Source organism: Lonchura striata, chromosome 5, assembly GCF_050655825.1.
Source record: "Lonchura striata isolate lonStrDom1 chromosome 5, ASM5065582v1, whole genome shotgun sequence".
Taxonomy (NCBI): Eukaryota; Metazoa; Chordata; class Aves; order Passeriformes; family Estrildidae; genus Lonchura; species Lonchura striata.
The window spans coordinates 61,327,437-61,471,615 of NC_140707.1; the positions used below are offsets into that span (position 1 = coordinate 61,327,437).

At 41.8% G+C, this 144,179-nt stretch overlaps 1 protein-coding gene across 6 annotated transcripts; it reads right to left on the minus strand.

Annotated features, from left to right (window-relative positions):
- Positions 1–22,637: 22,637 nt before the first annotated feature.
- On the minus strand, positions 22,638–119,956 carry BCL11B (BCL11 transcription factor B). 6 transcript variants are annotated; one of them, XM_021549659.4, is made up of 4 exons: positions 119,051–119,187; positions 105,146–105,511; positions 76,467–76,682; positions 22,638–30,058 (listed from the first exon to the last, which is right to left on the minus strand). In XM_021549659.4, exons 1-4 carry the CDS (start codon positions 119,106–119,108, stop codon positions 28,047–28,049), a joined length of 2,652 nt encoding a protein of 883 aa, XP_021405334.1. In that variant the 5' UTR covers positions 119,109–119,187; the 3' UTR covers positions 22,638–28,046. The 6 variants fall into 6 exon arrangements, with proteins under 6 accessions (XP_021405334.1, XP_021405332.1, XP_031360776.1 ...); XM_021549657.4 differs by having other exon boundaries at positions 105,146–105,514; positions 119,051–119,184; XM_031504916.3 differs by lacking the exon at positions 119,051–119,187 and adding an exon at positions 116,384–117,725.
- Between the last annotated feature and the right edge of the window lie 24,223 nt (positions 119,957–144,179).

Genomic DNA, 144,179 nt, shown 5'->3' on the forward strand with positions numbered 1-144,179 from the left:
GAACATACATAAGAATATAAAAAAGCTTATAATTCCCACTATTCTTTATCTAAACAGTCCTAATCTTCCCTTTGCCTTTCTTGAACTGACCCTTCTGAACAGCTCTCTGGAATTATTTAAACTTCTCTGGGCAGCTATAACATCCTGTCCATAGATACAAATAGACATGAACAGACAAGGATTTTAAGGAGAATTCCTCCCTCTCTAACTATTTTGCAGTTACCACCATTGAATTTCATTTGCCATCTAAAAACAGAGTCTCTCTGGATCATGGGATACTTCAATCAAAGCTACTAAATGTATCTATCAGAGTGTAGTTATCAGAATTCAATTTTGGTAGATAACACTCTTCATTTTTTTTTTCAATAATTGATCCTATTTTATCCTACTTAACTCCAAATTATTCAAAAGTCTGACTGTGTTACATAGTCCAACTGGAGCTCCCACTGAAAATAGGAAGCAATATTGATGGCACAATAGATCATACTGATGCAATCTTATAGGAGCAGACAGCATACAAGAAGACACAGTTGATGCTCCATGTGGCAATTACAGAATTTAGCTGTAGCACTTCGGCTGAATACTTGTACCATCTCCTAATTAAATGATTCCACTTCACAGGACTGCCATATAGTTCTCTGATTGAGTAAATAAAGGACTGTACAAAGTTCCATCATCTTAGCAAAGTTTTTTTTTCTTTTTCTTCTTTTCTGTTTGGTCTTTGGTGATCCCTCTGCTCCTGCACCTATCATAAGGTAGGAAATATAAGAATGAAAAATAAATCTGAAGAATACATAAAATAAAATGCTATGGAACTGAACATCCCTGGGGCACATATGTTTTCAAAAAAACACCTCCATATATCCTTACTTAATTATATGCTAAATTTCTCCTGATTCAGATTAAAGAATGTCTGCATTCTTTTCCAAAAATTAAGATATTCTATATAAATACTATATAGGATAACAGAAAATATTTTTCAATCACTATGCCAAGGAAGAAATCATTTAGTAAGTAATGGCAAGAGCCTGTTGCCATTCCTCCACTGCACAGGCTGTCAGCCAAAGAGCACCACACAGCTGCAGTTTTACAGAAGGATTTTTGGAGTTCTGTGATGTTATTAAAAAAAAAAAAAAAACAAAAAAACAACTGTTTTCCACTTTCCACTTTCCAGACAATAAAAGCTTTTCAGACCCTTTATTATATTTATAAATAAATAATCTAAACTAACATAAAGACATTATTTTTTAACATAATAAGCACATAAAATATATGGTTATTCTTTTGTAGATATGAATAAGGATATAGGTATTCTATAAGGCCTATATTAAAACATAGGGAAATTATCTACTGCAATGTCAGGGACTAAGGGAGTTGTGCCCATGATGTCCTATTATTTAATAATTTCATATGAAACACATCAGATATACACCTAGTGGAAAAAGTATTAAGACATCATAGTTAAATTCTTTAGAAACTATCAACATATATGACATCCCATTTTTCTCCTGAAAAAAGGGTAAGACAAATTAATATTTTGTCGAACATCCCTGAACTGGATGATAGGTGAATTGCCATAGCTTTTCCTAGGCTCACACATCTCACAAAGCTCATAGATTACTGGCAATTTTATTTTAAAATGCTCTACTTAGGTCTACTTAGGATGCATCAATAATGGCAACTTATAGTACATAGCCTGGCTCTGGCTTTTACAAATGTTTAAATTTACCTTGTAAATCTAAAAGAACACCGAAATTAGGTTCCCTTCCTCTGTTTAGAGAAATGACATGTGGCTTACAAAAGGTTTCCCCAGAAGAAGAGCACTGACCACCTGAGTGCTGAGTGTTACCAACTCAACCCGTGCAAGTTGTTTTCCAGGAGAAACAATGGTTAAGAGAACGTGCCAGAGCTGTGTGTCAGCTGGGCTCTCTGTGCCAGCCCCAGCCACAGGCCACCAGGGTGTTGTGGCACACCCGCGTGCACCCGCGCACTCGGTGCTGCAACATGCCGTAAGATATTGCTTTCCTTTCATCCAGGGAGCATTACAGAGGATTAACCAGCTCTCCCTTTCTTCCCAGCACACTGCGATTCTCCAAACTTGGAATTCGTGTAATTCTGAAATTCAGACTGGAGGAGGTTTTCCTCATTCTGTGCAGATCAAAGGCAAACGGGGAAAAAAAACAAAATTATGCCTCATATACAATGCAAGGGCCTCTTCATTTCTAAGTTATGCAGATGACCCCTCCGCAAAAATAACAATCTCTAGGAACTTGGAAGAAGAAACTGTAGTCCCAGTTGCTTTGACCTAAATAAAGTGTCTGTGTAATTATCTTCAACAGGGCTTGCCAAAACATCATTTTATACTGTTCAAATGCATATTCTAAGAGGGGATGGAAATTTGAGGGACAGGATGGCAAGCAAAGTACATTTTATTTCTCTGAACAATTAGAAAGATTATAATAATACAGCAAATACTGTGCATCCTGCCACTACGTGCCATCTTCCATCCCAAAGGAACTCAAAGGGACTTGTCAGTAATTCCATTTTTCTCGTTCCAAAAAATAACATGTCAACCTTTAACTATTTTGTTCCATGCAGCACAATACATACTTAAATTTCCTGCTAACATTTTTGTTCTTGTGAAACTGCCAATGTGTATTTGTTTGGGACTTTTTTCCAGTGTCTTAGGGTTCCATACAGTTTTGATACAGGCACCTTTCCTTTAAGTACAAGCCAAATTTTTTCTCATGAATCATACCTGCCTTCTTCATTGCAAGGATTTTGCAAACCTTTTGCTCAAATATTAGAGATGATTGGGCAATTTTAGTTATGCAATAATAAAAGTGATAAAATCTTATTTTGAAAGGATTTGCATGAAAGTAAAATCTTAGTTCAGTAGAAATTTAAAAAGAAAATTAAAAGCGAGAATTTTCTTTTTTGATCAATACTCTTTTTAAAAAAAATAACTTTTGAACAAAATGTACATTAAACAAATCAAGAAAACTGTTTTAAATTGATAATCCACTACACAGGAAAACATGATTTACAGAATGATGTAAGAGTTCAATAGCATAACATCTTTTTCATGATAGAAGTATAGATTGATTTGTAAGATACACACCCCAGCAGCTGCCTGAAACATAAGATATGTCGAAAAAATAGGAGAAATTTATTCACCATTTGGAAATGTTCTGCAGTTAATAAAAGCTGAAGTTCAATTTCCTCAAAATTTAGAAGAAATGAAAAAAGGGAATAAACATCTCCGACTTTCTCCTCATTATCTTAAGCTGACATTTCCTTAACCTGACCAGTTCAATTCAAGAGTCTTTAGGACATGACTGTTTGTAACTTGGAGAGGGATTTTTATAGAGAGAAAATTATTCCCTGAATTGGAGTCTGGCCAGGGCACTGCAGAGAGAAGCATCTTGAGAAAAAGTGATCTGGTCAAAACAAGAGATGCACTCATGCTAAACTGTTTATATAAAACCCTCCTCCTGGCACCAAGACAAGCTGTCAGACACTACCACAGTGACCATCACAAACAAAGCAGTAAAGCATTTCATCACGAATGTTATCCCACACTGTGCAATTTCCAGACAATAGACACCAGTTTGTTAGCAATGAGTTTGAGCAATTTACCAGGAAATGTGAAAGCTGGTCAAATAGAGAAAGGAAAATATTTCCAGCCTCTTACAGAAAAGTTAAACAAGGAACAAAACAGAGGATCTCTCACAAACATGATCTTACTAGGTTGATATACAGATGCATGCCAATAGTCCCTGTGTTGTTACAGCTTTATTAGGGCCAACAGTGAAAGGATAGGCAAGACAAAAATTGAGATGTCCTGATTCCAAAGCATACAACAGGTGATGAACCAGAAACATCTCAAACTACCATCAGGAGCCCCTGTTGGGATCAAATGCAACCTCATGAGAAATAATATATTAGTGAGGAAGATCCGTGTGTTGAACAGATAAAGCTTCAATCATGCCACACAGCAGTGGCTGGGTATATTATTCGCAAAAATCACAGATACACACTTATTACAAACTCAGGACATTAACATGAAGGTGGCACTGAGACTCAATTTGCAGGATGTGGGAAGGAGCATAGCAGAAAAACATCGAGTAAACATCAGAACAGACTTTCAAAACACCCTGCTAACAGAAGAACCAAGTACAAGCCAGCTTCTTATCATCACAAGAATAAATTGCATTGGCACCAACATCAAGATGCCTGCAAGGTAAACACAAGGCTTTGTACAATACTGGCATGAGAAAGTAACTCTCTTAAACCCAGAAGAAAACACATTAAATCTCCAAGCAAACTGGAAGCTCACAAAAGCTATCAAAGAAAGAACTTGGAGTGAAACAGTGTGAAGTTATATAATTGAGGAGAATTTTAAGTGTATAAGAAAGTTCTGCTAACCACATTTAATGTTGCTGATTTAAGTACAGTAAGAATCACATTAGGAAAGGTGGCTTCCCAAGAAGGGATATTACGTTTTGATAGGCTGCTTATGTGATAGGTTTATTCATCTTTTATATATATATATATATATATATATATATATATGTAATATCTTTAAAATCTCTTTCGAGAAGTTTCTATGATAGACAACACTAACTATACATGTAGGAAGGACTAAAACTGAACTATGCACCACTTTGGCTCTCTCTCTTTTTGTGCTTGAACACCAGACACCAAGGACATCAGTTCACTTTTAGTTCATCTTTTCAAGCTTACCAGATAGCACTTAACACATCCTTTCAGGGAAGTGTAACTTCTAGGTGCTGTCTCTTCTCCTTTCTTCGAAGGGTGCAGTAAAGATGAAGCTGCTAATGTTCTTCAAATGAAATGACAACAGCTGTAAAAGAGAAGACATTGTCTAAAGTTCTGAAGGGACATGTTACTTGTCACCTTCTGCATTACCTGTTAGTGCTGTGGAGACTTATTTCTTCTTTTCTCTTAAACAGGACTTCACATTGTCTCTAGCAGATCCTCTGGCTTCCGTGGGCCTTTGTTTTGTTGTTTACTGGGTTTTCATCAGCCGAAACAATGCATGCTGTTTTTCCCATAGTGTTTTTGTACACTGTGACCCAAAATTTAACACTTCATTTCTTATTTTCTACTACACAAAATGCCAATATTTTGAAATAACTTTTCCAATGAAACCAGCTTCCACTGAGCATAGGAACAATCACATAGCCTGTCTCTGTGCTGTACTATGGGCAGAAATGAATGATGTGCCAGTGTCCTCAGCCAACCACACTCCCCTCAACCACAGTTAACAAAGTATTAAATCTGACATAAGTCCAGCTGATAATGAACCCAAATATGCTGACATCAAGAAGGCAGACAACTGTCCCACTGTTTATGATGTTCCATTTTCTGCAGCTCAGCAGGGTTATGTCCTCCTACGTGTCAAATGAGTGTGCAGCACAAACGCCATATCAATACACCCACCTACAAGAGGAAGCCAAGCCATTGGATTCATTCCGTGTATCTACAGCCCCTAAATATTTGCAGTGAATGGAAACACATATTCAGATTACAGCTTTCCCCTGGTAAGAGTCATGTTTAAATAATTTTCAACTTCCTTTTTAATTATGTGCCTTGGAGCCTGCTTTCCAGATTGAATCTGTACCCTAGGCAGGCTGGATCTGTGCTGCAACAGCGTGTCTCATTTCAGCAGGTATCTGGTAAGAGATGGCATCCAGAAAGCTGCCTTCTGAAGGGAAGGATGAAATGCAAGAGAAAAAGCTGAGGGGCTGAGGACCCCAGTACAAGCAAACAAGGTGAACAGATTTGGACACATATGTTGTGCCTGCAGAGCAGCAAATTGCCACGGGTGAGGTAAACCTCTGATTCTCAGCTCCAGTCATCAAGAGAAGCCAGAATTTGCCCTGTCAGTTCAAATTCAGAAAGGCAGGTATTGACGCTGCTGCAAATGTCCTGAAATTTTGGCCTGTGTTTTTAGAACAATATAAATAATGTGAGAAGGACCAGCTGAGGAAGTGAAGACAGAAAGACTCTGACAGACAATAATCACATCAGAGCTTCCCATTACACAAATCCTCATGAAGTGAGACAACACTCAGAGGGAGAAAGAAATCATTAATTGTTTTCCCCTGAATAACTCATACACATCTTTTATCCGAAGAACCTCTCCTGCACCTTGAAAAATCACCTTATATGATTCCTTAATCAGACCCTGTACAAAGCATCACATTCAACTGTCTCTGCAATATAACTATGGTTGAAGATTGAATCTAATATATCTGATGGTTATGGGCAGCAAATTCCTAAATCCCTTTATCATTTCAATTCTCCATATATAATTAACATGAAACTATTATTAAACAATAGTTGTTCATTTTCTCAAGTTTAATTTCCAGAAGTATTGTCCTCAAAGCTCCACTTCCAAAAAGCAACTAAGAAATTTGTTTTCCCCACTTAAAACTGCTCCTGATTTTGGGAAATATTGGAATTGTTTATTATTAAACCTTCAGTGTGAAAATTATCTTCCACAGGCAAGCAAACACAGCAGGCATCAATAATATGCACCTACATACTTCCAGTTACACAGTGTGGGAGCAGAACTGAAGAATTTCTTCCTTTGGTCACAATTATTTTTTACCCTCTGTTCTCTCTTTGTAAGAAAAGTGATATTTGCTGTCATAGCTTCAGCCTCACTATGTAAGTTAAAAACATGTCCTGTCTCCATTACATAATTACAGGCAGACTTTCAACTCTGATAGTCTATGAGCTAAAGTTGAGGAACGTGCGCCAGCTGTTACAAAACAGTTTTCCTGGAAAATAGCCACCAGACCAGCAGTCAAACTAGGACATTCTACATACAAGGAAGAATAAAAAAAAAAAAAAAAAAAAAAAGAGAGAGAGAGCAGTACAACACATGATTTTAATAAAGTCAGGAATGCCATGAAATGTCCAGAAGAAAACATGTCTATACTAACCACTAAATTTCATGAAATCCATGAACATTCACTGCAAGAACACCATGGCACTGCACTGAAACACTCACCCCAACAATCTACACTTTGTATTAAAATCTGCTGCAGAAATTCAGGTGTCCTGTCCTGTTGCAACTTGGATGCTTGCTCATCTGAGTATCTGAGGACATCACAATATGGGATGCGTCTCACATCCATCACATGTTCTTTGTTCTCTCATTATCTCCCCATGGAGGAGGAGTATGTGGTGCCAGGCCTCTTGTTTTCCTAGGGATTGTTGTTTTTTTCTGTTTTTGTCTGCACATGTTCCTGCATACTGGATAAATCAAGGTCACAATGCATGTCTCACATTTGGAGTGGAAGACTCTGAGGCTTGTGATAGTCCATAGTTTCTTGGGCTTTTGTTTTAACTGATGGAGAGCTTCCCTAAGGCTTTGTTTGCCTCCCAGACAAGCTCTATCCAAATGGAAGAGTGCTCTCTTGAGCCAGAGGAACAAAATGATCAGTGTCCACCACCAGAATGCCATTTATATAGCTTTCTAGAAACTTCAGTGAATAAAACTCTGGTGTTCCCTAAAGAATTCAAGAGAAGAGTTGTGACTTGGTCCCGTTTCTGATTAGAAATTACTAAGTCTAATGATCCTTGCACTACGAACCATGACAACAAAAGGTACTGTAGCTTATATTTAACACCCAAACCAACCTCTGCAACAAATGTTAAATTTGTGTGAACACTATTTAACTTCAGGAGAGAGCTCTGCTGACTAAGACCAAACTCCCGTGTGTTTATAGGCTGGGGATTCAGAGCTAGGAGCCTACTCATCCTCCCAGATGTCCAGCTCTTGTGCCAGTGTCCTCATGCCAGCATGAATACAAATCACACCAACACTAATCACAGACCTACATATAAATAAGAATGAATTTAAGGACTTATTGACCATAATATTATGTAAAATTCAGGAGAAACAGTTGCAAGATGTGACAACACTACATGGCCATGATTGCTGGCATATATCATGAGAGGAAGGAGGATGTTTAGTCAGCTTGTCCAGGATGTAGTGAGAGCTGTTGGCAGCTGGGAAGGACAGTTTTGGGCAGTCAGGGAAATTGCAGGTGGATTAAACATTTTGGAAGATCTGGGTATCTCCACTGCAGGAGATTGAGCAGCTGGGAGGAGAAGGGGCCTGTGAATACTCTCATCATGGTTGGGAGAGGTTTCTCTTAGACTGTCTCTGGATGACCCTGTGGATTTTGTTGGCAAATTAAAGCCATTCTGACATGCAGAACTGACAGTGCAGAAGCCAAGGCATACGGGAGGGCATTGCTGTTTGTTTAGGTTTGGCATTTCAGTGATTCTGTTGCAAATTGCCCAAAGGAACTGCCGTACCTGGTGGCTGAAGTTCAGACTGTGCAACTAAAAAATAAGTCAAAGAAAATGAATTAATATGGGGAGGGGTGTGTGTAAATACACATATTCGTTATTATGAAGGTTCAAAACAAAGGTAATTGTTCTAGAAACAAGGAAGCTTACATTTAAGGCAATCAATACAATGTCAGACCACCATGAATAGCAGGGAGAATCACATGTTTAGCATCTGCACATCAAGATTTTTAATTTTACCAGAGAGGAAGTTCATCCAAGAAATGTAAAATATCCCAATTTGGCTTGAGCAAAAGTATTCCCTTAGAAACACTAACCAGTTAGGTAAAAATCGACAGAAGACTGTTTTGCACAGACCTTTTGTCTTAGATATGAGTGAAACAGGAATAATTTCATTATGAGATGTACTCTACCCTATGTTCCCTAAACAGGGCTCAGTCCTAACTTGACTGAAAGCACTCCATTATAATTTTTTTTTTACAGACATAAGCTTTTTACTGTACATTGCAAGCACCAGTTCATATTGTGCTTCTAAACATGCCAAGGTGTGTTTGGACAGGGCAATATGGGTTAATTGTAACTTTACCAGTTATACATTGCAAGCAAAACACTGACAATAAAACATGAGACAGAAAATCAATATAGTTACAGGCAAATTAATTATCAATGGTATATGGAGTTAAAAATAATGAAATGAGATCATCCACTTAGTTATTTTCAATGGTCTGTGCCTCTGTGGTCCTCTTTTGAGTTTAGAAAATTCTCCATAGGTCTGCAAAAGCAGAATAATTGCCTGTTCAGTCAAGCTCCTTTCTCCTTCTGCTTCTGCATTGTAAACTCAGACACACTTCACCAGACCCAGTCATAGCCCTGTGCCTCAGATCACATCAGTTCCTGGCTTGCTGGATCCTCCCGGTGCTCTCATGCATTATTATCTCAAATTAAATGAGTACTTCCAATTACCCAATCTTTCCCTCTTTTCCCACTTCCTGCTCAGGTGGCCAGCAGTGAAACCTTCCTAACCATTCTGCTGACCCTCACCTCCTACAAAGCCCTGATCTTTCTCATTGCCTTCCCATCATTTCCCTGGCCTGGATTTCATTCCCATGCACTCCTTGTTCTCTCCTTGCTTCTTTTGGCTTATCCCCTATTTTGCATCCTCCACATTACCCAGGCTTTCTGAAGTTCTTCTTCAAACTCGTTTGAAGGGTTTCCATATCTCCATCCCACCTGCAGCTCCCACCAATCTACTCTGCTTCATGCCTTTAGGTCAGGTTTCCAACTTGAATGGTACAGTTACAGACTATCCCTTTCCCAAGACAAAAGCAGATGTCTTTGGGCCAAATCCGAATCTGATATGCATCAGCTTGGCTCTCCTGATTTCAGGGGAAGGCTGCAGGCTCCAAGCAGCTGAGCAGCTCACAGGCAGCTTCGCCCAAGGGGATGACTGCACCGCATCACACTGAGAAGTTCTCATTACCCCAGTAATGGCCATGGCTAGTTCTGCCTAAAGGCCAAAGACAGGAGCTGGTATATTATGTTTTTATAGTTGTGGGTCATTCACAGTTTTGTCAGATACACAATAATCACAACAGACTTTGTTTGGCTGTTTTCGAAAACTTGAAATTGCTTGCGGGAAAAGGGTAAGAAGCAACAAAAGGACTTAATTAAAGCGTATTCACTGAGGTCACCCAGTTATGACACATACATTTGGTTAAAAAAATACATTTTTGTTCATTGTCACAAAAACTGGCAATTCCGATTTACAAGGCCAATTTCTGTCTGCTGACTCCACTGTTCAGTTTGGAGTCTCCCTTCGCGCCAGCATGTAACAGCAGCGGCCTCCTGCAACCATCATTTACGTAGGACAAAGTGTGATTTTTCCAGGTTCTCCTCCCTCCTGGATTACCAAACTTTAATTAACAGGACTCAGAGGTCAGTAACTCAGACTTTCCACATTAAGAGATCCTTTCATCAACAAATTACGGCTCTGCTGGTGCCGCAGGCGCGGCCCTGGGACAGCAGTAGGTGATGACGGCGAGTGAGCCCCGGGAGGCTGAGCTGCTCAGGGACAGCCCCGGCGGCACAGAGGCCTCGCTGCTGCCCCTTCCCCGGGGCAGAAAGCCCTGTCTGCCCGCAGTGTCTTGCCCGTGGGTGCTCCTGCCGTGGGAGCGGGAGCGGCCGGCGGGAGCCGCGCCCGCACACCTGGGCACAGGCGGGCGCGCAGCATCCTCACTCCTCTGCACGGACACACTGATCTGCCCCAACAGGTTTCGCTCCCCAGCTGCAAAATGACTGAAATATTCTCAGATGATAGGTCTCTGAGCAAGATGAATGTGTTAAGAGCCAGGGCCAAGCCCTCAGCTGCGGAGACTTAGAGCCACGCTGATTCCATGCAATATGGAGATTTGCTTTATTATTTGGTTTTGAGCGTTTTTTCCCCCTATATTTCCCCGCAAAACAAAGCTGTTGTCTTCTAGCAGCAAACTTTTACTGGAGATTATTCTATTGCTTTGGCCACCCTTTTGTTTTTCACTCCCTTCTTTTTTTCACATTTTAACCTGATAGATTTTAAATTAAAAAAAAAAAAAATCGTTGCTTACATAACTTCCAGTATGCCATTCTGACTAATGAAAGCCAGCAAATCTCAAAGTAAAACCAGTGTGAACAATGCTGCTACAAATGAAGAAAGAAGACACTTAGCAGAAAGTTGCCAAGAGAGGCTGTGAGATGCCAGATAAAAGCCAGAGATGTATCTGAGGAAACAAGGCTACTGCAAGAGATAAGAAGGCAGATATAGAGATTTAAGCTCAAGAAATAAAGCAGAGTTTTGTAAATCAGGACAAAGATATAAAGATGAGAGAGAAAACCAGGAAGAACAATATGGAATTTATCAAGACACCACTGAACAAACAAAACAAAACAAAACAGAACTTGAAAGTATGGTAGTAGAAAGAAAGCACAAGAGAGGGAAATAACATTTTATTGCAGTGCTGGGAAAAAAGATAGAACTCTGTAACTGACAGGGCACAAATCATTAAAAGAACTGAAGTATTCTACAGAGACTTGGAGTCCTGCGTTTATAGCAACTAGCCAAGAAAAGAGTTATTGCCTTCAAAAAGCACCTCTGAATTCACAAATGAATGAAATGCGTGGCCTGACCAAAGCATACAGTAGGTCAAGGCACTGGCAGGCAGTTGCCTTTGATAATCCATGCAACAGCCTGTCAGACAGCAGTGTGCTCTTTCTGATGTCTGTTTAGTGTCCCGTATAAAAAAGAGCTGTTGGTTCCCCTTGCAGGAGATACTTGTCTCTCTTACAAAGGATACCAGGGTAGTTGGCACAACCAATTCTCTGAGCAAAGATTATGAGACATGACTGGGCACAGAGATTTTTTTTTTTTTTTTTTATAATATGGGCTAAGACACAGAGATATTCTGAACGAACAAATACAGCATCACAGTTACAAACATTTAGCATTTCCCCTGCTAGGAAGGCCATTAGAGACTGTTTTGGAAAATTTTAGGAAGTTGCCATGAAGTGCATACACCAGCCTTCCACATTTGATTGTCAGCCCCCAGGTAGGACCATAGCAGCAATGTCCAGGATCAGAACAAAGGTCTGCACCCTTTTTCTCCAGCAGTGCCCAAATACAGGAGTATGTGAAGCATATGCTTCACATATTAATATATCAAGGCAGCACGTACAACATCTCTGTTGTCTTCCAGTCCTCAGCCCTTTGTGGCTCAGCAACCTCCTAGGCCAAAGATGGCTTCTATGTATTCAGGAATCCTCAGGTTTCCTTTCTGCACACTTGCAAAGCTTTCCTTTTAAGACAGTAAACCTTTATAAAAAGATGAATCAAGGAATACTTTGATTTACCTGCATGTAGGGTGAATAATAATTTCTGACCTTTTCCAGCCATCATAATTTCATCCATCCCTATCAACAAACATAGTTTTACAAACTTCAAGTATCTTTTTCATGGTCTGCAGAGAGCTTTTCTTAATTGCTCTTTCCATATTTTGCATCTTCCCTGTAGACCTTCTCTGAATAAGAACCACAATGAACCACTTGAAAAAGCAAATACCACCAATGGTCTTTGTATCTGATCTGAAGACCAGTGGAAAGCAGTTTTGTATCCATGTTAATGCTAGGGGGGAGGAGGGGGGACAGGGGAAGCTGTTTAGTGGCAGACAGAAGCAAAATGGAAAACATTTCTTTCACAAAAAGAAGGCAGGAGAGATTTGAGAGTACATTGAAATTAACTTCTTTGGGCCTGACATATATGTAGAAATGCAGTGCAGGTGTAACAACATTTCTGTAATAGAAATATTCTGTACAAAGAGAAGATCAGAAGAGGTCCCCTCGACTCTTATGAAGCCCCATCATGCTCATCATGCTGAAGCAGCCCAGCAGAATAGGCAGAAGATGCCAGATCTCTGACCAACCCATCTTCTGCACTGTCTTATCACACCAGCCCAGGTTGCCACTGCACCAAAAGTGAAAGCCCCTTAGGGAATAGCAGCAAGATCTGCCTTCCTCTGAGCTACTTGGGTAGCTTCGCTCCCCTCTTAATCTATCTAGGAAGAGGTGATTTGGCACTGCCCTTATCTTAACCTCCATTAAACCATCTTTAATTCCACAGTGCCCCTTAATTTTAGTAAGATCAACTGCAGATTAAGACACTATTCAGGGCAGGAGTGACACTACCCTCCACTTTTACCTCTAAGAATCAATCTGGGAAGTATTTCACAGGTATTTAACAGCCGGTACCTGTTACCACCCCCTCCACACATACTTAAGAGGCCAATCTATTTGTTTATAGCATTAATTTATCCTAGCCTAAGCAGTCAAGTGCTACCCTGCCTGGGGAAAACACCAACAGTGGCAGAGCACTAATGGACAAACACTTAAAAAGAAAAACAAGAGAAAACCAAGACAAAAGACTTGCAAATCCTTAAATCTTCTTCAACACCTACAACCCTCTAGCACCAGCTCCAGGGAAATTGCTAACATGGTAGATATGGGCTCCAATTAGGCAATCTGCAAAGGGTTAAACACTTGGCCTGGATCTCAGAGCTTCTGCCCATTTTTACCACCTACAGATCTGGCCTGAGATCTGCTGTTTTCCCGAGACAAACACGAGAAAGAATACGTCTTATGCATCCTTTTAGCATTCGAGCAAACGTCGTGTTTAATATTAGAAGTCGGTATGCATGTGGTTGCTTAGGAATGAGAAACATCCTTTTGCTATGCCCTCCGATATGCACAGGGTTGCTGTGGGATGTTTTTGTGCATTCTACTTGAGCAGTTACCAGGGTCTAGAGTCCACGGGAACATGACATTGTAATCTTGGTCATGTTTTATTTATGGGAAATAGCGCAGCAGATAGGGTGTGTTAACAAACAAAGATGATTGCTTCAGGGGCACTCTCTCGTCCTGAGGTAATTAAGACAAAGTAGTTTCACTGGTAGGGGGATTCAGACTGCAGACAACCTTTCCCTTGCTAAAATGATCTGCAGCAACCAGGCCAAAAAGGCTAAATCAGAAGCAACGCAGGTAGTGTTTTATCTTTGGTTAAAGGTGCATCATTAAATGGCACCGACATAAATTATACTTCTTAAAAATCCATATAACATTAAAAGCTACTGAGAGGAAAATGTCATTCTCAGAGATGTGCAGATTTTCAGCTGGAGAAATATCCAAAGAATTACTGCTATGGCCCTTTCACATCTTGAACTGAAAACAATGACTGTCACCAAGGGCACCCTAACCACAAACTCTGAGAGATACTGGCCTGACAAAACATGTAAACTCAGAGTCAGGCTCAGCTGTCAAAGAATCTCAGCATCACAAGGGAAATCTATTCCACCATCAAAGGTCACAACTCAGAGACCTATGGCTGCTCACATTTGTTGGTTATTTGCAAAGTGTATGGCTGTGATCTCAGCCCTGCAGTACTTGTTCCAGAGGAACAAACAGAAATACACACAAGGCACAGCACAGGTTTCACTGGGAAGTACACAAAGACCCTCCTCTTTGTCCATTGCCTCTTCTCCCTTCTTTTATTTTTAGCCTCATCCCTTCCACTGCAGCCTGTCCAGTTAGAAAACTCCCCTTTATCTCCTTCTCCTTCTCCACAGCAGGTCAGCTTCTCCTGGTGAAGGGCAGGTGCCTGGGCTGGCCAAGGTCAGGCTGATCCCATGGGGTCTAATGCAGTCACGCTGTGCTCACACCAAAAGTGCAAAATGGCCTTGCTCCCTGAAGTCTTTAGCTGGCCCACTGAATGAAACCAACAGGACATTTTTCATTGATTCTGGCAAGCTTTGGGTGAAGCTTCTTTGGTGGAAATACCTAATTTCTTAGACCTTGAGACATAAAAACCATGCCATAAAAACACATCTCCCAAAGAATGTGCCATAGGACTAAGATCAAAACCCACCAGAGCTGAACTTGGAAGAGCTGCACAAAATTTCTGGTTACTTCATAGAATATTTTGTATGACCTTCGACAAACAAATTAATCTTTCTGTGATTCAGATCCCCATTTAAAACTATTACAATAGGTTTTTCTCTTACTGTTTATGCATGCTGCCCAAAGATATTAGGTCTCACAAAAGCAGAGGTAACAATCTGCAGCGCTGCTTTTCTGGGACAGTTATAAGCATATGGAGCATTTCAGAGGCATCAGTTATAAAGTAATTCATTTTCAGGATTCCCTATCTTTCACTAATAGGCTACATTTGCTGTATAGAATGCTTACAGCAGTGTTGCTGTCTTCTGTCAGCATTAACCCAGAAGAGTGGTCTGGTCTGCTCAAAGCAGAGTCAATTTGAAAGGAAAGAATAAATACACTTAATGAAACCTGACAGGTACCTTTCACACCTTTCCAGGGAAAGACATTAATTGCCCCCTTTGCTTTTAACTGTCCTATGTTGATATTTTAAAATAGATCAATATAGTAAAAGCCAGTATCTTGATTGCTTCAACTGTACTTTTATTTACGCTAATTTGCCTAATTTTCTCTGAGTTAATTCAAGGGCTAAAATTGGGGGCTAATTCACAGGTCTGGTGAAAGAAGGGAGAATCCTTTCAAAGGTTATGTTGCTTTAGCTTACACCAGGTCTGAATCTAGTCCGCAGGTCTTTTTTTGTGTTTGATGAAGCCTGAGTGAAGGCAAGACTGCCATTGAACTTCTCTGGTTAGTAAACATCAAAAAACCCAAAATCCCTTGCTCTTTTAAGATGCCATTCAAGGGAGCCATGATCACTAATTTGTGAGGAAAGGTTTGCCAAGGAAATATTCTGAGAGCAACATAAGGTGAAATTCCTTGTGAAGATGTAGTGGATTTGTTTCTTCTTCCAGATACCCATGGAATCACATGTGGGGGAGAACACCTTTACAACATTCTTTTTCCTACTTGAGAAGAGTTATCTTCCTCTTTACTTTGTCTCCTTCTGCTCATATTTGTACAAACAATCCAAGTTATTCCAATATTTCCTCATCAAACACACGGTTTCCTTTGCTCCCTTTAGGTCAGCCTTCCAACTGGACTGCATTTTTTTCAATTCTTATGAACTGAACTCAAAGCTGGATGTCCAGAGTCCTCACCAATACTGGGCAGAGTGCACATCATAACATTTACAGGCTGTTCTGGTTGATGCATGCCATGGTGGTATCTGTCTTTTTCGCAAGAGCATATTGCTCTTATGATCCTTCAAATCCTTTTTTTTTTCCTCTGGCCAATGGCTGTTTAGTAAATTAGTCAAATATTAAGATCACTTTGAACACCACCATCAGCCTTTAACACAATGTTGAACTTTCACAACCTGGTTTGGTATGCAAATATAATGAATTGTCTTCAGTCTATCACATAAGGATGTCATGAAATTAAATTTAATTGCACAGAACTGGGCCTAGTCCTGACCCCTTAAAACCTGCTCTGTTTTGAGAATGGCTCCTCCAAGATGATTTTGTTCCCTTCGAGCAGTATGTGTCTTTCTCTTCCTGAACAGAAAAGGTCCCTTGAAAAGAAAATTGGGAGCATGTAGAAATACAAGCAAACTGAGATATGATATTTGGCTGGTAGACAGAGAGGCAAGCTGAACAACACTTTACTTGTAGTTGTGCAATTTGTTCTGGTGTCCTTTGTGCTCAGAGGATCTGAATTAATTTTTCTTTAAGCTCCTATTTCATTTAAGCAGTTATTATGTGGGACAACTGCAGAAGCAGATCACCAGACTCCTGGGCCAGAAGAGTTTCACAGATAAAGAAACTTCACTTGAGGCACAATTACCTGTACAAATTACTTCCCATTAACAGTTTAGGGAGAAATCAATGTCCAGTCTTGCCAGGCCAGAGGAAGAAGGACTGAAACCTCATCTGTGGGAAAACAACATGGTGAACAGAAATATACTGTTTTCACATTGAGGAATCATTCATCACCAGGTTAAAGTGGTAACATGAAATCACATTGGAATAACAGCTAACAAAAGAAGCAGTCTGAGTATGGAAAATCGTGTGAACTCTCTGACCAAGGTTTTTGCATATCAAGACAAGTATATACTTCTGGGGAAAATTGCTTGAGAGATTACATCAGACTGAAATGACAAAAAAGTTACTTCATTCTGCTGGCTGATCATTCACATACCTCACAGAAGTTCCTACTGACATGACAGTAGACTTAATTTGCCAAGAGTTACTGCTTTCCACTGCTCACTCTTTTTTGAGGATTGACTTATTGGGAACTGACACTCAGTATCACAAAGCAATCAAGTACTTTGGTTTAAAACAACTCTTGCTTTAAAAAGCCTGAAGAACATGGTACTCTTTTAAAAAAAATATATACAATATTAAAACCATTTACCAAGCTGAGTTGGATAGCACAAATTGGAAAATTACTCTCAGTTGATAAATAAATATGCCTCTATTCCTTGGCACAACAGAAAGATGATGATTTACATCAGCACATATCCCACTTTTGTTTGCTCCCCCACAAAGCAGAATTAGAAAATTAATTTCTCTAACTTACTACTAAAAAAGGAAAAAAAATCAGTTTTTAAAATCCACATCTGGGAAGACAATCCATCATCACAGACACAGCCCGATCTCCACTGGTCATTACCACTGTTCTGCATACATCTGCTGTGAAGTATCCCTGTGGGATGGATGGACAAGACATTCTACAGCCATCATCACACATATAATGTAGAACAAGGTCTGCCAATTGAAATTGTACTGCTGAGGTCCTCTATTTTTCTCTGATTAGCTTGATCTGCCAGCAGAGAACTGGTTAATTCAGCTGACTTTGCACTAGAAGGAATAAGGAGTGCCTATGAGAGGTATACTGCCACTCTTTTATAGAAAGAATAAACTTTGGCAGAGGAGTAAACTGCAAATGTTTCACATCTCAAACTTCAAAACTAGTGCATACATAGCAACATTTCAATCAGAGAACATTTTTCACACAGAGACATGAATTTTTAACTAAAAATGTGTTTCCCTCAACAAGAAAGTTCATGTTTTTTGTCACTTGTAGATTGGCCATCTTAAATAGCAACGATTTCATACAATTACTTTGTGTCTTTGCAATAAACCAAACTGAATATCTAAATTTCAACCTCCTGCAGGTAGAGAGTGGTATCCACTAGGGTGTCATTCCAAGAGTTGCATAGAACTATTGCACTTACAAGCCATATAGATGTGAAGATAATTCTGCAGCCTTTTAATGGTTAAAACACTGTCTTGGCCATGTGCTGCTTACCCTGAATTTGTGTTATCCATTTGGTACAGTGATGGGTTTCTCTACCAGAAACATAGGGAGTTAGGAGTTATGTCTCTCTTTAGTAAAGATAAGGTTAAGCCACAAACTGAAACAGGATGGATCTGGCATTTCATTTCCTCTAAAATGTTCAGACATTAAAAGCAATCACTTAAGCCATTTGAATATGAGCAGAATAATACCTATGACAAGAATTTTTTTCTAAAATAGCTTTGGACCACTGCCTTTTTTTAAAATATTCATTTAGAAATACAAGGTTGTTAAAATCTGTAGGTCTTAGAACCCAAGTCACCTCTAAAATGCGATTTAAAATCCCATTTCACTTAGGTATTTTGAAATGTCTAACAGTCCTGATTCATCAATGATCCTCCAACACATTCCTTTCATCTGAACATGATTATCATGTGAAACATGATTTTCTCCCTTGTTTATATCTCTTAACATCTCCTTACCTCTCCTCTTCTAATTCTGTAATTGTGTCATTTCATTCTGTCAGTTATTTGGGAGTATTTTTCTGGAATAGTGCTTTTCTCTGTGAAGCTGCATTATGTTACATCATTGCTAAGAATTCAAAGTATTCTGTAATAAGTGTCTGGATTCTGATTAGATTGCTTCAGCTACATTCCGAATAGAAATTACTCTTGCTATCAATATCAATTTTTCTTGGTTTTGGTTCTGGTTCACACTGGAAATATATTATATGAAGACTCCACTCCTTTGGCTTCCTTTTTCACTCCAACAATTCTTCTCACCATCACATCACAGAGAGTTAAATGAGGAGAGTTTGTCCTGAGTTCTGTGCTCTATGCTTCATGTCTACTTGGCTTTCCTAATTTATTTTAGTTTCCCTTTGTCTCTCTACATCTCACCCTGTTGGGAAGACCTATTTAACATGATGAGTGAAGTCCCACATGTAGTTTTATGTAGTTTTATCCATCTTCACGTATCAGTGGGGGAAAGAATTATCAACACACCTCCTCATGGTACTTTGCTACAGTGGAAATTTAGCATGTACCAAATTATCTTGGCTAATCATTGAACATTGTTTTATGATCTGTTGGTTTCTAGTGAAAAATAGCATTTTAGATATTTTAATAGTGTCTCATAGAATGTTATATAGACATTGTCCACATGGAATGGGCGCTCCAATTGTGATTTCTAGCAGGGAAGCAGGGGGTCTTCATTTGTCATTGTAATATTCATTTTAAATCAGTCATTAAAGTGACTGGCAATCTTAACATAATGTGGTAGACTAAAATAAGCTCAGTTACACTTGTTTGTTAATTAGGAGAAACTCAAATAAAAGCACTATTTTACTCTGGCTTTCTACAGGTACACTAGTATCTAAGTTAGGTACAGAGAGATGTATACATTGTTTTTGCACACTTACATGCCTCTAACGTGTTGCTCATTGGACTCATTCTTTATGCTTAAAATATTTTTGAAGAGCAATATTTTTTTTGCATTACAGTAATTACTAGTCAGTTTTCAGGAACAATTAAGTCATCATGGTTTACTTTCACATTCTCATTAGCTTTTATGTTCTCTGATGATACCTATGATTTCTACCATAATCAGCACAAGCAGTTGCCAACTCTATCTGAACATATGCAAGTGATCTTCACTTGCACTGGAAGTTTGTCACAAATATCCTGACAGAATAAGAATAATTTAAAAGACACACATAGAAGGAAACCTGTGTCTAACTTTTGTCCAGAGGAAGTAATCTATGAATCAATATCTTGTTTACATAATGCAATGGTCTCCTCATTAGTTTGGGAAGTAGAACAATCAGAACAAATTTTTAAGCTAGCCTCACCCTCAAACTGCAGTCCAACAAAGGCTTGAATTTTGTGTCCACTCTCAGTAAATTTAGTACCTGAGGTTAAAGCCATGGGGAAATGGACAGTGACAAGACTGGATGAAGAATCTTTTCCTACCAGCCATTTTTTTTTTTTCAGTGTACAATTACATTTGATTCTGTTCTACATAACAACTTGTTTAGGAAATGTTCTGCAAGAAATAGTCTTGCACTGGTAAAGCATTGGCAAATGGAGTGAACTGGTCTTTTCCATCTCTCACATGTGTGATCTCAGAGAATGGTCTGTCATCTGCTAGACAATGTTGTCATTGAGTAGCTAAAGGTCAGTGTTTAGCTGAGCTAGGAGAATAATTCAGAGCAAATCAACTATTAGGCAAATGCTGCTTCTTTTTTGCTTACGAGTTGTCTGCAAATAGATCACAATTTTCTCAAATATATTCATTATTCAGAATTATTTCCTGAATGATTTTTGTGTGTAATTATTGGTCTGTTCACAAGCCTTTCATTTTGGGTGCTTGGTTTTCAAGCTGTTTTAATTGGGCGTACAGATCACATGGCATCTTCCTGTCCTTTGGTAGGCTAAATGTAACTCTTGGACTCTACTTTTTGATGGAAAAATCTCAGTTATTGTCTTGGAGTTCAACAATCACTGCCATTCTGTTATATGTTCCTATAATTTATGTAAGTTTTACATACATAAAACCACTAAACCAGATTCAAGTCCGTAGAATACTTATGCAAAAAAGGAGTAAATGTATTGAATCCAAAGAAGTAATATGGTGTACAACCAGTGTGAAGAATTTGAGAAATCAAATTTCCCTTATAATAGTTTTTCATTATAATTGCAATGCTGAGTTTAATTACCTTTCCCTTCATACCATAGTTTGAATTCCATTGGTTTCACTTGTATTTCATAAAGATTTTTCTAAGCCCTCTTCCTTTACCAATTATTACGGAGTTCTTGGAATACACGAGCATGTGTGAAACAGGAGTAAACCAACCCAAGGATGTCATAAAGAGACTCATTTGGATTTGGTTGTTTGCAGCTTTATTTGTGTTATTTCTCATATTTTCTCTGTCAAAAGGGCCTAATCCTACTTTCCCCCTCATGCCAATGTGTGTGAGTAATCAGGGTTCTGACAGACAAGCTCTAGCATATCCAGTGGTGATGAGTTAAGGCATTACAACTTCCAGGAGGTCCAGAATTCTCCTTGCCAGGCATATATCACTTTCCCTAGCAGAGGAAGTAGACAGAGACCCCTTGTACCTCCAAACCCTCCCAGCCATAAGCTGCCATGCACAGCAGTGGCTGCTGCTGCTACATCTTTGAGCACCACATCAACATCTGCAAGGCCTGCAGCGTCTTTCTTTACAGCCAGCAAAACAACATGGTGGTGTAAAGCTCGGCTGGAGTGAAGTCATGTTTATGGGGTGTCAAAAACACCCCATTCAAATGCAAACTGTACAAATCTTAGAAGTAAAATGTAACAGCCCTTACAGCTCACTTCAGAAGGCATCCAAAATGAGCATGGCATTTGGGAAATTATAGCGTGAACTATTGCCCAATATAATTGTCAGCGTTGGGTTCTGATTTCATTTTCACTGTTTTTTCATGAGTGCAACTTTTCAAAGCCTGTAACTTTTATATCACTCTGAAGCCTTGATCCAGCAAAGCGCTTACACACATACCTAAATTTAGATTTTAGAGATTCAGGGAGCCTGAGATCAGGAAGGGACCATCTGTAGGAGCTCTTCTGTAGCACACACCACTTAGCTTCCCCTCCTGACTTCTGAGTTGAGCCAAATACTTTAAAGTCCAGGAGCAACTCCTTTGAAATTAATTTCAATTACCTGCTTGCTTTGAATCAAAAGCCTGCTACATGGTTTGTTGGACCAGGGCCTCCAGGAAACCAGGATCTGGTCTCCAACACTCCAAATCTTTCCTATGCTTTCCAATAATGGTTTGAATAACAATTCTCTTATTTACGATTTCCATGCATTAGCTAACAGGTTGGCTTGATAAAGCGCATCAGGATAGTGAACTGCCTGTAGCTGTCAGCTCTATCCTCTAAATGCAAATTGCGCAAAATTCTGCCTTTGAATGTTCATGTCTTTGTCCCTAGCTGAGAAGGAGGAGCAGATGTTTAGCTGCAGTTACATTTTGGTGCTTCTCACATAATACAGTCTGTGGCCCAAATTCAGGTCTTGGTTGAATTTGTAAGTGTTCTCTCTATTTGCATTGGCATCCAAAAAGCAGAACATGGTAACAACCTGAGTGCATACACCATACGGTTACATTTACGGGAAGGGAAAAAAACACAAGCAAAGCACTTCTCAGCACCTTCAGAAAACTGAGATAATGCCCCCAAACACAATTTTTTATGAGAAATGTGTCTGTTTCAAGAATTATTATACCACTTTCTCTCAAGACCACTATTCAGGATATACCTTGCATTCTATTTAAGTCCAAGGAATGTAATCAGGGCTTGAGCATCCGCTCAGCATCATCAGATTCTCATATAACCCTCTCAAACAAGATTTCTCTCCTGATGGACTCCCATGAGAACTGACAGAAAATATGGCAGGAGCTCTACCATCTGTATGGAGGCTTCAGCCCCTTGCTCCTTTCTGTTTCCCCTTCCCACCCCTGAATGTCAAAAAAACAGGAAAGACAAGATTTGGAGATCAAGTCAAATGTCCAATTTATTTTTATAACTTGAAACTGGAACAAACGTTGTTTTGAACGAGCGTACAAATGAAATGGTAGACACATGCTGAACTCAACATTGTGACAATAAGGGGAAAAAAAAGAGGCCAAAAATCTTGTACAGAGAATAAAAGGAACAATAAATATTTCACTAAGCCATATTGAAATGACCTCCAGCCATCTCAACATTTTATCCATAATAAAAAAAAAAGTGCTCTTGTTTTTTAAACAGAGCACAAATACCAAGCAATAATAAATAGTTCCAAACTTGTAGTAAAAGACAAAACCTCCAAGTAAACAACAAAAGCTCATACAATAAGTAATAGAAAAAGGTAATAAAAATATTTTGCCTTGCCGGTACAAATGCAAACAACTTAAATCAATGTTACTTTGCTTTGCAGTTCTAAAATACAAAGAGCACCATAAAAATGAGTTTGCCTGTGATAAACAAAACCTTGGACTGTCTTTTACATAGGACTGGGATGAAATGCTGATTTTTTTGACCCTTTCCTTTGAAATTTCTATTTTTCTTTCCAAAACCAGGTTTCTGCACCTGTCCTGTTGCCAGGGAGTCAACTGGAGTTTTGTTCTGGATTTCAATGGCAGCAAGACTAGACACAATGAAAATAATAAATTCAACCTTAAAAAAAAATTAAAACTAAAAGTGTGAAAAGAACTATGGCAGCATTCTAGCTATGTCCATGTTGTATTGTGCTTATGGCCTGGTAAACTACGGCTCTTCTAAGCAAGAAGAAAAGGAGGGCCATTTCAGTATCACTACAGTCTGCAGAAACAAAACCCTTGTGCTTTTGGGTGACTTATTGTTAGTTTAAGTGATCTAAGTCACAAAATTAGACAACTGCTGGTGTTAGCTATCCTGGATAATTAAAAACAACAGTGAGACTGAAACTCCTAAACAACTTACAATGAAATGAAAAGTGAAATTCTTTCTTAAATCAATGAATTGTAGACTGAAAATGTGCAGTTAACTTCTGATCTTCGTTGCACTGATGCAAATCCAAGAGATTCTTCTGAGTTCTGTGGCATGACTGGATTTATACAAAAGCCAGAGATCTGTATTTTCACCAAAAAGTGAAAATGTGCCTTTAAGGGACCACATTCCAACCTCAGTTTTGCTGGAATAATCCAAGACTAAGAGTGATGAATAATTCCTGATCTTTATCAGTTTAATTGAGATACAGGATTTGTCCAGAAGATTTAAGAGTGTGACATTCAAGCCAGGAAGGCATATACCTATCTGATAAGGTGGACCAAAATTTCCCTACTGTCACACCCATGCCTCTCCAATTGCTCCAGTGGTTCTGCACCAATGAAAGCAGAATAATTTGGCATGGCAATATGTTTTTCTTCCTGTTTTTGTTTTAAGTTTTGCCATCATTTTCTGCAAGAGCGGTGATCATTTTCTCCTCCCCTTCACCTAAAGCATTAGTTCCTCTTCTGCCACATCTTCCCCTCAACCCAAAAGGGAGAGAGCGTGAGAGAGAGAGAGAGAAAAATAACTGCAAAGAAGAGAGACATCAAAAGGTACAGGATTTCATCCCAGTCCCTCAAACATTCAGAAATTTATGGAATGTACAATTAGAAGTGAACAGCAGCAAAGCAGCTAATAACATGGACTGGCAAGACCTGTACACGGAATTGATCCTGTTCTAACAGGGAGGAGAAGGGCTGTGCCTGGACTAATTTTACTTCAACCCAATTACAGCTGTACCAACAGCAGGCCATTTCACCATTTTATGTCAAAGTGATGCAGCAGCTCTCACTTTTTGCTATAAAAAGCCTTGCTTCCAGAGGGCAGTGGCAGGGTGTGAGGAGCAATGAGTGGGGGTTGGCCAGGAGAGGGAAGATGTATTGGACATCTTCTTGTTTGGAAGGAGGGGAAGAAATCTCCTCTCTCTCTCTCAGATCTGCAGGGAAGCTGTGGGATGTCACCCCAGACACCTTTCCAGGAACGGAATTTCTTTTCACACAAATAGGCAATATCCATCCAGCCTGGTTCAACCATACCTGGTAAAACCTTGATGCAAGGGGTCCAGGCAACTTTGAAGTTATTTAGAGCCCTGTGGGAACAGCACTTTTTTGTAGGCCATTTCTGACAAAAAATATATATACAACTAAAATTATTTGTGAACAACAACAAGAAAAAAAAAGTAAAATAAAAAAGCACTTAATTATTTTGTTTTGTTTCTTTTACTCAAAGGTCGTCTAACAACCCCCTTTTTTTCCTGTACAATAAGGACTTCACATACAAATTTTTTTTTATTTTTGCAATATTTTATCCTGCCAAATTAAAAAAATATATTATGGCAGCCTGTTTGTTTGTTTTTATTTTTATTTCCAAATTCACTAACAAAAAGGTACATTAAATCCCTTTAAAAGGACAAGCGTACAGTTAAAAAATTACAAGCTTCAGTAAAAATACAGCAAGTGCCTACATCATATGAATCAACCAATATCAATATCCATTCCAGAAGGGGAAGGGAAGGGGAGAAGGGGAGAAAAAAAGAGAAAAATAGGTACAGGTCAGAAACGTGATTTTTTTTTTCTGCAAAGCAATAACAATATTAAGCACTTTTTTCTACATACTTTTTCTACATGGTGTAGCAATCACCTTTTAATCCCCGAATACAAGATTCTATACATTTTTGAAATAAAAATTCAACACCCAAGGCAGAAAAAAATTTACTAAAACTCAAGACTTTACAGTTACAGTGACAAGAACAAATTTATAGACCCACCATTTAAATTTTACTGCAACATTTTCAAGGAAAAAAGAAATTTTTTTTTTTCTTTCTGGTTTTGTAAAATGCCCAGGCATTCTCCATTATTACAAATACTGGTCCACTTTTACAGTAATCAAGAAATTTTAATATATATAATATATACTAAAACCCCGTCACCAAAAGAAAACAATATACACATGGCCATTATGGCATTTTTTTAATAACCTATTAAGCAAACTTTGAAAAAAAAAAAGATTGCTCAAACACACATACACACAATTTCTTTTTTACCCTTGTATGTATTCAATACTGTAAACGTATTTTAAGACAGAGTGCACTAAATTTAACTTTAAAAAAAAATTAGCCGTTGTTCCTGAATTGTTTTTTCTCATTCAATGATAGCAACTTGTAATTTGTGTCATTTGAGTTTTAATTCAGCAGTAAATCATTTCCATTCCATTTCCTAAGCAGCGTTGTCCTGAAAAAAAAAAAAGGCTGAGAATAATTCAGCTAATGTATGTCCGAAGTTGTGCTGGGTATACATCTTCATTTGATTGGGTCTTATGGCATTTTCATGTCCACTATCTTCAACCAGTAATTTTTTTTTTTTTTAAGTAAATGTGGCTCTTTTTTTTCCTAAAGAATGTACTTTTCTTGTTTTACTTTTTTTTTAAAAGTCTTTCCATTTCACAAAAACATTTTGCATTTGTCTCAAGAGACTCAAATAGGAAGATCAGTTTTCAAGGCACTCACATCAAATTGAATGGCAGTAGAAAAACTGTCCAATAAATTATTTTTATTTATTTTTCTTTATAGTGCCAGTATTGTGAATGCCATGCTTAGCAACACTGACACTTAATCTCAGCTGTTCCTTTACAGTTTAACCCACCTTTGGGCCAAGTAGAATATGATGTAATTTCTTGTTGAGAAGCCATTTTTCTCTTAACCACAAACAAAAGATTTAAAGTGCGGGTCAACATAATTAAAATCTCTAACCATAATTGTCTACTGTTTGCTAATATTAGTTGAAAAAGGCTTTTAAAAATTTGGAATTTGAAATTAGAGCAGGTGTATTTTTCTTTGCTTTAATTTTTCTCTGTCGTAAAGCTTTTATCTGAATACAATTTCATTCTGTTCCTAATTAAGTTGGAAAAAATCTCACCGACTTCAGTAGGAGCAGAATCTTGCCAAGATAAGTAAATCAACCAGAATTTATATTTTCCCTTCTTTATAATAACATCACTGTACAGCATCTAAGATAGTTCTAATATTTCTATTAATAAACCAAATGCCTGAGTTGAGGCTTTTCACTGAGAAATTCACACTTTCCTAACTTTTAGTAATCAACTACAGCAAATATGGACTTAAGTAGATGTCCTAAATTCAAATTTATGATTTTGTGGTTTTAAAAGAAAAAAAAATATGGCATTTGGCTCCTCTGAGGTTTGAAAATAATATTAAAATGCTCAAGATGTACTTTTATTGTCTCTGGGAAGAGTCACAGGAGGGGAAGAGGGAGGGAAAAACATTCCAGAAAGTGACAAACTGGCATCATTATGTTGCCATAGCTTTTAACAAGAAGAAACTATCCTATAGTAATGCACAATTAAGAACATTTCTGGGTTTTGAGTGTAGCAGCCTTCTGCATCCATGTCTTTTTTGTTGCCATAACTTTAGTGCTGAAATCCATCTAGAAAAGGCCTCTATCTTCAGCGACATTGTCAGTGCTACGTATTTGATCCAATTTCAAATGAAAGTGCTAATTTTAGAGATTGTTATCCGCTGTACAATTTTGTTTTCCCTAATCTTCAAGGTTATTTAAGAAGAGGAAAGAAAAAGGAGGGAAGGAAGGAAGGAAGGAAGGAAGGAAGGAAGGAAGGAAGGAAGGAAGGAAGGAAGGAAGGAAGGAAGGAAGGAAGGAAGGAAGGAAGGAAGGAAGGAAGGAAGGAAGGAAGGAAGGAAGGAAGGAAGGAAGGAAAAGAGAAAAAATGAAAGAAAGAAAGAAAGAAAGAAAGAAAGAAAGAAAGAAAGAAAGAAAGAAAGAAAGAAAGAAAGAAAGAAAGAAAGAAAGAAAGAAAGAAAGAAAGAAAGAAAGAAAGAGGAAAAAAGAAAAAAGAGAGATTTCAGTTCAAATGCTGGCTTCCTCACAAGAAATTACACACACTTAGCTTAAAATTCAACAAAGCAGCGGCCCAAAAATTATAATTTTAAAAGATATGTTTCTCTCCTACAATGCAAGTAATCTCAGGCTACGACTGGGTAAAATTAAAAAGGGATACCCAACAAAATTTTAAAAGAAATTTAAACAGAAAGAATAAAAAAAGTACCTGCACATGCCAAAAAATTACAAAAACCCAATAAATACAGAAATTATTGCACAGTTAAAAGGCTCCACAATTTTTACTGCCTTAATCAACCCTCGGGTTTAATAGAACTTTGTAGACACAGGTTATATTTAAGTGCCAAAGTCTGGCACCTTACCATAGTTATGCTAAGTTATGTTTACGGAGGCAAGTTAGGTCATCTTTTCTCAGTTGGCAATAGTTAAACTGTACAAATAAAATGTTACCTAGACCCCTGAAATTTAACCTAGTGGAGGTGGGGGCAGGGGGGACGGGGGGAGGGGGGTGGGGCCTTAGCTTCTTTCTGCCTGCTCAATTTTGACGTCATTTGTCAGCAAATGTTCTCCATGCCACTTTTTCATGTGTTTCTCCAGGGTGCTGTAAACACTGAAGGGCATCTGGCAAATGTCGCAGCGGTAGACCTCCTTCCCTATCTGGCCATGCGTTTTCATATGGCGCGTCAGCTTACTGCTCTGCGCACATGCATAGTTGCAGAGCTCGCATTTGTAAGGCCGCTCTCCAGTGTGGCTCCGACGGTGTACCGTCAAATTGCTGCAGTTCTTAAAGACCTTGCCACAGTACTCACATGTATCGCTCCTGCGTCCCTCCTTCGAACTGGGTCGCCCGGGGCCAGGTCCACTGATGTGGGGGGTGCTGCCTCCGCTCGCCGTGCCGCTGCGCCCTGAGAGCCCCCCGTCCAGCATGTCCCCCGGCGGAGTGGAGAAACGCAGGCTCCCGTTCTCCGATGAGTGCTCGGAAGAGGTCGCGAAGGGGGATTGTCGGGAGTCTGTGAATCCGAGGAACGGATCCTTCATGAAGTGCCGCGATGCTGCGTACCCTACCAGCCACTGGGAGTAAACGTTTTCGGAAGGTATTATCGTTGCTGGTGGCAAGTCCAAATCTTTCTCTACCTTTATTCTTTTAGAGGAATTGTTTAAACTGGGGCTCGTGATAGGTGTTGGCTTGCGGGGGAACAAGTTTGGGAAGGGTTCACCCGGGCCAAAGTTTCTTCCATTGACCGTACCTTCCTCAGTGCGGTCCAGCTCTCCTACCACTGAGTCTTCGTCACCTGGATCTCTCTGACAGAGGTCTCGAGGACACAAGTCTCGCTGGTCAGAGGACCTTTTCATGAAGCTACTCCTCTTCTGTTTCTCAGCTAACATGTCGTTATATTGCTGAATGGCACCTAGACTTACATTCTCAATGACTTTTCCCAGGACGAGGGACTTCTCATCTGGCAGTGACTTGGAGCCGTTTTCTCGGTTACGACTCAGCTCTGAGTCCATACTAAAGCTCGACTCTGGCCGGCTCTCATTTTCAAGCTCCTCTTCCTCCTCCTCCTCCTCTTCCTCTTCTTCGTTGTCATGGCCCAGGGAAGGATCGCTTTCGTTCCTGAAATCTGCCTCACTGGATTTCAGTCCCTCTCCAGTGAGCTCACTTGTGCCTGGCTCTGGGGAACTAGTGGTGGACAGTCCATCATCTGACCTGCCCGTCATGGAGCCAGCTTTATGCATATGCGTTTTCATGTGGCGCTTTAGCTTGCTGGCCTGGGAGCAAGCATGGTCACAGAGCTGACACTTGTAGGGCTTTTCTCCTGTGTGACTGCGCCGGTGCACGATAAGGTTACTCTGGAACTTGAATGTTTTTCCACAAAATTCACAGGACTTGCTCTTGGCCTGAGGCTGGGGAGGCGTAGTGCTGCTAGGGGGCATGGGGGGCAGTGGCGGGGTGCTCAAAAAAGGTGATTTAGGACTTGGCTGGAAAGGATTCAACAGACGATGCATAGGGTTGGTGCGACTGGGTGAGACTGGCGGAGGGGTGGAACTGTTTCCTGCCAGCTCTCGGAGCCTTCTGGAGAAATCCATCGCTGGGGACTCAATTGCCATGGGGTTTAAACGCATAACTCTGTCAAAGGCACTGGGATGCTGGGCAACTAACCCCATTTCTTCGGCACTAAGGCGATGTGGATCCAGATGATGACGAGGCGGTGGGCTGAACAGCGGAGGCGTGTTTGGGAGCCGACCCTCACCAAAGCCAGGGTGTTCACGCAAGATGGGTCCTGTCATGCGCAAAAGGTTGAAGGGATTGTTGTCTCCAAGAAAATTCATCAGTGGGGACTGTGCAACAGTCTCCGGTCCCAGAGGAGGAGGGATGGTGATGCGTGGAGTAAGGGAACTGTTTGAAGGGCTTGTTTCCAGGTAGATGCGGAATCCATGTGTGTTCTGGGCATGCTGAAGCAAGAACCAAGCGCTATTAAAAGGCTGCTTGCATGTTGTGCAAATATAGCTTGAAGGCTCATCTTTACCTATAAAAGAAAAAACAGAAAGAACACTTAAAAAATAATACAGCAGAGAACATTTAAATACAGTTGGCATTCACTTCATTTTGCTAACACACTTCCTCCTTGGCATTTCTGAAAGAAGGATTTAATTGCAACGTATTGACTGATATAAATTGTTGAACAGCACCTTTAGTCACCGCACTTATTCACTTAACATGTATGACAAATATCACACATACGCATTTGTGCTATATAAGTTTACATCCTCTAATTTGCAAATAAAACCTTCTTTTATGACGTGTAAGGATCCAAATCCTTTCATGTGTTTATTCCACAAAAAGGAATTTGTTTCAAGGGATTTATGACTACAGACAAAAACCAAGAAAAATGCAGTGTGGTAGGTTTTACAAGGCACCTGTAAGGACCTTCAGTGTCATTTTCACTCTCTTATTTTACATACTTCATGCAGAAGTCCCCTGAGATCTTGCTGAATTTAATTTATACATGCTTAAGTCATGCCAGCACTTCCATTTTTAAAATATTATGTAGCTATTTAGCCACAAAAGTCCTATTCAAGTCAACAGGAGCTTGGAAAACATACCCTTGTATAAACCACTTTGACATTCTTTTTGCCAAAACACCAAGAAGCCACTCAAATGAAACATCCGGTAATCAAAGCCGACAGCACAGTTGCAATTAACAGTAACAAATGTCGGGCCATGCTTGAACCAGGTCCCAAGAATTTCTGAGCCTGAGCCTGCCCTCCAATGCAGAAATGCTCACCAGAGCCAAAAACACTGTTCTGTTTGCTTTTCTAGCCTCTTGGAACAACTGCATAAAGGTGGAAAGCATTCCTTTAACCTTGATTCAGCTTTACATAAAGGACAGGTGTGGACAAGTCTGCATCACAGTCATAATTTTGCTAGCTAGAAAATTCTGGTCCTGGGCACAATGTAAACTATGTGATATCTGCAAAAAGCATTTCCCGGCTTGCCCCCCCCCACCTCCTTTTTTTAATGCCTCTGCAAGACTCTGATAAATTCATAAATATGTGTCAACTTGAAAATCATGATGCAGGATTTGTTTTGTTGTTTGTTTTTAAATGAGTGGGAGGCTTCCTGAAAAAAACCTGACCATTTTGGAAAGCCAAAAATTAATTCCTTGCTTGTTTGTTTGTTTATGATAGCACATGCTTTGTCTAGCAATGGCCCCACTGAACCTAAAGGCACTAAACTTCCTGAAAGCTCAGTACTTGAACCAAACTTCCTGCCTGACCCATTACGGAACCAGGACCCAAGCAATGCCTGATTCAGCCCCTTCACAGGAGCTCAAATCCAAAGCTGAACTAACACACCCTTTCTAGACAGGAGGCTGCCATTCCCCAGAGCCTGTTGCATGAGCTTGAAAATGAAAGCATTTATAAAGTGAACAGAACCATATTATTGAAACTACCTTGTAAAGAGGAATGACTCGTAGCAGACCAAAATAAAAAAAAATGTAAAACAAGAAACAAAAACCAAATATTAAAACTCGGGCACATAAGAGAAGCTGATTGAATTCCCCTCTTCTGGCTGTTGCAGGAATGACTGCTGCTAACAAAACCTACAAAACCTTAGACAAGGAGGCTAGAAGATTATCTGCCTACCTATCAGTCTGCCAGTTTATTTAATCTTATCAACCAATATGCATCCATAACAGCGTAAAGGAAAAGGCATGTATCAGATTGAGATTTATTTACAAAGGTAGGTGATAAATGTGGTGCAAATCTTCATGCATTTATTGATTTAGTAGGGCTGTGGATAGCAACTTCAAACCCTGATTTCACTGAAGCTTCACAGCCAATAAAAAATGTTCACAATACAGTAGACATTTCTGCCTGGCTTATGTGGCCCCCATGCACTGGACCCACACTCTGTGTCTGTATGTGCCAGACATAGTTGCTTTGATTAATTTCTAACAATCACTATTGGAAAAAAAAAAACAAGTTTGGGAACTGCCCTTGGCTTGGAAAAAAGTGCCCGTAACTGCTATTGACATTAATGAAAGCCACATACAAACATGGAAAGGAACTGATACATTATCCTTTAAAAATCTATTCAGCACTGAGGCAGTTAGGAAGTTTTATGTCAGCTTTGCAGCCAAAGCAACAGTAAATGCTCCCATTATTACGTCAAATATTTAAATTTCTGTTTCTTACAGAAATATTATGAAAATGTCTAGACCTTTAACTTTTCTTGCACAGCAACATGTGTAGTATAAAAAGTGACAGAAATCACTGAAGCAAACTAAAGTATATAACATACTCTGTCAAAAGATTTTTTAAACAATATGTTTTACCTCAGCTCACCCTAGAATAGATTTTAATAAAGCCCCTTACAAAGTGTGATCTAATAGCAAATGAAGTGCAGCATCTTACAAGGTCATATATCTTCAAATTAAAGAGTGCTCTGCACCCTTCACCTTCACTTTATCCACTCTAATTAATCGATTTATTACCCACAGCTGTTCAATTCTTTCATTTTTAAAGTAACAGCATGCAGTCTTTTTTTGTTATGGGGTTTTTTCTTTAAAAAAATAAAATGACTGAGTGTCTGTGTATGTGCATGCTTTGCTTAGCTCAAGAGCTGACAGGAGGAAGAAAGCAGCTGTGTATTAGGCGACAATAACAGCAACATGTTTGCTTCAGAAAAGGCACATATGTAAGAAGGAAAATTCCTGAGCAGGATGAGGATCAAGGCCAACCTAAAACTGAAATGGCTGATTAAAAAAATTACCCTCAAAATGGCAGCTGGCTGGATGCTTGCTATTACATGTTACATGGAACTAAGACATTTTTGTTTGTTTTGCTCTCCAAAACCTCACCTCCATGAAATTCAAGAGAGGAAAGTAAGTCCCCACCTTTTTAGTTTTCTTTCAAAATTACAAAATTAGTGCTACTAGTGATCTAAGATTTATATGCTAACAGCCATAGGTCTTCTCTACCTTGTTTGTTTTGTTTAGCTTTTATGTTCCTCAGGGCTCCTCTTCAGGAGACCTCAGCACAACAGCAAAGTTGACTGTAGGCTACCTGGCTACTAATCGCTGACTGATTCATGAATGTTCATATATGCATACCTGTATATACTTTTTTTTCACAGCTCTCAAAGACTCTCCCCAGACTCCCTCTTTTAAAAAAATAGGAAAAAAAAAAAAGTTAATTACCATATTATCACTTCATGGTTATCTTGCCTAAAAGTTGCCCTGAGCAGTGTAGATGCCCACTTTTAAGAACAGAACAATGTAAAAAAGACTTTGAAGATCCTCTCCGAACATTTTTATGTTCAAAAACTTGCTAAATATTTTAAACATGCCCAGAAACAGCCATGTATTGCTCAAGAATGATCCTCATATTTAATGAAGCACCTACACTATAAAAGTCTTTGTTATAAGGCTATTTTTGATATATAGCTATCTTAATCCCTTGCCACCTGCACTGAAGTCTGTCTAAATACCCACTTTATGACAACTACCTATATAGTCTTTGCCATATGCAGTCTTTATCACTTTAGCATGTGCTTCACTTTGAGCATGTGAGTAATCAACATCAGTGAAACTTAAGCATAGGCTGAAGTGCTCTGTTGGATGGTGATGAAATTATTCATGTGCTTAGAGTAAAACACAAGCCAAGACTTCATTAATACTGTTCTATGAATTGCACATGGTTTCAATCCTACAGCCTGTAACTAGGCTTGCATTGCAGGGCTAAGAGCTGAAGTATAATTCTTTATTTTTACAGTAGTTTGTAGATATGATGTATGTACAGAGATGAGACATCCAGGTCACAGTTCCTGAGCAATCAATTGTAGCTTCCAGGTTGCAGTAAAGCCAAACAAATACTGCCAGTTTAGACATGATAGAGTTTTGTAGGGCTGAATCCTAAGACTGCTGAAATGGTATTTCAGGTATTCAGAAATGCCATTTAAAGGCTAGGAAGAATTGTGAAATTAAAGAATAAGAGGACTGGAATAAACCCTAAGGTTTGACCTCATCCAATACCAGCCCTCCTGTCATGGGCAGGGACACCTTTCACTAGACCAGGTTGCTCAGACTTCCATCCAGCCTAGCCTTGAACACTTCCAGGGATGGGACATTTGTAACTTCTCTGGGTAATCTGCTCCTATGCCTCATTTTTTCCTAATATCTGGTCTAAACCTACTTTCTTTAAGTCTTTGTCCTTTGTCCTGTGACTACATGTCCATATCTATGAACCTATTCATATATATGCCAGCTGCTCCAATATCCCGCTTCAAAGGCCACCAAATGGAAAGCCTACAATCTTTTAAAAGTCTACCTCATTCCTTGACTCCTTTACCATCATTAAGATTCCCCAAGTGCCTAATCTAAATCTTTCTTCCTGCAATTTAAGATCTTAATATATTATTCTACCCAGATGTACATGCAAAACACAGGAAAAAAATTAGTCTGCACCTCATAGTTATCATCCAACCCAAGGATTTGCAGCTGAACCACTTTGTGCTTTTAGCACCCCCTTCTCTCAATTTGATTTGGAAATGTTGAGAGAGAATTCACTTTGTATTGGAGTAGTCAGTAGCCATGTTGACTATTTTCAGTATAAAAAAAATTGTCTTTCCAATTTGAATTGCTGAGTTCAACTCCCAACAGTTAGATCTTGCTGTATTTTTACCCTCCCAAAGCAGGTCATTTTAAACTTTGAACTTATTGAACACTGTTGCCTTTTCTGAATAATATGACAAAAAGATGGTCTTTTCCAGAAATATTAAAATGTGTTTCCTCGATTAGTGCATGTTAGATTATGTTCCATTCAAAATGTCAATGCAATAATGAGCCTTCTTCTCTTTCGTGAACAGCTCTAAACAAAGCTGAATTCCAGCCCTCCCTTTCAAATTCTGCCCTTACAGGAGACAGTGAGAAAACACAGGTCAGAACAAAACTAGACTGGGTCTGTAGACATGCACCCCACTGCACCAGTCAGCCTGAACCCCTGACTTATCTGTCCCCTGCAGTCGGACTTGTATCATTTAGTGATATGCAGATCTTCCTTGCCCAGTTGGTACATAATTTTATATTTATGCTGAGCACCTTTACCCTGGAGATAAAAATTTCCCTCAAAATATCCTCAGTTATTCTGGATACCATCAAACAATAACCAGTGTGAGATATGAACTGTTGAGAATTCATTATTTTCTGCTGAGCTACAGTGACATCCAGTGCCTTATGAATCCTCCCCTCAGCATGCCTGATTAATTCCATTAGCAGTAACAGGGAATGAACTCCCCCTCATTTTAATCACCCACCCATAACCCCTGCCAGGACTGCAGTGAGGACCTGCAGTCAGGTCCATATAACCACTGCCATTCCTTACCTCTAGCAGTACTTTCCAGATAATGTTTCTGGCTCCATTTTACAAAGTTACAACAGCAGCAATAAAAATGTTAAGGAATTTTAATGTTGGTTTACTGCACCTTTAGAAGTTCAGGAAAAGTAGAAACTTGCAAGCTTTAAAGAAAGGACACCTTTTATTGTAGCACTCAGGAACAGACATGTATCAGGTTCTTACAATCTTTCCTCCAATATTACTCTCTCCTCCACCACTTGATTTTTAATGAACATTTAAATAATTACTCCTTGTTATTATGATGGTTACTCTAATAATACCAATAAAGGTAGCATGGATGCTCCATAAAAAAACACACCTTTAATTGAATTATTATTAAATTAAAATGCCATAATTGAGAACACAATTTTAATAAGTCTCCTTATAAGACCAGCTGACATTAAAGAGAAGGGCATTAAATACTGGAAAGATTTAGTGTTGCATGGTGAAAAAAAAATATAATCATAAGTGGTTTGACAGATCACCCAGACAAGGGCCAAATGCTTTTCAGGTGTCTGAAGTGTGGATCTGCTATGTGACCTATATCAGTTCATGCTTGGTTCTTGATTGGGTCTGCACAAATATCTCTAATATAGGAATTTATGCTGAAGGGATTTCATAAGCCATATTATAATTTTAAATTTTCCAAGTTAGCAAGAACTTTTACTTACCTATGTTTATAATAGAATAAACATTATTTGAGCACACAAAATATTGAGAGTTTTATCCTCCCTTCCTGCATTCAGAAAAACATGGGCAGTTTGGAAGTGCTACTACCTCCATTTCAAAAGGACTGACAGACTCAATAAAAATTAAGACAGAAATACAAAGTAGGGCCCAAGTATGGGCATGAATCACCATTGCCAGTCCAATGCCAGTCACTAGCTTTAAACTGCAGACACAAAGGTCCCATATCTCTTTTCACCTCTCTTAATATTAGTTCTGTTTTGATGGCAGCAAGATTGAAAATGGAAAACAAGCACAGCTCTATCCCCAGAGCTAACACAGTTCATCCATCCCTATACTGCCTCATCTAAAGAAAGGGCTCAAGAGAGTCTTGCAGCACATCCTGCTGAGGGTTATGGGGACTATCACCAACAGTTCATGAAGTTAGCGTCAATTAGAAGCTAAAGTTGGTATTTTATGACTTAACAAGTCGCCTGCAGTCTCACAACCCACGCACCTCCATTTCTACACTCAGATAAACAGCCCTGGTCTCCTGTAAATCTCAGACAATCTGAAGTGCATCTCAGTCAAGAAGAGTAGGTGAAAGTTGAGGTGTAAAAGCCCAAGCATGAGGGGCCACAGGGCCTGTCATCATCTGGAAATGGGGAATCTCAGGATGAGGTCAGTGAAAGGAAAGAATGTGACAGGGAAACAAAAATGAAATGTTTTTAAGAGGTGGATGGAAAATCAAGGGTGTCTGAAGAAAGAAGTAATCGTGAGGTGTTGCTCCTCAGAATCCTATTTCCTCCCATACAAGGCCCAGTTCTCTTTTCCTACCTTGCCTCTTGATAGCCTATCTCCTCCAGTGCCATCTTCAACAGAAGAAAAATCACGACTTCATGCAATATTCTTCTCCCACACACTGCCTGTATGTTTTACAGCTTTCCCCATCCTCTTTCTACCTTGACTAGTGGGACTGCAAGCTCTCAACAGAGATTATGCAAGAAGCTTTATGCCAAGAGAACCTACACACTCCACAAGACTCTATTATTCCCTGCACTGATTTTGATTAGTGATGTGAATATTCTTGAGAGCATGGAAAATATCTACAGTAGTAGTGGTTGACACAAATATCAAAAATTATTAATATTACACTACTGTTAGCAATGTACTATTCTTCTTCATGTGCTAAAGCCAACTGTCAAACTCTAGTTTTGGTGGATTAAGTGCTGCCCCACTTTTGGGAAACTATTTTATTTTCTGAAGCCATTACAGCAGTGGTTTTTCCCTATTAGGCAGAACTGTAAATAATCTGTTTGTCAATCTTGTATTAATAAATATCTATTTTGCCAAATTAACTATGTTATTAAATGAGGGGAAAACCAAATGGATTAATCACCAATACAGATCTGAGAAGTCAGACTGTCATGCTACCTACAGCCAACCTTTCAGAATTCCAAGAACAAAGAGCATAAATCCTTAAAATCTTAGCGCTATCAAGCTGATACACCTTACCAAACTCTGATTTGAATTACCCTGCTATGAATTCAAAATAGCTGTGATGATCACCAAAGCAGACTTTTTAAAATTTTTCCAGATAAACCACACCAGGTTGTCACTAACAAGGATCTTAACTAGACTTACATAAATATACCAAGTTGCAATTCATTTGGTTATTTTCATTGAACTTTCCCCAGCAGCGTATTATATGTCCTCTCTGGCATTTATATTTATAAAAAAGGAGGAGGCTGCAGGCAGACTACAGCCATGCATAACACAAACAGATGCTTCCTGCTTCTTAATGGACATGGGCGACCTTTGGCTGAAGCAGCTTGTGTTCAATGGTCCCATTTTCTGTGAGACTTAATCATACCTCAGATCTGTAATGCCAGATTCACATAAATGAACCAAATGCACAGCTCAGTTTAATTTCTAGTGCGTTACAAAATGGTAATACTATATTTTTAGGTATAAAATGTCACTAGGCATTTTGGGCCACTTCCTTCTGGATGTCCAATTTCTCATTCCTTAAAAGAGCTTCTGGCTTACTGGAAGTTAATGTTCAGCCTACAGAAGTATAAGAAATGCTTTTACTTAGTGCAGAAAAGGAAAGAAAAATGGGTTGCAGAAGTTGGAACTTGTGACACAGGGATTTTTACCCAGAAGCACTATTTAAATGGAAGATAAAAAAAACATGTTTGTCTTCTCTGAACACCTTCTCCTAATTGGTGTTAAATCTAAAATGCAAAGGCAATTTATAAAGCAGAGGAAGGGAGAAGTGTGAAAAGTAAGGAGCAAACAGGAAAATCAATATTAAAAGATCAATAGTGAATGAGTTAACTTTTAAATTAGCCCTTTGTGATACAACAGTTTCAACTAACTCCACCTTTAGCATCTAAACAGCTTTGTGTCTTTTAGATTGTTTCTTTGAACCTAACACATCAACCAGCAGACTGAACGGATGTTTTACAAACCTGCAGCATAAAATAGTGAAAGCTATCAGCTAAAATGGGGATGGTGATACAGAGGGGCACCTTACCCACTCGTGAGATTAAAAGACCATAGGACTACTCGTGTCTGGTGGTTTAATATAGAGGATCCCATTTACAGCACTCATGAAAAACCCTTGTACTGCTCAAGGACACTTTTAGGCCTTTTCTTTGCATAAGGTATTCAAATGCATTTGAAATAATGTCAGTCTTTTCTACAACATATGAAATATGCCAGCAGCTTCCCTTTAAATCGGTTTCCTGTAAGCAGTTTTGTTTGAAAACTGGCAAGTGCTGGGATTTTTTTTTCCCACTGACTTCTAAGGTGCCATTTTCTCATCTTACAGTCAAGAATTCTCAGTAATCTGAATAGGAACTAAATGGAGGGTACATGAAGGAAATTGTCCATGTCACATAATGGAAAAACAAAGAGTAAATTAGAAAACAATAAAAAAAGCCAAAGGGTGAAAACAAATTTTCCTGGGATTTTTTTCCCCAGGAGTACTTCTGTCTGTTTTACTACAACTATTTCTTAAGGGTATTAGGTGTCTATTCATAGTCACTAAATAAAATAGCATTTTTGTTTTAATTTATTGCTTCTTTAACAAATGCTAGCTCCCATCTCTGCTTCTTTAAATCCACAAAATCTCCACATTCAAGCCTAAGAAGTATTGTAAAGGCTGTAAATCTTGTTTTAATGGAATGTACATTTAGCTATGAGGAGATAATTGACGTTATGGAGGGCCTAGATGCTGAATTATATAGGTTATCTAATACAAAGGGGACTCATTACCGAAGCACTACAAACAAGTAGTAATATATGTATATTGTTCTGAGTGGCGTTATAGCAAAAGTGTTCAGGTCTGCAGGGATTTATAAAACACAAGAAAACAGCAGACATGCACTTGTAAATTTGTCTCATTTGTCTCTGAAGTTAAAGGTTATTCCCTTGATCTGAATTTGTAATAAAAACATGCTAGACTAAGGTTTGTAGAGAATGTTTGAATATGTAAATTGTGTATAATGATAGGCAATTATAGGGTAAAAACTGGACCTTATGAATGTTAGAGAATTGCATGGAGCATCAAAGTATTTTCCTTCAGATGAAATATTTATCTTTTATGCATGTTATAAGCACTTTTTCAAAGGTATTCAGCAACCTATTTGAGCAGAGAGTTGACAAAAATCAAACCATTACAGCCAGCTAAGGCTGTGGGCTTATGCACAGGAGAAGCCACAGCTTTTTACAGAATATACATAATAAATCTCTTGAACTAATGGTTCTGGAGATGGATCCTCAAGGACAAGTTCCACTGATTTTCACTCCGTTGGATGAAAGCTGGTCAGATGTTCCTGGATTTTTTTAAAAAAAGCTATGGGGGTGGAAGTGTAGGGAGGGAGACTGCAGAGAATAACTAGGTAAGAATGTGAATTTTCTTGGATTGATTCAATGAAGCTCCATTTTCCCTCCAGTTCATTGGCTGCTGTTTTCAGGGAATAATAATAATAAAATAAAATTAAAAAAAAAAAAAAAAGAACGGTCCATCAAGATAGAAAGGACTAAAGCCAGCAGATGATACTATAGTTTATGCTACTGAAGATAAGGTTTTCTCCTTCTCTGAGCACGACAGTCTGTTCAGGTTAACCAACTGCAGTGTTAGAATAACTCCAGCCGACTTGTCACAGAGTACAAAAGTCATCAGCAACTGAATGTTCTTTTCTGCACCGCAATTAAGACGAATCAATACGACGTGCCACAAATGGTATTTTACTCTCAATAAGAACTCGGGCTGAGTTTATTCAGAATATTTTAGCGCTTCCCCAGGGGATTTTGGTCCGACGCAGATGGCAAATAAAGTACTCAGCCTAGGGCTAGAGCACATTATGCTAATTCTAATGTCAGATGTACTTTAATATACAGCTCTATTTAATCACCCCATTATTTCACATTTCCATATGAAAAACCTGCGGCACTTCTGCAGAGCTTTCACTCTGCGACAATGCCAGCTTCCTTCAACTCGCTCACTGTGAAAGAGAAAAGAAGACTGGTCATTCTCGCCAGTCAAAATGTTACAGTTTCAAAGTTTCAGTATTCCTGAATTTAAAGTGGGTCTTCCAGTGCAATTAGCAAATCGCTCGGCTAGAATGCTGATATGTACAAAATGCTAAGGAGGTGTGATTGAAAAAAAAAAAAAAATAACAGCCCTCCCTCTCCAGCTCATCTGCTCAAGCATACAGACATAGGCAGGCACGTACCTCAACCCGCTTGCAGAACAGTAATAATAAAAATAATGAAAATATTTTCATAGTGCAATTCAACCAATATTCTCAACACTTGTCACTAAAACGTTGCTATTCCCGGCTGTGTGGCTTCCGTTACTTAGAAGAACAGACATGGCTGGCACAGCTGCCAACCTACAGATGTCTCTGAATAAAACCTTCCTTGTGTATCAATAATTTTTGCCTGCAACAAACTACACCTCTAATTAGGTTTTTGAAGCCACATACCTTCAATACAGGCCACTACCCAAATTACCTGCAAATTTACCTTGATGCCCCTTCTCTGGTGACCACAGAATTTGAAGCTTGATTGTAAAATGTTTTAAAACTGGATTTACATTGAAAGGAATGAAGGAAAAGACTTTGCTGTGGAGCAGTTTTTCAAGCCATGTAGGCTTTCAATGTGCAGACAGGGAAAGCAGAAGCAGTCGTTGGAGCACTTCTTCAGCATCCAAGATTTCCCTTATGAATAATTCTGTGAAGGAACTTTAATTCAGCATGTATGTACAACCACCAGTGAAATGAGTTGCATGGTCTCAACAAAACCTTCCCTCTGTTTGGCATAACTGGGGCTGCATGACAGCCAGTACTGCTCCTCAGCGAGAGCCAGGTCAGGCCTAGATTATACAGAACTGTTATTAGAGGAATGTATGAAGCTTAAGTCGATAATTTTGTAATCTTTTCATTAAACCTAAAACATATTTCACTGAAAACAAATGTATTTAGAAAAAGACAGCATTTTTCCTCCTCCAACCACCCAATCTGCAGCTCTTAAAAATTGTTCAACAATGCATGCAGCAGTCAGCACCTGGGGCCAGATCTCACCTGGTTTCACTGCTATGCATCAACATTTAAAGATACAGAACTGCACTCTGTGCCTTGACACGACATATGCCACGACTTCCCTGTCCTAATTTGAACACAGAGAACGATATTCTTCACAGTAAAGGTGGAAATTATTACATTTTCAAGCTTTCTTTTATTTTTATATGCATATACATATATAAATATATATGTGCGTTTATGCATATGTGTGTGTTTATATGTGTATAAATAAATTATTTGGTCTTTGTTAGACTGGCTATGAGTACAGCATTATGCACAAAGCAAAAGGGTGGCTCTGGACAGGGCAGGGCAGAGGTCCATCCTTCCCTAAACTAGACCTTCAAACAAATGATCTTACCATGGGAGAAGTAGATGCAAAAGTTGCACCCCCTTGGAAGTTTTGTGCAAATGGTAAACACAGCCCAACTTAATTTAGTAAATTAGGGAAACTTTAGGATTTGTTTAAAATTAAGTCTGTCACTCTCAGAATGAGTAGTTAAATTAAAAAAAAAAAAAATTAATGTTTAATATCCCAATGCAAAGCCTACCAAAGTCAATATGAATCTGGCTTCAACAGGCTTTGGAAGCAAGTCTTCTTCCACTCTGAGATTTGTTAGTCTCAAGACACTGTCTTCAGTGTGGGGATAAATCTGGCTGTGGTGGTGTAGTTAAAAGAAGATAACTGATTTCACAGCAGCTACAAGCCTAAAGAGCTCAGCTTTAAATACTTTAGAGGAATAAATGGAGACACAGATAGTAAAGTATCTTTTGTATCTTTAGTTAAAAGGAAAAACAGTTGAAGTACAAGAAATCCACGAACTGAAATTAATCCTTGACAATTCTGTTGCTTTTTCTTTAGCTGATATTATGTTGATTTTTGGAAATAAAAAAAGGACAATAGCAGTTCTCCCTAGGTTGATCCTATTTCTTTAGCTCACTTTAGATAAACTGAATGCATTCTTAAACTCCATTTTTAAGAATTCTTTTGTTGAGACTAGCAAAACAATTATTAATAACATATTTATTCTTGACAATACACAAATTCGTGGAATCACATTCATTTTCCATCATTATGGATATTTTTGAGTGCCAGAATATTTGCAGAAACATCTACACTAAAGGGTTCCTACAGAAGTCCTGCAAAGGAAAATCCAGTCTGAGTGAACAAAGAAGCAAAATGAACAGAAGCTTTAAAAGCCTAAATGAGGAGGGGGTACAGGAGGAGACAAGGGAAGGAGGAAGGTATAAAATACTCAGATGAAAAACAAAACCCATTAATTACAGAGGTAGGGATCTTGAGGGTTGCTCTAGATAAAGCGTTTAAATTGCAAACTATGACTATGAAGTTAAAAAAGATGAATCTCCAATCATACTTTTTGAAGTGCAAGGATAAAAATACAACTTTTTCTCCTTAAATAGGTGATGATTTATGTCCTTATAACACTGCAGAAAAATAATGCCGATCTTGGCTGAAAAGAAACAAAAAACTTCCTATTTTATTTCTATAAAGCTAATCCAGATTGGTCACCTAAGAGAAGCATAATTAAACAATGCTAAGCATCCCAACCCCTTGGAGAATGTGCTGCTTAAAAATATTTTTAGAACAATCACTGTAGTAATTCTTCTTAGTTGTAGAAACACTCCAAATCAGAAAGTCAATTTTTCCTCTATTTGCAGAAGTGTGCTGGTTTTCACTGGAAAGGCGCCTGTGTTTTGTTTGGCTGCTGTTCATATACTGCCTTGGCAGGATTTCCTTGGATTGCTTACAGTGAACATTGCTCTTGCATACAGTAGCACTCCCATTTTAACCGTCCCAGCCACACGTTTTCTAATAACACACGGAGAGCTGCAAAATCCCTATAAGCACAGCTCTTTAAAGCAGCAACAGAAGGGGGTGGGGGCGGAGGACTGGAGAGGGGGAGGCTCTGCCCGTTCAAAATCCAGCGCTGCACACAGAGGATAGTCCTTTTAAAAACAACCAATGTGAATTGTGTTTAAGGAGCAGCTTTCCAGGGAAAGAAAAATCATCTCCGAGAAGATTCAGCTGATTCACCGAATCTGATCTGCACGGGCTGGGCTCTGAGCATCACTGAATTGGGTCCTAAGTACTGTTTACATGCTTGCTTTCTTTTCTTTTTTTTTTCTTTTTTAAATTTTTTTTCTGCCCTTCTGAGGGGTGTGCAGATAGCCTAATAATTTGTAGGATTACCTTGCATGTTTGAGACCCTGCACCTGAGCTGTGTTCCTTGTGTGCCCAAATTTTTTGCCTCATCATGGAGAGGCTGGGGTGCATGGAGAACACAGGGCTCCACTGTGAAAACCAAATGGGCAAGAGAGATGAAAAAGGAGGGCATCTATCTCACTGCAATAGTACCGGGAAACAAATGCAGCATTTCTACCTACGGCTGAGCAAGAGAAAAAGCCAATAACAAAACCGTTATTCAGCTCCCTGCCCTTTACAAATAGGACTGACTTGTTAGTGGACAGCTGCAGCTCAGCCCCCCTCCACACCATTCCAACTTGCTGCCTTTGCCACCCTGCTTTTGGAGATCAACAGCAATTTGCATCTCCATGCATCTCATTTCTCATTAAGTAAGTTGATTAATTTGGGCGAGGGAAGTTGTCATTCAAAAAACCAGAAATTTCCACTTGCATAATTTCTGCCTTTCAAAACTGGCTGACCTCCTCCCCACTGATCCAGCCCCCACTTCACACCTCTCTTTCTCCTGGCCCCTTTCTCCCCCCCATTCCCGCTCCCTTCCTCCCTCTTTCCCTCTTTCTCCCTGTTGTTTACAAAGGTTTCATTATGTTTTCAACTAATCAGAAAGGCCTACTAATACACAATTAACATGTGACTATAAAAAAATAGCTTCCAGAAGAAGGAAAAGTAATTAAGTAGAGAATGCTTTTCAGTAAGTGCTTGCTTTAACCCATTGTCAGAGAACAGAGTGTAGGTTAGTCCACAATGGATGGAACAGATGCCAAGGGCGAAATGTTAAAAGCAAATAAAAAAGGGCATTATTTTCTTTGGGAATAATAACTATCAACGCCACAAAAACGTACATCACATTGCAGTTGTTTATATCTGACCTCCTCCTCTTTCCTACACTTTTCTGAAGTGCCTTTTCTGCCTATTTCATTAAAATAAATACAAAAATAGAGGTATCATTTATTGCATCTTTGCTTCCAAAGTGACAGGGAAGCAAGTGTCTTGGTTTCAGTTGGGATAGAGATATCTTTTTCCTAGTAGTCAGCACAGAGCTGTGTTTTTGATTTAGAATGAGAATAATGTGGATAACACACTGATGATTTAGCTGTTGCTTACTCAAAGCACTTTTCTTCTTCTCGTGCTGCCGCGTCAGTGAGTGGGCTGGGTGTGCACAAAAAGCTGGAAGAGGAAACAGCCAGGAGAGCTGACCCCAACTGACCAAAGGGATGTTCCATGCCATATGTCCTCATGTTCGGTATATAAATTATGGGGAAAGCTGGCTGGGGGCTGCTGCTTGTCTATAGTCTGGGCATCATTCTCTTCACTGTAAACAGTGGGTTAATATTCACATCACTTGTTTTTCTTCAGTTTTACTTCTCTCTGGTTCTGTTATTTGTCTTTTGATTACAATTTTTCATTATTCTTTTATTTAATTTCAATTATTGAACTGTTCTTATCTCAACCCACAAGTTCTCTTACTTTTACCCTCCCAATTTCCTCTCCCACCCCACTGGAAAGGACTGAGCAAGTGGCTGTGTGGTGCTTAGCTGCCAACTGGGATTAAACTCAGTGACATTGAGGAATCAATATCACTATCAAAATAGCACAACACTGTAGTTTATTAAAAAGATTTTACTTCAAAATATTTGAGGCCTGAATGTACACATAAACTAAGCACTCAGAAAAATCAGTAGGAATTATGCCCAAGTAGTGACAAGGGGTGTTGAACCCTTCTCAAGATGTGCTGTGTTATTACAACACAGGAACTACAGGAAACAGTTTTAAAGGATGTAGTGTTTGCAACACTTCAGTTATTAACTTTAGATCTGTCTGTTGACACTGTCCTCAGGCTGAGAGCTGCCACACCGGTTGGAAGCCTGAGGACACTAGCAGATATATATGTGTGTGTATATTGGGGAGGGGGCTTAAATGAAAGTGTTATCTAAATAGATTCAGCTTTTTTTCTTTTCTTTTTTTTTTTTTTCTTAATACAGGGATTGTCAAAATATGTCCAAATGTTCCTTGTGTTCTTTATGTATTCATTCAACCTCCCCAGTTAAAATCATTCCCTTTGGAAAAATACATATTCCTCTATATGCCTATCCTTGGAGTAGAGTGTTTGGGATATTTTTTATCTCTGTTTTTCTCTCCCTTATATGAGTTCTAAAGTGAACAAGACACTTAATTGTGTAATTTCAAAACCAAATTCTGCAAGGGGCTCAGTATTTTCAGCAAGATATTAAACACCATTTTGGTCCCACTGAAATCAAGTGGGAGCTGAGAGGTGTTGAGAGGACTAGGTCCTCCAAAGTCACAAAGGACTACACGTAATAACAGCTCCTTTGCCTTATATTCCTCCCCCCCACCCCATGAATTTATATTCCAAACTATGTATCACAGACAGAGTATTTTTTACTATCCAAAATCCCATTAGTTTCATTGGCACTTTAGGTAATAAGATTTGCATGGTAAAAATTCCATTTCTATTAGATTGGGTCCATAGGACTCACCAGCCTGATATGATTGTCAGAGGAAAGGGAGGATGTGTGGGTTTGTTACAATATGAGGATTTGTCCACACAGAATTTGGCACCAGTTTAATCAAAAGGACTCAGTTTAACCAGTGCAAACCCCAGTGTAGCCGCTATTTCTGTCAGCTTAAAACTGGCTGTATCAGGAAATTTCTCACTGTACATTTATATAGGTATGCTAAAACAGGTCAGCTAAAATGGAGTGGCAATCAGTTTAAATAATCTATACCCTGAAGTATTCTGGATTATCTGTCTGGAAGACTCCTTTACCTAAATTAGTGGAAGGAGGTGTTCAGGCCAGACCCAAATGGTATTTCACACAGGAGAGAGATGATGGCTTCCTGGGCTGAATCTCAAGGTCTCTTTCTGGACAGAGTGAAATCAGTGAGAAACCATCAGCCAGACAGTGCTGCTCTTGTTCATGTAAGAACCTAAACCTGAATCATGGCCACCAGCTGAAGCTGAGGGAAAAAACTTGTGAACCAAGGTAGAAAAAAATTCACAACTAGATCCTGTCCAGACCTCCTAGCAGTCAATGATTTAGAGTATGATTGATCAATGATTTCAGTGCCAGGACTTGATCCAGATCAGCATTTTTATAAACCACCCACCGAATCTTCCCGATTTTGCCTTTGACTAACCTGATCATTATTTTTAGCCCATAGAGAACCTGCAGCAATGAGTTCAACATGTCTATTTGTTGTGAACAAAAAACTGCATCAGATTTTGCTCTACTGCCTGATTCATGGGGTATTAAACAGGGACATTTGCACTGTCAAGTGCGACCTGAGCGGGCCACAGCAGCAGACCATCACAAGGTACTCTTTAGAGATATAGACAGAAAAATCACACTGTCTGCTTTTACACAATTCTTTCTTTAACCAAATCTTTACTGATCCCACGGGAGACTGAATTGTAACTACTGCAAATGGAAAACTTCAGGATTGGGCATAAGTCAGATATGGTAGCTCCTTTCCAGACCATCCCTCTCTTAATTTATTTACTCTTGATTTCTGATTGACTAAAGAGTTTCTTGTCCATTCCTAGCTTTGTTGAGGCTTAAACAATGGAGACATATTCACCAAATGCTAGGAGATGGGTTTATAAGTACTTTTCTGAAATTTGGCAGTTTTCCATCTCTTTAAGAACACTCTATGACCTGAAAATGAGTCATGGTCTGGAATTTTTTTCTAATACTCATTTCACATATACTTCTGTTACCTATTATTCATGGCTATAGCTCTCATTCTGAAAATACACCTATGTGTAGCATCAGGCTGATGCTGAAGTCTCTTTGGCTTCAAAGACTTTGAAACCTCACTCCAAACCTTCTGAAAATGGGGCCTGGAAGGGCTGTCACACTACTGAATCATCCCCAGTGCTCCTTGACACTTCAATCATTATTCCTCTACCTGCTCTTTATTTAACTCGCTCATATATTTTTAGCTCTTTTCATCTTTCCTTTTGGAAAAATCCTGTCAACATTTTAATCAGTTTTGTTGTTCTTCTCTAATAATCTCCAATTTGAAACACCCTCCAATTAGCAAGGTGCACAAACTCCTAGGCCATCTTGGGTCTTTGTTCTGTGGAAAAATAGTTTCCCGTTTAGTCTTGCTGTGGATCACACTCTGTCTTCAAGAACACCTCGGGATGGTGAAACTAAGGACTGAATTTGGCCTATGTACTTAACTGAGCAGTAAGATTATTTTCCACAGTTCTATGTCAAGGTTCCTGGATGAAGAGCCTTCCCTCCTCTACCCTTGACACCAGAAGACAGAGCTGGGTGACAGAAAGGTTGATTGACAACATTCAGTCTGGACTGTTTTGCCTTTATCACTCAGGCAGATGCTCAACCATACACAGAAGTTCTTTTCTAACCAAAACATCATGTCACACCAGATTTACAGAAAAAGGCAGCTGAGGGGTATGGGATACAAAGCAGGAAGGGCCTTGGACACACACAAAGCAGACAGCAATCAGGTGGACTTATAACCAGAATTTGGTTGGAGTGTCTGACAGGGGACAGATAGTGAGGCTAGCAAGGAATTGTTTGAGGATGCCACTGGGGTATAAGAAGAAGTAATGAGATTTAATTGAGCTACTGACAGTATAGGCTGATTATCAGGAAAACATTTCCTAACTCTGAGGCCAGCAAATCCTTGCAAGGAGGCCCAAGACACTGACATCTCAGACGAGGAGAAGCACTTCAGAGTACACAATGATAATGTCCCATTGCTAAAGTCAGGCAGCATTATGAAACAAGCATTTTCTGCTTTCTAAATTTACAGTTGTGATTCACAAAAATGAATTGGGTTGATCCAATTTAGCACCTCATTTAGAAGCACTGGACTCAGCATGAGTTGCACACACCCCCTCCAACCTCAACAGAGGCTGTGCTGTATGGGAGCCTCAGTGTGTTCTAGAAATGAGTGTTATCAATATCAGTCACTGAGAGATCAGGTCAAAACTGTTAATATCTCATCAGTCACGCGAAATTCATCTCCTTTCCAACACACACCTACAGATTTATTATCAGGGTACTTAACTCTTTTGTATTTTTAAATCAAGCTGATTCACATACTGTAACATTCATTACATAATTAAAAATATATGATGGTAAAAGGTTTTTTCCTAACTCATTAGGAAAAACATATGATATATATTTATAAATACATATTATCATCTTTTTAGGCCTAATGATGTGTGCTGTCTCAGGCAAGATGACCTGTTACTCAGGCTAATTGATGCTATTTCATAACTACAAGCACGAGGTATTTTTATCTAAGCTTGGTCAATTGGCTCTATCCATTAAACATGTACTTCAGGTTTTTCTGGGAAGGAGGATGGGAGGGAAACAAGATTGAACATTTGAGTCAATATTTATCCCTTTGTCAAGATGGATGAGGAATGGATAAATCTGGTGTATATACTTTGTCTACTGAACCTGGCAACATGGACTCTGCTCAGCAGACCTATCTAAGTCAACAAATACTCTCTCAATTAGCTAACAGAGAATTCTAGGTGTAAGGGAAACCAAGTTCTGACTGCTGCAGTGAATAACATGAACTTTCATGAAGACAACTGACTGCCCTAAGAGGTGAGATAAACACTCAAGGTAATTGAAGTGTTGGGAGAAATAATAAAATAATTTTGGAGGTGTCAATCCAAAGACATCAGTTTCTAAAGCCACTTTCTTAATCTAAGATCCCCTACAAATAGTAGCCTGCAATTCTTCCAAGCCCGAATGCACACACAGGTGTTCTCAACTGTATTCTTATGTTTAAAAAAAAATAAATTGGAGTAATGCATAACCCTTGCCTTACAGAAGACTAAAATGGAACAGAGGCATGAAACCACTCCTAATTCTCTAACCCTCAAAGTATGGAAAGGGACGTGTATCTTTTTACTCCTCAAATCAAAGAGGACCTAAATCAAAGTGGTCACTCCTACTTCAGCCAAGGTTTCTGACCTTTCTTAGAGACAGGGAGCGCTTTGTCACATCCCATGCACAGAGTGGGGTTCTCTGAAAGCACAAAGTAAGAACTGGGGGAGGCTGAAGCCATATTCCACACAGCTCTGCACTGCCAGCTCTCCCTCTCTTGGGTACACCAGTGTGTTTGTGCTTGGCTTTGGAGCTGCAGGCAGACCAAACTCCTCTGCACATCTCGGCCCTGTGCTGAGCAAAGGCCATGGCTGTGGCATGCACAGTTCCAGCAGGACTGGGTAGGGCTGGGAGGCAACATGAGGACAGCACACAGGTACTGCCTGTGACAAAGACATCAGCCACTGATGAGGGAAGGCAAATGGTGGCAAGGGTGACATTGGAAAGCTGCCCAAAGAAAAACACTGTGGAGCTCCATTGAAGATACAGGGAACAAGAGATCTGCACTTTTCCCTTCAAATCTCACTCTGTGAAACACACATATCCATTCATATCTTTCCTATTAATTATCCATCCCTCCTTTGCCAAGTTCACCTTTGTTTTACCTCCTATTATCAAGCTCTTTTATGGGAGCTTCTGTTTAATTTTTTCACCACTGGACTACCTGTCAGAAACTAAGCAGACCAAATTTTTGCCCTATTGTAAAACTACTAGAACCTTTTACCAGAGATAAACGTAGTCCTGCTGACACAATAGGATGCAACAGCATGGTATATAGAAAGATCTGATTTTCATTACTAGAAGGGTAGACAGTGCAGATATGTGGTGATTAGTATACAATCCACATTTCTATAATGGACAAACAGGAGTAAAACTTGTGTACTTCAGCAATAAAGGGTTTACAAATGGGCCTCTTCTATTCATGTAAATAGTCTTCCCCATTTTATTAAGATCCAGCTAGTGTACAGTGCACTGAGCTAACAGGCAATCTTCAGTTGCCACCTCGCGTGTCTGCATTGCATAGTACAATCCCTCCTAGCTAAATATCTCAGGAGAAGCAGGAAAACAATTAAAACTAGAAGGTAATAAATGATGAAGAAGCCTATGAACAGCATGCTGGCCCTCTTCCCAGTCTTCATTCATGCATCAAAAAATCCCATAGCTCTGAGTCTTTGAGAGGGCAGCTGGGCAGTAGGGATGTCCACAGTAATATAAATGGGAATTAGATATGATCGAATGTGCTCTTTGCATTTTCAACAGCACATGTAATATTCTCCCCCCTTCCCTCCAGTTCCCCCACCTCTCACCCTGCTACCAGAATAGATGACTAATGATTCTGTAACCAAGCAACGGGGCAATTGAAGAGTTTCAAAGTTCCAGTACATGATAATTTAGCTATGATCATTTAGGTGATCGGGCTCTGACTGGAGAACACATCCCTGAGTTAAATACCTCTGCTCCCTCCAAATAGTTTTACCCTGGCAAGGGTTTGCAAGGATTGGCGGAGGTAGAATTTTGTCCTCAGAGCTTGGCAGCTCTGTTCATTACTTCTGCTGCTCCCTGACACATGCAAGAGGATGACGACCACAGAGGAAATGAAGATGCATCTACTTGACAGTCACCTGCATAGCAGCAATGGAGGCAGCCCAGTTAATACAGCCATTGTGATACTCCATCAATGATACCCCAATGAGATTTCATCCCCAGTGAGCAGTGCTCATCAGTAGGTACACTTGGCACAGTTTAATCCACCACTGTTATTGTATTTTTTTTTTTTTTTGCATACAGCAAGAACATTATTTATAAGAATTAAGTCACTGAAAACATTTTAAAATACCTAAATCTTTTTCATGGGTCTATTCTAACTGCAGTAGTCCTTTCCACTGGGGAATGTATTGTGAGATAATTGATTTTGATGCCACCACGTGTGCCCTTGCTTTAGACTCAGGACACATAACTCACGTGGGTCAATTATCTCATAGTACAATCCCCAGTGGCAAAGTCTATGGCTTGAAAAGATCCTATGCTAGAAAAAGTATACCATTATCACTGGCTGGCATTTGTTTCCAAAGAAAAATGTATTGGTAAAATTGTTTATTGTTGGCCTACATATACATGCAGATAGATGTGTGTGTATTAAATATATATTGAATATAAAAGGAATATGTGGACTGTATATCTATTTGTACACATGTGTCTGTAACTCTCACCACTACAGCATCTTTGATGTAGATGAAGAAAAATACAATAAGGATTTTTAACTCTTGCCTTGCAAAGAGAGTGTTTCTAGTAAGGACATTCAGCTCTAGTAATTTGAGTAAACAAAGCAAATATCTTTAAAATAAATGCAGCCTAGATTCTGCTATTTTTTTTTCAAACTCTGAGCTTTATTAAGCTTTCTCAAATTCCGGACTATCCTGATAATACTGAATTAGCATTCACGTATCATCCTTAATTGCCAACTAGCCACCACAGTTGAAAACTATTAGTAATAAAACTTAACTCTATTACATTGACCCAAGATTAAGTTTTCTGGCTGATCACTGAATGAGGGTGGTCAGACATGAATTTGTACATCTCCATTTAGCCACAGAGGCCCAAAGAATGAGGCGGTATTCTAAAGAAAACTAGTCATAGGTAACTAAACCCCCCACAAAAGGCTTGGCAAGTCACCCTAAGATCACACTGCCAAATTGCGAGGGAGTGAGTGATTTTCAATCCTCAGTAAGTAGAGAGGCTAGATTCTTTGGTGACACAGAGCTTAAATCAGTATCAGGTAGAGAAAATTGGTGCGAATGTGGCGTCTTTACCAGTTTGGGATTCTAGGCTGAGCAGTTAAAGGTAGCTTGCAGATAAGGGGATATAGCAGGAAATTCAGTCACCTGGAAAACATCACATTCCTTTTCTTCAGCCCAGGTGCTTGATGACTCTCCATAAGCAAGCACATTTGGGTTCCAACCTCAGGTTTTAAGTTACGTTCAATTTCTGACCCCAGGTGAATGTTGAAACTATTCACATCTTGCCACTTACAACTCCCATGTTTTTTTACCACCTGAAACCCACACAATATAGCTTCAGCCATTTGAATACCAAACCTCAAGTCAATGTCAGTCCCAGTGAGAGATTTGCCAGAGGGACTGAGATCTGCCTTAAAGTGAAGACAGCAGAAGAAATTAGGAAAACTGTCTTGGGAATGTGCATCACAGGGATGTGCATCTAAATGAGACTTATCTTCCTTTTCAAAGTCAGACTGAAAAACAGAGTTGCAAGTAAGAAAACATACAATCCAGGAAATTAAGAGGTTAGTGCAGATGGAGTTTTTAATCACTGCTTTTTAGTGTAGGTTTATTGGCCACTGTTAAGTGGCCAATAAAAGAAAAGAGTGCTTAGCAGAAAGCAGCACAAAGAGCTTCAAACCTGGAACTATTAGCAACCTCTTCAGGGTAAATAATTAGAATAAATAAATAAATTCACCCTCTTCATCCATGTTAGAATTACTGTGGCTGTGAATAGTGTAAATAAGGTGCAGGGGTTTGGGTAGTAACCCTGCTCATTGCATTGGTCTCTCTGAACTTAACATCTCACTGTATTGGGAAGTAATTTACAAAAATAGAGATTTTTAAAAATTATTTAAAAAAATAAATAGAATCACAAAACCAAATTTAAACTCTCTCCAGATCTTGTGAACTATGGGAGTGAAGGATGCCAGGTCCCTATAGAGGTTGATGTTTAATAAAACTAGTAAGAAAACAACACAGGTTAAAACAACATTTCACGAGTGTTCAAGAGCAGAGAACAGAGTACCAACCACAGCACAACTGCCAAAGCACTGCCCATTCTCTTCCTTGCTGAGGCACTAACTCCAACCAATTTGCTGCAGCAAAGAACAGATTGAATGAAACAACGGGGCTGGCAGGGCTGCGGTGGCAGGAGGCCCAGCAGCCCGTGTGACACGGCAGAACCAGGGCTCCTCCCCGCCGAAATGCCCATCCTAGAGTAGCCATGCAAGAGACACAGCCACCCACTCCTGCTCTCCTTCTACCCTTTGTCCTCTGAGGCAAGCTCTGGGAAGGCAGCTTGGTGCTCCAGAGCTAGTCTGGTGCTGGAAATGCTGGAGTGGGCTAAAGCAGAAGAGGAATGGAGGATGCTCTGTTACTCACACCGTGGTGTTGGGAGGTGCCTCACTCCTGTCTTGCAAAATCCAGTTGGAAGCCTCCACAGAAGCTGACTGTGCTCCCCAAAACAGGTCACTGATGGTCAGAAAGAACCCTTCCTAAAAGGACTCCTTGGCAGCAGCCACAGTAAAAGTACTCAAACCCAGAAAGCCCAGCACAAATCACTGGGAAGTTTCAATACCTCAGTTTGACCCAAAATGTGCCCTCCTAAGTGTTAACAGGGGTGACCAGCACGTCCTATGCTTACTAATATGATTTCTGCTTGATTTACAAACCTCTCAATCTTCCTGAGCATGTTCTGCAGTCGTGCACGCTGCACTTGGAACGCTGCAGGCCCATCAATTCAGCCTGATTCAAATCCTCACTCTGGAGTGATGCTTTGCACCGGGCTATTGTCCACAAACCATTATTTGTAGAAAAACAAACAAAAGGAGAACATTGGAGATACTTTCACATGATACTTTTCTGATTCCTGAAAATGTGAGATAATGAATAAAAATGTTCATTACAGAATTATTCACTTTTCTTCATGATTCACGTCCCAGTAATTACCGTGACCAGCCTAATAAAAACTGCTACAAAACGAAGGTCAACTAGCAGTTAGAAGTGTTCATTTTCATTTCAATGTATTCATCTCTGGCTCCTAATGGCCTCATTTTCTCCTATGCTCTTTAATAAATACCACTGAATTACAGGTTAAATAGCTAAATTAAATTATTGCAATTACAGCGTGCGGAGCACTGAAACTGGTTTACCTTTCCCAGTTCAATTAGAGGGGAAGTTTCAACAGCCTGAGACTCCTGATTGCTGTCAATATTCTGAATCACTAGGAATCCTCACTAAAGGCCAGGTTATTTGGTTACAGACTGGGTAATTTTCACACCCCTCTTCCATCCTGTATAAAGAGGAACGACTTGAGTGCTCTCAGCTAAAACAAAATGAGGCAATCAAAGTATTTTGGGGAAAGTAACCGCAATGCATAATTGATTCTTTTTGACTGAAGAGAAGGAAGTCTTGAAGTGTCTCAGGCTGAAGGAGAGTATATAAAATGACAATCTCCTTCCTCTAAAGCAGAGGCAAGTACATTTTAATAAATATGAATGCTTAACCTGCCATCGGCCCACAATTATTTTACATGTACAAATTAAAGATGTTCTTCATTATTTAAATATATTCCAGCATTTGTTGATGTTGCCCCTTCCACAGGCTTAATTATTTAACATTCCTTTATAAGCATGAATATCTTAATAATAAAAACTGTTGGAATACAAATTTTAAAAATATAAAAAGGTTTCTTTCCAAAAGATCCCAGAGCATGCAGAGATATTTGTTGTGGAAGAGCTCCCCCTTACTTCTTCACTCTCATCTTTGCAAAAAGAACCAAAAAAAGCTATCAAGAATGGGGGATTCTTTGCTGCAGTGATAACAGGACATGAAACGCAGGCACTCTCAAACACAGTTAGAATGAGAGACTGAAATATTTTGACTGCTCAGTGCTATTGCTATTTCTAGCATCAAGGGAGAGGGGATCTCTTTGTCTTTCACCAAAATCCACATGTTCAAAGACACATGTTCTGTACTGCACTTAAACAGAGAAATTATACTGTCACTGTGAGAAAAGTGAGCTGAACCTTGCAGGTAAAACACTCTACAGGCTTGGATTATTTCTTCTTGGATACCTACAGGAAGTAGCAAGAAAGGGAATTACTTCGTGCCAAGCTGAGGAGCCACATTAAAACATTTCTACAGCCAAAATGAAAATATATAAACTCATTAAGGTAATTGGAAGCATACACAAAATCCTGTTATTTTATTATCTCATCTTTGAGATGTTTTGCCATTACAAGAATTTAATTCCCGGTAATCAACTGGATGTAAGCAACAACAGAAAACAGCCAAAACACTGAAATGGAGTTGGAAATTACCATGAATGTTAAAGAAGGGGACAGTGATAGGGCCACAACTGTGAATTAAAAATGATACTGAGTTCTTGCATGTGCCATGTCAAGGATATGCAACATTAATATGATTTTGCCTACTGGATTTTAGGCTGGGTTCTTCTTGCATGTGGATCCTACTGCAGTTAACCTTAATGAGCCACAATATTACAATGGTGAGTATTCTCAGTAGCTTGAGTGTATCCTACTGTATTTTCTACAAAATATAACCCAAATTTCTCATGAATTTGGGTGGAGAGACAGATTCCACATGTGAATTACCAAGACAAGATCAAATCACCAGCAAGGTAACTATAGCATGGGGCAGATCCTGAATGCATGTTATAGCAATGCAAGAGTTAATTACTGGCAGCACCCAGGGCCCCAAAGGAAAGCACTGTACAGCTTGAGAGTGACTCAGCAAAGAAAGAAACATGAGCAGAGGGAACCAGGATCACTTCAAAGTCCTGAGTAAAGAGTACAAAAGGGCTCAATGCTCATAAGAGCAGAGGAAGACGAAGAGGAGTTCTGAAGGTGTGAATTTCTCAGATTCATCCCTCTAAGCAATCTTGAAAGGTTTGCTTCTCCACCCACCCTTCCTCAACCTGAGAGCAGGGTTCAGTTCACATACGACCTTGTGAACTGGACCCTGCAGGGCTTGAACACTTCGAGACAAAACTGTAGCAATAGAAATGAAATGAGTGTTTTGTGATAACTGACAAACTAGGTTACCTCTCTCCAACTGTGAAGTGCATCCACCCTACAAGGTATATTTCCACCGCCTTCCACACAGATCCAAGAGGGCATCCATAATACCCCAGGGCTGAGTGACCCATGTCTGGACTTTCAAATCCTATTTGTAATTTAGCTGGGATACTCAGGACATAGAAGAGACAATTGGAAGGCTTTTCTTATGTCTATCACATTAAAAAAGCTCTTTGATGGTAACTGTACCAGCCAAGCAATTTAGTCAACATGTAAAGGCCACTTCTCACAGAACATAACAGATCCTATCTTACAGATCTGACATGTTTAAAGTTAAAACAAGTTAGAAGACAATGAACTAGAGATGCTCGTAACATTTTTACCAAAGATTCTTGTCAGCTAATATGACCTGTGTTAGGAGCTGAGTTTCAGTGGAGTTTCATCAGAAAGACTGAGTGAAAGAGAGCTGCTAAGTGGTCCTGAGCCCCATGTTCAACTCCTCTTGTCAGACTACAAATCATGTGAGAGAAAAATGCTGAAATATTATTGGTACTTACTCAGAAGTCATCAGATATAAAATACTGTGTGTTTGCCTAACAAACTGAGAACAAAGCTTAATTTCTCAGAAATCTCCACATTTGGGTTTCATTCCAGTAGAAAAACCCACAAGACCTTAATAATTTTGCAAAGTGAACATTTGCTCTTTTCAATTCATAGGATGCAAATCCTTATGAAAAACCTACCGAAGTCACCATGAAGTTTCTGATGGGTTTAAGAGACCACAGTTTCATATGTAGATCATGTGGGGATTTTCAGAACACTAGTGCTAGTACATGAAACAATGAAAGATTAATTTTTTCTGGGCAATTTCAAGCTTTTCTATCACTATGAAATTCAGGTTTCCACAGCAAGAAGCCAAGGCAGGAATATTAATGAATTAGTAACAGATAGGAAACATAAAATATCATCTACAATTCTTTGAATTACAGAGACCAATCAAAGCTTAGAAACATGAACCAACACCAATTTCTTTTTTTTGCTCTTTTTTTTTCACTTGTCATAGCATAGTTTGTACCCTGTAGGGTGAAACTTTCATTATAGTCCTTAGGGAAGAAGCACCAGCTTGCTGAAGTCACTTGTTTGCTTCTGGCTAAATCACCACTCCCTTCCTCAAGGTGAGGAGAGAGGGCAATATCACCATAAAGCACTATTGAGATCTCAACAACTTCAAGAGACTCCAAACCAGCCTCTCAGGGCTGGTGGTAAACTGCATCGCCTAAGGGAGGGTAGCAATAAAATCTAGAGGCATCTTCAGGGCTGACAATTCTATCACTGCAGTCACATGCAATTACAGAGCTGGAGCAGCCAGCAGGAAAGGGGGTTGACAGTGACCAAGAAAGTGGAAAGGCCTGGGAGAAAGCAGACCAAACATTAGTAATGCAAAGTCAGTGCCTACATTGCTAAACCCACGCGTTATACAAAGAACCTTTGGCAACCACCGCTCAAGATGACTAACGTTTGCTCATGCTGACTTCAACAAAAATTAAGTGCCTGAGAAACTGCTACCTAGGGTGAGGAAGGGTATGCCTGCATGGTACCTGGCAGGCTGACAAAGCTCACCCTGCCTGCACTCCAGCCTGGCCAGGAGCAAGCCAGCACCAAGGCAGAGGACCTGTAGCTGTGGTTAGTACAACACCAAACCCGAGCTAACCAGCCCTGCAGAGAAACAGGGCTGGGGCTCCACATCCTCGCTCAGGCAGCTGTGCAGCTTCCGCTGGAGCTTGGCTGGGCTCCAGTTGGCTTGAAGCATGGGCAGAGCAAGCTCATGTCTGCTTGCAAAATACTGCGCACACCTACCTTCACACAGACCTGACTTTCGCCCAGGAAGTTGAAGAAATGAAGAAAACTCAAATGAAGCAGCCATTATGGATTCTTGGCATCTTCAAAAACTGGAGACTCTCTCTCTAGAGCCAATCCTGATTTGCCTTTTTAGCAGGCTCCAGGTTTTAAATACTTAATCTCAACAAAATAAAATTAATTGCATTTAAATCTTTCAGGTCCCCTCTTTTTTTTTTTATTATTAATTTCACGTGTTCTCAATTACAGTAAAAGTTAAAACCCATTATTTAATCCAAAATGCTCCAGTATCTCCATGCCTAAGCAAGAATTGTAGATATACGTGTCATGCATTTCAATTCTGACTACCTTGGGCCAAAATACTCTTACCTTCTGCAAGATAATTTGATGACTGCTGATCTGGATTGTGGGCCTAATCCAAACCCAAAGCAAACCACTTTCAACAGTAAATTCATTTTATGCCTTTTGTTCATGCAGCAACGTGACCAGACCAGATTTCAAGAGGCTGGGAACTTATTAACCAAGTTTGTACCCAAGCTCTTTGTTTTTTTCCTGCCTGTAAAATGGTCATATGCACCTGTGAGGGCTGATCAGGAGAAACCACAAAGAATAACTACGCTACACAATCTCAGGCAAGTAGGCATGTTGCAGCATTTTTAAGGATTATCACTCCACTTCTAAACCACCAAAATTCTATACTTCAGAGAGCAGAGCAATCAAGAAGCACTATGCTTTCTGACCCATACACAGCCTAAATCCTTAAAAGTCTACATGTCAATGTGATGACCGCTATAAGTAACAAAGCTGGACACTTTATCCTGCTGTTTTTCAATCAAACCAGATTGCCACACCCCTTTCCAAAAATAATGACTAATGAAATGACTAAGAGGGATGGGTAATTGAAAAGAAGAGGCTGCAGGAATGACACAATACTGTGAAGTATTACTTCTGTCAGGGAAACTGGCACTGTTTTAGTATTTTTTATCCTTTCTCTTTGGGAATAAAATGCTAACCCAGCCTGGTCATTTTATTGCATAGGGGAGGGGAATTCCTCCTTGCAGAAGGAACCTCAGGACCACAAAGGAAAAAGTAAAGTAATCCAGTGGAGAAACAAGATGTTAGAGAAGCCTATAAATTAGAACTTAAAGTAGGACTCAGAAAGGTGGCAAATGAAAACTGCATCAGAATCTTCTCTTGCTACTTATGGTACAAAAGATGTGAGAGAAGTGAGGCAAGAGCATGGCCATTGCAAAAATGAATGGATTTGCCAAACTTTCTCTTATTGTCCTTGCCAAAATGCCCTGTTTTCTCCTGAAATACAACTTAACAGAGATCAGGGAGCAAGCAACCTGACCTAATGCTTACTGAATCAATAGCAACTGATTCTCTGGGTAACTTCATCTAGGTCCTGCCCTGAAAGAGTTTCTTCATTCACTCACTATTTGATCATATTTCTTCTTAGAGTGCATCTCCATGGGCTCAATTTCTCAGAACATACAAGTATATTCACAATAATCCTGTTTAGGTTCTTGCACTGCTTGCTTTATCCACAAAACTTTTTGCCTGAGATTAAGCCTCACACATCCCCACTGCAGTCACAGTTCACAGAGGGATGGTGTGCTGAGGGCAGCAGCAAGAAAACCATTTCCACTGTCTTCTTAGTTCATCCCTTGAACTACAAAACTACCCCTGCTATAATTACTTGGATTTCATTGTTTATTGTTTGTTCAGTCTTCAAATTAAAAGTGCTCTGGGCTCCTTGGAATAAGAAGCTGCAGCTAAGTACTTGTAGTTGTTGTTATTATTATTAAGATCATTTACGAATAGAAGTGTCAAGGTAGATTCAGAACAAGTTCTTCTGAGGGCCATATATCTTCCAGGCATCCATCCATGCTGTTATATAGTATTAAGGTGTGAACAGGGAAAACCATGTACCCAGTCAGTGCTGTGTTTAAGTGGCCTGCCAATTCCAGCTAATCACCAAGTTATTTACTTCCAGTTTATTAGGCCGAAACTGCCACTAGCTGTTGGCAGCCTCTAATATACACATCTCACTTTCCTGGGGTCTCTTCAAGCACTGCTGTAATAAAAAAGCCATTTCTTCCAGTTTCAGATGCAAGAATTAGCACACAGAGCACCTCACAAGGCCAAGGCAAATTCTGATCTCAGTTACAAATGTGCAACCCCATTGATTTCCAGTGGCTTAATTTGCAATGGTCTTGAGCTGCTGTACCTGAGAGCACAATTTCATCCACTGTTTTCACAGAGAGGAGTAACAGCAATACTTTTTATGTATTTGTGAGTATTTTGAACACAGTAACAGTTGGATAAACATCAATCATTATCAATGGCCCTCAGAGTCATTTACATCACATCAAATAAAACCTTGGACAAGCAATTCATCAAAAATTAGCCTAAATTATTTGCATTCATTTTATATACTTCAGTAGCTTTTTATTATTTTAGTATTTGAGCAATTCAGAAACTTCCACATCTTTATCCTCATAATATTCCCATCCAAGAGTGAAGAGTTGGAATTCCTTACTGAAGTGGAAGGCTTCCCATGGAGAAATTAAAGAACTTTTCCAAGATCACAGAGAAAATTCAGTGAAGGTTTGGATTTAGATTTCCCCATCCATAGGGAATAGGACAGAAAATACAAGAATTTTCTTCTGGTATCAGTGCTTTTCACCGGATAATAATAAAAGCATATAGTAAATTCTCAAATTCTCTCACAATATTTTTCAACTTGTATTTTCATATTTTAACCAGCTGCATGGGGATCACTGGGAACCCCTAGACAAGGATGTTTTATTTTCTCCCACCTGTACAGAAAGCCTGCTGTTGGTCTCCTAGAGCTGCTTTTTCCAAGGAACACTCCCTGTGCGGTGTTTTCCTTTGATTTTAGATGCATGATTAAACCTTACAGCCATGCCTGCAGTTGTGTAAGGCCAACAGAGTATTTGTCCATGCAGAGCAAACAAGAGATTCCTGATGCTAAGCCTGAGGTGTGCACTGAGCTATGAGCACCACGTGAAGTTCCCAACCCCATTACACCTTCCCACTGCCAACATGAGGGAGTTCCACAATTTGCCCAGGGCCAGACACGCCTTCATTCAGAGGAAAACCTGCTAAGAAGCAGCCAGAGAAAACCAATACTTACTCATAACACATGTGTACTTGCTCAAGTGACCACTTCCAGGAACAATAAAATACTGCAGACAAGCCCTGTCCTGCAAAAATTACACACTCACAGCTCATTCTGCAGGCTGAGTTCATTGCTATGAGGAAAGCCACCATATTATAAAATATAGCTTTAAGAAAAGGGAGATATCTTTATAAAAGATATCACCCTTTTCTTAAAGATATTTTTTCATACTCCACATAAAGATGTAGGAGCAACCAGACAGGAGACCACATAAAAAGAAATTGCAACATATATTGCTGACTGCATGGTCAGCTGTGCTCCATCTCTTAACTTCAGTCCTGACTCTTCCCCAGAGAAATGAAGTTTGCCACGCATTACTCAGTGACCAATAATAATATCAGCTACATGAGTAACTCACCAGCTTAATTTAGGATAGTCATATTTGCACCATTTCCTGCCTATAAGAACATAAAAGCTAAGAAGAGGGTGCAGAAAGCAAGATAAGTAAAGACAAAAAGCAGATTTTTTTGTAGTAACTTGAAAGTATGTCCTAATAGGGAGAGAGTTACCATTTACTTTATTTTGGTCCATTTTCTGATTTCCAGTCATTTTGTGAGATATATCAGCTGGAAATTGTTGACATCATAGCATAGTCAGGTAGATATAAGTCAGGGAAAATCATCAAGAACAAAATCTGAATGCCCAGGTTTCATACCAGTAAAGTATAGTTTCTTTACCTGATTACCTGAAAAGGTCTTACTGCTCAGATCAGTACTGTCTGAAAAAAAAAAAAAAAAAAAAAAAAAAAAAAAAAAAAAAAACACCAACAATACAAATAGTTATATTTGTAATTATTGTTTTTATAGTTACACCCCAAAAAAAAAAAAAAAAAAAGAAACAAAAAAGAGAGAGAGCTTGAAAAAACAGTCTCTTCTCTGTTCTCACCTGGCTGCTGTATGTAGAGCCCTACTGAGGTTCCAGAGGAACAGGAGGTGATACTGCAAGTACTCTTCTTTGCTGTAATTTTGACATGACTACAGCACAAAAGCTGACATAGACAGAGTTCTGGGATGCCAGTACCTGTCCTTCTCCATGACTCCTAATCCTTTCTCTGTGCCTTTTATCTTCCATCTCCCCTCCTCTCTCTCTTTCCCTCTCCTGCCACACGCACATCCCAGGTCAGCCTGATTTATTGATATCAAGGAAGAGTTATGTTGCTCTTTACATCTTTGTCTGTCCATCTGTGAAATAGTATTCTTGAAACAGACATTACCTGAATAGCAATTTAACAAAGAGTAAAAATGCAAAAGCTATTTCACACACACACACACACACACAGAAAAATCAAAGTGACTAAATCTGTAATGTTTTCTCTATAGCTCACAGTAATACTGGTGAGCATTTTAAAACTACTGGAAATATTTTTAAAAGAGGCTTTACAAAGAAAGCACTCTCTGTTTTTTGGAAACACTGACAATCCTACTGACATTATCAGAATTTCCTGCCCTTGGCTAAAATGTCTCCTCCTCTGTGCACTAGCTGCTAACCTGCTGTTTCACAGTGGCTCCAGCAGCCCAGAGAACACAAGGGAGCCCTGCTTGTGAAAGGGCTGAAAGGCATCCTTACTAAATTGAAGAGCCCATGCAAAAAGATCCCATCTGTACCTGCTTTTACCTAAAAAGCTCTTGCACTTACTGTGTGCAGTGCACGTCAAAGTTTTCTGGATGATACACAAGCTGATCTTGTGTGCCCAAGTCATTTAGTCTTTTACTCCTTTTACTGTCTGCTCTCCACAGATCTGCATGAGCTCAAGCTAGAAAACTCTGAAAAGCATTTGGCCTGGCTTGCCAGAAATTCCTGAACACCTAGCCAGACCACCAATAGCAAAGACACCAGTATCAGCTTTGGTTTGGTTTTGTCGGGTGGCTTTTCAGGGATTGGGTTAACTTCAGAATCAGCACTGTGCACGCAATGCACTAGAAACTGAGCTTACCAGCCCTTGGACAATACACCAGCCCTACTCCCTGAGTGAAAACTCAAAGTCCTTCTTGTGCCTCCCCCAAACCAGAGTTTGTCAAGTACTTCTGACAATTTGAGGAAAACTGTCTTGTGTATAGACATTTCACAAGCAGAGAAAAACCTACCTGGGATATTTTATTTGCTAACTGTTCACTCTGCTCATGATAGGTGTGTGACTCTGAACTGTGTTTGGCATCTAACATCTCTCTTCTGATAGATAGCAGTCTCTCAGCAGCTTGCTCTCTGAGCCAGTGCAGGCAAGGAATGGGCAGCACACGTTCATCAAACTAACATCTGCTTTCAGTTCTCATTTATAGATATGGAATCCTTTCAACTGGACATTAATCTTTCTCTACAGCAGCAATTAGATACTTGAGACAGATCAGAACAAATCAAATTAGCCTTATTTATTAAACAAAAAAATCCTAAGGAGTAAATAAAAATGATGGCAGACCATCCTGTGTGCATCAGCATAAAAAGAAAATTAAGATACTGACACACAGGAGTCTAAAAGCTTTCAGGTGCTATTTTCAAAGCCTCAACTGTAACCGAATAGCAGAGGGCTCTACTGCAGAATGCCTCTTGGATTATTTTAGCAATAAGGTATAATTGAAAGGATTATCATGAATGCAATGTTTCCCTTCCAAAAATTCCAGGAATGCAAAAATTAGTCTTATGCGCACTGCATGACTCATGTTTTTAATGATGGATCTTCATTTTCACTCATGAGGAATTCAAGCCAGGGAATGTTACCACAGAAATTCTCATTCAATTGACAAAGGAAATATTTTTTTTTTTTTTTTTTTTTTTGCTACAGTTAAACAAAGCCTAAGAATTGTATCTTTAGAGAGCTTGGTTCAGCTTCAGGCAATGGACATCCTGTACACCAAGAAGAGACACTGCCATCCCTGAGGGATCAAATGGATTGCCCTGAAGAGCTGAAATTCTACAGATTTGTCTCAAACCAAACAGAGCAACTTCCTCTTGCTGGATTTTTCCAGCTAAACATGGCTGATAGCTTTAAGTGAGCAAGGTGGGAGACTCTGCCACATTTGCATGGAAATTAGTAGAAAAATATTTGTAAGTCACAAGATGAATGGACTTCCCTGAATGGAGAAGGTGCACAGCTATCCAGCAAGCATCTGATACTCTTTCCTTGACCTGCTTTTTTCTAAAAGTAATTTCAATTTTTGCTAAGGAAACATTTCAACATATTCATTAGAGAAAACTAGCACTGCCTAAGTGAAGAGGAGTTCTCACCATCTATATTACATGTATCAGCAGCATTCCAAGGTTGTCTTTTACAATGGGAGCTAAATGTTAAGCAGATGAGAAGTTTCATGAAAGAATATGCTGGAGAACAGGAAACAGGGTTTTGCCATCCAAAACCAAAATGATCCTCATCTGCTGGTGCCATAGATCATAAAGCTGATCATCTGCTCTCATCCAAAAAGCCCCATCCCACGCTGGGCTGCCTTTGCTGCTGGAGAGCACAAGGGTGGGACAAGCAGGTCTGGAGGAAATGTGATTCTGCTGCATGCCTTAAAAAGCTGTGCTGCTTTAGCGCCTTTGTTCTCAGCATCTGTTCAGGGTGTCCATGGGAGGGATGCATGGGAAGAAAGAAGAGACTTTTTCCAGTGAACCCATCCAATCTTTCCTTCAATATCCAGAGCCACTCATGCTGATCCTTCAATCTCCCTTCCTCAACTCTACATACACCTGACTAATAACAGCAGAGATACCATCTGGGGTTAGCTCATTACATGTTTATTACTCCTTTGTTTATTTCTTCATAAATAAAAACTGTTGCTACCTGTGCAAGCCTGTGCATCTAGCCCAGTTCTGGTGAGCCTTAAAAGCCCCAAATTGAAAATAGCCTAAAGATGTGAGAAATCACAGCCAGCATCACCACCAGTTTGCCAAGGTATGGAGAGAGAACCATTGCAACATGCAACATGTAGGGTTGGGGTTATATTTAAGATTTCCTGACTCAAAGGTACCGTGTTAGCTGGTTAGATGTGGTTATAAATGGAAGCACCTGCTGACATTAATCACAATAATTTGGCAATGTGGCTACCAATGCAAAATTACAAAAGAGAGACAGTCACCTTGAAAACTTAAGTACAGTTTATCGTTGGCCAGGGCAACTATCAGCCAGAGAAAATAACCTTTTCTTTGTGTTCTGTGACCTCATGCAAATGGAGATCTGAGGAAGAGAAGGAGGAAGGGAGTATGTTTTTTTTATATGATTGGATTTTTCATTTGGTTCAATGCAACTTTAAGAAATATTAATCTGTTCCTTCATTTAATTTCATCTGTACCACTGGCCAAGAGAAATGCACTAATTTATAAGTTGAAGCAAGCCTTGAGATAATGTCACCCACCATTCATCCAAATTTGTCACTAGCATCCCATTAAAGCCATAATTATTTTTTAATTAAAACTAAGGAAGCTGGCATGTGTGTGCCTACTTTATACATCTGTTATGGGTTAAAATAGCTTTTAAAAAATGTTTCTTTAGACCGCAGTCTTTTGTGGCCATGGCCTATGCCAAAGAAAACGCAAACTTGCTTATTTTCTCCATGGGGCGCAACACTGCCTATGTGTGCCTGAACAGATTCGACTGGCCGTGAAAAGAATTCTAAATAAAACACAAACATGGAATTTGGCAACGCCACAGAAGCGAGCTTAAGACTAATTCCAGCATGCGGACGGCTCTCACACAGCAAGTCTGGCTCCACTATAAATGAAACCAGGCTCTGTAAAATCGCCAGTAAAGTTTGAGTTAGAATTTAAAGAGACAGCACTCTTATTCCAAGGTCTAGGGGGGAAAAACACACACGTGCACACACACACACATACCCCAGCTTATTAAGGAAATTCATGCTGGCTCAGTAAGTCTATACATTGCAAACTGTGTTTATTTTCAGCAGTCATTTCAATTTTAAAAAATGTGAAGTCAATAAAAAAAAAAAACCACTAAAAAGAACAATTTCACTTTGGACTTGTTTTTTAGAAAAAAAAATGTGCTGTAATTATGACTTTGGGGACTACTGGCAGTGACAGCAACAAATGAAGGACCTACCTGATGGGAAAATTAAACTGTTATATATAAAATAAGAAAGAAAGATTAATGTCTAGGGAGGAGCAGGGTAAGGGAAAGGTGCAGATGGGCAGAAGCTCCATTGACAGAGTGGCCTGGGACAGAGCATCCTGTTCCCATCAGACAGCCAGCAAGCAGGATGGTGACTCACTGAGGCTCGCTGGGAGGGAGCTATATGCAATACAGCTCCATGCTGCTGTGTAGATGGAGAAATCTAACCCTGGGGCAATGAAATCCCCTGGGAAATACCCCCCCAGCAGTGCCAGCCAGTCCCAGAGAGCAAAGACATCTGTGAAGAAAGAGTGAGGAGAAAGTGAAAAACAGCTTTCGCTCATCTTTACCTATTAAGGAGAATACAAATTTTAAAAATCTTCATTTATAATCACAAGACACAGCCTGATAAACTTAGACAGAAAGGGCAAGGAGCAAATTATTTAAGCACTGATGGTACTGCCTCCCACACTCTTTCTCCCCCTTATAGCTCTGGATGATACCAGGTCACTGAATTAAAATTATATCTCAAGTGCTCACCTCAAACCGTGACCACTGTGGTTTTTCTCAAAAAGGAAGAGCAGAAGGGGAGATTTGCTGGCTAGAGATTTGCTCTAAATATGGGAAGAGCTCAGACATTTATGAGTGTGCTCAACTGCACTAATGAATGGTGACAGTGGTGATTGAAGCAGGAGCAGGATGGATGCAGCTTTCACAGCACTCTTCATGGAAAATGGGCAGGGAAAGTGTGAAGGAAATTGGGAAGGAATTTACAGCAATCTCAGAGGATCATTTTACAACTGTTCTATGTATCTATTGATAATGATAGTGAAGTGTTTGGTTTCAATACACTGTGGAGCTTTTAAGATTCTACCTCAAATTTACAGTGGAGGAATTAGTTCCATTTGATGGAAAAAAAATAGAGAAAGATTGATGTTTTTGGAATTAGATTTTACAGGAAGGTAAAGTTAATCACTTGTCTTGTATTTACTGTATGTCCACAACGGTCCTGTTCCCTATTTAATCAACAGTTCACACATTTTTATAAAGGATTTGGATTAATCAATCCATAAACAGATCCAATTTTAGACATACTTTACATTATAAGCTTGTCTGTGCCATAATAAGTTATCTTATTCTCTCTTTATTCAACCAGAAGAGATGAAAAAATAACCAAAAACTCTCTTAGAAGATGCAAACTGAAAAAAATAATTCCCCTGCAAGCAGAAGGCACTGCTGCTATACTGAAGTCTTACAAGATTCCATGAATTTTTGGGTTTTACTCTCATCACCATGGGCAGTTTTAAATTATATGTGTTTTCCAGCAACACTCTGACTCTTACTTAAATCTCTGCACATCCTGGAATTCCACAGACCATGTTCACCATTGGCAGAACAGTATAACATCACTGAAGTCAGAAAACACCTCACAGGAAGATGTTCAGCCAAGCATCCCTAGGCAGTCCCTAACCCATCTCTCAGTGGACTCTTGGTGTGGTACAGCACACCCTGGGAGCTCCACGTTTGTCACACAGCCAGGAAGAGAGGTAAGGATCAGGTTTAGAGCCGTGTCTCACGTGAAGTAATCTAGGTCAATACAGGACATGTGAGGAGCCAGCCTGGCACACAGGAAGGATGGGATGTTCCTCTCACATTGCCAAGGGGATGTGCTGAAAATAATATATTTACAGTTGGCTTCAAATAACCAGGTGACCTCTAAACAAGAATTGAAGCTGCAGGTATGTTGTGCAAACCAGTTCTTCTCTAACCAGAGGCCCTCTATATTCATAGCAAAGACAGTTTAGAAAGCACCATTTCATAGCACAATTCCAGCAACTGTCTCCTCATCTCCTTGCTTAGCGCCTGCATTAACCTCATTCCTGAAGTCCCAGGACCTCTGACTCATACAGCTGAATTCATAAAAAATGCAAACCTTTGCTACGTGGGATTTTTGTCTGCTTCCTTCCAAATGCAATTTTTAGTATCTCATTGAACCTGGCTTGCCCAGCCCATGCTATGGCAAGTTACATTAGCTGGAACGGGGTCCCAGAGAAATAGCTTGATTAAAGACAAAAAACAAGAGGAAAATAAAAATACCAAAGGTATGTACCATACACTAGCCTACCAGGTTTCTGTATGTACTGCAAAAATTCTTTAAAAATTCTGTCCAAAAGAAGGCAAACAGCATAAAAATATGGGTTGTTAACAGTTGCTCAGCTGTTTACTGCTCAGCAGAAAGAAGGACCAACATGCAGAACACAGGAACCCAGTGGGGCACACATGAGATGCATCAGCATGGCTTCTTTGACTCAAATCCCATTCTGAACATAAAGCATCCCATCTGAGCATAGAAGCCTTCCTTTTATCTATTTTTATGTAGCATTCAGAAAACAAGAGAGCAGAGGTCCTCTGAATTAGCTCTGGAGGGACACATGCTAATTTTTTTGCAGTTCTCTGGCCTAAACCTTAGCCACACCAGGAATAAATGATCCAGTCATTCTAAAACAAATAAAATAAAATTAAGTGATTTTACTACAAAATATACAACACCTCATTGCTCTCTCCACCTTTCCCACTCTGGCTTGTGAACTAAAAAGCAGTTCTCATCACAAATATCTACACCATACACCATGGTTTGCCCTACTTCCTTTGACACTGAGCATTATATTTGTGCTCAAGAGGTTTATCTCTATTCTCACAAGCTGAACAGGCCAATTCACTTCCTGGCTCAGACACACAAACACATCCGCACAAATCTGACAGAAAGCGAGAAGAAAAGTGATGTCAAAAAGCTACTGCTGAAGAGGCAGGAGGAAACTCCATCCTGAATATGCCAGGTGAGGCTGTACAAGTGAACTGCTTAGCATATGTTATGTACAAATAAATGGCAATTTGCTGAGAAAAGGAAAGAATAATTGCAAACATTTATGCCTTGTGCACGTGTATTAAAAAAAAAAAAAGCTTTCAGAAAGCTGGTGCATTGCCCAACCAAAAGGCAAGGCACCTGACAAGCACTACCCCTAATTTTGTCGCTTTTTAGGTGATTGCTTCCTTCCTTCTCTTCCTGCAGTTGATTTCTTCTCTTTTTAGGAAGTGTACACCAAGAGGCATTCAACTCTCTGAAAATGGGTGGGAAAACAACGGTAGCAGGGAGGAGGATGGTCCCATCCTGCAAACCATCCCTGGCAGTTACTCTGCTGCAGAAACATGAAAGCCATTCCCATCCCTTTGCTGAGCACGGACACACACCTTGCTACAACTTCAAAAAGAGGTCTGCTCCTCCTTCAGTCAACCAAGGTGTTTCTGGACATAATGGCTGTAAGAGTCATGATGGTGCCCAAACCTTTCCCACTGTGCCTAATTAAAGCAGTCTTCACTTATGCAGTGGAAAGTACTGCCATGCAAAAAGAAGACCCTAATTTGTTTGGGTCTTCAGTCAGAGCAGCATAAACCATGTCATCAGTGGTGCCTCTTTCTAACCAAGTTACTCTCTCCCTTCCTAACTACCAGTACTCCCAAATGTTTAATGAATCAAGGGGGAAAAATGGGGTTATTATTAGTGGGAACAAGAAGACACAACAAGGCACAAGAAAGAAGCCCTGCAATGAAAAAAAAAAACTGTTCAATGAGATGGAATAGAATAGAAATGTCCTTCTCTTGCTTTTCCATAAGCTCCCTTTTTACCTCATCTCCCACCTGATACCACCAAAGCTTGTTTGTGCTTTAACAAATATGGATCTGTTGCTATGTGCTCCCTTGGTCCTTACCTATATTCTGAAGTCACCTCTCCTAATTCAGCTATCACTCAGCTAACTCCAAAAGGACAAAAATTCATTCATTGCAATAAACAAATTATAAAATCACCTTCATCCATCTTGTTCCTATATTTTTAAATTTGATTGTGGCCAGAGAATTGCTGGTTGGGAATTACCCTTCCCCCACTCTCACATACACCCTTTAAAAATGCAAAATCTAGCCCTCTATTTCAATATTTCTGATGTCAGTGACCGGTGTCGGCTCTCCCCATACAGTAACTGCTTTAAAGCGCTGCATACAGCACTGCATTAAAAATTAATTACACATGCTATTTTATTGATAGTGCATAATGTAATGAGCACCAGCTGTGCTAAACATCCAAACTCCTTTTTAAGACAGCTATAAAAAAAGAAAGAAACTGCACTTCCAAATGCTTCTCCTGTCAGAGGAGAAAAACAGCAACATCTTGGATGGATTTGAAACAGGATTCTTTGATTTAGCTCTCCATTTGGAGCGTTTGAAGAGTTCAGACTCTCGGGCTCAGTGTAGTGGTATGCGATCGAGTTAACTCTCTCAATGTTGCAACCATTGTCCTTACTGCAGGCAGTGTTGCCCTGAACCTTTTCGTACCAAGACTACCAAGATTCAGTTCTACCCATTAATGTTGCAATTAAGGTATTTTCTTTTTTCCTGGGATGTCTGGAAATGGCAAGCATCCGCTTTAAAGAACCTTTAAATATCACTATTGCTCCTGCTGGTTCTTAACTTGACATAATTAGGACTTACAAAGTTATAGTGATCAGCCATCTGTCTAGAACAAAGTCACAGTCATGCTCACATTGCCAGCGACCCTGCCCCATGCAGCACCCTCATTTTAGTCACCTCTTTGCAATTTTAAGGTCTCTTCACTGCCTCTTGGCAAACACACTAGTCAGTCAAAAAAACAGTCTGTGTTAAATTCACTTATTTTGAGTTTGGATCTGATTTTAATACCTAGTGAGACAGGGAGCTGCCTAGACAGCAGGTCACATATGATTTTAATACTTGGATAGGTGAATGAACACAGAGATTGATAGGTAGATGTAAAGATGGATGCATGCATTCAGACTGATGCATTACTCTTTTTAGTGTATACATCTCTCACACATCCCTGCACTCTGTAAGTACTGTCCACAAAGTCAATTCTACTATAGCACACATTAAATATTTCAGTAAAATAAATAAATACATGACTCACAAGGACATCTTTCCTGAATGTTAGCTAGTATTTTATGCAAACCTCTTATTTATGCAGCGAAATGAAAAGATATATTTACAAAGGCTCTCAGGGAAACTATAGATCTTTGTCTGTCCTCTGACATTTATACACTTATATCAAATTCCTCTTTCTCCTCTCAAAAAAGCATCAGAGAGAAATCTTTTTTTTTTTTTTTTGAAAGTCCACTCAGCAAAAAATGAAGAGTAGAGTATCAGCCATTGTCCTGGGACCTGATGAGTTAGAAGGTTTTTTGCTGGATGAATTTGTATTCTCTGTTCTGATTACTGTTTTGTTTTCCATTGATCCTCCTATGTTAATAAAACCCAGGCTAGAGTGAACAAAAGCTTGCTTCTTGTTCAAGTAAGAAACGTGCAAGTGCATACCATATCATTAACATAAAAGTTTTTGAAATAATACTTCTTTCTAGACAGACTGTATTAATTGCATCAAGCTTTTTACAGCAGGGTGGTCTAATCTAGCTCTTCTCTTTGGCTGACTCCAGTTATAAAACCAACATAAAATGAATACGGTGATATAATAGATGGAGGAAAAAGTATTCTTTTAAAACCTATGATTTAGTTACAGGGACTGCTTTTATCTTTACTGTCACCTTAATCTCTGCCAAGAAAACACCAGACTAGTTAAATGAAGCAGTAAGTAGAATTTCAGTAGCCAAGTAAATTGATATTAACTTTACAAGATGACTGTGATTTTCAGAATGTCCTAATGACTAACACAGCTGATTCCATGAATTAGCAGGAGCTTGCTCCTCTCTTATGAGATATGGCCCCATGCCTTCCTCTATTTTAGACCTTAAATTTCACAGCCCTGTCCATTAATCACTGCTGTCCATGCCCACTTGCTGTTTTTATACATGCAACTAAGTATTGTAATTGCTTTCCACCTCCTTCCATCAGCCTACATGTGGGAAGGAAGCAGTTTCACTGGTTAGATGAATATATGTGTATTGGACAGATTTAATTATCTTTACAGAGGTATATAAAACCCTCACTTGTAGGCCCAGTCCAGAGAATTTGGACCAGGTATATATCTGAATGCAGGCACAGGGGATTAATTATTCTCTGTGCCATTACGATCCTCTTTGTCTTATGCTGATTACGATCCTCTTCCTGGGGCTTTTACACCACAGCATCTTCAAGGCAGGGACTTTTTCTTTGGACTGTACACACTGTAAAGTGCCGTGCACTTCTGCGCTGAGATTTTCAATGCTCGTTTCTCGTTAACTTTAATGGGAAATGGGCATCCAAATCTCTTAGGCAGCTTTGACAATTTAAGCCTTAATGTACAATATTAATAAATCAGCATCATAAAAAGAGCCTTATGAAGACATATTGTGAAAAAATAGCCCCACAAAAAGCATTGCAGTGTATATGTGCATGCACACAAGCATATACTTTTCTTTACATAATTATGTCTCTCAACAATCATTTATTTGCATGTCTCTGTTATGCAAAAAAAAAAACTCTGTGTGTTTTACAGTTACTCTGAGAGGTTGCAATTCATTGTAATGAAATAAAAAGCAGGCTCAAAAAAAGCACCCTAATCTGGCAAGGGGTAAAGCAAAATGAATGCTTTGCCCATTTATATTTTAGATCCAAGCTACATAACCCTGTGAATTTCATTACTCTATTCCAACTTCTAATTAAATAGGCACTAAAAACATTCGAACGGGAGAACCCAATTCAACTGAAAAAAGCTTCTGGGGCAAAATATATAAATAAATAAATATATTGAGAGAGATTGAACAAGCGGTAGAGATTTCTTTTTTAAATCACATGAAAAAATGTGGACCTTCACTTGCAAATTCCTTGTCCTGGGGTGCCTCGAACACAAATAATTGAACAAAGATAGAGAGACCACAACCAGCACTGGCTGAGCAACACAGTGGACACCCAAGCAAACCTCCCAGCACCATTTGCTGTGATTGAAACTATCAGCAGCACATTTTCTAAAGATCACTAACAACTGCGGATGAGGCAGCACGACTTCCTCTGTGCATGACTGAACACTACTCAGCATCCCAGACAATCACTCTTATCTAGGTCGGAGATTTCCAAACGCAGTTTTCACACATGTGTACCCCAAATCCCACCAGAAGCCAGACGTTTGGATTCTCCAGCACAAACTGTTGTGAGGGACTCTTGAGGGCCCAGTTTGTGAGTGCCCAGCAAAGATTTTGGAGTACCTGCAACTTCAAGCCATCAGAGTCTCAGTCTGCTTGAGAGCTGCATGGAAAATCTCCAGGTCCTGAATTAAATAAATGCTGAAAAACAGGAAAGGTAAGAAATGATGAAGGATGAGGGGAGGCGGGAACTGCTGATGGCTTTTGTTCAAAGAAGTAACCAATTCCTCAGAAGCAAGGACAGGGCTGACAGAATAAAAGGCTAATCAAGTCAGAGAGACAAGCTGATCTCTAAAGCTGGAGCAAGTGACTGTTGTAAATGTCTATATTAAAAAAAAAAGGCACAATGCAGGGATTGTCACTAGATTATTAATCAACACAAAGAACTCACATTTCTTTCATTTCCACAAAATATTTTGGGCAACAGAAAGAATCCATAACCCTTGCCTAGGCTCAAGTACAGTGAATACTATGGGAGCTAAGAAAGGGTTAAGTAGATATAATCTCCTTTTTCAAGGGAAGAAAATGTTTCTTTCAAGCAGACCTTGACCAACTACTGTCATAAACATGTAGCGTGCACTTTGATAAAACCTATTCTCTAAGTGTCGCAGACTGCAGCAGTAATTACAGGAAGCCATGATAACAGGTCTCCCTCTCCACAGAGCTGGCATCGCTCTCCCAGCAAACAGGCAATTCTGCAGACTCACAGCACACAACTCCAAAGTGAGAACTCCAAGTACACAAAGTACAAAAGCCTCACCTTCCCCACATTCTTTAATAAGTTATTCCTTCCTTCCTTCCTTTTCTATTTTTAGATGTACTTGCTTCCATTCCTACTAGCTGCTGGCATCAGAAGTAAGAGGAAACCAGGGTATTCAATTCAGCGTTACAACGATGTGCCCCCACGAAGACATGCAAGTGCATACTACACCAGTGAAGACAGAGGACAGCAAAACATGAGACCAGTTCCAGTTTGGTTTACTGGTTCCTGGGAGGAGAGAAGGCAGGGAAGCTTTCTGACTTTCTGATAAAACGCTCACCATTTGCAAGAACCTGTCTCGACATCCGTCTCGGGCCAGTTGGTCAGTCTGCCAAGGCTGATAAAGCAGAATTTCATTAAAACAGCATCCTCTGCCATACTGAATGCAGCAGCTAGGATAGAAAATTTAACCAGACCCTGGATTTACTGATGGCACCTCACCACACAGCACATTGCTACAAACCCTGTGCACCAGTGCAAGCAGATGGGTGGAGGCTAAGCATCTTCCAGGCAGCAAGGGAGCCTTCACTGTATGCCCTGAGCTTCACCCAGGACCTACACAGCACCCTGCAGAGTGCTCTTAGCCTCTTCCTGAGAATATTTTATCTTTCAAGACCCAGAGTTTCCAAGATACAAATTTGAATCTCTTGCAAAACTTAATATCTCACTTTATTACATAAATAAGAGATGTAAAGGAGCATTCTCATGAGATAGGGCATACTGTAGCCAAGTGGTACCAGTGCTTGTGGAAGGAAAAAGCTAACACAACAAAGTTTTGCCAGCTTCAGGGGAGAAATGAGGAGCCATTTCCCAAAGGCTTTACTCCTGACAGTCATTGCTGTGTCTCTGAATCCTTTGGTCCTCTCGCTTTATTTATCCAGCACCATTTAGGGAACTCCTTATTAAAACTACATGCACATTATCATGAATGAGGGCTGTGGAATTTGGCCCACCACAGTGAGAGTCCATAAACATTTGTGGATTTTGCCACATCTGTATTTTCTTTTAAACCCTCCCCATTTTCACCTCACCAGTCCAGAGTTTGTCATAGACCAAGTCTTGCAACTGAGCCATGCTCAGAAACACCCAGTGATTTCAAAGAGATCACTGGGTCTGAAATGATGGGGTCTGGTGACAATATGTCCGTGTTCTCTTTGGCTAGCTTGGTGTGCCTTCATTTTCACTTTCCCCTCCTTGTGGTGATAAATCAGGCATCCAAAAGGAATAAAGGAAAAGAGAAACTGATGGGGGTAGGAGGCCAGGGATGCATGGTGAGTTATCAAGGAGCATTTTCTCAAAGCAAGGGAGAAAACAGCATGGAGCACATACATCCTGCGTGCACATGGATGTGGAGGAGAGCCTTTAATATGAATGACTGAGGAGGAAGGGCAAAAAAGAAGAAAATAAAAATACTTCAGATGTTAAATGCTATCCAATTAAGCTTAAAATAAACAGCCTAGAGAGATGATATCTTGATACTGGGGTATAACATTCTGCAAGGAGTCTCAGACATTTGTTTACAACATGGCACAAATGGCCCAGCAGTGGCCGCAGGTGACAACTGAGGGTGGGCAGGCAGGAAGGAGGGATGTGGAAATGGAGGGAGTCGCATGTCCTTTCCCACTTCCCATCCTCTTCCAGGGTGGAGAAGGAAGGGAAGTGGAGGGAGGAGGGCAGGTTAGGGAATTCTCTCTACCTTCCCCATGTGACCCAGCAAAGGCAGCTCTCCCACAGCAAAGATGACATCACTTGGCAGCACTACTGACCTTCAGATAGCAACAAAAAAAAAAAGTATTTCTATTACCTGACAACTGACAATGACATCCAAATGTGCCTGACGTCTCAGTCTGAATCTCAGTCTGAGTCCCGCCAACTGAGACTGCACGTGCACCACAGCAGGGCAGGCTAAGGCAGGGCGGGAGGGAGGCCAGTGCGCGGAGAGGTGACGTGATCACGGATGTGTGAGGGTGGGAGGAGGCAGCTATGGGAGCCCCCGGCAGGTTTGCAGGCCTGGACGGCCCTGGAGAAAAAACAATAGAAAAAACTGTCAGTCGGATCTAAGTTTGAAGGGACAGAGGAGGCATCAAACAAGCGAAGTGGGGGCTGGCTGCCTAACGCACAACACGCTTGGTCTGAACCCCTCTCTGGGTCCAGCTGAGGCTGGTGGGCTCATGCTGGGTGGGGGAAGAATAAGAAGAGACCTGGAGGACCTGCGAACCCAGGCTGAGGGCCTGTGTGGGCATGGAGCGGGGTGAAGGTGGGGGATGGCCAGCCCTGGCACAGAGCAGAGCCAGAGGCGGCGGACGTCGCCACCAGTGCTTGCTCAGGGACCGAATCAAAAGGGGGATAATTGTTTTATGGCTGTGCTAATGCACTGAGCTGACACAAAACTGGGCAGGCTTTCTGCCGAGCCGCTGCTGAAGCGGGCTCCACACACCAGCCCGGACAAAGTGCGGTGACTTAGAGCTCAAATGGCTTCAGCGAGGTGCCAGGAGCTGAGCTCCCAGAAGGAAGCCTTGGCGGCCATGTGCTGCCTTCCTGCTTGAGCTGCAGCCAGTTGTGCATTTTGCATGCCCCGATTATGCATGCTGATTCCCTACTGAGCTTGTGAGGAAGGGAACAACCTTTTTCCTGGTAGCTAAAAGATTATATTGTAACCTATAACCTTATTATTTATTTTTAACCCCTCTAGGAATAACCTGCCATTTAAAAGCTGTATTTAAGAGTTTTCTCCTGCTCCGCTAGAAATGCTGGCTCCTCCTGGCACTAGTCCAAACTGAATTCTGTGGCTTTGAAAAACTAAGATACAAGTCTTAAATATCGACATACACCTGCACAAATACAGACACACACATACAGAATCATGTAGGAGTCACGTTTTTGGCTGGCACAACTTAGCAGGCTTTAAAGGGAAGCTGAGTGAACAGCACCACTTTCCATTCATTGGGAATCCCAACCCCTCCATTTCAAACTATTCCTGCCACTTAGTTATTAGCTATTAGCTACTAATCAAGGCCAGTTTCTACATGAAGAAATGTGGTGGAATAGTCACCATTAAAAAGTTGGCATTTGCCAACAGTTACCACACAGTGGTAGATCAGAAACCACAGTTTCCCCCTGTATTTAGATCAGGAAATATGTGTGCTAATTGTGGGGTACCTTCTGGCAAATGCTTTCTTTCTAAATGGTGGCATTTCTGGCTGTGCATGATTGTGTACCTTGCAGATAGATGCAAACACCATGGCAGCAAGCAGAAACATTTATCTGTGTTCTCTCCAATCCTAGAAAAAACTTTTCCAAAAGGAACCTACACTGTGGCAGCAAGGAATAATATTTATCCATGCTCCTTCTGACCCTAAATATGCAACATTTTCCAAGGGAGTCTCACCACCTTGAGAGTCCCTATTTGGAAACCAGGCCTGCATGTTGATCTGACAGCTACACATGTGAGGCAAATGGGGATACTTCATCCTTGGCACAGCATCCAGCGCTCCAGTCTGCAAGGACTGCATTTGATTTTGGCATTTATCTTAAATGGCTAAGAGACCACCAGTGCAAAACATTTGTGTGAAGCTTTTGCCAAAACCACAAGTGAAGAGTCTAAATTCCCTGTGTAAATACTCGAGCTTCAAGCATCGAGGATAAAATTTGTGCTGTGTTTTGAGGACTGGTTTTAAATAGAAGCCATCTCTGTGGCTTGTGGGACAAGGAAGGCCTTTTTTTTTTTTTATTTTGGGAGTTCTGTGTTTGACTTTTGTAACTCTTTGATCTCTCTGGAAGTACTATACAAGCAAGTATGATAACTGCTATTCAGATCCTACCTACATTGCATTTCTGGCAAGACCGTCTGCTGTGCCTGTGGAGACAGATGTTGGACATGGATTCTATGTGTGTAGGCACCACTCTACTGCCACTGTAACAGATATGAATAATGTTTGCTTTTTTCGTGGAATAAGGAAAGAATAGTACAAATTCCTTCTAATGACTTAACAATTGTATATTATATTCCTAACACAATAAAAATTGCTAGGCTGTGTTGAGCTGCTTGGGCACTTGTCCTTGCTTAGAAATTCATCAGCTTGAAATGGAGATTTAGAGTAAAACCACAGGGCAGCTACATCTCAAGTTACACTGAGATGTGTCTGTGGTTTCACCATGACTAAGGGTACAGGTCTTGCAGTCACTTGGCCCTCTATATATCATGATGCCTTACTATGGGTTTTGAAGGAGATAATCACACAGAGAAACTATATGAAGTCCACCAAATGCATCATCTGACTCCACTGCACAGGGTTTTAATGTGGAGGTCCATGGGCCCTTGCACACAACACTACCCTGGGAGTTATGGCCTGGTGTGTCCCATATGTCCATTGGCAATTAATTGAATGTAGTTTGCACAGCCCTGAGGTGTACAAGAAGATGCAAAAAGCTTCCCAGACCTTACTCAGCACATCTCTAGTGTGGAAAGGGAATAAAGGTCTCAGATAGGAGATTGCTTACCATCTGGTCAAAGGGATCCTGTAGGAGCCCCCCAGCAGTGCTACTGGGGGCAAAGCAGCAATCTGTTTTAACAAGGTACCTAACAATTTTAGCAGAAGAACTGTATGAACCAGATGCCAGTGAACAGATATAACTGAAACTATCACTTAGAACTTATCTTTCTTGTCCTCACCCTGGAGAAGAGAGGCTCTGGGGAAACCTTATAGCAGCCTCCCAATACCTGAAGGGGGCTGACTGGGGGCTGGAAAGGGATTTCTTACAGGATATGTGATGATAGGACAAGGGACAATGGAATTAAACTGACAGAGATAGGTGTAGATAAGGTTTAAGAGAGAAATTCTTTACTGTGAGGGTGGTGAGAGACTGGAACATGTTGCCCAGAGATCTGTGCTCAAGACCAGGTTGAATGGATCTTTGAGTGTCCCTGACCATGGCAGGGGCATCTGTTCCAACCCAAACCATTCAATGATTCTATGATTTGATGTTGTCCAGGACAGATGTAAATTTGAGGAAATCTAAAATTTGCTAACCTGGTATCACAAAAGAACAGATTGGTAAGGGAGAAGAAGAGTGGACCAAGAGAGACTCTGGTAGATGATCAAGGATTACCACCAGCACTCCCAAGTCCAGCACTAAGAGACAAATATCATGCAGTTGCCAGACAAGGAGACTTAAGTCTACCCCTACAAGCAAAGTCAAATCAGGTGATTCCTCTTCCCCTTTACTACCACTTCAAGGTTTACTTCTTTGTTACTAATCAGGACAGTCCTACAGAATCAGATCAAGAGGAAAATCATGAAGATGGAAATCATATCCAGTGGCCTCAAGAAAAGGCAGGGAGAAAAGGAGGGGTCCACCATTAGGTACATGATACCTCTTCATAGTTATAGAAAAAATAACACTTGTGTTCAAAAATACTCAGCTTGTATTTGATAAGAACATATTCCCATTTCATCTCTTCAGCTCCTCTCTGTGGGATCCTAGGTGTATTTTTTATCCCACGAAGGGTCTATTTAAAGCTGAAAATGAGGATGGAGGCTCTTCAATTTAACTGTTACAGATGGCGGACAAACACAAAATGACCAAAGATGAAAAGAGAGCTAGATTAGATAGATAGACAGACAGATGATAGATAAATAGGTATAGATAGATAGATGATAGATAGATAGATAGATAGATAGATAGATAGATAGATAGATTAGATAGATTAGATAGATAGATAGATAGATAGATAGATAGATAGATAGATAGATTAGATAGATGATAGGATCTTAAGGTGGTGCAGAGTGTTTTTTGCTCAGCCCACACAGCAACAGGCATGGGAGTGGAGCTGATCTTTGGAATTCTACATCCAATCGACCACATCACATTTTCAAAGAGAAAACACACCTGCAAGCCCCTGACTGCCACAAAGGGCATAGCCACAATCAGCAGCAAAGGGAAAGCAAACCACAAGAACTGCAGTGCAATCTTCGAGGCAAATATCCCATCTGGATGGGGAGAGCAGGCACACACATGCAGCATTGTGTTGCTCGGATGTCCCTGACACGATGTGTGAGGCTCGATTTTCCTCTTGGGTCAGCACTGGGAAATCACTCACCTGCACTGCAGATCTCAATTATATATTCTGCATTCATTCTGCATGGAGAGTTTTGCACACAGCATGAGTGTGAAAAATGCACAGGAACTGTCACCATGTAAATAAAACATCTGCATTGCTGATGGTAAAGGAAGATTTTGTTCTCGTACATTAAACAGGCTCAGCATATCCTCAGAACCTGTATGTGGCAGTAGCTCACAGGTGATGTTGACTCCAATGCACCACTAAGAGTAATTTTCCTTTTTCTCTCTGCTATTTTTAAACTTCTAAAGAAAATAAGGTAAATTGGACATGACCCCAGATGGAAAATGGAAAAGGCTAGATGATCCTGACAAAAGCCACAATCAAGGCATAAATTGCATTCTTTTGTTGCCCCTCTCCCAGAGCCTAGGCATAGCTGGCCATATGATATGGTGTGTGTAAAGCACCATGCTCCTCTGGCACATCTGCAGAAAAGTCCCTGAGCAAAATACAAAGGAGCCAATGCAACATTCAAAATGTCCCACCTTATCATGGCTTAGATCAAGGGAAGCAATCTTAAATTAAGAGACCTGGCTTTACATCTCATGTCACATATAACTGCAGGCAATGTAGCTGGTGTGTCCCCAGGGGGGTTGTGTGCTTGGCTATGTGGGTGCCTGGGTGTGGATCCATGTACAGGCAGACAGGCAGGTGCACAGGCAGACGTGTGAGCTGCTTAACAGGGCACAAACCAAGTTTTTCTATGTGTTTCTCTGTGTCTGTCTGGTGATAGAAAATCCAATCAATAGCTGGTTAGAGAATAAAGCTCGGCTCCATTATTAAAAAAATTCTCTTTCAATAAAAAGAAAAACATCTGTTCAAACAGTGTACGGCTACAAATTTGGAGTGCAGGCTGAAGCATCATCACTGCCCTGTGCCCGTCATGTTCAGGGAAAATACTGCAGATGTTCTGAGGGGAGTTTTACATGAACCATTGCAGCAGGTCTCCAAAAATGATAGACAAATCTATCCACTAATCTCTCCAACAGATTTTCTTTTTTCCAAGCTTTTTCTAAAACAAGTTGTCTTATGTGCATCACGCCCTCTCCTGTGGACTGTTCCCACCTGATAGTATCGTCTCTCTGCCGTCTCTTTTTGCAGTCACCAACAGAATTGGGAGGCAAACACACACAAGCACACACACATACACACACAGAGACACACTTCTAAATACACACAAGCACAAACACTTCCAACAGCAACCAGCAGAGCAATGCCTGCACACCCTGCAAGGGGCAGATACAGCATCCCCCAGGAAAGGCAGAACAACTCCCTGGTGTGGGCAGACCACACACTCACGCCCTGAGTCCAGCACTCCGGCACACACACCTGCACACCAGCCTCGCCTGTCCCCCCAGCGCTCGCACGGCGCTTTGGGAGAGGTTCCCCCACACTGGTTGTGATGCTTAGGCTGAAACTTTGATGAAGCTCAAAATGCAAAAGTTGCACCAGGTAGAGAAGAAGGAGAGCAGGGAAGAGATTCCTTCTTGTATTTTGCTCAGGGATCTTTTTTCATTTTGGCAGACAAGGATTCCCTTTGAATTGATACATTTCTTTCTCCCAAGAATTTCAAATGATAATGCATAAATGAGTCATAGATCAAGAACAAGACGTGGTGAGCAAGGAGGAGAAAGAGTGTGAGTGAGGGGCACTGGCACAGAAATTTGACAGTACCCCAACTCCCCCCCTTCCTCCCCCCATGCCAAGACATTAATTCTCACAAGTCGGAGAAAATTACTATGCATGAATGCAAAAAGCATGATCAGGAGTAATTAACATGGCTTCATATGCAAATTTTATTAATGCAGAAGTACAAAGTCATTATGCAAATGAAACTTACGTCAACTCTCTTGACAAATATTCATTTCTAAAGCTCAAGTTTCTCCCTTCTAATTTTTTTTTGATTTTTGGTGTAAAACCAAAAAAAAAAAAAAAGTGATGAGGACTGCTTGACAAGTTTGCAAAGTTGTTTTTCAACCGGAGATATTTTATTCCTGCATTGTTGATATATTTTTTTTTGTTGTTGTTGTTGGCAGGTACACGACAGCTCATGGAGGAGAGCGGGAGGATGGGGGACGCGGGCTACCAGCAGCAGGCAGCCAATCAAAACGCCAGCGGCTGTAATGAGCGCGATTGATGACTGTTTGGCTTTACTGCAGGGTAATGAACTAGAATCCAGTCTGAGGAGGGAAAAAATATGAATATTCATGAAGCTGTGCTCCTGCCTTTGATGATTAAAGAAATTTTTAATATTCAAATAAGCGCTTGCCAAGTGATTAACAAAGAACAAGCACGCAGGAATATGGAAATGGAGCTGTGGAAGATTTGGGAGTCACAGTCTGTGCAGAAAAGACAGCACAAAATTTCATAAACAAGATAGGCAGATAACCTAATTCAAATCGGAGCAAATAAAGGGGGGAAAATCACCTTCTTTTTCATCAGTTTGGATATTGTATCAGTCACTTTGTTTTAGAGTGCAAAGGAGAATAAAATCAACCAATGCAATAAGATGGGGGGGAAATACTCAAACCCTGAGAAACACAACCCAGCAATTACTAAGTAAGAATCCTGGGTCAGAAACCGATAGGAAAATGATGGCTAAGGCCACCCTCTGCTGTGGGCTATTGCTTTTCAAAAGCAGGACCCTGCCTGATGCTGAGAGCCTCCTGGCTACTGAGAATCGCCAACTTGTATACAACAGGCAGGAGTCAAAAGTATCCTGAAATCACCAAGACCAGTCCCTGCTGTTAAATCCCTTTCCTTGGATAAAGGGCACACTGCAGGGCTTGACTGCTGTCTGGGAGAGGAGGGAGTGCAACAGAAACAAGAAATATTATTGCCAGGGAAAAGAAAGCAAGGAAAAAACTGAAAAGAAGGATGCAAGGAGGTCTCAGCTGCCCACCCTGGCAATCAGTTGGTAAAAAATGTGTTTTCCATGTCTGAGCCAGAAAGGTCCTCCACTCCCCACAGATTTCTGAACAGGAATACAAAAATTCAGTCACATTATAAAATGTCTGATAAGTTCAGCCTCTCACAGTTTAATAGCTTCACTAAGGAGTCACACTTAAGCACATAGTAACAATATTAGCTGCTAAAATGACTTTGCAGTTAAAATACATCTAATTAGCAGCCAGCTATTTTTTTTGTTTTGTTTTTCTTTGAAAAACAGTTAACTTCAGGGCTGTATTATACCAGAATGAAATGTGGTTGAGCTCTTTCTGTTACTCAAAAGCCAGAGTAAGGATATCTTTAAAGTCTTAGGGCACTGGAAAACCAACTCACCTTTTTGTTATTAGATGCTGGGGTTTCACAAGCCTGTTTGCCTTTTCTGCAGACCTTTAAAAACTCTGGTTAATTATTTATTTAAAAATCTAAAGAAAGCATAGGCTAGATACCATTTAATACTTAACTGCTGTTTTCAGAATGTAAAATTTCAACTATACTTAAAATAAAAATAATAACAGTAGCAGCATGAAGACAATGCTACAAAATGCAAAAAATGGCCATGATAAGAACCTTCAAAGTTGTCATGAAAACACATTATGTAGCTAATGGGATTTTTTTCCCCCTATATTTGCTTCATTTTTGGAAATACAAAAATATTCACTACTGATGTATCACAGAAAAGAATGGGAGGGAAAAAAAAGGAAAGGAAGGAGAGAAAAAAATCAAAGAAATGCCTAAATGTAAGAAAAGATAAGGTTAAACACCATGCCGAGGTATTGCTGGGAGTCTTTGCTCTGAATAATGCCAAGACCTTTCGAAGATGTCTGTTGTCTCTGAGTGCGTGTGGGCGGGTGAAGTGTGATATTACATAACTCACACGCGGCAGCGGCTGTGCACAACCGTACAGATTAAAGCGCTTGACTGTGAAACCCAGATCTCTATTTCCTGGGCTGTTTGTAGCTCGTGTCAGACCTCTGAACACCAAAAATGTTATCCTTTGTCAACAAAATTCCTTGGCTTTGTTTTAATCAGTGTATTTTCTTTTTTAATGACAGAGGAGCAACTACCAGCTCCTACAGTTGGTTGCTTTGAAGCACTTCTTAAATGGCCATTAAATTCTACCATACAAATATGAATACTTAATATTTATTCCATATTTTTATTCTTTCTTTAAAAGTACCCCATTTACACATTTCTGGAGAATAATGATACTTCTGCAGGGCAAGTGAACATACATTTCTGCATATGGAGTCAATGGGGAAAAGCATTAAGAGTCCATATTGTAAAAATCAGCCCCTAAATTTAAGTGGTTTGAATTGAGCATGCAGCTGTGGTTGCCTGTCAGTAGTTAGATGCTGTAATAATAATAACAACAACAATAATAACAATAATAATAATAATAACCTTTTCATTTCTCCAGTGCCTTCCACACAAAGATCTGGAAGTACTTTACGAAGATAAATAAACTGACTTTGGAACACCCCATGTGGTTAATAAATATCCCAACGTAACTAAAGAGCATGCAATTCCTCTCACAGTGTAAAAATCTGTGTTATGTCACCCACGTATTTGCATATGACATTTTGGAGGCTTGGACACCAAGGGCAGGCTGGGGAGAATTTTACTTACCTTGAGACCATGTGAATTCCTGGAAGTAGCCTACACTATGCCTGCAGGACTGTTTTGCCAAGCACCCTCTTTTAGAAAACAGGGGTGGGGATTGTCTGTGGCCCCTCTCTGGGTCCAAGGTGAGTGGTTCTCAGGGGTATCCAGGTACCACATAGCAGCATCCCTCAGGTCCAGGTCTCCACAGGAGCTCCTGCAGGACCACCTGTACCCTCCTCCCACCTGATGCTCATCTAAACTTGTTCCACACCCCTTGTATGTACTATGAACATGAAAAGAGAAAAACTGAAATATCTTGGCTCATCCCAATGAAACACACAAGAAAGAGGACTCTTGCAACCCAAGGCTGCATTCCCTACCTCTCCCTCCTGTGTCCTGTGCCCACCCCACCAACACAAGCCTTTGCCCCTGGAGGACAATACCCCTTTGTGAGGAGAGCAACTGAGTGCAAGAGCAAGGGAAAGCAGGGCAGGATTTGGCCTAAAAACATCACAAGGCATGAGTAAATAGGACATATCAATAGATGTGCTAAAAATATAACACAGGAAACAAGGGAGTTTCCTCATCTCAGGAGGGTGGTTTTGCAGACCACTGGGCTGGGAAGAAGGCTGGGGTGCACACCTGAGCCACACAGGCTATGGCATATTCACTCCTGGAGCTCAGCTTCCCTTCTGACCTTCCCACTGACTGCCTGTCTGGTCTGTTCAGCCCCAAAACGCTCTCAAGCAGAGCCCAGTTCTCACTATGGGAATGCTGAGTGTCTAACACAAGGATGGCCTGATCTGAGCTGCAATGTCCAGAAGCTACCACAATAAACTAACAAATAATAATAATCACCCTGATTTGTAGAGGGTTCTTTTTTTCCCAAAAGGCATAAAGGAGACACAATAGACAGTTCATCGATTTTCCCAATTTTTTTCCCTAACTCTTGTAATTAAGTTCTGGGGAGTTTTCAATGGTTGTAAAAATCCTTGTGGGTACTAAAAATTATTCATATTTCTATCTACCAGCGAGTATTTCTGATGTAATTGAAACGTATAACTACCCCAACAGACAACTGTAGCAATTTAACAGGCCTTGAAATAAATATAGTAACTCGGTGGATGGAAAGAGCTGCTTCCAAAGGGCAAAATTATACATATATATATATATGTATATATATATATAGGTACAGCTAGAGCAAGAAACACCCCTGCAAATAATCAGAGGGTTTGATCACAAGAGGAAGGTCAAGAGATTAAAATGAAGGAATTGAAGTGGCCAGGGAAGAGCCACAGATAAGCAGGAGTCATTAACACCAGTGGGCTTCTCTGCCTTGGCTTTTGGAGCCGAGTCCCACAGACACCGGCAGATGCTGCATTGCAAACGTGTATCCTCAGGGTGAATATGGCCTCTGGAAAAGAGAACAGCAGGATCTGCTGCTTGGGTAAGTATCTCTGCCTTGCTCTGAAGTTTGCTTTCTACTAGTAGTTTTAAATTTTGTCCCTAAATTTTTTCCCTATCTCTCACAATAAAAAATAATGGTAATTTTTAAAAACTTGAAGGAATTAGGCAAAATGAGGCTCTTCAGCTGTTTGGCAGCAAAATCAATTCCTGGAATGGGAGGGAACTTGGGGAAAAAGAAGCAGATGAAGTCACTCTGCCCCTCTGTGCCTCAGTCTCCCCATCTGTGAAAATCGGCTAATGACATCCACCTGATTTAGTTAAATGTCCTGGAAACTAAAAAGACTCTGTAACAGCAATATATTAAGCAGCAGCACTGTTAACTACTTCACTGCTGGAAATGCAAAGGAGAGCCATCAGGTGATGCCGTGTCCCTGCACAGCACAGATGGACAAACTTAATATACAGAAACAATTAGCTTTGGGGGAGAATCACAGCTTCTGTTTTTTTGGCTCACACCTTGCCAAAAGCAATGTAAGTGTAGACACTGTAAGTGCTGAATTTCAATGTGAAAAATAGTCTACCTGCTTAGTGTGAATGCATACACCAGACTTAAAGTAATATAACTTTAAAATAAGTGGCGGAAGGGAGGGACATTAACAGGCACATTCATGATTTTCAAATTTTCCCTTGTGCATGGAGCACTTTCACACTTAGAAAAGAAATTCACTAACACCAAGCAAACTTGAAAAAGCAAAACAAAGCTAATTGGGAAGGAGGGAGGGAGCAGCAGACATTTTTAAAATTAGGGTTCCCATTGAGTTTTGGATCTCTCAGGTGAAAACTATTCCAGGTATGTGTGTACAAGTAGACCCAAGTCTGATAATTGAATCCATCAAAGTAAATGAGCAGAGCAATCTGGAGACGGTAAAATAATCTACGAAATGAGAAGAACACTGAGGATCTAAAAGTTCAGTCTTCAATCTACTGGACACTAGCACAACTAAGCAAATAATGCTCTGTGAATGAAAAAAGGCAAGGAAATTAGCTTGCTTTTAAATAATGAAAAAAAGCAGATAAATAAACCAGCAACCGGGAACTTAGTTCAGACTATAACGTAAGCCAAAAAAAGGAAATTGTGAACCAGCGTTTCATTTGCACAAGGAAGCATGCTGGAAACTCGTGCCCAATCCCTCTGCTAAATAGAACAATGAAGTTTTACCCAAAGACTTGGATCCAAACAGAATTTGGCCAGTCACAAGCACTAATTAGACAGGATAACCGAACCCTGCACCAGGAGAGGTAAAACACAAGTGCAGTATAATAAGAGCCCTGTAATCCTTTCACTCTGACACAAAACTAAGAGCAAAGTGCAAGAAACCAAGAACCATTCTACATAAAGAATTTTTTTCTGAGGTATTTATTTTCTGGACAAGATTTCCCTGTAACTCTCAATTTACCCATTATTTGTACAGAATAGCATCTTTCTCCATAAAATAAAAGCATAAGACACAAAAAGGCTTTTTGTTATCAAGCCTGCTTGAAACAGAAGCTGAATACACTTACCTAGGAAAGTGTATTCAAGACAAAAACAAAGTGATAAAAAAACAGACATACTGTAAAAGCAAAGTGAGGCAAGAGAATTCCTTTAAAAATCCACAGTTAGGATGAGGAAGAAATATTAAATTCATACATATCACTCTAGTAAAATAAAGTTGAATAGGCTTGTTTTGTTTCTGATGAAAATGTCAATATTCTCAAATGATAGCTTATTGCATTATATCACAATCTAACCCAATCTTTCGATAACCTCCTGCATTTCGAGCAAAATCTCTAAAATGTTACCAACTAAAAAAATTTAACCAGCCTCTAATTAGTTTCAACAAAGTCATCATTTTAACCCTAATTTTCTAGATGTAGATGCTATTTCCATAGTAAGCATTATGAACCTTCCTTAAGGACAAGTGGAATCAAATTGTAAAATCATAAGCAGCGATCTAGTAGTTCTTCCTCGAAGCAAGCCCTTTATTTGCTTGTAATAAATTCAAATCCAGTCTTCAGTCTCTTAATAGGTGATCAGAGAAAATACGCATGCACACCTAAACTGCTACAACAAACCTTATTTTTTAAATAACACTTCAATGGCTAATATAATAAAGATTGTTGTAACCCGTTAGCACTGGTATCATTATTCCTTATGATTCAATATTCTAATGACTGGCTGTAACAGAGGTTTATGTTCTGCAGAGGTTTATACCACTATTTAATGTAATTAAGCAAACTGGCAGCCAGTGCCTCTATGGAAATATCATTTCTATCACAGAGTATTCCCACCAGAAATTCAGAGGGATCATAACATACAAACTTTGATTCTGTTTATTTTTTCCCCTGTTCTGAAACTGATCTGGCATTTCTTGGACTTAGTACTAAGTGGAAGAAGGAATTAATTTGGCTTCTGTAGACATGTTATTATTGACAATACTAATAATCTGTGACAAATGGGCCATCCCTGCTCCTCTCTTTCAGCAGACATTGCAGCCTGCAACATCACTTTGCAAAACCCTAGAGCTGGACTCTCCTCATGACGGGAGCCCTGTGAGTGTACCAGCAATAGGGTTTTAAGTAAGCCATTAAAATGCTAATATTCAGCATGGGCCAGATCCCTGTTACCACTGAAAGCAGAACTAAAGCTTCTCTGGAGACAGGATAAGGCCCTTCCAATGTGATCAAAGAGTAAATACATGCAAAGCTCTGATGGGAAAAAGGATCTTTTTTCTAATTTTAAAACTAAACACGGAGAGTCCATCAGGCTCATAATCCATGTTACAGTCACATCTGGGATCACTGACATCTGGGATAACAGCCATGAGGAAGATGGGTCCAGGCTAAAAAGTTGCCACCTGGGGTCAAAGAGGAGCACTTAACACCCAGAATTCTGTGAAAATGGACTTATTTATCTTTTGAGCTACACTCTCCTCCACTCTACACAACTCTGTTGACAACAGCAAATGTGCCCCACTATGTATATTTGTTTTATATAGGAAGATATAGATAGATAGATAGATAGATAGATAGATATAGATATAGATTATATATATAGATAGATATAGATATAGATAGATATAGATATAGATATAGATATAGATAGATATAGATGATATAGATATAGATTATATAGATGATATAGATTATATAGATATAGATTATAGATATAGATATAGATATAGATATAGATATAGATATAGGTGATATATATATAGATATAGATATATATAGACATAGACATAGACATAGACATAGACATAGACATAGACATAGACATAGACAGACATAGATATAGATATAGATGATATAGATATAGGTATAGATAGATATAGATGATATAGATATCGATAAACATAGATATGGACAGATATATAGATATATACATGCACTGTGCATTGCTTTGTCACATTTGCATTTACCCCATCTTGCAAGGGAAGCTCAACCCCTCACTCAAGCAGGAGGTTTAGAGAGTCATCCAAGAATGCAGGGTCAGGAGCAGAATTCAGACCAAAAACCAGAGTTCACCCTTTGCCGCAACACCAGAGCCAATTTTGTTAAATAAAGGTTTAGTTACCTCTCCTTCCCAGCTGCAAAGCTCCCTATAGAGGGAAGGGAAAAAAAAAAAAAAAAAACCAGAAAAACTTTGAAAGAAAGACCATTCCCATTTGTGGGGGAAATTTGACTTAGAATAATAATAGAAAAGGGAAAATATCTGGTTCCTATTATTACTATCTCCAGCACTTTCACCTCCACAAACAGCTTAAAGAAGGGGGTCTGGAACAGAAGTTCAACTTTCCTTAATCTGGGCTCTTAACTGCCAGGATCTGGTTAGATTTTCTCCTTCTCCAGATTTTAATACTTTTATTATATATTCTAATGGGGAGTAGGGGGAGGAAGAGTGGGAATCTCAGTGTCACTCTAAGAAAGAAGTCACCGGGTTTTGCGATCCAGCAGCTTCCTTGGCAGAGGGAACTGCTGGTTGGCATAATCCACTCGTTTGACAAAACTACTATTTCTGGGCACAGGCTCAAAAACAGGTAGGAAGCAAATGCTGAGAAATAAGGAAGTAAAAACAGCCAACAGATTTTTCACTACCAAGAACGCCAAGAGTAAACATGATTTATTTAGCTGTGTTTAACATGTCTCTTCTGCACTAGACTGCAGAAATCTGCTTGCATTTAGAGCAGGAGGAGGAGGAGGAAGGGGGGAGGGGATGAAAAGGGAATCCATTACAGCGCTCCGCTGGTACTTTCTGAATTGTTCAGTCACACAGTTTTATGGAGTACAAGTATTTTCTAGCCCAAAATATATTCATGTGTCAGAAGAAAGCAGCACTAATCTGCTGTTAATTAACAAGCTGCTGCTAACAAAAGATGAAGGACCTAATTCATACAAACAATATTTACGTGGGTGTCTCATGATTTTGTCACAGATCTTTTCTCCATTCCCCTCACCCCCACCCCAGTTTCCCCCCTGCCTTCTCCTCTTCCTCAGCACCCAGTTGCTGGGATGCAAAACATCTAAGAGGATGCCAGATCCTCTTAGAACCAGCACCCAGAGTGGAGGTGAGGGCACAAGCCATGTCCCAACCCAGCCAAACTCAGACAAGGTCTCACCTGAGCCAACCAGCTCTGGGGTTCATGCCTACCCACACAGGAAAGGGCTCTATCACATGTTCACAAGTAAATTTTCTTAGATCGTTTATGAGGGAGAGGCCATCTCCTGGCACTGTGCCCACAGTGGCAATGCTGCCGAGGTTCCTGGAAGTGGCATGAAGCCTCCCATCCTCCATCCAGCCTCACCAACCAGTGCAGGCTGTGAGAGGGGATGGGAGACACCGCTGCCTTCCCCAGTGCCTGGCCCGTGATTTCATTTTTGCTTAGTCTTTGCCAAGGAGTTTGAGGATGGGGGGAGCATGCTAACAGCACAGAGGCTCAAAGGGATTAGGGCTTTTTCAAACATACTCATGCACACACAAATGGGTAGGGCTGTGAGCAGTGGACCAGAGGGCAGCTCTCCCAGCCACAGCTCTGTTGCCCTTCCCTGCTGCCCACTGGAGTTTTGGACAGTAGCACCTGTGGCCTCATCCAGAAGGGTGCTGAGTACTGCAGGTTGCCCCAAGTCCCTGCTGGATGCAGCTGAGTGCTTGGGAAAATAAACCCATTCACAATCTCTTCTGCCTCCTGGGAAATGAGAGTGCATATCTTCTGTGGGCGTCTTAAAGCTGGTGCTGGCAAAGAGATGGGAGAGTTAAAACCAACAGCAGCTAGCACTAAAAATTCCTGGACTTGTTCCCCTCTTGGGAACAAAGCTGGGGCTGCAGGGTGGAAAAAAGGGCTGATGGTACCCTGTGCTTCACCCATCAATAACAACCACGCCAGTCTGTCCTACAGAAGCATTACAGGGGATGGGGTTTAGGCTCTGCTCTGCACTGTCATCACACAGCCAGGGCTGGGAGAAGCATAGGGACAGGAGGGTGGGAAACAGAAATATTTAAGCATGATTCTGGAAGTGCCAGGGTTCTCCCATCATGGCATGGTGGGGTGGTATTTCTGCTAGCACAGTTCTCTGCACACCCCAGTTACTGTCTCACCCTCAAGGCCACAGCCCCTCAGTGAGAAACAAACTCCCCTGAAGCACGCACATTTCTGCCCTTCCAGGTCTTCTCTCTGTACCCTTACCCCCTTCCACAAATCACGGGGTTTTCACTTCAAAAGTCACAACCACTCTCTCAGTGCATTCCCTAGGCACCCTGGCCAGCACCCAACCCTACCACTGGCTCCTTCCAGGACCTGCTCTGGCAGGAGTCTCTAAGAGGGACCAGCCCTGAATGCAGGCTAACACTGATTCTTCCCCACATCATCTCTTTGTGCATATTCAGAATGGTCTCTGCCACTTATAGGTCTGAATTTTAACAATGTCCTGGCCTGGGCATTTTCAAAGATCTATTTTTTAAATTAATTTTTTGTTAGCAGTGGTACTTGAAACACTGACATCTACCATTTGAAAAGCAAAGAAAACACATTTAAACAAGCATCTTAAAAGAGCTAATGAAAGAGAAACAGATCCATTTTTATTGTATTCTCCACTCACTACCTCTCAAAGAAGTAAACCTTTCCAGATAGCAGGGAAGTCTCCCCAAAGTGAAGACAATAGCTGTTCCCAAGCTTCCTGCAGAGGGAGTGAGGACAACCAGTGAACTGCCCCACCCGGGTAACGCCTGTTGCAAACTGCTGGCTGCCCAGAAAAAACCCTAGCCCAAGCAGCTTCAAGGCCCAGCCCATAAACTTCATCAATCCAGCTGGTTAGTCCTTCCAGAGCAAGCAGGTGCCTTTGCTAGGGGTCTCCAATCACCACTGCACCCTTGACCTCCCCTTGCAGAATTATTTCTAATGAATGTTAATTGTCAGATAGGGAGCATTGAGGACTGAGGATGCTTTTCCTTACCCACAGAGCAGACATAGTAAGTCTGAGGCCAGTCCAAGACAATGCATTCTCAAAGGCCGCCTGAAAGGATGGGTGCTTCTGGTGGTCAGTAAAAATGTTTTTTTCTCCTGTGCACTAGCACTGCTTACACATCTTGTGCATCCCACTGGAGAATCAGCCCCAACCAGGAATCCTCAATCAGCTTCAAAATCAAAAATAACATGCATCATCTTAAATGATGAACTTGGCACAATGGATAACATCCTTCAGCAGAGTCTGGGAGCTGGAGTGGGGGTTCAGGGGTTTTTTAGGGAGTTTTGGGGGCTTACAGTTTTAACTTCCTTTTTGTGAAAAGGCCCCATACCATAAATATTAATCAAACACTATATTCTGCCTTTTAGTCTTGAACAATTATGAATACAGTTTTGTGATCTTTAGCCATATTTACTGATACTCAAAGGCAGATTCTATCTTGTTAGATTGTTATAAATGGGACCCCAGGGAATCGGCACACAGGCAGAGGCAGATGTGAAAGAGTCTTAGAGCTCGGGTGTGCTTCAGTTTTCTACTGCTGAAATTACAAATGTATTGGAGAAAAAAAAAAAAAAAAACACCAACTTTAGATTCCTCTGCCAGATAATTACAAAGAGCTGTCTGTAGATTACAAAAAAAAAAAAAAAAAAAAATCGCCATTTTGCTGAACTTAATATTTTTTAAGGTTAACTGTTAAATTTCAAAGTGTGGTTTACATGTGCTGGCCACTTGTATGAACAAAAGTTTCAGAGACAGACAGAGAAAAGGTTTCTGGTTATAAACGATTAAAGAAAGAAACCCACAAATTCTATCTCATTCCCTCTTGCTTAAATATGTTGTTTCTGTTCCAGACCTGTTTCATAATACCATAAAATAGAGGCATGTTTCCGACACTAGATTTGAGAAGCTGTCACATTAAAGGTAAACTTTTAATCTGCTAGAGACAAACAGCACACATTTTTACTTCCCAAGAAACAGCTCTCAAGAAATGTTTAAACAAGAATTTAAGAGCTGTGTGGTAAAGCCACATACAGGGGTCTCAGACAGCTACTGGGTTTGAGCTTCTTTTCCTTGTTGTTTTTTTAATTCTTTAAATAACCCACTAAAAAGTAGACTTCTAGGAACAAAGCAACCGAGATGCATGGTAAAGTGAACCTCTAGGCTTGCTTTTATTTCTAGTTAATAGAAAAGAAATGTTTTAACTGAAACACAAGCCTGAATTTCTAGCTGTTCATCTCCATCTTTTTATTTTCTTGGGACTCACAATCAAATACTTTTAAGAAGTTAATTGTGTCACAATTAGTAACACATTAGTCCTCCGATATTTTTAATAGCAACGCAGGTTTTTCCCCAAGGCACTTAAAAATGGCAGGCTCTGCTATATTCTCCCTTTTTTAAAACTCCCATGCACTTTCTTCTTTAAAAAACTCCCACATGCATTTCACTTGGTCTGAAAATACCAGCACAGATCTTAATCCTGCCAACGCTTACAGACATGCTTAACTTTCTGCACATCAGTAATCCCGCTGAGTGCAGAGGGCCGTTGGCGTACCTACAGCTCGGTGCAGCTAAGGATGGAATCCAGCCTGCACCCAAGCCAATGGCAAAACCCCCACTGACGTCAATAAGGTTGTGCTTTAGCATCCAAGTTGTTGCAGGATTGGGACCATCCTCATTTCAAGGTACTTTCCCAAAATCTATTTTGGTTTAGTTTTTTGTTTGGTTTTTTTGTCTCTCTCTTTTTCTCTTTCTGGTCCTCCTCCCCCTCACCTCCCACACTTGCTCCTGTGGGGCCTCATATTGAGACCACTTGAAAACTTCTGCCTTTCAAATCCTTCCATGAGGAAAACCCCCCTCGCTGAGACAGGAAACATCCTTTGCAGGTAAAGCTGAAAGAAACTATTTTGCTCCGCTGTGTGCATTTGAGTAAACTAATTAAAACCTGGGAACCTGGGTTCCAACCGATGCCAAGAAGCAATCATTAATATGAGTTGAAGTGAAATGGGAAGCTCCAGACATTTAAAATCATCTGTCAGGTAAAAAAAAAAAAAAAAGAAAATAAAAAAAAAGAAACGGCGGAAAGAGTGAAAGGATGTTTAACAATTTTTGCCAAAAAGTCAACTCACTGCAGCTTGAGCTTGGGGTTAAAATACATTTGGGGGGGATGCTACACAATGAGGGATAAAGCGCTGCTGAAAAGCAGGGGAGGGCAAAGCAGCGGCAGGCGGCTCGGAAGCGCTGCGGCGCTGTGAAGAGCGGGCAGAAGTGAGCAAACCAGCTGAACTGCTTGCAGAATTAATCAGTAACAAAGAGACTGGAGCTGTTGGCGGGCTTCAGCCCTTGAACCTGGACTCTGCTCTATAAATTTCAACTTGGAATGGCTCTCTACTTGTTGAAAGACAGGTTGGCTCCAGGCCAAGACATAGGGGGAAGGAAAAAAAAACCAGAAGGAAAAAAAATTCCTTCTTGCTCAGGAAACTTCCCTTCAGTTTCTAACTCTTTTTATGAGCTAGTAATAGGGTAGTCTAGAAAATGGGAAACAAAATGTGGGTCTTGAAAGGAAAAACTGAAACAGAAGTTGGTTTAATAAGGAAAATGAAACAAGTAGGTGCTAAGTTCAAATCTGGATTTTGTCTGCACATGAGTACATCAGCTCTAATAGAAGACTTCAGAGCACCTCGGCAATAATTCAAAGACTTTTACAGTTACATTAGCTGACTACAGGTTTGACTCTGAAAATAATAAATGTCTTAAAAGAGGAAGAGGGCTGTTTAATCCTTGTCTGCAGTTTCATCTTGTTCTCTCCTCCCCCACCACTCCACCTTGTTTAAATGACCATTACAAAATCAGTGGGGTATAAAAAACATGTAGAACCATCATTTATTCAACAGCATCCTTTCTTATTTTTCCCCTCTCCAAACAGGAGTGTTCAGGAGAAGTGATGCTTTCCTCAAGCTCTCCTCACTGCCAAGGCAGTTTCAGCCACAAATACCTTGCTGCCGCCGTGCTTTCCCAGCATGAGAGACAAGGAGCGGGCTGCAGCAGAGTGAGGGGCTGGAGTGCAGAGGGGGGAGCTGTCAAAGTGGGAAGAAAGAAGGCAAACATCTATTCAGAGGCCAGATGCTCTGAGCAAGGTCAGCTGCAGAGACACAGCCCTTTGCAGCAGCTATGCAATTACATCCAAAGTCTGCACAGCACCAAGAGTCCCACAACCTGCATGCAAGGGCTGGACTGGAGGATCTAGGACAGCTGGAAGAAGGTCTATAATGATTTTAATTGCTCTTCCAAGATGCTAAAAGGTAGATGAGATGCTCTTTAGCTAGAGCAGAGGGGCTGATGCTCTGTGCCTCTTGAAAGAATATATGCAGATAAAATACCCTAACGAGAGAATGGAGAGAGAAATAGGGTAAGTGCCAGCAGTGATCAAAATGTGAAATAAAATAGTGAAATAAGATGCAGCCTAATCACAACATGGAGGATAAGGACACAAGATCTTGTCACCAAAAGTGGCTGTTAAGGTAAATTAGATTAATCACTCCCAGCTCGCTTTCTCTCCAAACTCCCCTAATTTTAAAGAAGATACTGACTCCTGTGAGGCTGCACACCATCCAAGACTGCTGGACATTTAAAGCTATATACGTAACATGCCTGCTACAGACACACATCCTGTATTTCCACTTTCCAAGAAAACTGGGATCTGCTACTTGGTAGGTCTTTTCCATCTGCAGCTTTTATGACTCTTCCGAGGGACCAGTGAGCAGTGTCCCCCTTTTCCCGCTCAAGAAATATGCTACCAAATGCCAGAAGAAGGAGAGAGTTTAAGAGCTGTTGGCTTAACAGTGGTTTGTGCTGATCACACTCGAGTCTTTCTGCAAAGGCGTACATGCAAAGAGAAGAAAACAACAACCACTAAGTAACCACTTCACATCTGCCATTAACATTATTAAACTCCTTACAAGCAGTATCCACCCCACCTTCCCCACTACACACAAACAGACACACACCCCCCAGCTCTGCAACACAGCAACTAGGAGCCAAGAAGGCTCTCCTCTCCTCCCTGCAGCAGCCACATTCATTCCTGTTAAGGGGTTAACGATTCATTTCCACTACTTCTCTCGAGAAAACCTACAATGAAAACATTGGCTCACGAAAGCGTTCTCACTGCCAGAATGCCACAGCGCGAGTGAAAAGTCCGTTTTGTTTTCATTACATCTCTGGGATTTCCGGCTTAACTCCTGAGCTTAGACACCAAATCCCTAGATACCCCACCCACCCAGTTTTTCTTCTTTTTTTTTTAATAACATTTCTACTGCACAGCCCATCAATTACCATTTGGAGGGTGGGAGGGAATGGGGAAAAGAAACCATGTGGAAAAGGATGTTCTTATTCTCCAATAAGAGCACGCAGATCTCCCGAGACAAAAGTTACCCAGTTTCTCCTGGCTTCTAGGATTTTCTGCTGAGAAACATGGTTTTATTTCTATACCTGGCCTCTCTCCTCTATTTCTTACCCTCTGGGCTCCCATCTTCCCACTCGGCCACTGAAGCCAGTGCTGAAAGTCAGCCCCAGATCTGTGCCCTTTGAAGTTATGTGACATGGCATAGAAATCCAAGCCTTTCTTGTACAAAAAGTATGATTACTTCACAAGGTTGGGTTTTTTTTCTCCAGTTATGATAGAAAAATGTTCCAATCTCAGAAAAAACCTAGAAAGGTTCAACCTTTATGTCACAGCTGATTTGGTCACTGTGTGTATAGGCAGCACAGTTCAAACACTGGCTGAGAAAGCAAAACAATCTATGGAAAACACATGAAGGGAGGCAACCTCATGCTACAGCAACACTTCTGTCCTGCTCAAGCAAAGGAACCATTTCTGTGCCTTTAAGTATTTATCCACCATTGGAGAAGAACGTCATTGGAGAGAGCTTTTCTCTTTTACAGTACTTCCACACATCCAGCTTTCCTTTAGCTACATCCCAGTCCAAAATTCCCCTGCAAACACATACAAATTCTTTCTTGCAGTCAACACTCCAACAAGCACAAGCATATTGCTATTTGTTGCATCCACACAAATGCCAAAGCAGTCCACAAGCTGGTTGGGCACTACTTTTACTTTGCTCTTAAAAGTTGCTCACAAAGTTGTCAAGAAAAATGAGTCATGGCTGGCTGAACAGTGCCTTTTCACCATCCACTGTTACTGTTGCCTATGAAAATCTATCAATCTTTCCATAGTTAATAATAACCAGATATGCATATGGTTTCTGGACACATGACCCAAGTAATTTCACAAAAGAAATTAAATAAAGGGAAAAAGCTGCTTTGTTGGGTGACATTGTTAGTGGGTTCTAAGTCCAGAGTTCTTTCATTGAATTAAAAGAGGCTAACAGCAGCGCCAACATGGTACAAACAAGCAAGTTTTGCTCTTAAAGAGTGTCTCCTCACAGGCATTCACCCCAGAGCAAGAAGACCGGCTGTGTGTACTGAATGACCTTCTTAAATCCCCTCTCATCAGCCTGTAAAATGGCACTTCTGTCGAAAAGGTTTTACCCAGCACTGTCACTCATAAAACTGAAGATGACTAAGACTAGGAGAGATTAGAGAGGGAGAAAATAACAGCAGCAAGCTCCTGTTTCTCAGTACGGCACACCATGCACTCAGGGGCAGGTCTCATTTATGCCACCCAGTCAATCCAGCGTGGTCCTGCTGGTTTCAGGGGAATTATCCCACACTAAACAGGGGCACAGAGGGGTAAACTGTACCCCCACCACTCCTGCAGCCTTGTAGGAATCCTGCTAACCACATACAGGACATAGAAGATAACTGAAAAACAGGATGGTGAGAAGAACAAAGCAAAAAGCTAAGATCAGCAGGGACAATCAAGGGCATAATATGCTCAGTATTTTTTTTTTTTTTAATCTGCTTTTAAAACTCGGTGATTAATTTCACTCTTTACTGGCAGATGCCAGGAAAGCCTTGGTGCCTGGCAGGGCCAGACCCTGGGCAGGACACAACTGGGACAAGCTGAGGTGGCAGCAGGGAGAGGGTGGTTGGTGGCCTCGGGCTGGGTCTCAGCAGAGGGTGTTGGAGTGGGGCCCCAGGGTGTGGTGGAGTTCAAACAAGGGGAAGGAAGCGTTTTGTAACTGGCAGGTTTCTCACCTTTAACTCTTGCTGGGCTTAGCAGGGTCTGTGCTGCCACCTTGGTGAGAGACACTGGAACCATCGCCCTGTGGCTGCAGCCCTGGGGGTGGTATGCTGACAGGCACCCTCCACACTGCCCTCTCTTAGGATCTCCCACAGGGGCACAATCATGCTCCTTGGAGAGCCCCATGCTGACCTCCACCAACAGCCTTAAAACTTTAAGCCATCAACATTTCAGCAGCCCTTGTTCAAGCTTGAAGCCTCAGCAAACCCGGGGAGGGCAGCTGCCACTGCTGTGGGCTGCGGGTGCCCTGTCCCTAGAGGAGAGCCAAGCTCCCTACGCATGCCCTCCACCCCCATCAAGCAGGTGCAAGCAGGGCTCTGTGTGAGATCACCCTGCTTGTTTTTCTCTCCACGCCCCAGCAAGGACCTCAACAAGGTCCCAGGGGCTGGAAACTTGCTCATTAACCCACTCTCAGGGCACTGTCAGTTGACACCTTCCTTGTGTCATGTGTCCTCCCCTTACTGTTCAGCAACACCAATTAGCAGAACGTGTTGCTAAATACCTGCTGAAGCAGCAAAGGAGTAGGAGGAGGTGACCAGGTAACTCCTCTGCACTCAGGAAAACCCTAGCAGATTCAAGGGAAGAAACAAGCCTGGAAAAGCCTCATGAAAAGGATTGCAGCTGAGTTTCTCATGCACTGTCACCACATACTTCTAGAAGCCTCTTTTTCTTCACGTACTGATTTCTCCTGGCCTTGCTTTTACAAGTCACTCCTGCAAGACCCATTACCCCAGGGAGGTTCTGGTAGCTGCACCTGGTACCATGACAGCCTTGGGAAGGGGACAGCCACCAAGCCCTGTGCCAGCTCAGCTTCAGAACACCTCTTCCCAACCTGTCTGATGCCACTGTCACAGTCCTTGGGTTGTTTCAGCTTGCCTTTCCCTCCCCTCACGTGTGAAGGCATCACGACGGCTGAGTTCTGCAGTTAAATATGGGTGCATGGGTCCATAATGGTACATTGTAAGAGAATGTCTCAGGGTAGGCAGCAATAATAATTAGCTGTCAAGATTTGAAAAAAGGATAATCCATGCCATTGAGTTAACAGTCACTCACACAACACACATGGATTTAACTAATCTTAATTTGGAGAAAAATAACAATTCTAAATATATCAAATAGCCCATTTCATGGCAACCTGCAGCGGTGTTTATCTCTGGCTTCCAGCACATGCGAGTTATTTAGTTTCTCTCACTGGCAGTTTTACCATTCAAAAGCCTGAAATGAACATTCATGGAGCAGGGGTTGCAGTTAAATCCTGCCTCTGACAGGGAGCCTTTTTTCATGATGCACATCTAGTACAATGTATGGAGCCCAGCACTGGTGGCCGTGACAGGATGAATGAGGAATTCCAATCAACCCTTTCCTAGCAGTATCTTTGCAAAAATTAGCTCACCATCTTAGTGAACCTCTGCTGCTGCTGTAGTTATATGTTTGTGAAGGTCTGCTGGCCTGAAGGTGCAGACCTGCCAGTGAATCTGGAGAAGGTCTGGTCCAAGTGGTGCCTGCTCCTCAGAAGCTCCCTCCTCTTTGCTGGGCTTCTATGAAACCACTCAGCATTAAAAACAAGCTGATTGGTACTTTTTTTTTTTAACTTGGGTAGTTTCAGATAATCCTGCTAGAAAACAGACCACAGGGCCATGGGGAAAAGATGAGATACCATCAGTGAAACGACATTGGGGGCACCTTCCCAGGCCATTCTTCAGCCAGGACAGGTCACCTGGTTATGCCCAAGATCTGATAAATATGAAAGATAAAAAGAGGTATAAAATACAGCAGTGGTCTATTTTTTTCCAAAATACCTGCCAGCAGTGAAATAAAAGAAGCAGTGACCAATAACTGCTTGCCAACTCATTGGCCTGGTTATGTTTTGCTGTGCAACAATCTGGTACATCTCTTCGATACTATCACACCCTCTATACAAGAGGCAAAACTGATTTTCAAACAGGTCAGCCAATTTGAAAAACAGAAAAAAAAACACCTTTACAGGGCAGACTGCTCCTAAGCAAGTCGCATCCTTCCAGTGCCAGCTAACATGCTACCACAGATCTTATGGACGGTGGTAACTAAATGAAAACACCTTGAAAACTTGGATTTGCAAGTTACCAGTCAGGGAAAGATGACAGATTTCATTATCAGAAGATCTTTAAAAGCTGATTGCAGAGACAAAGTTGCCTTTGTTTCCACTGGAATATAGAAATGTCTGTCAGGGATTTGTGCTACATGTATAAAAATTCTCGTGGGCTCCTGAGTTCTGCCTCAACGTGTCCCTCAAAGCAGCAGAAGGTCTGTATGGTCAAGAGGTATTCAGTGACTGGGGCAAGAAGAGCTACCAAGAAAGTAAAAAAAAGAGAGGAAGAAAGACCTCAGGACACCCTGTGCCAGGATGAATACTCAGCGTGGTTTCTGCATCCCAATATCCTTCACACCCAGAGCTACGAGAGGTACAATGGCAGCGCTTGACGTACCCTCAGAGCATTCAGCCATGGGGAGCTGTAAGGTCTGGTGGCTTTATAAATCATTCTGACCAAATAAGAAGGTCTCCAAAAATAACACAAGATCAAGGAGAGGAGCTGAAACCTCTTCGAGGACAGCAGTGGTGGCAGCATATTTCAGGGAGCCAGAGTGGCGAGTGGGTGATTTCTGGTTTCCCTCTTCAAATATAAAGACTCAATTATCTTTGAACAGCTTGCTTTACACATGAATTGACACATTTATTTTACAATAAATAACTGAAAGTTATCTATGTTTCCTTTACTGTTAATCTACACAAAGAAATAATAAACAGAGCTTGTCTACAAAAATGCAACTACTGCAGTCCTCAGAATTCAATTAAGCTAAAATAATTAATGCTTCCACCATATTAAATTACTTTATACATTTGAGCCACTGAAGTTTTTTTTTATTCTTTAATCTTTTTCGCCTTTTTATTTAATAAAAAAAAAGTTAGTTTCAAAGGGGGGGTCTGGCTAGGAGGGGAAAAAAGAACATGATTTGCTGTTAAAATGTAATGGTCTCCTTTAGCTGACACAGCATGTAGAGTGTTTTGTGCCTTTGATTAAAATAACATTTTAAATGCTTTGAACAAACATATCTCCCCATACTTCTAAGGGATTATTTTACATATTTCTTGGTGGAATAAAGAAATTCATTCTTCCTGTTGCAGTACAGAAAGGCTAAGAATATCTTTCGTCACATATAAAGTAAAAATACTGTAGGCTGTTGCATTATTACAAAAAAAAAAATAAAAAAATAAAGGGAGGGGGTGGCAGGGTAGGAGAAAGCTGCCTTAGAGATTAAGTTTCCCTTTTATGAAATCGTATTTAGTCTCTTTTTTTAACAAATCTAACAACAATGCTCTACAGCCGCTCACTGGGAAATACCTTTAATGTTAAATGCAGATTCTGATTTTCTTGGCTAATGCAGAAAGCCTTTCTATTGAAATATAAATAAGGGGTTTGGTATATCCCACTAAAGCCTTTCCAGTGAATGACTTCTGTGGGTTTTTCATGGCTACCCTCCATGGCTGTAATGTGAGGCTTTTATCCTACTATTGAAAACTATCCGCTGCTCTTAAAAAAAAAATATGGAAGGACACTGCACCTTTTTATCTCAGAGCTGGGCTCTAATTGAGAAAGTATTATTACAGCACTGTTTAGTGGATGTCCCTATCTCCATGCACTGCTGAGAAAATGCCAATCAAATGATAAACCCTTTTATTTTTCTCAATTCAAAATCTTTCCTACATATTTTTCATTTGATATTCAGTTTAGTCTGAAAGAGATTAGGTGCTCCAGATTGGCTTTTAATATTTTTATGCCTTTTCCACATGTGAGCATCTCCTTCATGACCTCCTATCCCAGCAGATTTTCTGCATGGCAAAAGCTTTGGTTATGTTGTTGCTGACCCCCAGAAGCTGGGATGGGACAGCATCCGCTGCTCTGGGAGTAACCACTGAGGTACTATGGACTGAACTTGGGCAACGATAAGTAAGAGGTGAGCTCTGGACTGCAACTGCAGCAGAGCTCTCCTAAACCAGCCTTACTAAGCACTGCACACCCTCCACAAGGGGCTGAGCACCATCAGCTTGCACAGAGATCAACAGCTGTTGGGAGTGCTCAGCAGCACTCAGGCAGCCTTCAGCAGACTAGGGAAGGTCCTAAATATTTCCTTTCTACTCCTACCAAACGGAAGGAAATCTAGCCCGCAAATCTGCTACGCCATGATGTAGTCATCTCTACCAAGAAACGTATTCACAACTGCAAAAGGATGAGGAAAGCTGAAAAAGGATGAGGAAAAGATGGGGTCAGGTCTTACAGTAGGTTTGTTTCCAATGCTACAGGCAAAGGCCTGCCACAGCTAATGCTCCTAGAGCTACCCCATGTCAGGGTGATGGCTGCACTCAAAAAAATACTCTTAGAAGAGAACAGTGTAGTCAATGGTCATTGTATGCCCTGTCGTACAAGACAGGAGGACTGAAAACTGCAGCATTTCCCACATCCTCACTGATGTGGTGCCCAAGCCTGTCAGAGATGCTAGGAACTGGCTCAGACACCTCCAACACTAAAGGCAGAAATCTCTTTAGCTTCAGTTGTAAAGATAGGAGCCACTCACTTGCCTTCTGGGGATCCCCTCATGGGAGCATCTCTACCACAGCTAGGATCCTGGACTGTCAGATCTAATCCCATAGGACAATTCCTAGATAAATCGGAATAGTGGCAGCAAAGGCAGATTGTCACTGGTCTTCTGTATGGGATACAGTCAGTTTGAACAAAAAAGGCCTTTTTGAGGGGAGATCCTGCTGTGTAACATAAAACCCCCACTTACTAGCAGGGAGGAGAGTCATCTTTTCACCACTGCAGAGGGGAAAAACACCCTGCTTGATGGAAGCAGCCCCATGCCAGGCACTCTGCAGGAACCACTGCATACCACCTCACCTAGGTGGATAATCATCACCTCCCTGCCACATCTGAGTGGGGGAGGTCCACTGAATGAACGTTAACTTCACCACATGTGAGAGTTTTAGAAAAAGAAATGCCTGCAATTTGCTCACCCAGGCCAGCCTGTGCTCTTGTGTCCTTATTCAGAAGGTCTCTTTGGGGTGTGCATGAGAGTGGAGGTGTTACCCACCCAACCCAAGCCATCTAATGACACCCAGAACAGGCAGCACAGGCAGCAGTGCAGGCCAGGAAGCTGACATCTACCCCAGGGAATGAAAAATGAAGGATTTAATGAAACCCTGCTTTAGCCCTCACAAAAAACAGTCTTCTTCCCACTACCAGTCAGTGGGAAGAGGATTTTTCCTAGGATGCAGCCCTTCCCAGTGAGTCTGCATGTGACAAAGGGTATGGGGAACAGGACTGAACTGGGCACCTCCCCAAAATACCTTATCCCTCTGCCACTGCTATTTGCTTAAGGATGTTCCTGAAATGTTTTCTGACCCAAACTGCCTGCTTTTTCCCAGATGTACAGACTGCCCCTTAGCTCTCCCAGCTGCCTGAGAGGCCCCTTCATCCAGCAGCTGGCCCTGCACAGATAGGTACAAAGAATTAAACAGGGGATGGACAGCCCTGCTGAGCCATGAGGATCCTCCAGATGGATGGCTCCTATAAAGACGTGTTGCTGAAGCCTGTTTCACGGCACTTTCTAGAGGACTCTAGTTAAAAGATTACCTAGGCAAGTTGATTGAGTGTAAAACGTGCTGTACCTGCAATGTTCTCCTGCTTGGGGCAAATTCCTTTTGTAGGCGTGAGAAGACGGTCTTCTTCATCGGGTGTGACTTGGATCCCGATTTCCACTGGCTCTGACACTTTCCTGAGCTCGGCGCGTGAGGAGGGGGGAGGGCTGCTCTTATCCATGCTCTTTTCATAGCAGACACCACCAGTGCCATTGCACTGCTTTCTCTTGTGCTCTATAAAAACCAGGATGTCTCCCAGCGGGAAGTTCATCTGACACTGTCCGCAGGTTAACAAGTCGGGGTCTGTCCCGCCTGCGGCGATGCTGATGCCGCCTGGGTCTGCTATTGCCAGGCCCTCGTCCTCGTCGGCCAGTGCCGGTTCCACATGGTCAGCCTCTGCTTTGCATGGACAAGGAGAAAGGGAGGAAAGGGACAAGGGGAAAAGAGAAAGAGATTGCTTTGAGCATTCACAGACTCGGAAGGATGCATCACCAGAGGCCCAGCCTCCCCCCACCCCCCTCAAAGGAGCCAAGCCTGATTAGATCTTTCTTTTATTTTTCAGCTTTTCCGCTCTCCCAGAATGATTTCAATATATTTTGCAACCAAGCCTGCCTGAAACAAAATGGAAAGGCTGACCTGGCATAGCTTTCTTGACAGCTCCTTCCCACTGCTGCCAGCACTACAAGGATATCAGCAAAGAGCCATTTTGCAAGTGTTCGAGCCCCGAGTCACATTCTGAAATAGTTCCTCTCTTTTTATCCCACCTTCTCATTCCCTCCGCGTCTCCCAGCCATCTGGCCAAGGCCCCATCCAGCAAAGCTTGTGCACCCAAGTCTTTCCTTCTTTTTCAGGGAGAGAGGGAAAGCTTTTATGCACCAAGCCAGCAGGACTGGGCTCCCCGTGACATACAAAATTAGTACCACCTTGTACCATTACAGAGTTACCGGCAAGATTAAATGACCACCCATTAGCAGAAATTACAAAAAACTGCTTGCAAGACTAACATAAGCAGGCTATGGTCTCGTGAGCAGTTAAGGCATTTCAAAATTGTGTACAGTAGGAAAGGGAATGAGGCACTTGTTTAACATACTGGAATATTGGCTGAGTTTGAAATATTCCACTCTATTTTTCCAATGCCAAAAACCCTGTCATTGCTATATAGGCTAATAAAAGTTTTTTTGTTTAAATCTTGTCCACAGACGTGTTGAATTTCCTACCTTTACCCCCAAAGACTGGGAACGAATTTCTGGTTGACCTGAATAAGTTTCTAGAAAATATGCAACTTCTCATTTCACAATTAATAAAACACAGTATGTTTTAAATCAGTATTCAGAAGATAATTTTTACACTATTAAATAATTGTGGATGACAATCCATTTCTGGGCAAAACATGGTTTTATGTTTGTTTTCTCTTGTTCTGACATGTAACTGCCAAATCATACAAACCTTGGACTTTACTTAGGCAAAATTTCCACTGTCTTTTGCCTAAGGCTGGTTTGCCTCTGCAAGGACTATAGGATTTAGGCTGAACCAAACAGAGGAACCAACAGTATGTAAATCAGTGACTGAGACCTCTAATCGAATCAGGATTAAAGGAATAGGAGGAAAAATGTTCTCTATTAGTTTCCTCATGGATTTCCTGGGGAAAGTAAGTAACACAAATATCTCAAAGAAGTAAGACTGTGATAGACAGATGTTATGATTCAGACCTGGACGCTTCTTCATTCTGAAAACAAAAGGATTTTTGTCCCACCCACAGCAATTGCAAAAAAACCCCATAAAAATAAAACAAGAAACACATAGAAAAGGGGCACAAGGTAGAAAGTGGAATGCATTGCCTGGCAACAAAAATGGTTAAGCCTTGAAAAAAGGTAGTTTAGAAAAAGAATCACTCCCATTTTTGCCTTCCAGAATAAATAACTGATCAGCACATCTACCAGCTGTATTACAAGTTGCATCAGAGCTCTCTAAAAGCAAAGCAGAGAGCGGCAGTAGCAGCGACAGCAACGGCAGAAAAGGACAGGGACCCCAGAGAAATGCCCAGGCATGGACCATCCTGCTGGAGCCAACGATGGGCACGAGAAGGCTTATGCTTCCCAACTCACTCATTCTGAAAATCATTAATTACCGTTTTCCTCTTAATCTAGGTTTAAAAGGAGTTTGAAGACAATACTAAGCAATTAATTCAGCAATTTATATCATGAAAAGATGTCTCCTTGCCTTAGTGAAAATGTGACTATAACCCTGTGCTGAAAAGACACTTCAGGGAAGGGAGCGGATACCTGCGAACAGTGTGTCACGATGCAAAAGGTAATTATTTAGTGCTGCAGCTCCCTTTAATGATCTAACATTGAGCAATATTGTTTATATTGAAGAGAGCTTGCACCTTTAATTACCAATTATATATACATCATTTTAGAGCCAAAAGAAAAGGACTGTGAAAAGGGTCTTTTAGAAACGTGCACGCAATTTGCAGCCAGAATTCCTATTAAGGGGGAAGAGTGTGTCAAAATATTTTAAAAAACTGTACAGAGAGGCACACACAGGCACGAAGATACACAAGTGGGAGATGGGACAAAGAGCTGGAAAAGACAACACGAAAACAAGCACTGAACCAAGGGTCGTAAGAATAATAGATGGCACGAGGGAAAAATGCTTGTTACTAGTTTCACCAACATTCCTGCAAAGCCTTTTGATTAAAGTCTGTGTCTTAAATTACAAAGGCTGCATTTTGGCATTTATATATATGTAACAAATATAAAGAAAAGCACAGATCTCAACTTTATTATCTTTTTGATGTGAGGATTTATATTTTTTTTGCCTGCGACTTAGATTGTGCTCTTCAGGAAATATAGCAAAATTGCTGCGATTGATAAGGGTCCTGACCAGGCGTCTGTGGAAACATGAAGGAGGTTTGAACAGCTAAACTGTTACGAATTCTTTCTTTTCAATTCTGCACTTCATTTGAATATTAGTTAAATCCACATATGCCTATTCGCTTACACTCTATCACTCTCTCTTTCCAAGGACTCTGCAATGGCACTTTTTTAAAATAACATCTGGTATTCCTTCATATTTTGGCAGTCGTCACATCACCAAAAATCAGCTTTTCGTTTTCTTGGTACGCCGAGCCCTCGTGATCAGTAGTAACTGGGTTTCAAACTATCAAAAGATTTTTTTTTTACTCAACTCTATTTCTGATTTGAGCTTAATAAATCATCAATCATGAGACCAGCTATTCACCCAACAATGCAAAAGCTATATTACATCCCCTTATTCACAACATGGAAAACAGACATAAAAGAATGAAAAACAAAATACTGAATAGATCTTCAAATGCATTTTATCCATGTCAATTTGCATTTATTTTTTTACTCAGAATGAAAAAAAAACACAAGAAAGAAAAGGCTTCCTATTGACAACTCAATTAAGCCATTAAAAACCTACATTCAAGTAACATTACAGGAGAGATTTAAAACCCACAAAGGGAAAGAGAAAAAAGCCTGCAAGTCCAGCCCATAACGCATTGGGTCATGCCTGGTTAATACAACAGCCAAGATCTTAGGCTGTTTAAGGAGCCCTTTAATACCAGTGGGGCAATTTAGGCCAGTCTCAATCTAAAGTTCTGACTCTGCTTGTGTCTGTGGGTTTAAAATGAGTCGCTTCGCATTATTTGAATTTAACTCTGTGGTTTTATTGCTGTTGTTGGTAGATGGGTTTAGAGGTAAGAAGGTATTTCTTCACAAGTATTTATTTTAAATTAATTTATATTTTTAAGGAGAAGAAATTAGGCCACACAAAATAGGAGAAGGGAAAACATCTCATGTCGCTTACATGGAAAAAGTAAAAAAAAGCAAATGAGCTATTTCCAGCCAGGACTCATGCCCTGGTTCTTTCAAGCGTGTTAAGGTGTGCCCAGTATTTTCCCTACATCCAGAGATTCCAACACAGAGGATTGCTTTGGCATTGCCTGCCTAGGGAGCACAGTGAGTTGGCAATGGGCGATCTTTAGGGAGATGAGTGACACAGTTGTTATATGATGGCTTTTTGAAATTAAGGCAACGGGACAATCTAAATCAGTTGCTTTACTCAAAAAAAAAAGCATTACACTTGCTGACTGGACTCTAAGCAGAATCTCCAAGGTCTCTGGCTGTCGACCACACCAAAATACAGTGGACAAACCCCTTAATTCCATTAAGACACTGTCACAAAGCCACCAGCACTCCTACTCCAGTGTGGTGACATCATTAGAGCATATGTGCCCCATGCAAACAATGCTCTCATGCCCAGTGTTAAAGTGAATGCAAATGCTAACTACTTTCAGCCTGTCAGTTGTCTCAAAATCTTACCCACTAATACTGGAAAAGACTGCTTTGCTAAAAGTCATTTCAAAAGCCTTAAAGGACAGATGCTTGTTCAGAGAGTTTGGGTGAGGCTGGGTCCAGACAGCAATCATTTATTTTCTTGTCTTTTCATTGCTCTGCAGAACCAGGGTAAAAAGGGATCTAGAAGTTGCCAACCTATTCTTTGCCTTATTTTTCTTGTTCTACAGTATCAAAATGAGTCAAAGGGGGCAGAGGAAATGTTTTGGTGCTGGGCCAAAGTGTTGTGTGTGAAAATTCCCCCCCGTGGCTACTCTCTGCACAAATCAATAACGGGGTGGTGACAGTGAGTGCTGCCAGTGGCTTCACTGCAGAGGTGCTGCTGAGTGCCCTGCCTGCCCTGGCACCATGCCACAGCCTCTGCCCACCCTTGTGTCCACCTGGGAGACAAGGCACAGGCTACTCCAGAGGCCACCCTTTTCTGGGACAAGCTAGGGGAGCCCAGAGTCCACCATGGGGACACAGTTCCTGGTGGCCAGGTACAGGATACTGCCTAGCAATGTGCTGCAGCACGTCAAGTGCACTGTTCTCCTCACAGTCACTGCTGTCTTGAAGGCACAGGCAGAGACAGCTCAGCCTAGTTGGGGAGCGAGCACAAAGGACTGACTTGCTCTTCAGGGTGTTGGCCCAAAGCAGGCCTGAAAATTATGTCCCTTCAATCAACACCCACATGTCACTTTTACTGCAACATCAACATGCTTAACGGAAAGAAGCTCGAATCGCACACTCTCTGGCTGGGTTATCACCGAGATCGGTGTCAGGATCCTTGCTGCACAAAGACTAACGCTGCTCAAAGCGGGCAACGCGGCTCTTTGCCGTCGAAGTTTATCAATAACCTGCTTCCAGAGCATCCCGGCAGCTCCCTGTGGCCACAAGGTGCAGAGCTGAGATTAAGCCTACATATTGCACCAGCACCACACTCAGCGGTACCAGGCACCGCTTATCTGACACCAATTTTTAATTTTTCTGAAGGCTGCAAAGCAACTGTTTGTGGTATTTAATTTTTTCCTAAATGTAAGTCTGAGGCTGAGTTTGCAAAACAAAAAAGACAACTTGATGGAGAAGCCCCCAAAACTCAGGGGACAGCAGTCTGCCTCGCTTTCCCGGGGACTCTCCGGCATGTGCGGAGCGCACAGAGGCAGCCGGAGGAGCGGCAGGCGAGGCTGTGCCCCTCGGTGCCGCGCAGCGGGGCCCCGGCGCGGCCGCGGAGCCGCGGCCGGGCAGCCCCGGCGCCGGGAGCCGGCGGCGCAGCGCGGCAGGTGCCGGGCCCGGCGGGCAGGACGGAGCCGGCACCGGGGGGAACGGGCCGCGGGGCGCAGAGAGGCTGCGAGAAATGACCCGGGCGCTCCAAGGCTGCAGCACCCCGGGGGATGCGAGCTGACGGACTGTGCTGCAGCACTGGCACCTCAGGCACCTTTTGCAGAAGACCGAGTGTCTCAGAAAGCAGTTTGACCCTCTGTACACACCTGAGACAGAACAAGCCCAAGCACTGCCACAAAGAGCCAGTCAACACATCAGGATTTAGGGAAAAGAAGAAGGGAAACGAGATCATAACCGCGCCGGACCCAAACAGGACAAAAGACAAGAATATCCAAGAATCTGCACAAATCTCCAACACTTGTCAGATGTTATTTCTTCAGAAACTATGTACGGTGGTATGGAAGAGAGTAGTGTGTCTCTTAAGTAAACTATACATTCATAAAAAAAATATTTACTGCTTTTGAAAGCAGAAAATGTATGGGCTCTTCTATAGACTGCAGAAGCTGTAAATCTCTGCAGATAAAATGGGATGTGATGATGTGATATAAAAGCACTCTTTGTTCCCCAGTGAATACATTTGTTTTATTTAAAACTAAACGACAACCAAGGAGAGAAAGGAGTGCTCGGTGCCACAAAAGGAGAAGGAGCGGTATTTGGGTACAGGCTTTCAACTGGCATAGAAAAGAATACTGGAAGCAGAGATTCTTACCCAAGGATTTAAAAGGCATGATCAAAATTAAGTAATTAGTTTTGAGCATGTATTAAACACACAACAGATCTGTTCTTTTCTTAAACATCCAACTTAAAAGAGACTGCATTTTTCAATTGTTTATGGCACACTGTTGCTCATATACGATTTTCTTAAGCTTTTTTTTTTTTTTTACTTTCATTGACGCATACTCATTATAACATTCAGCGAATTTATGGCTTCTTCCAGTGGCTTAGTAAAAGGGGTCATAAAAAAGTTAAGTAAACCAGTATGTTTTTTTCCTCTCCCTTAACTTTGGATTCCTTTTTTGTACTGCGCTGTCTAGTGCTTAGTCTTTGGAAAGTACCTTGGGCATATCCAGCACACATACAAATTATCAGCTGCTCCAGGAAAAAAACAAAACGGAATTTCTTGCACTGAGGCAACTACACAAAAGACTTGCATATGTCAAAAATACAGAACTAAGTCCCTGTGAATGCTGCACCATTAATCAAATCCCCGATCTGGTGTCACTTTTGCCAGTAAAATGATTATATTCTTCTAACCCCCTTCTACTGGCGCGTGCCTGCAATGCATGAAGTGTGTCCCTCTACTTTAATTTGTTTTCGAATAGCCTGCTTTAGGCATTTTTTATATATCCTTTGAAAGAAAAAAAGAAAAAATAGAAAAGCAAAGAAAAAAAAAAAAAAAAGCAAAGAAATAAGCTGCTACTTAAAGCTCCAGCAAGGGTCTACAGTACTGAGCAAGCAACAGCTTTTTGAGAAGGAGGACAGACAGCGAGAAAATTTAACTGATGTTCAGGAGCCTCTGAGGCTACAGCTGAGTGCCGAGAAATGGTGTGCAGCCTGCCCAGATACATTTTAAAAAAGTAAATAAACACCAAGGAGGAAGGTGCTATACTACAAGCAGCTGAATGAATCATGCATTTATCAATGCATGCAGTTATTGATGCCTTTTCCCTCCCTCATTAAAATCGTACATACTTATAAAGCCGTCTACAGACAATGCTGATGCTTCACCAAGTGCTTTAGTGGAATTGCTAACTTTAAAGCATGTGGGTAAACCCCAGCCACTCTTTTTTTTTCCATATGCTTTCTCTGGACGGTACCGAAGGGAGACTAAATTCAACCAACAACTGCACTGCAACCCTAGAGAAATCAAAGTGCAACCAAAGAGTAGGAAATGCTCTGCTAAGCAGGCTGAGAGCAATTTTGGGGTAACAGGTCTCTGCAGGGAGGCTTTTCCACCAGGCTTTGACCTGAGGGAGTGGGAATGGTGGGAGGCAGAGGAGGGAGCTAGAGAAAGGGGAGCATGAGTGTGTGTGCACCTGGTGGGTAGAGGAAGGGGAGGAGGAGAGCGGGATAGCTGTTTCTCCTGATAAAAGTTAACAATCATGCAATAGCAAGAAAGCCACAGTAAGTGAAGTCTGAGGTTTTGGGAGGGGAGAAGGGAAGGTTTTCCCCATGGCTGTGCAACGCTTACATCAGTAACGGCCCAGGCACTGTGCTCTTCAGCTTACCAGTCTGTCAAATGAGCTGGCTGCTGTCTATATGCTTCCAACTAGCTCAATTCAAACATTAAATGAAGTAGAGAAATCATCAGATAAATTACTGGTCCTCTCTACCCAAGAGTGAAGGGTTTTTGTACAGCTGATGACAGCCCTGATCCTTTGTCTGACCTAATTTACTTCTCTTGAAGGTTAGAATAAAGCGCACTTTCCTGTCACAGGATGACCTCTTTGCACATATTGCACCCTAAAACTAAGAAGACGCCGCTTCTGCTATGTTAATAGTGCTGCAACTCGATGGAGTTCTCAGGATGCATGAAACACATATCCAAAGCTTCCTGTGTGCACACCACTAAATTATACGTTTGGGCAGGAAAGCGTCCTGCTAAAGTCTGTGCACGACACGCAAGCTGACTGCAGCAGAGAACAGCACGAGCCCGTCGGAGAAACCTGTGAGCTGCTCAGCAGCAACTTCTATGTGACAGATGTGATTTTGTGTTTATTTCTCTGGGAAAAAAAAAAAAAAAAAAAAAAAAAAAAAAAAAAAAAAAAAAAAAAATCCTTATTTTCATTTGTAGGAACTACAGATAGTTTGCTCTAAGGACCTGAGGATCAAAGTATGTTAAACTATTTCATATCAAATCCTCTCCGCAGATGTACATGCGGCTTTCTGATATGTAATAGAAGCCAATTTCTGTACATGTGTGTCTGCTTTGTTGCTGCACACATCTTGTCCTACAACTCCAGCTTCTTCACTCTGTGTTTTCACATCCAGTGGAACAAACATACAGATCTCCGTATGTTCCCCCCACTCCTCACCACGCAGGAGCTCACTCGTGCAGGTATCGTTACCCCGATCACTATCTGACAACAACAAACTGAGAATTTAAACATTGTCTGCTGACAATAAAAACCACCGTTAAAAACTAATTTTAATTAAAACTCCTGTCCGCCGGAGTCAATTAATCAGCGGCGATTTACTTAAAAATAGATCTGTCTCGCTGTCAGCCTCTCTCGGCTGGCTCCATAGAGATCCCCGCGTGCAAATCAATGCCGGAACTTGGCGCGTGTGGAGCAGGGCGCGCGGCGGCGCGGGCTCCGCGGCGCGTCCCGCGCGTCCCGCGGCGCGGCCGGCGCGGCCATGCGCGGGCTGGGAGCTCCCCCTAGTCGCCAACCCCCGCCACTGGCGGCCGGGCCGCGCGGCAGGCTCCGGCAGCCGGAGAAGTTTATTTTGGAAAGTGTTTTCCATCAACAAACAGCACAAAGAGCAAAGAGACGCAGGTAGGAAATGTGGGAGACAAGCTAATATCGTGTGCGAGGCGTTTGGGAAGCAGAGAGGTTTGCTCGGAGCGAGCTCAGCCCTGGGAAGAGCAGCTGAAGTCAACCAGAGTCTATAAATGATATCAAAAATTGGTACCACTACTTCGAGCGCACACTTCTCTAAGTCATAATTATTGCCAAATATGCCATAAGACTACCCTTTGTTCTGCAGAGAAACACACATTTTGTGCAAAACGAGGACTTTCACCATTTCTATTAAAGGCAGCCAGTTTGTGAAATCTTGAAGAGTATTATTTCTCAGTATTTAAATAAGCCTGACAAAATATGCTCTGCATCTGCCGACCAGAAAAAAACTGTAAAATGGTTTCTCACCCACTGTATATCTATTTAAGCCACCGGACACACCAACCAAAAAGGACAGAACAACCCACAGCCATAACCTAGTTGCTCTACAGCAGTTTTAAAAAATATTTTTAGAGAACAGAAACTATGAAAATGTGTCAGTATTTTTTTTTACTTGTAATCTAAGTCCAATACAAATATATTCAAATGAAAGACAACCTGGAAGTCGACGGCATACAACCTTTATTTTCCCCTGTCCTCTTTAAAGTAAACACATGTAATGTCTTTTAAAAGGTTGTGCTTTTCTGTGCACAGCCATGCAGGTATTATGAAAAAGTCATCCATCCTTAAAATAATAGTAATTTCCTCTCTAATTCTTCAGTCACAGCTTACATTCTCTTTGTATTAGAGTTGATTACATTGGTGTGGGTTTTGTTCTGCAGGGAAAGTGCGTTAATTGCACTAAATCTGAATGCATTTTAAGAGAAGCTCCTTGGAGCAATTTGCAAAACTTTGACATGCAAAAAATCATAGGGGTTTTTGTTATTATTTTTAATGACTACGTACGAAACAAAGTGATACAGGAAATTATTGCTCTTCCTAGGAAACCTGTTGACCAGGTACTGAAGACCTGCCTTGGGAAACCTGGTTCTCTGCCTGGAATTGTATGATTTTCCTGTGCCTTTCCCTCTCAATCTTTGCTGCTGCTCTACAGAAATGTTCTGGTTTTGCCGCCTTCTGCAAAACTGCTACCAGCAAGATTTTCACATGCTCTTTCCTTTCACATTTCCTTCAAATGCAAAATGCAGGGCTAGCTTTAAAACAGATTCCTTAAGTTAAAAATGGAAGATCTTAAGCTGGAAAATCAGCAATTTGAACAAAACCAAAATAACATTTCTTTGCACAGAGCAGCTCAACACTTCAGCCTCCTCTTCTATACATAATCAGTTCTTTTGCATTGTCCACCCATTTAAATGAGCTTGGCTACCAAGTTTGCTCTGTCAACCAGTGGTGAAGAAAGGTCCAGAGTTGCTTTTTTCTCACCATGTGTTTCACCTCTTTCTTTTGTCCTGCACATACACGGTTACAAGGCTGCTTGGGTGAGCCTGACAAACACAGGCAGGCCACTCCGTTTTTCAGTCTTAAAGACCACTGTGCTAATGAGATGCTGCAACTCTGGAGCACAACTACATTGCACTTTCTCTCCTTTTTGAGTTTGTTTGTCTTACACTCAGAATCTAAACGTTTCTCCAAACACCAAGTGGATGAAACCAAATAAACTCCAGCTGAACAGAGTTAGAAAGCCCTTCTCTCTGCCTGTCTCTCTCCCCATCTCTCTGCCCATCTCTTTCCTTGCCTGGCAGAGACCTCCAATCCATCCTGAAATGCAACTCCCCTTACAGATGCCAAAAAGGGAGACAGGGCAAAAAAAGCCCAAGCTAAACACAACATAAAAGCAAGATTTTTGAAAACAATGTCAATTCATCCTGGCTTTGGGGTCTTGGCTTGGGATTGACTCTATTTTGTTGTAAGTGCTTTGGTTTCCTATTCTGTTTGCCCACTACTTTCCAAACTCCCCTTTAGAGAGGACACTGCCTGGCTGCTTTTCCCCCATGAATGACACTTCCCAAGGAGTGCAGAGACTGGGACCCCCTCTCCTGCACGCCTGCAGCTGAGGGTTAGACCTGTGCGCTGCATTGCCTGCGCTCCTGCTCCCCAGCCCCAACCCCAGCCCGACGCAGCTCCCCCCCGCCCCCCTGCCTCCCACCACCTCCTCCCCTGGATACCTTCATTTTTTTCTGCCACTGTTCAGTATGCAGCCTGATTTCTCCGCCAGCTTCCTCAGGATGGAGAGATAGATAAATACAAGAGGGGAGGGAGGGAAGCTCGTACAGCTCTGCTCTCCATTCCTCCCCCAGCCTTCCCGCTAAACCCATTGTACACGCAGCTCCTCGGCACCTTTGAATACTCTCCTGCCTCATTATTTATCTTCAAGCAAAGCGATCGGAAAAGGAGATCAAATTGGAATAACAAACCTACCTGACTCTCTTCTCCACCCAGTCCCCCCCCCCTCCCCAGCAGCAACAGCAACGAGAAAATAAATGTTTCACCCATTGAAACAAATTCAGACGTGCGCAACAAAACAGATTTTCCGCACACCCCCTTTCAACACCCCACATCTCCTCTCAAGTGAGACAGAAAATAAGCGGGAGAAATTACACTGGGAGATTTAGGTGGCTGCTGATGCTTTTTCTTTTAAAAATGAAATTAAAAAACGGAAAGGGGAGAAAAATAAAAAGGCACCAACAAAAAGAATAAGACATTTTCCAAACCGGATGGTTAAAATCAAAAATGCAATTAACGAAGAGGAGGCAGTTGAGGAAGGGGGGAATCCACCTTTTATGGTGATGCAAAACTGGTTCCAAAATAACAATGAATTAAAAACAACCCCCCCAGAAAAAGATGAATACCAGATGCATCTTCATCAAGGTTCCACCAGCTGATGGGCTGGAGGTGGGGTGAGGGGTACTTTTTGAAAAATAAAGACGCACATAAAAATGCATATGTATATATATGTGTGTGTGTGTGTATATGTATATATATATATATATATATATATATATGGAAAAAATAAATACAGAAACGATGAAAGAAATTCATATTTCGGAACTCAAACCGTCCCCCAACAGCCTTCCGCTATGAAAAGAAAATCCCAATGGAGGTGGAAAAATTATATACACATATATATCTCGAGTCCCAAGGAAATCTAACAAACAGAAATTTATCACCGGTAACAAAGAAAGAGAGAAGCTCGCAAGCACCAAATGCTCCTGGCAGATGGCTCCTATTCTTGGCTTTCAGGGGAGGGGAGAGAAGCCGGGGAAATATTTTATTTATTTATTTAAATTTTTTAAAATCTCAACATAAATATTCGGATCCGCCGCGGCTCAGGCTCAGCCCCGGGCTGGCTCCGTGCGAGCCGCCGCCCCCCGCAGCACAACAACTTGCGGACTCGTTTTGCGGGGCGGGGGGGGGGCAGGGGTCCGACCGGGCTTGTCGGGTGCGGGGCCACGGCGTGCCGGGCATTTTTTTTACCACCCCCCAAACTTGTCCTATGCTATAGGAGGGAGATGGGGACCCCCCTGACCTCCCCCTTCCCCGTGCCCCGGAGGCGTGGGAGCAGCGGGGAGCGCTGGGGGCCGCACGCCCCCGGAGGCGCCCCCACATCTCCCCCCCGCCTCGCTGCACAGGCCCCGGGGGCCGGGAGCGGCGGAGCAGCGGAGTGGGGCGCCCGCTCGGGGACCTGCCCCCTACTCTGCCTGCAGGCACTCGCCCCTCTCCCGGAGCTTGAGGGGTGGGAACGGGGAGGAGGGGGATTCTGATGCTGGGGGGAGGGGGGATGCCTCTTTCCCTCCCCCCCCCTCTATTTTTTCCTTCCCTATTTTTTTTTTTGGGGTGGGGGGGGGGGCGTAGGGGGGGCGGGAGGGAGTATATGTGTGTATTTTCACTTACAATGGGAGCTTCAGCAAAGTGCTGCCTCCACTCCTGCCCCGCAGGCGAGCCGGTGCCGCTGCCCGACCCGCATTTCGTGCACTCCATCCCCGGTCCCCGCCTCGGCTTTCCTCGCGCCCCCCGCCACCGACAGACACTCCAGCCCGCACCCGGCTCCTCGGCAGCCCCTGCCCTGCCTCTAGCCCCAGCCGAGCTGGTCCTGCCTTGCCCCGCGCTTCGGAGAGTTCTTTTCCCCCGCCGGCGATGCACCTGGGGCGGGCAGGGCGCAGCTGGCCGTCTACCTGCCCCGCGCTCCGGGGCCGGGGGCTCGGCCCCGCCGCCGCCGGCCCACAGCCTCCATGTGCTTCCCGCTAAGTCCCCCCGGCCGTTCCGCGTCTCCCTCCCTTGCTGCCCACCTTGATCCTCCTTCCCCCACCCTCCGCGGCTGTCACGCCGAGGCAAGGCTCTCGGCCAACTTTTCCCACCGCTCCGTGTTACCCCCGGAGCAAGGAGCGAGGAGCGGGGCCGCGGGCGAGCGGCGGAGCCCCGGCGGGGCCCGGGGTGGCCCGGCCCGGCGCGGAGCAGCGCGCCCCGCTCCGCCGCCCCCCGCGCACGCAGCCGCTGCCCGGGAGAGCCCCGCGCCGCCCCACGCCGCGCTCTGCCCGCCGGCAGCTCCTTCCCCGCTCCACGCCGCCTGGCCGCCTCACCTCCGCACCGCTGCAAAAACGCACAGCAAACTTCGGGCTTCTCCCCCCCTCCACCCCCAGCCCATCCCCCCCGCCGCACACCCCCCTCCCCTCTTTAATTCCCTTCTCCTCTCCCTCTCTCTGAAGTCATTTACCAGCTTTGGTTGCTCCTGGAGTTTCCCCCCCACACACACCCCCCCTTCCCCAACCGCTTCCTCCCCTTCCCTAATTTTGCTTCTCGATTTCGGCTCGTTCTGGTTCCAAGTTCAAACTTACGTGTGATAATCTCTCTTTGTGACAAGTGCTGCGGGTTTCCCTGCTTGCGACGGGACATTGCCCTGGCATTTACACTGGCATCGCCTGGAGAGCTGCACTGGTTTGGGGGGATGTGCTGGGGGGCCGATCCTCCTCCTCCTTTTTTCCCCTCTTTATTCTTCTTCTTCTTTATCGAGTTCTTCTTTCAAAAAAATCAAAAACGAAAAAAAAAACCGCCTCCTTTTTGTTGCTGCTGTGGTGCACGGGTTGGGATTCCCTCTCAATTAAAAATCATCATCATCAGGAAAAGCTCTTTCTCGCTCTTTTTCTCTTTCACACACTGTCTTTTCTCCACTGCTTCTGCCACTTGGACTTCCAGATCTCTTCTTGAACTTAGGAGGATGTGCACCGCCAGTGACACTTTTCTCTTTCCCTCTTTCCAGAGTGCTTGGCAAATTGGCAAGTTCGCTTTTCCACCAAGAGGGTAAAAAAAAAAAAAAAAAAAAAGAAAAAGAAAAAAAGAAAAAAAATTTTAAAAACTGTATTAAAAAAAGAAGAAGAAAAGTACTAGAATTGGGATAGCCCCCACTAAAAAAAAAAATCGCCAAAAAAAATGTTTCTCAGAGATTGACCCTTGCTGGGTAGATATACAGAGAGAATTTTTTTAAAAGGGGTAGCCGAAACTGTGTCTCCTCTTTCCCAGTTCAAGTGGCACTGCTTTGCCCTGGTGCTTTTGGATTGCCAGTGCTCCTGCACCACTTTGCACTCTTCCCCCCTCGCCTGGCACTGGGACTGGAAGGAAGGAAGCCCCCAGTGCAGCTGGGCTGGTGCTGGCTATTACTATTATATATTGCAATGTGAAGATGGCGGAGTCCTGGTTCTCTGGGAGCGCTCTGTCTCTCTATGGCTGGGGCTGCCTCTGTACAATGGGATAAAATTCAAGTTCAAGTGCGGACGTGACGTTTAATCTGCACTAGAGACAAAAAGACCCAGAGAGTAGGAGCACTGGGGGCGACTAGCGGTGGCTTTTTAACATTGTACCCTGCAAGAGAACAAGAAACGCCACTCGCACACACCGCACACACCGCACACGCACACACACCGCACACACACCAACTACGGCACACGCAGGGCTCGCCGCCGCTCCGGGCTTTGTGCAGCGCCGCTTTCAGCGCGCGGAGCGCCGGCGGCCAGGGAAAGAGAGGGGGGAAGGAATAAATCCGCATCCTCACGCACGGCCAAACTTCCTGAGCCCGGCGCCGGCCGCGGCGGGGGCGGCTCGGCCGGGGGAGGGTGCCGGGGTCCGCGGGGGGCGGCGGCGGCGCTGCCCGCCCGTGCCGCGCTGCCCGCCCGTGCCGCCGCCTCGCCGCCGCTCATCGCGGCCGCCGCTCTCCGCCGCCCGGGCTCGGCGCTGGGTCCTGCTCCCTCCGTCCCTGCCCAGGAGCGGAGGCTCCCCAGGGGTCGCAGGCTGTTCTTCCTTCCCTCCAGGCACCGCCGCAGCTCCTCGGCGGCGAGCGCGTTCCCCCTGCATTTCTTTCAAACAGTTTTACAACAACACAAATATCTGTGTGGGCTGGGGAAAGGGATTTTTCCCCCTCCTCTCTCCCTACCCGAAGTGCGATGGTAGCGGGACACGCGCGCACACTCGATCCGCACACGCACACACGCTCCGACCTTCTCCCACCCCCCAACCCCCCTTCCCTTAAAATCCTGGCAGAGACTATTTTTCCTTGGAGAAATTCAGTCTCAGCCACGAACGGAGAGACGCCGAGCCCCCAGAAGCTGCATCCCAGTGCACTTGTCCTCCTATTTCACACGCAGGTAAATGCCCACAGCTGCGTGCGTTTCTAACTTGGAAGATTCTTGGAAGCCAACTTTTTCCCCTCTACCTCCGTTCTCCCGGCCCATCTCCAGAAATTGTTTTCTCTCTCCCTCCTCCCCCGATAAGTAAACAGTTCGGTGCAAATAGCTTTTCAGCACCAGGTCTGGCCAGGGCGAGAGGAACGGGGTAGAGGGGAGGCCTGAGGGCTCGGAGGCAGATGGAGCAGAAAACCAAAGAACCAGCCTGTACCCGGAGCCCACTTGGAGACCCGCGCCGCACTCGTGTCATTTACTTTCCACGTTAAATGAGTGTTTCTCGTATTAAATCGCATGAGTGTCTCGAGGGGACCAGAATTCATCTCGGTGCCCTTAATCAGCTTTGAGAAGAATTTGGCTAAACAGCATCGCTCTCGCCTCCTCCAGCAAATCTGCCTCTCCCTCCCCACGCCCGCCCGCCCGCTCACAGCTCGCGTTCCGGCGCTGCCAGACCCCGCAGCCGGCCCGGCGAGTGCCGAGGGCGGCGGGCACCCCGGCCCCGGCCGCTGGGCACCGGGCCAGCCTGGCACTGCCCTCCGCGCCCGCGCCCGGCCCTCCGCCTCTACCAGCGCTCCACAAACACGTCTAAGACCATTAAATGCGCTTAAACTGCTGCGATTGCTCGCCCTGTGTGCTTGGTTTGTTCTGCGGTGTCCTGCAAAGGAAAATGACCGTGGTGATGGCAGGGGCCCCGCCACCGAGCGGGGAGAGACAGGTCCACGGCCCCGGGCCCCCGAGAGGGAGCCCCCACTCCTGCCCTGCGGGGCAGTCGTGTCCGAGTCGGGGTAAAAGATGTGGCACCATCGCAGGGGACCTGGAGGGGAGAAGAGCCTCCCCTCGCTGACCTCCGCCCCCGCGGGAAGGGGCCCGGGCCGATCGGCCGGGATGGAGCTGCCCGCACGGCTGTCCCCGCTTTGATGGCGCTCTGCTGGCGGCTGGCGAGGCCGAGAGGCTTTGTGTGGCTGCGCTGCTGCGCTCAGCGCCGCCCGTCCCCCGGCCACGCCGCGGGGCCGCGGCCGCGGGGCCCGCGTGGGGTGCAAAGTCCGGCCGCCGGCCGCCGCCGCTCTTCGGCGAGCGGCAGGAAGCTGCACCCCTTGGGAGCGCAGCTTATCGGGAAGTTACTGGGCATCATCTGTTGATTAACCAGTGTCTTCCAGTGGGCACCGAGAGCAGGAGATAAGGGCCGGCAATGATTGACCAGGCGGACTCCCCGGCTGCCCGGGGCAGCGGGGCCGCCGCAAGTCTCCTCCCGTCCCTCCGGCTGCGGGCAAGGCTTCAGGAGTTGACCCCCAGCCTGCCTCCTCCTCCTCCTCCGAAAATACATCCCAATAGAGGAAAAAAAAAAAATTCCAAAGTGATTTCTCAGTCTTCTCTTTCCTCCCCTGTCTGGCACTTGTGATCATTAGCACTGAAAGCTGTTAATGTCTTGTCTCACAGCTCCCCCTTTAGTCTCTCTGCTCTCCCTGTCTCGCGTTCAAAGCCAGATCAATAGCAGGCTCTTTCTAACCTTGACCTATCCCTCGACCTGCCTCCATCTGCAGCTGGCCCCGCGCTTCTCTCTCTTCCCCACCCGCCGCAGCAGCCCCTTGAGGGGCCCAGTGTCCCCGGGGGCTGCCCGGGCGCGGCGGCCCCGGCATCGCCCCGCTTTGTCCCGAGATGCGCGGCCGCGCTGGGCGCTCGCCGCCGGCGCCAGGGGCTGAGCCCCCGCAGCCTCCTCTGCCCTGCGATGAGGCCGAGCCCCGGCCTCCGCCACCGGCCCGCAGACTTGGACGGCAGCTCCCCACGACAACAAAAAAACACCCAGCCCCCCCACAAAAATATGTCTAAAAGAAAGAATAAATGGCCAAGCAAAATGGGAGCATCACCTGCAAGAAGAAAACAAGCTTTTTGCTAGCTTTAAAAGTACTATGGTCACTTGTTTTAAATTAGAGGAGAGAAAGCACTCTCTTGCACTAAATATCTTGTATTAAGATAATAATATTTTCTGTTTTCATAATATGTAAGGGATTTGAGGAGTTCTCATAGAGAAACACCATCCTTATAGGGAAGAATAAGCTCATCTGATGTCAAATATTCCATTTTATCCTATATACAGCAAGGCATGCCGAGTTGAAAACTCTCAGCCCAGAGGCTTATCTTCTAGGTTTCTTTTTCTTTTTTTTTTCTTTTCTTTTTTTTTTTTTAATTGTGCAATGTCGTTAGCTAAAATTTGGCACAGATATAGATGCATAAATAACATCAGCATCAGTTGTAAAGAGGAAGTCCAAAGATCCTTCTGGAGAATAGTCTTGATGTGCCACGTGGAGATATTCCGAATGCATTTCCACTTTCTCCCCATTTGGCCAAACAACTTTTCAGTGGAAGAAAAATTGTAGTTGCAGATTCTGTGTGATGTCATTTTGGTTTCTGCTCAGTCTCTAATGTGAAAGCTTATGCTAAGTTAGAAGCAAATTGTTTTTGATATATGTGTGGAAGTTGGGAGAGAGGGAGGGAGGGAGGGAGGGAGGGAGGGAGGGAGGGAGGGAGGGAGGGAGGGAGGGAGGGAGGAAGGGAGGAAGGGAGGAAGGGAGGAAGGGAGGAAGGAAGGAAGGAAGGAAGGAAGGAAGGAAGGAAGGAAGGAAGGAAGGAAGGAAGGAAGGAAGGAAGGAAGGAAGGAAGGAAGGAAGGAAGGAAGGAAGGAAGGAAGGAAGGAAGGAAGGAAGGAAGGAAGGAAGGAAGGAAGGAAGGAAGGAAGGAAGGAAGGAAGGAAGGAAGGAAGTTTGAGACAATCTTGCATAAATTAGACTGCTGTCCTCATTCTCTTTGAATCTTTAAATGTTACTGCTTGAGAAGGAAAAAAATAAAAGAAAACAAACACAGGGCGTTGATCTGTTCGGCTTAGTTAGCCACTCCACCTTGTGAAACGGCACAGAAACACAGGATCTAACCAGATCATATTTACATACATATTAATAAAGCTCCCGAGGTGGCAGTTCAGCCTTCACATACAGAGCAAGGATCTCTGTGAGTTCTCATTTTAGACTCATAAAAACAGATAAAAAGAGGTCTTTTGGGCTTCCCTGGATATTTTTCTGCAGTGGTTTTATATCATTTCTGAAAATTACATAGTTAAGTGGCATCAAATTTCTGGGTGATATAATAACTCAAAATGTGTAATTTTTTTTATCAAATCACTTTGCAGCCATAAACAGAGCTTCAGAACCTCAATTAGAGGAATGATTTGGTGGGGTTTTCATTTATGGCAAACAGTAAAATTGTTCTTGTTATCTATTCAAATATATATAAATTGCAACATTTATTCACTTGATTTTCTTTTCTATGACACCAGTGTATTTGAGAGTGCAATGAAATTAAGGCTTAAAAGGATAATGTATTATCCTCTGCCCCATTCCCAAGACTTTTTGGACTGAAGCAAAAGGGATGAAGACTTTGCTGTGTTTTCAAGACATTTGGTGTCCTCTTATTTTTGGTAGTTGTGACTTGCTGATGTTTCTAGAAGTGAATTTAGAAAATGAGATTTTTCTCAACATTTACATTCTAAACCTTGGGGTCCTTTTCCTCAGTCAGTGACCGGTGAGTTCTTTTGCTGGGTTTTTTGGTGTTTTTTTTTTTTTTTAATTCACACAGAGTCCCTCATTTTTCTAACTCTTTCCAAGTGTCAAATGTACTAGATAACAGTCGAAATGCTGGGGCTGAGTTTTCCCCTGCACTTATTTTGAATAAAAATAAACAAAAGCAAAACAATGCCACTTATTAAAAGGAAAAAAAAAAAAACAACAAAACAAAAACAAAAACAAAAACCAAAAAACCTCATGGAACCAGCAAGCCAGAACAGAAGAAAAACACTGCTTTAATTTTGAGGCTTTTTAAAAATCACATAAAATGCAAGATGTTCTCCTCCTTCCATCTTCTCCTTCTTTTAAGCTTCAGACTTTCTGACAGTAGATATTCAGTTGTGTTCCCATTGAAATAATTTGCAGGACCCTAGGGACTGCAGGGAGAGACAAACCTGCCTCCACATTTGTAACTTGAGGGTCCTTCTAAACGATAACAATTCTGTCCAGCACCTTCTCTCCTCCTGCGAAGGACTCCCTTCACCTGTGTGCACATGCTGACAGGCAAAGATAGAGGGGAACATGCTTTACAGGCATCCAACATGAAAAGGAGTCAAGCATTCCATCTGCTATAAGTACTCCATCCCACTATGAATGCCATTTGTACATCCACACAGCACCCGCTTTAGGACAAAAAAATATTTGAAGGAAGATGGGCAAAACCCGCTGTTGCTGGGGAGGCTTTAAAAAAAAAACTGGCACATCTCTTCTAACTACTTCAATCCAAGGATTGTTTTTGCCTTTGGAAAACAAATGCCATCATTGCTTGGTGCAGTAAGCTGAGTTTTGTGAAGCAGCACTAAATTCATCCAAAAAAAAAATCCCTGAAAACCCCCTGAAAACAATAGAACTTGAGGGCTATTTTTGTCTGGAAAGTACTTTTAAAACTTGGTCCATTATGCAAATGTATAAGATAGTCTTGCTCAGAGATCCATGTGCAAGCTGGCTGGCATGTGGTGGGGACAAAGAACCCCTCTTCCTTCCACAGGTATTCCTCAGAACTCACACAAGCTGAAATTTGGTACAGCTCTCCTCTGTCTTTAAGTGCGAGTTTCAGCCAATTTCTTCTCTTTCCCTTCTCAGATCATTTTAAGAGGATTTGAAATCTTTAGATTGTTTAAAATAACAAAGGCCTCTAAGCTCTGAATGTTGCAATGAAATCTTCAGCTTGAACTAATGACAGAAATATTCCAGCCTGTCTCTTGTGAATCATGAAAATCTGAATCTGAACATCAGAAGAGAGCAACAACCCATTCATTCTTGTTCTTTTTCCCTCTACCTTCATCCTACCTTATTTTATTTAAATAGGGTATATCCATAGAAACAAATCAGAATCGTTATTATTATTTTTACTATTTTAACTTGTGCAATGGAATTCAAACAGGGAAATTCATCAGTTTCTAGGTTCACTATCAGCCTCTGCAGTTTCATTATTCCTGTTGACAATTACGGATCGCAGAAATGTGGATGCCTGGCCGGGGAGTGCTTGTATATTGCACCCAAATTACACATTCCTGTTCATAAAGAGTGGAGCAAAATATGAATGTTAGCGTCATTGCTCGTGTCTCAGGCAACTACTCACATCTTAATTGAAAATGATCAAGTAACAGTATTCCCTTTGACAAACAAATGACAATGTCTTGCCACACTTGCTGAGGACAGTTGAGCAGGAAAGCCAGGGGCAGCAGCTGGCGTTGGCCATAGCACACTGAGAACACACATGTGCACACACACGCATGCTCCAGCCCTGGACTGTGCTCCCTTCCCGCTCAGTTCCTTCAAGGATGCTGCTGCTGACTCCAGGATCTTGCTTCCCACTCTCCCAGTTGTGATTTCACCTTCTCCCCATGCACCTTGCTTCTGAGCGTGAGCTGCAGTCAGTGCTACAAGGACAGACCAGCTCTTTCCCTCACCTCCACTGCTGCTCTGAAAGGTAATTTCGGATGATCAGGCCACCTCAGTGCTGGGTGGGCCACAGGTTTGGTAGCACCCTAGCCAAAGGCCACTGAGAAGCGGAGCATGTACAGAGCAGCAACTGAAATCTTCTCTGAGCCAACTGTTCCACCTGGACCCCACTACAAATTACTGTTTTCAATTACCACCTGTGTACTCCTTCCCATGCAACTTATTGATGTAAAATTACAACAACACTGGTATAAATAAGTTATGCTGTGGTTGTAAAATGGAAGAAATTTTGTTGTAGCAATTATGTTCAGCAAGATGACAAAATAAATTTCCAGTGCTGTGCTTGCAGTAACCTGGGGAATTTAAACCTCATAATTTCCATTCATTTCAGATAATTTGGAGTAATTTCTATATGTAATAACTTTGTAATGAAAAACACAGCGGTACTGAAGTGATTTCAACTCTTTTTTTTTTTCCTATGGTATACATGGCACAAAATAAATAATAAAAATAATATTTCCTTTTTGTATGTGTTCGGTAATTCTTTCAGCAAAATCATAAACTAATACCAGGACTAAATCTCTGTCCATGAAATGAAAAATAAATTGAGTTAAAGAAAGTGAAAAAGTATGAAAGGCCTTGGATGTTTTATTGTGACTTTATTAAATTGTATCATCTCTATGCTCTATGGTATCCCCAGGGGTTACTGTGCTGGGGAAGGGCAGAGAGCTAGATAGATACACGTCCCTAGATCAAAAACAGAGATGGTTGGAGGAAATTCATAAAAAAGTGCTTAATTCAACCCCTTAATTTTTAAAATGGAAAATGGAAGTACCAATAAAATAAAAAAATATTAGAGAGGTGTGGGATGGTACAGGACAAAAGGCACAAGTTGCTTTGGGGCACTGATTTTCATTAGTGTATTTGATGGTAAGTTACTTAGAGACTGTAAACATGTGTAATCACAGAATGTGTTCCGATACAAGGGAATAGCATTTAATTAAAGATAAGAAAGAGTACTGTACATCGCTGAAAAGTTGTATCTGTGTCCTACTTACCATCGCAACACAGGGCTATTATTACACAATAAACAAGAAATCACATGCTCTGATTTGTAGAAAACAGTGAATTGTTTGGGGAAAATAATAATGCAATACCACTAATGTTGCTTTTGCATTTATGTCTCTCATGCATCTCCAGGTATTTACAAAGGTGTGTAATGATTGAAATGCTTGTCCTAGTAATAGGAAAAAGGAGGTATAAAAGATACTCCTATAACCTTGAAAGGTCACCCAGCCTAGCTGCAGGACTGAAGCAAAAATGCAAGATTACCAGGCTGAAAAATGGTTCTCTTAACAGCTAAAACCCACCTCCCAACAGCACCTCTACCTCTCTTTTTAAACAACAGCAATATGAAAATTACTCATGAGCTGTACAAGACAAGGGTCAGCTTGAGTAAATTCCCCCAATGTCACACAGAGATGGTATACAAGGTTTGCACCTGCACACGCTTGAATTTGCTGGGTGACTGCTCCATGGTCTGTGCTGTAACCCTGCCTGAAGATAAAATGGAATGCAAGAGGACTGAAAATTTATGGCAACCCACTGGAGATGATGTCTGGAGTTACAAGAGCAATGCTGGGTAACCAAAACTACCATCTGCTCAGAGGGGAAGAAGGGAAAAGGTTAGAAAAGTTTAGAAAATACTCTGATTTTGAAGGGACACATCAAGCCACAGAAAAACAATGCACAAATTCTCAATTTGGGGCTTGCCTGATACTGAAACCAATGGTTATTAGGTACCTAAATAATTCTTGAAACTCTGTTGCCAATTTGATCAAGTCAGGATTTGTCATACAGCACTTTATGTCCCAGGTCACCAGGAGATGTGGGTCCAGAGGCCATACTCCAGCAGATACTTTGGACAACTTAGATCTGCAACACAAGAGGAAATGTAAAGGATGCAAAAGTCAGTCACAGTGCAACAGCACACAGCAGTTGGCATCAAGGTTTTAAAAATACAGATCCCATCCCCAACCTTCACACTAAAGAAATGGAAATGGAAACAAAGTTCTAAAAGCTAGAAGCAGGTAGAGGTCAACAGCAACATGTAGTGGCAGGGAGCTAAAAAACTCTGATCCCTTCATCAAAAGCAGCCTCAAAAGCAAGGACCAAAATAGAACCCACTTGTGGTCACAAAGTTGAGGGGCTGCATTTGAATAGTGGCTCCCGTGTCTCTGTATCTTTGTGTAATGATGTTCAGCTACTGAGAAGAGGGAGCTCTGCTGCTGCTCAGAGCCTCCACACCAAAGCCCAGGAATTTTTTGAAATCTATTTTTTAAACATATATATATGTATATATATATGTGTGTGTGTGTGTGTGTGTGTGTGTATGTATATATATATACATATGCTCATTCTGTCTTTTGTGAATTTTCTGATCCCCCTGCAGAATTACAAATTACTGCAGTGCCTTCCAATAAATTGCTCAAGAATTCAATAGATACTTTCCCAAGGAATAATTTTTAAGAGAACATGTTAATGTTTATAAGCAAAGCAAACAATCACATACTGAAGTACATATCTAAATTCTTCTGAATCAGGTTAAGACAAATCTTTCCAAATGGCAATCCCTTGCATATCAACTGCCATTCGAAGCATGACCCCTCCTTAGCCCTTCCTGAAAGACAAGGTATTATATATTGAATCTTAGCTGGGACAGGGCATGAGTGGATTTTATTTACTGAATATATCTAGATGAGATCAGCCTCTAAATTGAGATTATAAAAGGGAAAAAAAAAATCACTGTTTTTTCTGTATTAAAATTTTAGTTGAGACACTGAGCTCAAACTAGCTATCCAGAAACAGAAGTATACTGGTGGGGGAAAGAAAAGAGATGAAGATAAAAGCAGGTGTCATTTTAGGCATATTAGTAAGTCCTCTTGCTTTGCAGATTATTCATGTGTTTGCAGAACCAGGCCCTTAGATTAAAGTACACCCAAGGCCATGTTTGCCTGTATGCACAGTGATGAGCACACTACCAGCGTTTGCCATGCAAAGGAGCACATCGAATAAGAATAAAACTATGCCAACAAAATCCCCCTCACCCCATGCGCAAATTAAATTCATGATGAGCAGGCCTGAGGGAGGGAAGCAGCAGTGGAGGCCTGGCATGCCATGTTAAACTGAATCTCCCTTCTGCCTACTCCTCCACCTCTTTCTTTTCCTCCTCCTCGCCATGTGGCATCCTACTCTCCTGCTGCTTGCCTGCTACGCCTCTGCATCCCCTCCATGAAGCACCGCACAGGAGCAGAAGCAGCAGCAGGAGCACACTGCCAGTCCTTGCCTAATCATCCCCCAGTGTGCCCTCCAGGAAGATCTGCTCACCCCCTCAGCCTCCAGCCCCACCCAGCATCACACAGCTGCCCAGGGAGAGTCGGGCACGAGCACCCAGCCAGGACACTCGGGCACCTTCTGGACCCGCTGCACTGGAGGGCACAAGTGGCAGGCAGCTGGCAGATCTCAAAGCCCCCACCAAGGTGGCTGAAGCTGCCACACCTGCAATACTTCAGGCAATCCACCATCTCTAAAGAGCCTCCAAGACGCACTCAGACCTGCTATCCCCTGTCCTTTGCAACAGCTGACTGGGATATTAAACTGTTCTGTGACTTTTTCAGGATGAAAGCTCACAGACTGACTTTTCAGGATTGGTTTCACTGTGGTTAACACTGAGCTGGTCATTCATGGCCACACAGATGTTGCTTAATCGTTCCCTGTCAGAGCCCTGTAGCTCAGGCAGCTCTTAATGGTGGTGGGCATCCCCAAACTTTTCCAGACTTCCCTTTGACTGCAGGGAAAGTCAGAGGAGGAGCCATGGGACTGGCAGAAGGGGAGATGAGGTGCTCTGGGGTGCTCTGGACCGTAGATACAGGCAATACTTTTACCACTGACAAACCAAGCCTTATCTCTGAACCAAAGTACAGAATATTTGTTGCTGCAGACTGGAGATTGTTCTGAGGTGACCAACCCAAGCAAATCAATTTACAGCTTCAGCATAACACATTCTGATGAAATTATAAGGATATACAATATGAACACAGCAAAACCATTGGACCTAAGAGACTCTGTGTACATCAGCTTTCTACAGACAAACTCTGCAGATACTCTAATGCCTGTATACAAAGCCTTCTGGTGTTTGCAGAAGGCCTTTCAAACACACTGAGGAAGGTTGGGCACGTCTGTGGGCTGTGCATGGGCAGCTTGTGCCTGTGGGCAGCCATGGCAGGCAAGCACTGCTCTTCCCATCTCGAGGCTGGACAGTCCTACTAGAGATGCAGGGTTTGCCAGCTCAGCCACACACCCTTCCTGACCCAAACTGCTGAGACATGAGACCTTACAAGCTCAGCATAGCAGAGGGCTGGGGATCTCTTCATTGTGTGATGTGGACTTGCCCTAGAAGTTGTAGTCACAGCCTTGCTACAGTTTCATTGTTGCCACCTTCAGATTTTATTAAGATTTGGATTGATTTTTTCTTTTTTTTTGTGAAAAAAGTTCATGGCAAAAAAAAAAAAAAGAGCTTTTCCTGACTGCTGTGGGGAAGAGAAAAAAAAAATGAAGTGTGCCAAAGCTCCAAACTGTGCCAACCAAAAGCTTAGCATTCCACAGGGAAAAAAAAAAAAAAATAAAGGACACTTTGCTAAATACAATAAAAGGAACTAAACTAGCAAATGCCTCTTCAGTCACATGAAGAGTGCTCAGTCTTATCTCATGAATCCAAAGTGCCTGTGGTTACTGTCTTGCTCTTCTGTAACAGCTTGGGCTTCATCTGCTTTTGAGAGCATGAACCCTGAAATTATTCCCAGCTGGCCAGCACCCACCAAGGCATAAATCTGCAGAGTTAGGGATCTCTGGTTGACCAAAATCTCATCTTCTGGGGCACAGCAATTCCAAGCACAGCAAAAGCCTTATGGGTTGTGTGAGAGGTAAAGCTTCAGGCATACTTTTCCCACTTTTGAGAGGTCAGTGTTTGAGGTTCAGTGCAGGAAACCAGGTGGGAGGCCCAAGGCTGGCCTGGCCCAGCCTGGCATTGACCTTGTTTTGGCTTCCCTGGCCACTTGCACTGCCTGGTGCTGTGCAAAATGTCTGCTGCTCCCTGATACAGAGTACATGCACTTGTGTGCTGCCGACTACTTCTTGAATGTAGTCACACATCACAGGCATATTCCTGTGTGCCTGGGTCTTAATTTTCATGATGAATATGTTGATATGTTTGGATTCCCCAAGAGGCTTATTTGGTGGCCATTTGGGACATTTAGTATTCAAATTGCATGTCTCTGGGACATGTGCAATTCAAACCTGTCCATTGCTCTGCAGTGCCTGGATTAGTTGGTTTGAAGGCTAAAGGCCACGTGCATAATGCAGGGACCAGAACCTCACCCAGGCTTTCCAGCAACCAAAACCAAAGCTCCCATCTGAAATGTAAAAAGCCACCCCATCTTGATTTAAGGATAAGTCCAAAACCACCAGAAATGAATTGTTTCAATGAGGTATTGCCCTTGTTAGAAACTAATGCATCTTATTGCCAACCTGAATTTGTCCACTTTCATCTTCCAACCCTGATCTGTGCTAGGACAGAGAACTGAATCCTTTTCCCAGTACTAGTCATTCCCTAAATTCTGGTCACAAAATTCCTGAACTTTGTCATCAAAAAATCAGTTGTGGTGCTTCAATAAAAGTTGCAGAATTCAGAATCCAAATCACCTCCTTACCTCTTTTCTAAGCCTTTCTCAGCTCTCACAAAATTACACAAGACTTCCTTTAGAGTGCTAAAAAGAAACAAAGCTGGTGTTCTCACCTCACTTGCAGAGCCAAAGAAATCAGTCATCAGGAACCAAAATAGATTTATTGTGCATATGAAACCTACAGAGCTTGTTGTATTTATTTAAATGGACCAGTGAAGGAAAGGCATTCAAAATCCATTGCAGAACCAGAGCTGTGCTATTACCAGTCTGCATCAGAGGCAGGTTTACTGAGGAGGATAAAAAGGCTCAACCTCGTCCTCCCTAATTAGCTCTAATCAGTGAGAGATATTCCTGCCACAGGCTAAAGGAATTGCCACATCTCTGCAGAGCCCTCATCTCCTTAGCACTGCTGTCTCCCATCCTGTTGGTTTCACTGTATTTACCCTTGTCCTCCCTCTCCTTTGGTTATCATCTCCACTGTTTCAAGCCAGAGATGCCCAGTATTATTCTGTTTTCATTGAAACAGATACCAACCAGGAACTTGTGTGCTTTGAAGGCTCCTCTGAGGTATTAATTACATTTTTCAGACACACATATACCTTTCAAAATCCTGCTGGCCAGAGCATGAGGCTGGGACTCATGAGAGGCAGATGCACTTAGTAACATCAGCTATCAATGTCAGTATTCATTTTAACAAATTTATCTTCCCCCTGCTCCCTTAGATTCTAGCTTAAATATTACTTAGAACAGAATGCAGTGATGTCCCTAGTACACAAGAAAATTATTTGTGCTAAGCTCTTTCTGCACAGGATTGTCTTCTTGGGTCTTGATTGTACCTTACCAGCACAAAAAATCTGCAGTTCCCATTGCACAATATTGTGAAGCATAACTTTTCAAAGAAAATTAAGGTAACTGTATTTTCATCTACAATTGTTGCACAGATGTCTTATCTCAAGTTGTACTTCAAAAATTATATTTACAAAAGAAATACATGTTTAAATATATGTTTTATGCTTTGCCTACTATGTATTGGAATAAAAATACAGATGATCAGTGAGACTATATTTTAAAGCTAGGTCATTGGTGCTGTCTTATATCTACTGGATACAATGTCTAGCTTAATATCTCTGCCTATTCTTCCCTTATTATTCCCAAAAATTCTCACACAGTCTTTAACACAGGTCAGCTGAGTTACTTTTATAGTGAGAGGCAAGCTTCACATAGGTAAGGTTTTGTTACTCATTTTCATTAAAAGAAGGGCACAGCTGATTCCTCTGAAATTTCATCTGTCAGCAAGTGATGATTATTGTGTAAGTTATCTTTCTTTTATTGATAATTCTATCATGTCACTTACTTTGAAATATATAGATACCTGCATAGAAAGTGTTGGATATTTATACATCCTGATGCCAAACAAAGAGGCAGTCGGTCCCACTGTGATTGCATTTGAGCTCGTGTGGATGGAAGTACTTCAGCTGTAGGATGGCACCAGTGGTTTTAGATTTCAAGCCCATAGTCTGCAAGGAGATGTGTGAAAGCATGTGGCCACATGCCAGATTCTTGGCACAGTAGGCAAACCACAAATTTAGCTAGCTCTTAAAAATACAGACTGAAGAAATAATTTTTGATGATTATATAAATTAGCAGTGTAAGATCTATTGTTAAGTATATAATGCACTTTCTGAAACAGGAACTTAGAAGCTTTGGACCTGATCCGTGTCTGTCTGGTACCTTGGGTAGGCATTCAGGCATGTCCAAAAATGAGTGCCCAAAACTACCAGATCAGAGTAAAATATTTTATCTACCTTTTACCCTTTACACACGATGTGCAGGAGCATGCAGTCAGGATGCCTCTGATCACAACACAGACTGTGTCTGGGCCAGATTCTCTGGGCGATGTTATCTCTTCTGACATGGCACAGGGAACATAGCTATGCCCTTTAGTCCTGTTTGAGTCCTGGACGTGGCCCACAGAGACTGTCTGTCTCCTTGAACAAGCAGAGGGTACAGAGGGTTTGTACTGTGACAGGAGGAAAGCTGTGCACTGCCCCGTGCTCTGCCCTGGGTGGTGATCTTGAATGTCAGCTGTTATAAACTCTGAGCAATAACATCTCTTGTTTCACAGATTTATTATCAACAACCTGTGTTGCCCATTGACCTCAAGGTGGTTTTATTGTACATCACCATGCTGTGGTCACATATCTCCAGGTTACAATGAATTGCTGCTTATCTCTTCTTTCAACGACATCACAGCTTCGTGACCCAGCTGGCTCTGGCCTGCCTGTTGATGTAAGGACAGATGTGGAGCCTGAAGTCTGGTGGCCATGCCCTGTCAGGTGTGTGGACCCCCAAAGTCCCTCCTGCTGCTGAAGCCATGCTGTGGGTATCAAAAAGGCATTCTGCTGTTTAATTCCTTAGGGAGCTGCAGGATTGAAGCAAATGTTTTGTTTCTTTACCTCTCTTGCATCTTTGCCCTTGCCAGGCATTTTCCTTCCAGCCTCTCTTGCTGTTTCACTGCAGAATTCCCACACTGGCCCCCGCTGTCTGTGTTATTGGTAGTGTTCCCTCCTGCTTGCTGCCTTCCTTTGCTGTATTGGTTTGACCTTTCCCTGGGATAGCTAGCTGTTCCCTTGATATCTGGAGGTGTTTCTCTAGGGCTAGATCTCCTCTTTTTATACATTTCTGTAAGAGGGACTCATGTCCTACAGATGATCTTGGTTCCATTTTAGGGAGTGTTTAGCATCTCCAGAGTTATAGATTTTGCAGCTCTGTAAGGCAGGTGTCTATCTCAGCTCCTGCTTCTTGAGGTGGGGTAAAAGATACAATATTTCTCCAGAGTCTCAGTCTGTCTGCAGGGTCATGATTCTAATCAAACACCTTTATCAGCTATTCCAGTGTTTCAGGCATTATTCCTGGCAACAGCATCTCACTTGCTTCTTGTCCTTTAATTCCCAGTGGGACAGTAAAAATCTTTACCTTCATTTTCTCATCTTTATCTCTCATGGTCTGCATACAGACTTTCTTCTGGCTTCCCAGCTACAATACAGGGTTTGGGTTTTTTGTCTACCTTCATATCACTTGTTTGCTCTCTTTCTGCCTGTGCTCTATAAACCTGCTTTTTCTTGCTTGCTCTGGGTCGACTCCCTGGGTTCATGTGCCACATGCTACGTGATCCCAGGAGAGGACTGTAGAACTTCTAGGTGTGGCTCTCTATTAAGACAATTTCTTTGTTTATGCAGATATGCCACAGACACTGGCTTCCTGGTGCTGATAAATGCTTCTGTCCTGCAATTCTTGCCTGCCTGTCCTGTTCCCAGGGGTAGGCTGGAACTGTCCAGCTGTCATCCATCGCAGGACCCTGAGCTGCTGCCAGGTGGGATGGGACATACAGTAACAGCAACCCATTTGCTTTTTGCTCTCTTCTTGAGCACAGTAAGGTGTCCAGACCTTTAGCAGCCAGCAGGATACAACTGGACAGACATGGTGGGACTGTCTACATGCAATGGACAGGACTTGTGCAGTCCTACACACACAAATGCAGTCCTTGATCCCTGTCACAGATGGAACAAAACAGACGTGGCACAATATAACCTAGACTAAAATGCATGCTAAGAATTACTTCACCAAAAAAAAAAAAAAAAAAAAAGAAAAAAAAAAAGAACACTTGTTTTCTTCCTTTTTTCATCATAAGAGCAGACTATCTCCAAAATGAAGAAAACACAAAGTAAGTCTGTTTAAGAAAGAAGGAAGCTCAGAGAAACTACCCAGGTTAGAATATTGATTTTGCTCTGTTTTGCTGGGAGAAGGATAATAATTCCTTGTTCTTTTGTACTTAGAAAAGGAGAAAACTTTGGTGTTTGTAATAAATGTTCAGGATCCAAATCTTCTCTTCTTTGATGTAGTTGCTGTTTTCCTTTACTCAGTACAGCTATCCCAGTAAAAGACCAACAACAGAATAGAGAACCAGAATGTGTACTTTTTTAAATAGGTAAAAAAATAGATGAATGAAAAGCCCTGCTTTCTGGTGTTAATGGAAAGCTTCTTTATGTTTAGTACTGTGGAGAAAATTTGTCCAAGAGCAATTCAACCAAATGTAAATATTGCCCCCTACTAGTACTGCCAAGATCAATGAGAAGCTGAATTATCTGCCTTGTAAGTGCCATCCTTTATGCTAGATCAATGCTGGGACTGGATACATTTATACACCTGATTTTGCAATACCTTTTTTTTTTGGGGGGGTTTTTTGTTTTTTTTTTTTTAATTCCAATTTAGTGAAAGCAATGTCAATGAAAGCTCTCAGGTTGAGTTCTCTGGAAATTGAAGTCATCTGGTTATCAGAAGAGGACACTTTGGTGTGGCATCATCCCATTCCTTAGGTGTTTCAAAGACACATCCCCCAGGTAGCACCAGCCTGCTGCCCTCTGCTCAGCTGATCTGACAAAGACACTTACATGAGTGCAAACTGCAGGACAGGTTTACTCAGCTTAATAGGCTGTAGAGCTCATTCCTCACTGTACATGGAAGCTTAGATCCTCATTCCTGCATTGGGTTTCTCTATAAAGAAGTGGGAATTCATTTTCATTGCATACTCACACATTTTTATTCATTTTCCACAAACATTTATAGAGGAAATGTTTTTGTTTCTTCCTTCCAAGAGTATTCCCAGAAAGTCTTGCAGTATCTACCAAGAAAATTGGACCCTGATCCAGCAAAGCAATTAAGCATGTGCTTAAAATTACAAACTATCCCTGTGACTGAAGCAGTCTGTCAGAACCAGGACATCTTTCTCCTGTCCTGACTTTTCATTTTGTGATTATCAAATTATCAAAGTAAATGAAGACAAAGCAGTGACACAGGGTAGGCTGCAGCAAAAGTTCACAAGCATCATCCTACACAACCAGCCTCAGAGACAGGTAGCTGGGGCCTGGAAAGCACATTTGTGTTTCTATGTTGCTTCCAAATTCAAACTTTTGTGTCCACTTAGGATTGTCCCCCTTGGCCTCCAGCTGGACCCAGCCAGCTTTTCCCAAGCCCCCCTGGATGGCACAGCTCCTATACATGTGACCACAAGTTCTCTGCAACCCCAGAACTTTCCTTGAGGTGTTTCCTGCACGTAGACCAGGGGGAGATCAGCACCTACTCTTTGGGGAAATTCCTGAGAGATGGAATCCCTGCAGCTTCAGCAGGGCCACAGCAACATTTTTGAGCAGCTCAGGATGGAGCTGGTGGTGCCAAAGCTTTTACAGGAAATCTGCGCTACGTGGAGCAAAACTGTTTCAGGACACCCTGAGGAGCCTTAAAGCAATATGACATTTTGTCAAATTTAATCCAATTCCACATATTTTGCCAGTGCTTTCCAAACTTCGTTGTCCTACGAATCTGGCAACTCTTCCTTGTCTGCCCTTACAAAACAGGATCAGCTTTCAAAGAGAAATGTGCCCAAGCAAAATCTGCATCTTCCTTGCCAGCAATTACAGGAACATTTTCCATCTCCTTTGCCTTTCTCTAAGAACCTTCTCCCTCCCATTCAAAATTCACTTTATAGAACTGAAAGTCCTTCACCCTGATCTCCTCCAGACAGACTTACTAGCTAAGGAATTTCCCAAGCTTTCTCTTTGGGAAGCTGAATCTCCTTCTAGAAAATGAACACACATTGTAAAACAAGTTTTTACTTATTGCTGAGAAAAAATATCCATTTTCTATGATATGGATGAAGAGGTGGTTGCTCTGATTAGGGTAAAAGAAACCAAATAACCCTTATCCAGTCCAATAATAACTGAAAGAGCAGTGGGCTATAAATGTACACTCTTACCAATGCATTCAAATCTTGCCATCTGCTGAACAGAACCTGAACTGGCAAGCCATCTTGCCTAAAAGTGCTAAAAACTAAAGAAAATTTTCCTTTGGCTCATGTTGTCCAACTATTTGTCCTGAGAATCTGACAACTAGGGCCACTGTTCTCACAGTACAGCAGCAACTCTGAAGATTCAATGAGCTAATATTCTTGTAATAGTTCATATTTATAGTGCCTTTGCTTTAAGTGTTTTTTTTTCCTTCAAAGCCCATTGGTGAAGGGATTAGGTGGGGTGAGGGGAGAGATAACTATCCAAGAAAGTAAGAATATACATCTGTGAGTCATCACTTATCTTAACAGACCAGTCCTGAGAGCAAAGAGTGCTATGGAAATGTCTATTTTAGTCCAATTAAAAAAAAAAAAAGTTTGAAGAAGTGAACATTTCTGCACAGATTGTCACTACTTTGTGAATACTCACTGAAAAAGCCATGAATCTGGTACAGCTCTGCTGCAGACAACTTTGGAGGAAAGCTTATTCTCCGGCCGTGAATTATGCACAGATAATTATACTGTTCTTTTTTGGCAGCCCACTCTGTGGTTCCCATCTTGGCACATCATCTCCTGTTCCAAGTCGCACACCCATTAGCTCGAGCCTGAGAGCCCTTCCCCGGGTCACACGCACAACACCCTCTGAAGGAGTGGAACCATGATGACAATTTGTCAGATATGATAACTAACAAATTAGTGCCTCGCATCGCCGTCAACGTTTGGGGTTTCTGATACAGTGCATGTAGAGCTGTTCATTAGGCATGTTTGACAGAGGGTGGGAGGGGAGAGGTTGTTTTGTCTTCCTTCACTTTTAATTCTGACAATTGCAAAGACGCTGCAGGCTTCTCAGCTCATACACACAGTGCACTATCCTGGCTAAATCCTACTGAGGAGAAGAAATGAGCTCTCTTGGGTGACCACTCCAGCGTGTAGGAGTGAAGCATCCTTTTCATATTCTGTCAGCGCTAGAGCAAAAGCAAAAATCTTTCAAAACATCCTTCATGTATATATTCAGATTCCTCATACTTTTGTTCCACTTTAGGAACATAAGATCATTGGAGACGTCCTAGTTCTAACAAGTATTGTGGAAATACATTGTCAGAGCCTTTTAAAATGTTCTCTTAGATACCTCATCTTAAGAGGCAGCCCAGCAGCTGTGAGATACTGTAGTCAGCTACAACTGCTACAATTTGTTGCAGCTCAGCCTCCTGGAATAATTCCTGTCAATGAATCATTATGGATTAGGCCATACTTAAAAGGTTAATTTATATACAACTGCTGGAGCTTGTATTGACCCTTCTTACACTGGTCTAAGGCGCTGAATGTTTTATTGCCTTTCTGTATAAACAGAAGTTCCAGATAACTGCATATCCTTGACAAGATGTTCTTAACTCTTTCAGTGATGGACAGCCTTTGTGAGAAAGCTTTGCTCATGAGGACAACAGGAGTGGTGTGTCTGGGGACATGCCACGCTTGCTTGGGGTTACTGGTGTGTTTGCAAGGCAGTCCCATTACACCATGGCACTGCCAGACTGGATTTTATAGCTTTATATCCCTGATAAATATGTAAGAAGGGAAATCTGTGCAGAGAGAGCTAAAATCTTTCATTAGAGGAAATGGTGGGATTTAAGGGATATGTTTATTGTTTGTTGCTCTCATTTCAGCCTGGAGGAAGGAGTAGTGTGCCTGGGAGGTTGTCCATTTCTATACAAGTCTACCATGTTTCTAGTGAAAATATGATTCATCCTTACAAACCTCATGTCACCTGATGCATACTTAGCCACCCCATAGGTAGGTGTTAGAGCCTTAAGTGTTATTTGTGGGCAACATTAACCATATGGCCTGGACATTTCTCCACTCTGTAGCCACAAGACAGTGGATGCTGTTCAAGTACCCAAGGTATCCTTTAATTCCCAAATATGCTTGGTGCTAAGCATGGCTCAGGAAAACGGTAAAAACACACTCCCATCAAAGCTCAGCAGTGGCTTAAATGCCTCCAGTTGCTCTGTGTGGTAGAGATGGTGTTTGCAATCCGTCATGGCCCAACCATTTGTGATGGGAGCACAGGCTGACCTCAATCATCTTCTGTGTGTGGCAGCTGCTGCAGTGCTGCAACCTGACCCTCCCCACATAAATGCCTGCCAGTACTACAGCCACGACCTCCACCATTCTGAAACCATCACAGCAGAAAAATCAGGTCCTGATTTTGCAGAGTCTCTGGGCTGCATTCACCATGGGCATTTTGGGTTTCCAGATACTACTGGAACCTGCAACCATGTCCCAGCTGCAGTACCCCTTGTTGTGATGACTGAACCACAGCGTGCTACACAGGCTGGGACTCCCAGCACACCTTACATGCCTCTTACATCTGATTTCATTCTGTCAGAGCACCCATCCACCATGTGTGCTCTCAGCCATCCCTTACTCAGGCATCTGCTACCTGCATGTGAAAGCATCCTCTCTGCTGGCACTCTTGAGAGGCAAAGATACAAGATGCATGCCTTTGTCAAGGTTCTCCATGATGGAGAGACCTAGCCCTTCTGAAGCCATTTCAGTCCATGTTTGCCAGAGAAGTTTCCATCAACTCTTCCTTCTGACATGTGCCAGGATTACAGCTACGATCTACAATTTTTTCACAGCTTAGATTTTTTTTGGCAGGCAAAGGCCACCATCTTCTCCTCCCAAAGCAATCCCAGAAATCCCAGTGTGAATATTGTTGCTGCCATGGGTTGTGTGACTACAGCTGGGTGCTGAGGTCCTCAAACTCCTGGAAAACAATGATTCAGGGCTAGTCCAAGGACTTTGTAAGCCAGTCTATCCATCTCTGCATATCTGGGCAGTGCTGCCACAACAAGCCTGGTATCCTGATGTGCCAGGAAATGTTCATGGCCATCTGCAGATATACAGCTCAGAGCTAAAACTGAACAAGTGTTAACATAAAGCACCTTGGGGATACTCAGGTTAAACTGGGCTACTTTATCAGTACTCATAAACCCTATCCTCACAGATTTAGCACTAGTCCTTCCTTCTGCCAAGACAGTAGATCACTGTTCTCCTGGTATGAAGGAGAGAAGCAAAACTTCTATCTCCCCTTCCCATGTACCCAGAAAGGACAAACACACAGGGGCCTGATGTAAAATACAAAAAACATCCCTCATACTATTTTCTTCTTCTTACAAACTACCTGAAGATATAGAAAAATATTTTTATCTTTCCAAAAGAAACATTTTTTCAAAGTCCCATGCTAAGAACTTTCCCTGCTTCATCTTTGATATAATCAGAGGGCTAAAGGCCCTTTTCTGCCAATGTTGTGTGTCAGTGTCATGTACTGGAGGCCCCTGTTAAACCAGTACCAAACCTCCCTGTGCAGGTTATCAGTAGCTTTTTGCTGCATTTTGCCCCTGTGTTTCTCCCCTGTAGAGATCCTGTATCTCCCTCAGGCTCAAGAGAAGCTGCACCCAATGCTTGCTGTCCCTCCTGGGGCTACCTGCCCATGCAAACAGAGAAATTAAGAAACCTAAGGGACTTCCAAGGTCCTCAGATGTAAGGAGGTGGCACAAACTTTATAATGAAATGTACATTTGATATCAACTGCTCACTTATATCAGATTAAACCTACTAGCTTGACTTAGAAATAAATTCAATAGCAATCTGGACAGCAAAAACAACTCAGTGTGCCCACAGTGTCCTGTTGTGGTATCTTGCTAGATCCCTAGCAAGTCTGGATGGGCTGATGGCTGGGACAAGCAAGCCCAGAGATGTTTTGTTATGGGAGTGTGGCTGAGCAAGCACAAAAGTGCCTCTTGATCCTGCTCCTGTTCCTCCATCTCCCTCTCTGGGAAGGGGGGACACTAGCTGACTGTTAGGGTCATTTTGCTGCAGGAGGGTTTTCCCACTGTTTGTTGCCACATCCACACCTAGCTCTTGGTTGCCAGAAGTGATTTATGATGTGGTGAGTTTTTTTGCTGGTACCTCTACGAGGAAGAGAAAATAGATCTAAGTCCTGCCTCACAAAAGCAGATAAGGGTTTATCTCCTTTGAAATTAGAGGCTGCTTTAGGAGCCTAAAGCAGGTCATCATTCTCTCATAAAAACTATGTGAAAAGAAGAAAAAGTCTCCTCCCATGTCCCCTGGATAAAGATGCAACACAGAAGCGGAGGCTTGCTTTCCTCTTTACCATCTTGCCTGAACTCAAGGCCAGGTTTCCCCTGAGAAGAGGCACAATCCACCGTACTCGGTTTCCACCAGCACGACTTCTCTTGCAGAAACCCTTCCACTTGTTGTAGATTATAAAATATTTATTTGCCCAGAGATTTGGGCCTCTCTTCCTTATTTCACATTAGTGTGCTAATCGCTGGCAGCAGAGTAAGTCTCTCTCCCCCTCATCATGCGCGGGTGCTCTCCTCCTTCACTTCAGTGGATATTTATTTTTCATATAAAGTAGACTAACTGGAAAACCAGAGTATCTGATTACCTGGGGGCAGTGCACTGTGCTGAAATGATGTGCAGCAAGCAGGCAAAGAGTTTGAAGGGTGGTCTCTGCTTTCCATTCTAAATAGTGCGGTTGCCATAGGGTAAAGCAAGATACCTCTACAGCTCAGCAGCCTTCTTAACCCAAATACAGTGGGCATCTAATAGTTTAAAATATAACTCTGAAAGGACTTTCTTTATTGTAAAGTTTACTCCCTTGATGGGACTGAAGTCACAGTGTCTAATATCAATTTTTTTCCATAAAAATGGCGTAGAACCTAAGAAAGATGAAAATCCAAAGCCAAAACCATCTCCTTATCTCTCTCTTGGCCTAGATGATGCCTCTTCTCTGACAAAAACCTCCTTGTAGGTAATTAAAGGGTTTTATTTGAGAAATTCTCTCATTGAATTCTTGAGTCAAAGACCAAAAAAAAAAAATATTAAAAAGTATTCAAAGATCATTCTGAAATTGCTTGGCATTTGTGATCCTGAAAAGAAACAGAAATTTAACTGTATCGTGAATTCTGTGCGCTCCTTCCTATCCAATAATATTTTAAATTCTTACATGACTGTTTACTTGAGTGGACAATTACAAATCTAAGCAAGAAGATCAGAGTTTGTCTCCTAAAAATCTTTTGAACTTTGACAGAGGGCAAGTCCTTTACCACCCTTCCCAAAAGAAATCAGCCTTTGCAACTACTTTGAAAGTTGGCTGTACCTATAATGTTATTGAGAGCATTTTCCCAACATTGCAAGAAAAATTGTCATGACAACATATTATTAATAACTAAACCTGCTGCTGTTCTTCCTCTGTGGCACCAAAATGCTAGAAACTAGTTAAAGCAGAAAAGATAATTATCTGTTTAATAAACATGTTTGATTGTGGAAGACAGAGCTTCTAGATGAAGGATCACCTAATTTGTATTTTTTTTTTTAAATGGACAAAAATAACTTTGGAAAGTAAGTTCATTTATTTCTGTCAGTCTTTTTTGTTTCAATATTTGTGAATGGGAGAAACATATACTGTAGAATTTATGTTTATTTTTGCAGTGTGCTTCTGACCAGGACCAGAGTTGGTTCCTGGGATGGATAGTGAAGATTGTTTGGATTGGGCAACAGGATGCTTTGGTGATGAGAATTTCTGGTGGTTTTGCTTCAGTGCCTGGTTCCAACACAGCCCTGGTTTGTAACCACCCACCTGTGACAGCTGCTCTCCATAAACCAGTTGATGACCAGCACTGGGACTGGCTTAGCTAAAGTTCCCCAAACTGGAGTGGCTGTAAGGTGCTTCTTTTCAGAGTAGACCACTAAAGCCACAACTGTTAATGACTGACCATCTATGCAAATCTCACCTACCCTCGGTCTCTGCACTTGGAAATGTGCTGGTGGCCCCCTGCAGCTCCAGGCTCTACCCTGCACAGGGCATGAGGGCACTGCCTCCTGTCCCTGCTGCTAGCTCTGCTAGCTGCAGCACTCATGTGGGGCTTACACAGGGCTTCTCCCCATACCACACACCCTTTCAGAGCAGGACTGCAGCAGGCTGGCAGGGTGTGAGACAGCAGTTTGCACAGATATCTTTCAACCTGCACTTAGGTTGTGACTGAATATATGCCCTCAGGTCTACAGAGAGCAATATACAGCCTTTCCTTTAAAAAATATGTTCTATTGGAAAGCGTTTAGTGTAGTACAAAGCCAGTAACTGGGTGTGTCTGTTGAAACTC

Coding starts and splice junctions, on each gene's coding strand:
- BCL11B (XM_021549657.4), bottom strand. CDS start 119,108: ATGTCCCGTCGCAAGCAGGGAAACCCGCAGCACTTGTCACAAAGAGAG. Junction 105,515..119,050: donor ACAAAGAGAGATTATCACAC/GTAAGTTTGAAC, acceptor GTCCATGCAAAG/CAGAGGCTGACCATGTGGAA. Junction 30,059..76,466: donor ATGTCATTGTCAGTTGTCAG/GTAATAGAAATA, acceptor TTTCTTTTATAG/GTAAAGATGAGCCTTCAAGC.